This window comes from Peromyscus californicus, unplaced genomic scaffold (assembly GCF_007827085.1).
Source record: "Peromyscus californicus insignis strain IS unplaced genomic scaffold, ASM782708v3 Scaffold_15__1_contigs__length_86483966, whole genome shotgun sequence".
NCBI classification, from domain to species: Eukaryota; Metazoa; Chordata; class Mammalia; order Rodentia; family Cricetidae; genus Peromyscus; species Peromyscus californicus.
Genome location: NW_026294447.1, coordinates 55790054 through 55934232, shown reverse-complemented (window position 1 = coordinate 55934232; position 144179 = coordinate 55790054). Strand labels below are relative to the sequence as shown.

The window sequence follows — 144179 nt, the reverse complement described above, 5'->3', positions numbered from 1 at the left end:
TGTGTTTCCTATGCGATTCAAAACCCAGTGGAACTGGCAGTGAAGATGAACCATTACAATTGGCATGTGTGACTTTATGATGAAAGGTGAATCACAGAAGATAAAGCATTGATAGGGAATTGGGAGAGGCATGTGTGAAGCCGGAGACTTTGAGGTGTGGGGAAGCCTTGGGCTGAGGACATCCTTTGAGCCCTTCATACAAGTAGCTGCAGATGCCTACAGAATTCAGTGAGTTAAGAGAAATTCACTTGGCAATGACATGCTCCCTGGACTCACTGATTTCTACTACAAGTGTCGACTTCTATCAACATTAAGCAAGTCTGTTGAAACCTCATGACAAAGGACACAAAGAAAGCTGAGGTACCTGGTGATGAGAACGGTATAAAAATGGCAAAGGACATGGTAAAATTGGTTGTGACTTCTCCAAGTAAATATGTTGTCCTTTCAAGTCCATTCAGCATCGGAAAAACTCAGGGTTTTGAGAAATTGTCCATGTATGTGTGTGCATGCAAATATGTCCACAAATGTGAGAGTATAGTTATGCTACGCTGGCAGAGGCCCGAGTCAATGTTGGATGTCTTCTCCTATCACTCTCCACTTATTTTTTGACACAGAGTCCCTCATGGAATCAGCTCACTGGTCTGGCTAGATTGGATGGCTAGCAAGCCATAGATAATCTCCTGGCTTCGCTTTCCTGCAGCTGGGATTGTAAGCATGAACTACCCATACCTGGCCTTTGCATGTCTTTATGATGAAAAGGTAAAACACTTTGCTGACTGAGAGCTGTCTCCCACCCCCAAGAGTTGTCATCTTAAAGACACAGATGTGCACTGATAGTCACAACCTGTGTCTCTTTCACGGTGTACACATCTGCCATTCTGTTTACAGATGTGAATACCCCATCATGGAGGGCCTTCACTCTGCACCACAGGAAATGTTTTCTTTGCTCCCCATTCACAGTTTTGTGGGCTCCTAGCCTCCCTCAGTCTGGATCCACCTCTAGCAGGACAGAAATGAGGCAAGTTCTGCCAGCTAAGGCTTTTCATGGAGCCAATGTGAGAAGACATCCTGAGCTGCAGCCAGGACAGGTAGGACCACGCCAAGCCTCACCTTCTGCAAGAAGTAACTTGGGACAGAGAATGCTGAAACATATGATTTGGTCCAAGCCACCTCTTATCACTGATGGTGCCCCAGGCACTGCTGGGCTCAGGCCTGACTAATGGGACTGAGCTGGCCTGCCCACTTCCCATGGACCTAAGACTCTCTGCAAGGTTTCCTGCCTAAGAATGACTAAGCCAGCCAGCATTCCCTATCTGATGGGAATGACTGCTCAAGGCAGAATGGCTACACACATGAGAGAAAACATAATGTCCAGAACCAAGTCTAGCAGGCTGATGCAAGCCTTTCAAATTCCCCACACTGCTACCGATGGAAATATTAACTCATTGAGCCTTCTAACGAAAAGACATCCTGTAATCCAGTCCCTTTGGGAAGAGAAAACATACTCATCTGCCTGGTCACTGGTGTTTAGAACTTAGGATTACATAACTAGCCTAGAGGTGACCCAGGACTGAGGTCTCCTTGCTCCAGGTCCAACACCTTTGGTATTAGTGTTAAATCAATATAAGAAATCATTGGTTATATTTTCAGGTGGAAAGTCTAGAACACTCAAATTCCAAGAAGTCCTTCCTTTATCTCCAATGATGTATTAAGGGCGTTAAGTACTTCAAAGGTCAATGTTCGTGGGTTAAGATATCAGAGGTCTAATTTAAAACAAGTGCCAATGATTTGATTGAAGAAAAAGAGTGCAAATTATCATTGTTAATATTACATGTTGATTGTATTTCAAAATTGTCTTTGGGATATACTGAGCTAAGTAAAATATATTTACTAAAATTAAAATTAAATTAACTTCTCGATCTTTTTTTTTCCCCAGTTGTTTATTCGATGGGGTTCACAATGTATTTCTACCAGACAGCACTCTTTTAGACAAGACACATTAGTTAGGCATTTCCACCCAAGCTAGGAAAGAGTTACCTGTTTGTTTGTTAAATGACATCCTTTTGCTGGATTAGCTGAGTTATTTTTCCCATCCCGTCTAGGATAATGTAACTCCATTTCCCTAGGCCCCTACATTTTGATCATTGCACCTTTGTCTGAAGTCTCCTCTACAGAAGTAACCAGTCCCCTGGCAGCTCTTCCCAGGGGTCCCATCTTCCATCTCCACACACCTCTTTCAGAAGACCCCATTCCCTCCCTCCTGCCTTTCTGCTGTTCCCTCTGATTTAAAAGAAAATGTTCTTCCTTTCACCCATGCCTTGGAAATATGGCTGTTTGCCGAACTCAGTGCAAGACCTCCAACTGAAGACACCTTCCCTGCCTCCACCTTTTTTTCTAGGCCAGGATCACAGCTTCTCAGAGCCTGATCACAGAATTTGCTGACCTAACGCCTATATGCCCATTCTTGGAATTGCAATCCCTGTACTGGAAGAGCAATAAATGAGTCTCATAGGCTAAATATAAGACTTTCTACCCAGACACCCAGATATCACAAGGATGTGGGTGTGGAAAAGAAGATGAGTCCTTAAACCATTGCCTGGAGTTGGTACCCTAATATCCACATGGAAGACAGCAAAGGAGCCTTGGCAGCCAAGCAGAGGCAGTGCGGTCAAGCCTGGAACTAATTCTCCTTCTCCTTGCCTCCTGAATCTCTTGAAAAGCTGTACCAACATCTTCCAGTGTCTCTCCATACTCCATAAACCTAGTTCATCAGCACATACTGGTAGCCAGCCCTTGAATGTATTTGAAGTCCTCTGATTGGTTTTATTTGGTCAACTGTTGTCACTTTTATTTCTCATAATCATTTCTCTTTTTCTGGATGGCCATCTAGTCAACCTGTTTGGATCCACTATCCAAACCCCCTCGGTTCTTCTCCACACAGGGAACAGAATGATTTTCACTGAAATGTAGATGATATCATAACACTGCTATCCTAATTTATACTCTGCTCCAGCTCATGGAACAGCTCTTCTCTATGGGAGCCCAGAAGCCCAGATTCCCTCCCCATCCTTCCTGCCTCATGTATCCTGTACTTCCTTCAGGTCTCTAAGCACCACTAGCTAACTCCCAAACTTGGGCTTCTGGGCTGGGACTCCTCTGCATTTCACTCTGCCGACACCCTGAGCACTGCAGCTGCCTCTTGTCACAGAGTTTCTGCTCCAACCACCTCTCCAGAGAGGTCCTACATGAACAGAGAATTTAGATTTTCTACTTCTTTGCTTAATGGTTGTCATTATTTTCTTATTTGAATGCCTTTCCTCCTTGGTAAAATTGCTGTGTCTAGAGCAGTGGTTCTCACTCTTCCTAACACCATAGTCCTTCAATACAGTTCCTCATGTCCTGGTGACCCCCAACGATGAAATTATTTTCCTTGCTATTTTCTAACTGTAAGTTTGCTACTGTTAGGAATCATTATGAAAATATGTGATATGCACGATAGTCATACGTGACTCCTGTAAAAGGATCACCAAAAAGGGCTGTGACTCACAGGTTGAGAACCACTGCTCTAGACAAGAGCCTTAGCCTTAATTCCCTGAAGAACACCCACCTCTGGGACTTCAAGAAGAACCAACAGGTAAAGTTGCTTAGCTGTGCAACCTGGTGATCTGAGTTCTATTCCTGGGAATCCATATAAATGGAGAGGGAGGGAGCCAACTCTACACAGTTACCCTCTGACCTCCACACATGTGCCATGGCATTAATAACCCTGCACACACACACACACACACACATACACACACACACACACACACACACACACACACACACACACACATACACACCAATAATAAATAATATTTTAAAAAAGAAGGCCAATTCCATAGAATGCAATCAGATTTGCTGAAACTATAGGTAAATTATTTTGAATGTAAAATGAAATGATAGATACTTACACTTTAGCTCAACCCTGTTTATTAAGGAGTTAAGAATAAAACAATTTTGCAAACTGGATAGCCAAGACAGATAGACTAGATACTCAATATATCACTAAATAGTCATATATTATAATGCATTATTTGTTATGAATATATTACAATAAATATAACATCTATAAAATAAACATGTAATAAAATTTAGAATATTATATTACTCAAAGATTGTTTTAACCCCACAGTTGGATCAGACTATAAATTTGTTCTGAAAAATTGATTTTTTTATTACATTATCTATTTATTTATTTATCTATTCATTCATTTGTGTGTGTGTGTGTGTGCACGCGCACATGTGCAAGCATGCATGTGAGTGCACACATGCACAAGCACAGGTCACATAAGTGCAGGTGACTGTAAAGGCCAAAGAGGGCATTTGATCTCTTGGAGCTTGAGTTACAGGTGATTGTAAGCCACCAGATGTGGAAGTGGGGAATCAAACACTGGTTCTCAGGAGGAGCAGTGAACACTTTAAACCACTGGGTAGCTCTCTAGCATCAAAGTTATTATTTATAAACAACAGCTAGAATGTGGGGACATTTTTCCTTGCATTGCTCCACCTATATATGCACAGTTTTCTTTTTAAGAAGCTCCTTGAGGGATGTGCCATGCTTTAAGTGTACTGCTCATTGTGATAAACGGAAACAGACTTCTACATTCACAAAATAACTTGTGATGCCTGCCCAAGGTATAAGGCATAATTTCTTCAAAGGAGTTGGTACCTCACTTCCATGACCTGTGGCAGAAAAGGTTATCATTGTGAACAAGTGAGGCCAGTGAAGCAGAGTAGTGGGGACTCCATTTTCAGATCAATCCAGACATCCTTTTCCCCACCAGCTTTCAAGTGAAAGACAAAATGGCTTCCCCCTGTGCCTTTCATCCAAGGTTACACCAAAGACTGCAGAAAAACAGAAAGGCAAAAAGAAATGATAAAGAATGACCAATGGAATACTGTGAAATGCAAGCGATCTTGGTTCTACATTTTGTAGAATGGCTTATGTTGTAGCTATATTTGCAAGTGTAGACACTCAATATAGGTTTCCCTACTTTGGTTCTCCATAGCTTTAAGTGTGATTTGAACTGTATATAAGCGAATATCAGACTGTGGCCATGAAAGATAGTCGGACTATACCCTGTACATGGGGCAACCATGAATTGTTTCATGATTGAATGGAGAGACAAGGGAATAAATGAAAAATCACGGGGTCTAGATTTGCTGAGACAAGGAGTTATTTAAAAAATTATTTTCTTTATTTTTGAGAGTTTTATACATATGTACATGAAATATGATTGTATCATCTCCCTTTTCCCTCTTCCAACTGCTCTTTATTTCCACTCATCATGCCCCCTTCTCAATTCCACACTCCCTTTTTTTTGATGACTGCCTAAGTACAGGTACTGCTGCCCACATACACGTACATATGAGGCCATCCACTGGACACAGAGAACTTACAGGAGACCACGTCCTCAAAATGGAATGCATCTTCCTTCCTCAGCAACTATCACCTGCCAACAGTTCCTCAGTGAGGGGTGAGGCCTGGAGAGCATCTACCGCCTCTAGACTGGGATGTTGGCTGGTTTGAGCTTTTATTGGTTTTGTGTAACTGACCACAACTGCTGTGAATTTGAGTACAAGGGCCACATCCTGTCTGGAAGACAGCAACCTGCAGTCCTCCTCCCCATTCTCAGGTTCAGCCTTCTTTCTGTCTCTTCTTTAGTTATGAGCCTTGGTGATGATGGGGGACAGTACAGAAATCTGACTTAGGAATGGACAATTAATCTCTGATGCTCAGCACCTTTTTCAGTTATGCATCTAGCGAGGTCTTCAGATGGCATGTTTCTAAGTGGTAGAGGCTATGCATGCCTCCACACATGGATACGTACATTGTGCTTTCTTAAGTGTTCAGCAAGGAGAATGTTGTTCTCATGGCAGAGAATGTGTCAGGGCATTCTGAACAGATCATTTCATGATGGAATCATTAAGCTACAGTATGGGAGGATACGTGGAAGAGGTGGACCCAACTGATTATTTTGCCTAAGGGGATGCGAGGTCATGATCTGGAGTCTCCAGACTAAACCCAAACAGATATTTATGCCTTAGCAAGACATCCCTGTTTGTTTTTATCATTTGCGTGGTATCCCTGATTCTGAGGGGCTCAATCAAAGAAGATAGTTAAAATGTAACCCCGAGACTTAGAGGTACATGAGTCTTTGTGTTCTGTGACCACATGTGGTAGTCTTACCGGCATGCTAGCACCCTGCAGGTCTTAGCCAAAAGAAAGTTTTCTATGGTTGATACTGTGTAGTCACTTAAGCCTCCTGGGTGCTTTGTGCTTGTACACAGTGAAGGAAAGAAACCAGGCTTGGTGAACACCAAGGAGATTGGCAGTTGGAAACACTGCTAGCTTCTACCATGGCTACCTTCTGTCATTTGGCTACAGAATAAATAGACAAATAACATCTTACTCTAGGAATATTCTCGTGCACCCTAACATGTGGCCTCCCAGGTGGCTAAGGCTGGACCTGTGGGCTGCAGGCTACCCTGAGCAGACGGAGGGACAAGCCGGATGTCTGGGTGGCGTGATGTCCTGCCAGAGCCTGAGCCTGGAGCATGGAGATCGCAGATGTCCCTTCCAGACAACAAATCACAGCACATGCTCTGCTTTGGGGAGAAGGTTGCCGAGCTCGAGTTTCAAACAGGCTGGGCAGTGATCCGACCTGACCGCACAACATGTGCTGTACACACCAGGGTGTATGTGCAGTTTCACTCCGAGTACAGAATCGTTCAGAGAATGGATCCTCCCGTTTCTGTCTCTATCACCCTTAGCATGCTTGACTGTCCTTCCCTCTGACCTCCCTGGACTCCTGTGAGGGTCTGTGAGTGCCTCTGCTTGTTCTTCTTTTTGTGTTCCTGCTTGGGGCAAGTCAATTGTATGGGACCGATCATTTCGCCCCATTCAGCTGTGTTTCCAGGCATCCCAGGCAACCCACCCACCTCCTTCTGTGGCTTCCAAGATTATGCAGAACATTGTTACACTTTGTCTTGGATTTTATACAGTGTGCAATGACCTGATCAAAGCAGATCTCTCACTCAGATAGAGCCCAATCTTTTTATTTAGGATTAACTCATTTTTACTATATATGTATGAGTGTTTGCCTACATATATGTATGCGTACTAGGAATGTACCTAATGCCCATGGAGACCAGAAAAAGACATCAGATCCTCCTGAAACTGAAGGTACAGATGGTTGTGAGCTGCTGTGTAGGTGCTAAGAACTGAACTCAGGTCCTCTGCATGAGCAGCCAGTGCTCTTAACCACTGAGCCATTTCTCTAGAAGCCATATCTCCAGTACCTATAGCCCAATCTTCATACAAACACACTAACAAGCAAATCCTCCCTGAATTAATACAGTCTTGACAAAGGACTGTTTTCTCCTGTGAGAAACTGAAGCCAGACTAGTCCATTAAGAATAGACTTGGACTCTAACTCAAGTTACCTGCTTCCCCAAGCCAGAGATGCAAGTGAGCATGCGAGTCAGATTGGTTCAGTATATAAGGACACACTTTTTCTCAAAATCATAGAAGTACAGGCTGATGTTCCTGAGTCCCACCTGAGAATCTGCACCCTGGGTGTCTCAAACCAAGAGTTTTCTGTGCCCTGTACTTTCCATAGGCTCGGCACACTAACATATGGCAAGGTATATAGAAATGTGGAGGAATCGTGTACAACCATACTTCTGAGGGATAGTTTCTGAGAGATGCTTTCTTGGGCAATTCTGCTTCTGTTCAAAGAACTGAGGCTGGTTCTGATGCACTAAATGACATCATTATATGGAGCTACAATTACATAGGAGGCCTGTCATTATAATCTTTTCTATGTGGGGTGAGGATGGGGAGGCTGAACCCACACAGAACACACAAGCTACCATGTACATGCTAGCTAGGAAGGCAGCCTATGTGAGCAAACCACAAGAAGTAATGATTGGTTGGTGGAGTGAGTCTGACACTGGACTGAAGGACATCCTCCAAGGTGTCCTGACAATGTGCCTCTCCCTTTGATCCCAACTGCATTATACCTTACCCACAGCTGGTGTTATTCTCCACCAGGGTATCTCCTGTTTTAGATCAGGTCCCTCAAGTGACTACTGTCACCTTCATGGCTCTCACAGCACTAGGAGTTACAGATTTCAAATTCTTGCCTCCAAGCCTTCTGGCTCAAGAGTCCTTTCTTCATGCTGGCACTCAGCAAAGGGCACTTTGAGGGAACATTCTGCAAAGTCTATGAGTCCTTCTCCACTCCGTGGTGCTTTGTGGAGGTGAGATAGGCCATGTCATCTGTCTAGAATGAAGTTAAGATACTTCTCAGATTGAGCGTAACAGGAAGTCCCCTCTCATGCAAGGAATCTGCAGACTCCATCACAAGCCTGCACTTCGCTGGCTGCAGAATCCTGGCATTTTGCCACGGCACTGTTTCACGCTCATCCTGTGTGTGTTTCTGATATGCATGACTGCCAGGCCGAGCTGCAGACCACTGTCAGCTCCTAGATCTTTCTTTTCTGTTTCTCGGTGTTCCTAGATTCCTCAGTTCTATTTCCTCCTATGCAATGTGTGAAATTTACATGGGAGCAAAACTTAAAGAGACATAAGAGGCCACCATGTGTCCCAAACTGGGCCAAGTGGGTCCCTCAATGGGCATATAAGCCATGCACAGAGTGTGATACCCCTTACAAATGAGAGGACAGAGAGGCTCAGAGCACGGTCTGACAGGACTCAGAACTTGTTTGCTTCATGTGTAAATGAAGTCTGTACTTTTCTTCTGCCCCAGAAGACATCAGCATTCATCCCCTGGTTTTCCCTCTCCAAGAATTTGCTTAATATGGTCTCCTTGGCAAGGGTGTTCCTCCAGTGATGCCAAGAAATGATCTTTCCCCTCATCTAATATCTCAGCAGAAGGACCCCCTAGGTGCCCTTGGCCTTGACCACATATTTGCAGGAATGGTTCCTTCTTCTGGCATCTCTTTGAGGATGAATTCCAGGTCTACTGAATTTAGCTACCAGCTCCAAATGACGTGACTTCTATGGACATTTTCAGAAAATGGTGTGTTTAAAAGATGTGAAATGGCAGGAAGTCAGGAAGCCAGGGGAGAACCCTAGTTACTGATTTCTCTGGGAGGGTTTGAACCCATTGAAAATCACAATGAAATATCTCCTTTAAGTTTGCAAATGTGTTCACTATTTAGTTTTACATTCAAGTAATTCTTTTTCAGTCTACAGCGTCAAAACTATGTATTTATACCCTCATGGTAAATCCAGTCTTCCAGGGTTATATATGTTAACACTTGAAAGATAATTTATGTATTAAAAATTAAATCTGCAGAGCATTTTATTCTCACAGAACAGTCCACTTGCATTTGATTGTGCACACAAAGTTTTCCTATAATCTGAGCAGTGAGTCTCTTGGCCCCAGTGAAACCAGAAGATGGAGATTGACATATTTTGAACAGAGGAATCACACATGAAGTGTGAGCATGGAAAGGTGGCAACATGGTGGGGAATGAGTGTCAGGTGTGCAAGGTGAGGAGTTGACATATAAACTATGGAAAACCACAGTGTAGTGGGGTGGCATCCCTGAACTTGGTGGGAAGAGCGTTATGGATATATCAGAGAAGACTGAATTCCAAGATCAAGTCCCTGCCTCCCCAAAAAATAACAGCAGCTTGAAGCCCATGTTGAATGTAGAAGTAGCTCTGATTGGCTAAAGATTGTGATGGATTCAGTTGTGGTCTATGGAATTAATGTGTCATATTCCCCACATTCAGAACCCTCAAACTGTGTTTGAATGTAGACCTTTAGTGAGGTGAAGAAGTTGAATGGAGTTGGTATGGGTGGCCCTAACCCATTATAAATGATGTCCTCAAAAGAAGGGGAAATCAGGACAAGCAGAGATACACCAGGGCTATGAGTGCAAGCAGGGAGGGCAGTGTGAAGAGGTGGCATGTCACATGTAAATCAAGGCCAGGGACCTTAGGAAAAGCATGCTGCCAGCACCTTGATCTTGAACTTTCAGCCCTCAGAACTGAGAAGAAAAAATTGCTGATGGTCACACAAGGTTCTGGTCCTGTGACACTAAAGATCTACATGACTGATGCTGGGTCTGCATTAAAAGGCATCTTAGAGACTCTTCCCTACAGAAGAGTCCAAACTCTCATAAATTCACACACTGAATCTTCATAGACTTAGTTTACATCATGCATTAAGTGTGCAGTGTGAGTGTATGCATGTGTGCATGGTTTTGTGGCGGGGGTACATGTGTGGATGTGCATATGAACACTCTTGATTGATGTCAAGAGTCATTCTCCATCACTCTTCATCTTATTCATTGAGACAGGATCTCTCCATCAAATCTACAGCTTGCTTATATGGTTAATCTTGATAGTCAGCTTGCTCCAAGATCCCCTACCTCTATGGCTAGCCTCCACAAGTACCCAGCATTCACCTGGAGTTTTAGATATCTGAACTCCTATCCTCCAATTCTTCAGCAAGCACTTAACCATTGAGTGGTCTCCCTAACCCATACAGACATTTTTAAAAATAACTCATTTCACACTTTTTTGTTCTGTATCCTGAATTCTTCTTTACTATACAAAGAATCTCTTTGTTATTTGATTATATTTGATTCTTATGATTTTCTAATTCTCTTAAAAATAAACTAGTTTATAAATGAGAAAAAAAGCACTCTTCTTGGACTAGGAATCCTCTTTGTGGTTCTGGGAAAGTGTGTACCATATTTTCATAATGAACTTCATAATGTACAATGCCTGCAAGATGACTAGGGCTGAAGTCAGGCAAGGCAAGAGTGAGCAAAACCAGTTTCAATTAAAAGAACTAACGAGACCATTCCCCACAAACAGTCTTGGGAAGCTTCTGGAACATTGGTGGCAGAATTTGTGCACTGGCAGAAAACTCAGTGGAAAGAGTGTTATTCTAACATGGCCAAAGAACAAATGTGCATTCACACATCCCACAGCGTTTGTTAATGGGATGGGCAGTCCTTTTAAATGTACAGGTGTCATACACATCTGGTCCCCAACAATCTAAGAAATAGGCATCTGAGGTGTTTGTTTCAGTTACCTCCTCATGTTTTCTTAAAAAAAAAATGAAAGTCGATTCTTTTCTAAAACTGCCATCAACGTCAAACAATGTGGGGGAAATAATAGAGTGGCAGATTGCTTGTCAAAGTAACCAGCTCGACAGAGCAGCAGTCACCAACTGGGTTATCAAAAGTCACTACTCCTCAAAGGGTGTTAGACCAGTAACTCCCTGGACAAAGGGACACTGGGCTGTGTCTCCTGGCAGCGAAGGCATGTTTTAAAACCCAGAAGAAACACCCATCTCTGCCTCTATAAGAACCTAAACAAAACAACAAGATCCAGCTGCTGTGTGGGCACATGGTCTTCAAGGGGGATTGTAAAGGATCATTTCCCTTGGATAGAGAGGTGGCTGGAGCTGGGGGGAATGTGTATACATACCACTATGGGGTAGATATGATTAACAACAGAGGTGGGTGAAGCCATCTACATCATGCTATGTGGGGGGCCTGGTGTGGGATTTCTTGAAGATATTTGAGCTTCCCAGAACACATCCTTAAGACTCACAGTCTAGGCCCAGGGTTTTGGCCAAACCCCAGAGTCAGGTAGGGCTGGGGGTTATGGTTTTATTTCCCTTTGATCAGGGGGACCATGGAGCAGGGCTGTGCTGGAGAGGGTGGCTACGGACTGGAGCAATGGTTGTGTCTCACCCCACAGGGCGTGACTAACAGGAGGCAGACTTGGCCCAACCATCCCCTGATTTGGATGGAAGGGAATTTGAGACAATCACAGCCCCCAAAGCAGCCAGTGCCTCTCTGATATTGGCAGGGGGTGGCTTCGTGACCCACAAGGTCTTTTTCATGTCCAATGTCTGTGTTAAAAGGCAGAGTTTTAGATTGGTTTAAGCTGACAGTCAGTCTGTGGGGTTCTTGGATGCAATGCTTAGCTTGCTTCATTTTTTAAAAGTACATTTATTTTATTAAATGAAAGCCCAAGCACTATCAGCCAAAAAAAGAGAGGGGAATAAAGACAGAATTAATTGTCCCCATCATTACTTGGCTGTTAAATTCCTGAGGCATAGGGAAAACTCAAAAAACTCACTGAGAGCCCACCAGGCCATGTTAATTTTGGCAGGGCCATGGTCACACATGGACAACAAACTGTTTGGGCAACTTAGTCATAGCTGGTAGGCTTGGATATTCTAGCAACCTCCAGAACATTCCAGAAAACAACAACAAAACAGAAGGTTTGATAGAGGTACCTGCATGGTATCAGACTACCAGTATGAAAAATCAGCTATGACAGGAGATTAGCGTATGGTCACCTTCTGGAGACATAAGAATGTGATCAAAATAGATTGAATGGGAAAAAAAAAAACTTTAAATATTATTTCCCTTATCTATAGACTGAAGCTGTCTGTGCTAAAGACAACCCCTAGATGAATAACACAGAGAAGCCCAGTAGGGACAGACAGTTGAGAAGTATCTCCCAGCAGAATGTCAGGAAACAGGTATTTCTTTTGACAATGCAGACATCTATGCAAAGCTTTGCCAGGAAGAGCTGCTCATACATCCAGTGGCTATAGCTTGTGCATCTCTAGATAAATCTCAAACTTGTGTGTTCATTCAAATCCATCAGTAAAGAGAAGAGGCTACCCTGGGACCTAAGCAGAAGAGGGACATAGTTCTGAAATGTACTTGCCACAAGCTCAAGTCACCACCATCAATGTCAGATTCTCCTCTGAAGCTGGGATGGCCTTGAACCTGGCTACTGTGTCTCCCAAGTCCAAACCTCTCTGTTGTCTGGAGCCCAAGATGAGGCTGAAAGAAATGGTCCACACCAGGCCAGGGAGACCTTGCACACCATGGAAAGGAAAGCTAATCTCACTTTAGAGGTAGCAGAGCCTATCAGATGGATTTGGCATCTTTGAGAAATTGTCCTTCAAAGCCAAACAAACACATTAGTTAATAAGAAGATGTAATTGAATCTCCTCTGTGTGTGAACCCTACACAGGTGGATTCTACTGTTACAGAATTAACAAGGTATTCCTCCCTTCCCTGTCCAGATATTTCACCCACCAACCAACCCCACCTACTCCAACTTCTCCCACCTCTGTTGTTAATCATTTCTACCCCATAGTGGTGTGTGTGTGTGTGTGTGTGTGTGTGTGTGTGTGTGTGTGTGTGTGTACATATACATGCATGTATATACTCCTGTGTTGGAGGCCAGAGAGAACTATTAAGTGTTATTTCTCAGGCACTGGCCACCTTGGATTTTCAGATAGCATCTCTCATTAGTCTGGAACTCACTGAGTAGGCTAGGCTGGCTGGCTAGTGAGTCCCGGGAACACACCCATCTCCACTTGCCTAGCTTTGAGATTATAATGAGGTATGTCCTCAGTCCCTAATATTTATAGACATCTAACAAAGAGCTGGAGACCAGGTTGAGGCAGTAGCAGTCTAGACTTTCACTATGTACTTGTTAGTATCTGCAGATATTGTCATGCCTGGGACAGAGGATGGGTCAGCAAAGAGCATAATTTTTTTCCGTGATCTGTGTAGTCTATGATCTTGCCGGACCCTCTGAATCAGAAAAGTGCTATTATAAATGACTCTGTGATATGACTGAAAAGAAATAAAAACTTATTAACAGGCAACGTCTCCATCATCCATGGTGCTGATCATGGTGGTGGTAGTGGTCATGGTGATGGTGGTAGTGATGATGAGGATGGTGGTGATGTGTTGCTGGGTCCTAATGGCTCCCTTGGGGGAGGGGGTGAGAAGGCGTGGAGTCAATGGCACAGACACTGGGAGTCAAGCAAAAGGCAAACAGCAGACTCTTTACTCAGCAATGGTGAGAGCCTTATATACCCTCCTCCCAGCACCCAGGCTGCATCTCAATCTGTTGACATTGTGTGGTTGCCCCTCATTGGCTAGGTACAGTCAGGACCTCTGACAATGCCTGTTGCTAGACCCTCAGGCAGACTCCAGGTTGGCTCATCTTTCAGCCTTATAGGCCTTATCTTCCTACAGTGGTGGTTGTGGTGGTGGTAATCATGGTGGTGTTGTTGTTGTTGCTGCTGTTGTTGTTAGTGGTATTGGTGATGATGATTATGATGGTAGTATTGTTGGTGGTGTTGTAAATAAATAAATGGTGGTGGTGGTGGTGGTGGTGTTGATGATTATGATGGTGGTGATGGTGGTGGTGGTGGTGGTGGTGGTGGTAGTGTAAATGGTTGCAGTGGTGATGGTGGTAGTGATTGTCATGACAATGACAATGATAATGCTTTTCTTTTCCAGAGAGACTGTGGTAATCAAACACAGGCATTGCACTGGGCTGGAGCTTCAGCAAGCACAAGCCACTCTACAGCCTGAAGTCTGAAGAAGGAAGCCCTCAAAACTCAGACATTCCAGATTGTCAGCATCATGTTGTGTTCAGAGATCCAACTAGTGATCCAACTAATGGAAGGGCAAAAGTCAAACAGAAAGCAATGACCCCCACTCAGGAAAGTCCAGTGAGTTCCAACTTGGCTCATCATCTTTTCTGCTGTCCTCAAGCTTCGATGTAGAGAATCGGAAGAAATCTTTATGTTTGGTTCCTTTTTTTAAAGACAAAGTCTCTCTTTGCAGGTCAGGCTAGTCATGAACTCAAAATCCTTCTACCTCAACCTTTTAAGTTCTTTTGAGTACAAGCAAGAGCCACTGAACCTAACTTGGCAACACATTGGTAAGATGGCCCGTGTCCCAACAAACAGAAAGAACACTCCTTGTGGGCAAGCTTTGAGATTATAAAAGCCTTCATCGCTTTCAGTTTGCTCTCTCTGCTTCATGCGTGTGACTCAAGGTGTCAACTCTCAGCTTCCTGTTCTTGCTGTCACATCTGCCCCTTGTTGCCATGTCTCTCTACTCTGCCATCACAGACGCATCCCTCTGGAACCATAAACTAAAGCAACTCTCTCCTTCTTAAATTGTTCTTGATTGTGGTACATTATCAAAGCAATAAATGAGCCCACACACACACACACACACACACACACACACACACACACACACACACACGTGAAAGCAGGAACCAGAATCACTGTCCTGTGGCTATAGAAGTTAAAAAAAAAACTAACACACTCAGGTTTTCAGCTGAAGTGAAGATGTTCTGAGGGTTATTTGAGTGCTGGGAGTTTTGTGAGGTTATAGAGTGATACTGGGGATTCAGAAAAAAGTCCCACATCAGCCTCTGTAGAAATCAAGATGAAATCAGTTCTGAGGAATCTGGGTATCTCTGTGGCTCCTCTTGCTTGAGGCCTGAGATTCTGTCTGGAGACATCTTCTCCCCCTTTTCTTCCTCCCTAAGCATTCCCTGGTGGTGAGTAAAGATGACTCTTAGCTCTGATGCTTGTCAATTCTTGACCATCCACTTTGGTTCAAGTTCATGAATCCCTGGCACCAGCTCTACTTGACCCTACCCTCTTGCCATAGCCAGTACACACAAAATGGAGGTTCCTGGTGAAGATACATACATGTCCCTTAAAATGATCAAATTCTGAGACATAGCTCCTCCATGTCTCTGACCCCAGGAGACCTGGAGAGATGTGTACAAGTGGCCATATGCTTTGTCATCTCTACCCACTGATGAGATGACACCTTCATAAGCTGAAAGGAGAGTACATTCTGTTTTGGCTTTCTCTCCTTTATATGTGTGGCCTGTATGGCCCTGTGCCGTGCAATCTTGGGGTGGCCTTGGAGCTTGGAAATTGGAGACAGGTTATCTGGGTTTGTGTGCTTGCAGCTGTTTCCATGTCTACTGAAGTGGTGCTTTCTCTCCCCTGATGTGGCATGGTTTGGCTACCGGTACCGTGCCTCCTACCCATAGGATTAACTCACCTGGCATCCTGACAGGTGAGAAGCAGGATTAGAGTTCATGTTGGGATATGAATGTGCCCCCAGTGCTCCATCTTGGAAGTTGTGGAAAATGGATCAGACTCAAGCCCTCATGTACAGAACACAAGCTGATTTGTGGAATTGTTGTCTATTTCTTAGATGCCTAATATTTTAAGAAACAATTGTTCTCACTAATACCTAGCACAAAATAAAACTCTATCCTGCCAGTGACATATTAAGTCACAGAATGTGTCCAGGAATAAACACACCTCGTCTTCTTCTAATGGAATCTGGTCAGGAGGGCCCGACCCTGAGTAGAAAGATGAGCAGGCAAAGCCACTCAAAATGCCCCTCCATGTGATAAATGTGACCTGGTTTCCATGCTCCAGGGCATTTTAAAAATCTATATAATCTAGTCAGTGTAGTGATGTGTGTTTGTGATCCCAGCACTCAGGAGGCTGAGGCAGAATTATTACTATGGACAAGGTCAGCCTGGACTATATGACAAGATCCTGTCTCCCAATAAAAACAACAGTGAAGTTTTATAGAATCTGTATGATATTATCAATAATGGGTTGTGAAGTGAAAGAAGGAACTGGTCTTTAAATATCAATGAACCCAAATAAAAATAAATAAATGAAATGTAGTATGTGAATCATAGTCTCTCCTGAGAAGACATTCTAAAATTTTATCTGTATGTACTACCAAATGCTCAGTAAGTATTTATGAGGTGTTATAGTAGGGGTAATAAGATTATGTTGTTTTAGTATATATCGGTCAGCTTTTAAAAATAATTTATAATACAAATGTACAAATAATTAAGAAACAAATATTCTCACTAATACCTGGTACAAAATAAAACTCTGTCCTGCCAGTGACATATTAAGTTACAGAGTGTATCCAGGAATAAACATACAGTGTCTTCTTTGTAATATGTAATTTGTTCAAATGTGCTTTCTCACCCTAAATATATATTTGATGTCTTCTATAACTCGATGTTGGTTTTTGGAAAGGGAATAATCCCTAGTTTTGCACACATACTTCCCATGCTGCTTCAGCTGGGAGAGCTAGGGGCATGGCCTGACTCAGTCCTCATTACTGGTGTCCTCATCTGTGACTCAGCCTCTACAGACCAACAAGGCAAGGTATAAATGCCACTACACTTGAAACAGAACTTGGGATCCCTGTCTAACTATGAGAATAATCATGAACTCAGGAAAGGGACAATATACACCTTTGCACCCCAAATGGCATACCTTAAGAGTTAAGTGACGTGCAGCAGTTTTCCTGGGAGCATCTCAATATAGATGAAGAAAACAAAAGTGACTACTGCCCTGACAGTATAGGGTTCAGTGTGGAGCTGAGAGGGAGGAAATTGTTTAATAGATGTGTAGTCCTGTCGGGAGGGGCCTTAAACACCTCCACATTTAATCCTCATAACGAGTTAAGTATTACCATCTCTCCTAGTTCACCAAAGAAGAAACCAAGGCACTAACCCATGCTGTGCATTACATCAGATCACCCAGTAGGTGTCAAAGCAGAGATTTAAAGGCAGGCATGCACAGTGCTCCTGGCCACCACACCCAGCAGAGGGAGGAGAGAGTGCAGGAGGCACTCCTGAAGCAGCAACTCCAAGCCACATCCCACCAAGTTCTCACCAAACTACAAGCCCGAGGACATGACCACCTGTCATCTCGAGCACTTACAGATATATAGGATGCTGAAAAGGAAGACTGAGGTCAGAAGTGAGAGGTAGAGTACATTTAATGCCAGGGACCAAGAACAGTGATGCTCAGAAAAGTGGAGGGTGGAAGGAGTCCTGTATGGCATCGGATGATCTTGGTCCCCCTTTGTGATCCAGAGTCATCAATAAGTATGAGTACCAGACACATTTTTCTTCCTGTCTGCACAGCGCATTGTAAAGGAGATCAGAGCTACAAGGGGAAAAGATGCTGAAAAAGAGAGACTTCAGTCAATGATACAGAAAATCACTTATCTGATAAAATTCCAAGAGGCTGGGATGTGACAGCTTTTGAAGCATCCTTTGAAAGGGGGCTGGAGGTGAGGAGGGGGTGAGAAAAGATGCTGGCTGACAACGCTGCCTCCCAGATCTGGGGGCCCACAGGTTGGCACAGGGAGGATTCTGCTCTTGGAGAGATGGAGTGAGCCATCTCAGAGTGTGAAGTTTAAAGATAGCGTTAGGATAATAGAAGCCCCATAGCACGAGCTAGAAAGGGCTCAACTACGGAAGCAAGGAAGAGAGGCAGGTCAGATAGGCAAGGGTGTGAGAGCCCCTTAGCACAAAGCCAGCTTCCATGCTCAGGTGAACCCAACGGATTTACAAGATAACTGCCTTTACTAGAAAATGCAAAGATCTTATGGGGGACCATCAACATCACCCCTAAGAGCCTGTCCCAAGTTGGATTGAAAAGCTGGACCTTTGATTTAAGCAAAATAGACCAAAGTATATTTTAACAGTCCTCATCTCCTGAGAAACCTTGTATGCTTTGTTAAATACACTTTCCATGGTCCCCTTAGGTCTTCATTTACCCAATATGCCCTCCCAGTTCAGCAGTTCCTCACTTTCTGACCACAGGTTTGGGAGTAAACTTTCTTCCCAAAGAAATAGGTGTTGATTTTTAGAAACAATTATCATTGTGACCTTGCTGATTAAGTAGGATAATTAAACAGTATTGTGACTAATGTTTTACATCATAACATTGCTTTCTGATCTGCTTACTGAAGGGAAATGCCATTTTTTTTAAAAAAGAAATGAGTATTTTTTAACACGATTAGCAAGCCATCTGCTGACATTTCGATGCGATCTCTCATGAAAGTCCCTAGCTTGAAGCTTTAGTTTTATCCTAGCAAGAACCCAAAATAGTATTGCCTTTTGCAGTTACATCAAAAGAAGGTGATTTGGAAAGGGTACTCTTCAGAAAATGTGCCACCGACCCTTACCTAGGACATCACTTTGGAGGCCTAGGAAGTAAGGCGTGACATGATGACAGATAATTGGAGGAGAACATACTTCTTCCTGGCTTGGCTGTCTTCTTCCAGTCTTCTTGGTCATGGAGTGGAAGGAACGTATCCAGACTGTGGCTTTAGATGGATCTGGGTACAAATCTTGTACTCTCCATGATTCTCTTGCAGGCATTAGTGGTAAATACTCAGGTAGGCAGCAAGAGCTACTGAGTCCTAACTCCAACCAGAGGTGACAGGGTGGAGCTGGGTAAGGAAACATGTGGCACTTGAGCTGTGACCCATCTTTGCTGTTTTGCCCAAGCAACTGTCATCTTTAGTTACTCTGTGTAGCCAGAGGTGATGAAGACAGCACCAGGTTGGTGACCATTAGAGCGAAGAGCCCATGATGGGCCATCAGCACACATTGAACAAAGGACTGTGGCCTGGGGATTCTACCCATATCTCCCAAGCCTAGACAGCGAAGGCACAGGCAAGTAGACCCTGAGCACTTTAACAAACTCAGACAAACTGTCTATGCAATGGACCTTTCTGGACATGTATAAGAATAGTGTGTGTGTGTGTGTGTGTGTGTGTGTGTGTGTGTGTGTGTGTGTGTGTGTGTGTGATGTCGCAGGAAAGGGGTCAACTATTGAATGAATTGACCTTGCTCTGGACTTGCCTTTCACACAAATGTCCAGTCTGTAGAGAACACCAAGTGAGAAATCTGGGCTTCGGGAATATACCCTGTGTGTTTCACATGGCTAGGAGGTGGGAACACAGAAACCCAGGTCTCTTGTGTCCTTCACATCAACCCTAATCTAGAAAATTAAGGCCCCAAATATAAAGAGCAGGAAAGTGAGTAGTTTATGCACGGAAAGAGAAGCCCAGAGACTTGGGGAAACAGCAGTTCTCCTGGTTTCATTGTTGACCCTTCATGACTGGGCTAGAGGACAGTAAGAGACCTTACCTCAAAAACAAACAAACAAATGAGTGAATGAGAACTAGGGAATGGTACCTGAGGTTGTCCTTTGGCTTCCATCCACAAGGTCACACATAACACACATGTTTACATGCACCTCCTGCACATATACACATAATTCCTCATCCAGGAACACAAAATTAGGAAAATAATTATGCATTGAAATATTAGTAATGGCTTAAACCATGGTTCATCAAGTTGAAAGGCATTAGAACACAGATTGACACAATGATTGGAAATAATTTGCTTATTTGCCACATTAAGTCCCAAACAAAAGGAGTAAAAAGGAAAAAGAAAAGGAAATTAGGTTACAATGACATACGTGATCTATTTATCAGTAGCCAGCTGTGTTCTTATAAAAATGGGCACCATAACTCATACATGATCTATTTATCAGTAGCCAGCTGTGTTCTTATAAAAACGGGCACCATAACTGAGCTTTCATTGCTGATTGATGCACAGTTTTCTCCCACGTCTTTTGTAGTCCGACTCATTTTGTAGTGAGTTACTGGATTTAAAAACTGTAAAATATTATCGTTAGCTTTTTATTACTGTCAATAAGAAGGGCACAAAAATTCTACATGTGTCAGAGTGTGCTTGACCTCCAGTGCCCCAAGATTTCCCTGGTCCAGCTAATTTCTCAGCCCAGGGAGGTTGGAAGCTGAGGATCTATGGAACATTCCTAGGGTGTTCTTCTTTTGTATTCTAGTTATGTATTTCTATGTCTATTCAAAGCTCTCAATTCTCATTTTAATAAGAGCAGATCATCTACACCTTATTATTAAAAAATATCCCAAGTCAAGACAATTGATTGACTCCTGGTTGCTTATATAATGGGACGAGCTTGGAAGTGGAATTTGAAGAAGGTGATCCTTGCTGGGCACGCACATCCAAAGGCTGGCCAAATGTGTCAGTCCAAGTTCTTCTTGATTCCCTCTGGGATTTCCCTTTATGAGTCCAGCATCTTAAACTTAGAGACAGCTGAAGACTCCACAGAAACAAAATAATTCAAATCCAGTAGGATCCTTAACTTCTGAATTAACTCCTTTGATATACCCATGGACCAATGAGGACCATTCACCAGGTAAGAGTTGTCATGCAGGTCCCAAAGGTAGATGACTATGTATTTGTAGAGGAGAAGCATGCTAGAGATTACCTTTCCACCCGCTGGACACATCTTGGGAAAACATGAGCCAAGACAAGACATACACAATGGACACCCAGTATGTCACATCTCAGAGTTGACAACCAGTGTCTCTCGAATATCCTTGGGCCCCCATGGAGCCATGCTTTTTCCTGGGAACAAAGTGGCTAGCCTCTCATTTTCCAGCTCTCTGAAATTTACCCCTTCCCTCTTGCTGTCTCCAGTCTGAGCCTGTTGCCAGACCCTCAGTGCCTGGGAGCCCAGAGGACTCCAAGTGAATTCTTTTCAGCTCCTTTACATGTGGTCTTTCAACTGGGGTCAAAAGCAAGCACTCCATCTACAAAATATTTTAAATGCTCTCTGCATTCATTGTAAGGCAACAATGTCTCCTGATTAAAAAGCCCTATCAAAGTGGATCTCTTTGAAGGATGTTTCAATTATATTTCAGTAGTATCAATAAAAACGAGCTAAGGGAACGCTCACTGACCCCACACTTTCATATCTTGTCCCTTGATCACCAAGGGGACTTATATTTGGCAGTAAGATCACCCCAGAGAAAAATTTAATTATAATATTTGATTTCTGCACCCCTGTATGACATTGTGTCCCTGAATGTGCTGTCTGCAAAAGGTGAGGGAGCTGGTTAGAAAGAAAATGAGAATTCTTAAGTTCATCTGAAACCAGGTAAATATGTCCGGCCCTAAGGGACAATTGTTCTCACAGCTTCTTGGTCATTTTTCTGCAAAAGATAGGATCATTCAAGTAATTAAAACACTGGGTAGTAACTGCATATGACAGGAGGCGGTGCGGCTAACGCGAGACTCTGGAAAGTCCCTCGTGTCATTCCTAATCTATGCAAAAGAGGACATGTACTCCCACCAGCACCTGGGGCACGGCTGTAGTTGTCTAAGTGCTTCCATGTGTCAGAATGTCCATGTGAAATCCTGTGTCCGGCCCTATGGGAGGCAAGGTGACAGCTGGAGGTGTCCAGTGCCCTGGGGAACAACCAGACATTCCCTATCCCACCATGGTGAGTGTGCCTGCTGTCACACTCACTTCCTCCATCCCCTAATAAGCATGGTACCTTTGATCATCTGAGGTAGACTGAGGCTGGAAGAACAGACCAAGCCGATGAGTGACCACCACCATCTTGCCAGACAGAGGCTTAATGTGTTTAGCTCACATGTCCAAGGGGCTGAAGTGAGGCCCCTGAGCAACATCCCAGGAACTAAAGAAAAGGCCAGACAACAGAATGGGGGCAGGAGGGTAAGCCAGCACCCAGGCTCTCAGGCTCATTATGACTGCATTGTTATCACTGCTCATAGTACAAGCTGGTTCAATGGCATTTGTTGACATCTATTTCTTAATTTCTTGTGAAATTCTAGAAAATTCATCAAACATGGCTCCCCTTGCTATTGCTTTATCTACACCTGGATCTGTGTGCGTTATGAGTATGCTGAGCCAGTGATCGATCCCCTCTTGGTGTGTACCAACCATAACTAATCAACAAGCACTTGACCCTGGTCCTTAGACCTCTCTTGTGTCCCTTGTTGGGTTTGTTAGCTTTTTCTGTGCACTGGCACCTCTGACTGTGACATAATTTTGTGTGACTCTTCAGCCTCGGACATATGTCAACTCCCTCTGCACATCTTTCTTCATCCCACCCCATATTCCCCATGGGTTCTTTCCCAGGACCACCATGTGAATTTTGCCTGAACTAGCAAGCAAGCACAAAGCTATATGAAAAGCAAGTACTGGGTGCTTCTCACTGGGGCTTGGTTTGGATCTGCACAACCTTTCTGTCCTTTGCAGTCAATAGACTCATCCTTAAATTTCATAGCTGACACCACCATTCTTCATGATTTCTGCAATATTTCCAAGTAAATTTCTTCCAAGAATGATCACTAAAGAAGGGCTGGAGAGGTATCTCGGTGGGTAGGAGCACTTCCCACTCTTCCAGGAGATCAGTACCCAGCATCCTTGAGGCAGAGTACAGCCATCTGGAACTCCAGCTCCAGGAAACCTAACACTCCCCTGACCTCTGCAGACACATGCACAAATGTGGCACACATTCACATGGACTCACCCACACATATATGAACAAATATAAATAAACAAATTAAAATTGGAAGTCTTAAAAATGTGAAGAGATTGTCAGCAAACCCTAGTCATGTGTGGAGGGGAAGACCTGATATTCTAATCTGTTTTGTCTGCTTGGCTCACAGACCACTCCTTGAGTCCACCTTGCTTTAGCTCACTCTTCAACTTTGCCCTGAGAGATACCACATCACAGATACCTCTGGAGTTGACTCCCTGAAGTATTCATTTTCTATCAGAGTGTTAGATTTGCAGGGTATGTGAGTGGGTAAAAGCTGTCATCACGGAGTCTCCATTTGATAAAGAGTGTCAGGTCCACGTGACACCACCAGCATCCTCTTCCCTGTCACTCTGCTTTATGGCATGGCAGACATCATTGGTATGAACTCTCCATGTGGATAATGCCAACTGAATCCTTTTAACAGAAAATAATAAGACAAGAGGGCCTAGCCAATAGAGCAGTCTCCAAAGGAGAACTTTCAAATGACAAACTGCAAGTTGTGCCTGGTTTCTTGGTCCTCTTGTAAGATCTCTTATAGGATTGTGAGTTGGCCCACAGGGGCTGTATCAAGCTTAGCAGTAGGGCTGCACCAGGCTGAGAACCATGGCAGCACCAGGTTGACAATCAGGGCTGCACCAGGCTGAGAACCATGTCTGCACCAGGCTGAGAACCATGGCTGCACCAGGCTGAGAACCAGGATGTACCAGGCTGAGAACCATGGCAGCACCAGGCTGACAATCAGGGCTGTACCAGGCTGAGAACCAAGATGCACCAGGCTGAGAAACAGAGAACCAGAGCTGCACCAGGCTGAGAACCAGGGCTGCACCAGGTTGAGATCCAGGGCTGCACCAGGCTGAGAACCAGGGCTGCACCAGGTTGAGAACCAGGATGTACCAGGCTGAGAACCAGGGCTGTACCAGGCTGAGAACCAGGGCTGCACCAGACTGAGATCCAGGGCTGCACCAGGCTGAGAACCAGGGCTGCACCAGGCTGAGATCCAGGCTGAGAACCAGGGCTGCACCAGGCTGAGATCCAGGCTGAGAACCAGGGCTGTACCGGGCTGAGATCCAGGGCTGCACCAGGCTGAGAACCAGAGCTGTACCAGACTGAGAACCAGGGTTACACTAAGCTGAGGATCCAGAGAAAGAACATAGCATGGTGAGGGTTGTGCTCCTGGAGGAAGGGGTGGTCCCGGAGGAAGCTGGACCAGGAAAACGGGGCCAACTTTGTCTCTGGGGGGAGGGTGTGGTTCTGAGGGGTGGCATGATGCTGCAGTGAAGATAGGCATCTCCTTAGAGTGATGACTGGCTGCATTCTCTTAGACTCAGCTTCTTCTAACACACCATTTTGCAAGAGGTGGCCAAGGGACTGCCACTCTTATCCTAACCAGGGCCTCTAAGAACTCACTTTATCCCTTGGCCCTGCCCCATGTTACAAGGCAAACTAGCCTTGACGTTCACCCAGACTTCATCGCATTTCTGAACCCAGCGGGGAGTCCTCAGGCTGTACAGCGAGGGTCACAGGCTGAAACAGAGTGCACAAGCGAGTGTGACTTCGGGCACGCACGTGGTCGGGGACCTGAATAACAGCCCTTTTGTGTCTGTCTCATGTAGACAAGCTGCTCTCTTCCTTCTTTCTCCCCTCCCACTCTGGGAATAGTGGGGCATATGTGGTCATGACCTTGACTGTCTGGCAGCCGCCTCAGAGAAAAGACAGAGGCAGATGGAGGGCTCTTGATATTTAATAAGGGCCTGACATAACCCAGGACTTGCCTTGGAATGGGATACAGTGCCCTGAGGGGATAAACACCAACACCACCCCCATCAAAAAAAAAAAAATAAATAAGACAGGGCCTTGCCTCCAGGAGTTGGGTTCAACAACCCTCAACACTGGGAAAGGCGAAGCAACCTGGGACTTTGGAAAAATGAACAATGATTATCCATCTTTCTAATTTGTCGGATATTTTTGATAGTGTCATCAGATAGTGAGGGAAATCAAGTCCCATGCCAAGTGGAAGGGTCCATAGAACTAACTTAGTCTCGAATACACTTCACAATTTTGTTAGATGAAAGAAGGCTTAGAAGGAAGAATCACCACGGTCCAGTCTCAAAGAGCATCCACAGCCCCCACCACCAGGTCTTAAGTCTTCAGCTCTCTTAGTGTGGATTCCATCCCTTTCACTCTCTGCTCAAGACTATACAATATTAAATTTAAAAAAAAAAAATTCAAGGGCTGGGAATATAGAGTGTCTGCCTAGCTATGTGAAACCCTGGATTTAATTTCCAGAGAAAGCAACAAAATTCCAGACACATAAGGAATCTAAGGAGCATAGCATGCCTCTGAGAAAAATCAGATCTTTATCTTCCAGCACTGCTCTAGAAGTTGGGGCCTCACAGAGCTGTGAACCCTGAAGGCCAGGGCAGCAGGCTCATCACTGAAAATCTCAGACCACAGCTTCTAAGTCCCCTGCCTACGCTTTGGTTAGGAGATCAAATTCGTTTTATGGACAACTGAGCAATAGTTAATGCATAGTAATAATAATTGATCAATAAATGTTGTCTGTTCAGTCTGTGATTGGTGTCTTCATGGACGTTCCCTGTACCAAAAGTTCAGTCATCAAAAGATACATGCTACATAAAACATCTCCAAATCCTCACCTCAAGTGCCCATTCAGTGTTGGTACTACAAAAGAAAAATGTCATGTTTTCTTAAGATCCTGGACTTTATCAGAAAGAGTTTAAAACTCAAATTTCCTGCTTTGGTGACATATCACTGTTCTGTGAGCTAAATTCGAGGACTGACTTTCTTACAAAGAATCTGAGGGTCATAAAATACTCAATAATTAGATAAACTACTTAGTAATTAGATAAACCATCATCTTGGAAATATACAGTGTTAAATACACTGTCAGGACTAGGTGAAAGCCATTAAACTGGTATATGATTGTGTATGTGCACAGTCTCCTCCCAGCTCTAAAAAATGAAAAAGAATAAAATTTCCATCTTTTTCCAAAGTGTTGAGTTTCTGGTGACTCAGCTCATCCCCAGCAAGACATGGGCTTAGGTTTCTAGAACATGGTCTTGCTGGACTCCATGGCAGCCATCCACCAGCTTTTGAAATGCCACCAGCCCTTCTTTCTTTCATAACTGAGATGCTTCCAGGCCTGAATTCCCACCACAGCCACACCAGCGTCTATCAGGGGACATGCACCCCAAACCATTGCCATGTTGTCAGAAGACCCCCCTCCCCCGTAAGTCTGGTGCAGTTCCTCCCTCAAAAGCTCCCTTCCCCAACCTAGGAACAGACAGTGGTTCCCACCCAGATTTGATTAAACGTGCCCTCCCTCACTGCAGTCCATATGGCGTGGAAAGGCAGGCCGCCGCTCTCATTTTTCCAGACTCCGGGGTCAGACAGTGCCCAGACACGAAAATAATAGTCAAATTATACAGGAAGTCGTCAGAGGGGTCCGAACACAGACGGGAGCCACCTCTGACCCCGTGACAGGTCAGAGGTCTGGTTCAAGTTTCCCCTTCTTAATCTGTCACCAAAGCAACATGAAAACAGCCCCCTGAATGGAACCATTTATAGATTCCACTTATTTTTTTTTAAGTTTTTCTTTCTCTGAGAGTTGAATTTTATTATTTTTTTTAAATTATACTAACAATTCTCATCTGAAAAGATGTATTTATAGTATTCAAAAGCTTAAAATGTTTCTCTCCTCTCTTTCAGAAAAGGGACCAAGTTAGGAAGTTTTTCTTCCATAAATTTAGAAATAGAATTTTTTAAGTCAGAAAGGCACCATTAATATGAGTGGCTGCCTGGAAAACACCTATCTTTTGGACGGACACCTCTCGGTTATCCGTGAAGACCCACTGAAAGATATCAAGGGAAACGAGGTTGAAGAAAAGAAGAACAGAATAATAGTGGGATATAGAGACACCAGCAATGAAGAAAATCAGCCAGAAAAGGATTCCTGCAATCACAGAACCAAAACAGGATGGTGCGCCTCCCTCTGTGGCTCCTGAGCCTTCTCCCCCTGCAGACCTCTGTGGCTCCTGAGCCTTCCCCTGCAGACCTCTGTGGCTCCTGAGCCTTCTTTCCCTGCAGACCTCTCTGGCTCCTGAACCTTCCCCTGCAGACCTCTCTGGCTCCTGAGCCTTCCCCTGCAGATCTCTGTGGCTCCTGAGCCTTCCCCTGCAGACCTCTGTGGCTCCTGAGCCTTCCCCTGCAGAACTCTCTGGCTCCTGATCCTTCCCCTGCAGACCTCTCTGGCTCCTGAGCCTTCTTCCCCTGCAGACCTCTCTGGCTCCTGAGCCTTCCCCTGCAGACCTCTGTAGCTCCTGAGCTTTCCCCTGCAGACCTCTCTGGCTCCTGAACCTTCCCCTGCAGACCTCTCTGGCTCCTGAGCCTTCCCCTGCAGACCTCTCTGGCTCCTGAGCCTTCTTCCCCTGCAGACCTCTCTGGCTCCTGAGCCTTCCCCTGCAGACCTCTGTAGCTCCTGAGCCTTCCCCTGCAGACCTCTCTGGCTCCTGAACCTTCCCCTGCAGACCTCTCTGGCTCCTGAGCCTTCTTCCCCTGCAGACCTCTCTGGCTCCTGAGCCTTCCCCTGCAGACCTCTCTGGCTCCTGAACCTTCCCCTGCAGACCTCTGTGGCTCCTGAGCCTTTCCCTGCAGTCACAGTTGTGGCTGTCTTTTGCCCAAAGCAGAGGAGTGTGACCCTATACCTTTGCTCTTTACAGAACACCAAGACAAACCCTCTGTGGCCCAGTGACATCAGAATCAGGGGCTTCTCCTCTTTTCTGGCCTTTCACTTATACCTGATGAAGAAAAGATGGCACTTTCTAACAGAAGCTCCATGGAAGAGACGGATGGTAATCTTGGCAAGGACATTGGAGGAAGGAAGAACTGAGTGGATTGTAGTGGGTAGCTGTTCTGGCTTTGACCTGGAAGTACTACCCCCATTGAGGCTTTGGTAACTGGCACACCTAGAAGGCAGAGCCGAGAGAGGAGCCTTGAAGTCCCAAGATCCAGATGTACCTGATCTCTTGGTTCCTGGATCCTGGATGCTGGATGTAGACTGATCAGAGTTCTCCAGAGAACACCGCCAGACTGTGACACACCTTTCCCAGACCCTGTAACCTATTCTTTCACATGTAATTTACCCCACAAAATAAACCTCCCTTTTAACTAACTAGAGTGGCCTTAATATTTCAACCAATAGTGGCTATCCATGACTGCATGTCAATACCACCTGACATAGAACACCCCTGTGCATTCCACAGGGAACATCAGTCAACTATGTAGCGAGGAAGGGATGGACATGGGGAGATGTTGACACAGGGATCTCAGCTTTATTCATTCAGATATCTCCAGAACCTGGAACAGTGCCCAGCACACAGTTGGTGCTCAGTAAATATTTTTGATTAAGTGTGTTACTGAGCACCTTTTCCATATAAACAATTTGCAAAAGCAGTGTCCATGAGTGTAGATGGGGACTACTCTCCCTAAGGACAGTGTAGGTAAGAGTTCCCTTGGAAGGCAAACAACAGAATCCCAGTCAAACAGGTGGGAAATTATAATTTTCTCTTTAAACATTCTAGATGTAGTCAGTACTAGGGCTGGAACACCCCCTGGATAATGTCAGTTACACGTTGGATCCCTTGAGTCTTTATGGCCATGCTTCCCTAGCATGTCAGCAACTGCCATGATTATACAGTTGGTCCCTTAGAACCAGCCATCCCATCTGCATTTGTAGTGCCAAGAATGGGAGTGACTGGGGGCAAGCACACCTGGCCCTATATCAAGAGCCAGGACCTTCATTAGTCATGTCTAGCAGTGGGAAGTGACTGCCTGCCATTCCCACTGTATCAGAGACATACAGTATTGTATAGCATGGGTTAGCTGGCTGTGTTATCTGCAAGTTCCAGGCTACAGTCTTACCAGTAGTGACACACTGGGGAGATGTGTCCAAAGTCACAGAGATTTTAGAGTGGAGCCCTTTGTGATGGTTCTTCTGGGTTGGTAACTCGATTGGATCTTGACTAGAACAACTACAGAATGTGCTTCTGGGTAGGTCCATGACAGTATTTCCTGGTATTGTTGAGTGAGAAAGAAGATTCCCCCCCCCCCAGAGTGTGCAGCATGTTCTGGAGGCAGCCCAGATACCGAAGAAGTCCACTTTTGCAGGCGAGCCTTTGCTCCTTGCTGTTTAAGGCATCTACTCTGCCGCTGCCACTGCAGCTGCCACATCCTTTGCTGGCATCAGATCCCAGATCCTGGGGCCTTTCAGTGTGAACTTAAGAGCAGCAGTTCACAGGAAGAGTAAGGCCTCAGCCCCAGGCTGGGACTACTCAGTCAGTCAGCTGCATGGACTGAGAAGCTATGGGTGCTCACCTTCTCCAGTGAGTAGACGATGCTGGACAGTGGTGGTGGGATTACTCGGTCCCTATTGTGTAAGCCAGTCAGGAATTTCATATATCTATCTATATCTATATCTATATCTATATCTATATCTATATCTATATCTATATCTATATCTATATCTATATCTGTCTATCTCTATTTCTATATCTATCTATCTATCTATATCTATATCTATATCTATATCTATATCTATATCTATATCTGTCTATCTCTATCTCTATCTCTATCTATCTATCTATCTATCTATCTCTATATCTATATCTATATCTATATATATTGTCATTATACTGGCTCTGTTCCTCTGGAGAACTTTGACTAACCTGCCTCCACAGCCTCCATGTTGTTCAAGGATCATTTGTAATCTCATAATGTTGTCAATCTAAGCTACAGAGTGAGAGTGATGGACTGTGGAATTTTAGCACTTAACACTGTTTTGTGGTTCTTTGTAACTGTTGAGTTATAGCCATGGGTATCTGTGTAACAAACAACACTAAAATCTCAGCAAGTCACAATCAGTATCCATTTACTCATGGATGTGTGTGCATATCAGTGGGTAGCTGACCTAGTCTGGATGGGGCTTATTTGTACATCTGAGAGGAGTACATGGGTCAGGGGCGGGGTGAGTTCAGCTTGGTGTAACTCTGCTTCATCGGTCTTTAGCCATCCTTTGAGGCTTTACTTTCCTGGGTAATAGCAAACACAAATGCAAGGAAGCCTGCCCTCTCTGTTTATATCTCATCTGCTGACGACTCACTAGACAAGAAATCACATTGACAAAACCATTGCCAGGAAGTGGAGGGGCGTCCTCCATGCTCAAGGGCACAGGGCCCAGAGACAGGAGGGTAAATGATTAGGAACACATCCTACCATGATCCTGGATCTCCCTACCACTGCTCCTGCACACACACACACACACACACACACACACACACACACACACACACACACACACACACACACATACGAGTAAGCACAACATACTTGGAAAGTCAATGCCTGCAATTTCTAGGTGAAGAGATGAATCCAATTCTGGTTGATACGAAAAGTGGTTTGTGCCTTGACAAGATGTTCTCATCTACTTCCCTCTGCTTATTGAGGTATTTAGGCCAAATAATCTTCAACCATCAAAGGTAGTATTTGACATTGAAAGTAACTAAAAATAACTCAGAAGCTGATTCAGAAGTAAACTCAGGTTGTGCCTCTCAAGATAAATACTCATTAAAAAGACTACAAAGTTACATTATGACATTTTAATAATATCACCTACCACCAATCCTGAGATTGACCTCTTTCCTTAGATGGGACAACACGTGAAACGTTACGTTGGAGACTGGGGAGATGGCTCAGTGGGTAAATTGCTTGCTGGGAAAGTATGAGGTCCTGAGTTCAAACCCCAAGCTTCCACTTAAGTGATAGATGTGATGGTGGCCTACATCTATAACCCATGTTTAGGAAACACTATAAGCACGGGGTGCAGGCAGATCACTGGGCTTGATAATAAGACAGTCTAGCCTGGACAGTAAACTCTAAGTTCAGGGAGAGACCATATATTAAACAAACAAAAATATAAAAACAAAAAAGGTGCAACATGATTAAGGAGAATATCCAAATGTTAACCTCTGTCTTACACAGGTTTAGGCAAGGAGAGCACACCTGTATACACACATACACACACACATGCACACACACACATGTACACACACACATGCACACAGAGATGCATGCATGATTGCTCCTATATCCTTCAGCATGGCTAGAGGCTTGGAGGGCAGGTAACTGAAGTGAGGACAGATGTCAATGACCAGGTCTAACTGAAGATTTTGGTATTCCTCATCCCTGTCTGTGACTTGAGTGAATGTCACAGTGTCTAGTCTTGAGAAGGTAAGGAAAAGAGAGGAGGGGAAGGAAAGCGGAGGAATGAGCTGGGTTCCTTAGAAATAACTGGGCTCCAGCACCTCAGCAGTCAACAGTCCTGAGATCCATTTTCTGTGTCCTTGACTTGGTTACACACGGACCATCTGCTTCAGATGGTGTGGTTGAGTGAATGAATGCCCAGTTCACTCAGCTAATTTTCCCACAATTCGGTCATTTTTTAACCAACTTCAGTAATCATTTCTGAGTCTAAGGAAGGGCAGCAGCTATGTTGTGGGGTTCACAGCTTCTACTTCGAGTGTGTTTAAAGACAAACCTCTAAGAGCTGGGATGAAGGGTCCTCTTGACATACAGAGAGAAAATGTGGGTCTGCAAGAGAACATGATTTGTTGAAGTTAGGTGGTAGCCTGAGCTAGGTGGTAGCATAGACTTCTTGACGTGAGTATTTACAGACATGTTCACATACTGTTTGTCCTCTAATCTTCACAACAGATTCAGAGAGGCTTCACTCCCGGCTCATGTCAAGCGCCAAACACACAAGCATAAGAGAGCATATAAAGGGTATCTGCCCTGTCGTTTCTTCCATGTATTTTTCTGCTCGACTTCTGTTTGCCCATCTTTCTATCATGCCCCCTCTCATCTATTATGTATTTATTTATCTATCAATACATGCATGTATTTATCCATATCTATCAATCAATCAATCTATCTTCCTACTAATTGTATATTATCTGTCTATCATCTATCTAACTATATATCTATCTGTCATCTAACATCTTGTCTGTCTCATTCCATTCAGCCTTGACTCATCCATCAACCAAGATTTTTCAAGTTCTATGTTCACAGGTCTTAGGGTTCAGAAGTTTATAAAATATAGAGCTTTCTTTGCCTCCTATAGATCTCATGAGAGTAGAGGCTACAATAACCAGGTTCAATCATGTATATGATAGTAGTGAGTACTAAGAAAAATTTAAGCAGATAATAAGGGAGGGATGTCACAAGCAGAAACACATAGACACATTAACTGAAAAGGCCATTAAAAACTCCATCTAAAGCACTATGCTCAGCTGGCGCTGTAAGAGTGGTACAGCACTTGCCCAGCATGCATAAAGCACTGTAAGAAATGGTCGGCATTATTCCAAACTTATCTATGGTCTATTATCTTTGTATACATCTATCTATCTATCTATCTATCTATCTATCTATCTATCTGTCTGTCTGTCTGTCTGTCTGTCTGTCTGTCTGTCTGTCATCTAACCCTAACACTGCAAAATATAATAGACATGATGCCAAACTTATCTACCCAGCCACCCATTGATCCATCAAGAATTTCTTCATCCATCACCTGTCCAGCAGCCATTTTTCCATCTTCCCACCCATTCTGCAGAAGTGTACACATTTAATATTTTATTTACCAATGCTCTGGACTTACTCTCCACCCATCTGTTTATCCAAAGTCAACTGGGTCATTTAATCCCCCATTTGTTCTTCAACATATTCCTCTATCTGCTTGATTTCTTCACTCACTTGTTCAGATGTCCATTCATAACAGACACTCACTGAATTTTTTCATTATCATCCAGCACTCAGAAGGGATAAAATGAGGTAGGAATGAGGCCATCAGAAAGGAAATGTCCAGGCTGTCCCCTGATTGAAATTTCCAGATGTGTTCTGATCAAGGGCTTGCACAGACCTCCTGGGACTTCAGATAATGGAGCGCTAGTGTCAGGGGCCTTGTCACAGCCTAACCCCACTAAACAGCTGTTGTCGGGACAACCCTGTCACCTTGAGCCAGGGGTGAGTGACGAATACCTTTCATAGTTAATATTTACGCAGACCATCCCCTCTGTATCGGTTAAGGAAAGGCCCGGTTTCACTAGGGCTCCAGCAGTGGGAATAGTATGGATGGACCCAAGGCAGGATGGTGGTGAGAATTCACCTCCTGCAGCTAAGCTGGTACCACTGGGTTTTAAAGCATGTAGCAAAACAGACACGTGTAAAAGGGAAAATGGAAGTCCACATGGTATTGGAGAGTAAAACAAACCCTCTCACTAGATGGACATTCAATGAACAAATGAAGCTCAAGCCATAGGCTGCTAGGGTCTGGAAGCCAGCAGCCACTGGGGGGGGCGTGTCTCACATCCTAATGGATAATATTTTTCTGTAAGCTAATAGAGCCACAATATAATCATTTGGACATGTAATCAATAGAAAGCATCATGGATGAAGTCATTCATATCTTTTCCTTTTATACTAAATCATGCAGTTCCCCTGGGTGTGTGTGACAGTCACATCACAGCTCAGTTTTGAGTAACCACCTTCAAATCTTTGTTGGCTACAAGCCATAATCACTACTGAACTTGGACATAGCAGGTACCAAGGGTGGTAGGGAGATTGGGGCTAAGAAGAGTGTGGTAGGGATGTGACAGTGAGAAATACATGCTTAGCCTTGCTTAGAATAAGGGCCAATGTTCTTTAATATAGAACTTGTCTTTCCCTGACCAAGTGATCTTTTGAAGCAAGCCCCTTTTTGTTTCTTTTTCTTTTGCAATAATATCTAATGTAGCCCAGCTTGGCCTCAGTGCAGTATACTGTATTGCCAAGGATGACCCTGAACTTCTGATCTTCCTGTCTCCACCTCTTAGGTACTGAGATTACAAGTGTACACCACCGTATTCAGTTCATGCAATGCTGGGGAATCAAACTTAGTATCCCATGCATGGTAGACAAGCACTCTACCTACTGAGCTCTATCTCCAGCCCCTGTGGCAGGTAATTCTTTAAAATCTCATTGATAAAAGCCAGATTCAGGACTTGGCCACCATCAGACGTGGCTGTAAACCACAGCTTGGGATGCTGAGAGTCACAGTTCTGCCTGTGTGCCTGCAACAACATGAAGGTACAGTTGGGGATCACACACCTATGGCACTTGCCCCACGATTGCATCCATGATCCCACCTCTGAGATGACTTCCTGAATGGTCTGGTGGCATAAATGTGTTCCTGGCACATCACTGTCCCTTAGCACAGAGAACAACAGGGTCATCACCGCTCCTCACCTTCATTCCCCTGAATCCTGAGCTCCAGGAGCTATGGGTTTGGCATCTTCGGTCTTCTGACTCCTCTCCCAGTGGAGCCCTGGATGGAGGGGGCATCACTCCTGCGATATTTATTGCACATGACAGACAAATGGATCCTTAGAGCTGCCACCAGACAACCAAGACCCAGACATTAAAATGAATTACGAAAAAGTACGCTGTCATTTCCCCTGTTTGCTTCATCAACTCTTCAGTAAATAACCAGAAAGCTCTTAACAAGGGTGCGGGTGGAGTGTAAATAATCATACCCCTTTATCACTGACAAAGCTCAGAGAGATGCTGAGAAGCTGCTGAGGAGTCAGGCGAGGAGCATGCAGTCTGCAGGGGCCTCTGGCTGGCTTCCTCTCACCTGCTCCTCCCATGCTAACTTCGGCGCTCCCCAAACACAGTCTCCTCCTCTGTTAGTGGGGCTGAGTCCTCTTGCAGATCACACACAGAGCCAATGCATCGAAGATAATGGCATTGTGAATATATTAGTTCCTGTATCCATTTGCTCACCAGAAAAGCACCTGTCAATCCCAGATTATGGGCCAGGCATGCTGCTACACCCTGAGTTTCATTTGCAAGGGCCCTCAATGTGTTGTCTCTCAGCTCACACAGACTCTATGAGAATAGGACCTTGAACTCTTGACTCTTCAGAGCCGAGTTTGGAGATTAAATACCCACCCCCAAAGCTCACGTGCTAAGGACCTGATTCCCAGAGTGACATTTTATAGAGGAGATGTGGCCCTGTGAAAGGTCTTCAGGTCACAAGGAGAATGTCTGTGAAAGTGTCTGTGGTGCTATACTTTCTTCTTCTTTCTGTGCCTAGATATGCAGCCTCCCTTGAAAACATCAAGATCAGTGGTCATGAGATGGAGCCTGGAAAATGTAAGCTAAAAGTATCTCTTTTTTTTCTTTATAAATTGTCTCCAGTATATGTGTTACAGTAACTGCAACAGGGTGCCTGCCTCAACAGGGTCTAGATATTTACCAAAAATCTTCAAGAGAACAATATCCCAAGTTGAAATTGCCCATACTTCAAATGGGAAGACAATAAAATCAAAAGATGGTAAAGAGAGGGGTGGAGGAGAAGAGAGATTAAAGTTCTAATGGGGCTCTAAGCAAGGGCACCAACTTCAGATTTGGGGTGCAACAACAGGCTTCATGGAGAACTAGAATGTTGAGTGTGGGTGTGGCTAGGTGCAAAGGGAAGTGGGTGTGGCTAGGTGCAAAGGGAAGTGGGTGTGGCTAGGTGCACAGGGAAGTGGGTGTGGCTAGGTGCAAAGGGAAGTGGGTGTGGCTAGATACAGGGAAGCTGGAAACAGGAAGAATGGGAGAGCTAGTGGCCCTTGGGGCTCAAGCTTGGTGGCATTGAGGTTCTGTCTAGTACTCTACGGTCAGCGGGCTCAACACAGACAACTGGAACAGAGCAGAGAAGAAGAATTTTGGGGTGCACAGCGGCCTATCATTGTGCTACTCCACAGACCCTTAGGCTCAGTGCCCTTGAGAATCTCACCACCACTCCACGGACCCTCACATTTTGTCCGTAAAATGATGAAGAATCCACAGCAGGGCTGAGGGGATAGCTCCAGGGGTAAAAATCACTTGCTGCCCAAGTGTAAGGACATAAGTGTGAATCCCAGAACCCATATAGAGTCCAGCCGTGACCTGAAAGCACCTGTAACTGCAACATTCCTGCAGGAAGAAGGGAGGCAGAAGCAGGAGAAGCCTCAACTGTTTGCTGGCCAGCTCTCCTGGCATACAAGTCAGAAAACAACAGATATCCTGTCCCAAGGTGAGGACAGACACCCACTGTCCTCTAATCATGTCCTCTGATCATTTTCCTCTGTATCACGTGCATCCTCACACTCACACACGCTAATTTCTATGCACATGCACCAACACAGAAAGGATCCACGCTACCAGAAGGGTTTTGAGATTCCAGTGGGATAACGGCTGTGTCTGTGCCATCTTGACTGTGGAATGCTATAAATGGCACCATTTTCAAATAGACTGTCTCTCCATTTGTGTTCTGTGGGAGATTACCTACACCAGTGGGTATAATCATGTGTCCTTAGAGAACTGGCAGGGGAGTAGGTGCATAGGCCCAGGAAAAAGTTCAAATGGGAACTTGTTAGCCCATGGCAAAGCCAGTAAACAGTAGTTGTTTCCGGTGTATTGATGTCACAGCATGTTGAAGAGTCTCCCCCAAACTGCTGTGGGGTCCCTTCCACCTCAGACACTGAGCTAGTGCCATGGCATGGAACCTAATGGCCTGGTATACTGAAGGATACTCTTCCAGGACATTCTAACCAGCCTGGAGGTTGGGTAAAGGTTTCTCTTTGAGTGACAGTCTGTATGTATGATGCAGCCCAGCTTACTTCTGCCCAGCCTGGCTAGTCCAGGCCTCACCTTCCTGACTGTTCCTGTAAAGAGCTTGAAAATGAAGGGAGGGAGCACAAAAGCCAGGAAGAGGGAAGGATGGGAGTGGGGAAGAGAAGAAAGGGGGTGGAAAGAAGAAGGGCAGGAGGAGGAGGGGAGAAGAAAGGAGAGAGGGAGAGGGGAGAGGGGAAGAGGGAGGGAAGAACAGGATCCAGACTCTGTAGAGTGGGGGCAGGGGGAGTGGAAACAGAGGGCAGAGAGGGAGAGAGAGAAGAAGAAAAGGGAAGAATGAAGGATACAAGGTAGAGATAAGAGATGAAGGGGTTGAAGAGGTGGTGTGTTGTTCATCTGTATCTGAAATTAGTTCTTTTACAAATTAAACTGTATGTGTGACAGTATGTTGGGAGGGGCAGTGTAGCATGAGTTGTTAGAAGGTCTTATTAATAAAAACAAACCCTGAACCAGATACTGGGGTGAATGCTGAAAGATCAGAGAAACAGAACCAGCCACAGCTAACCTCACCTTGCCAATTCCTGAGCTGATCTCATTTCCTCAAACTGGAAGCCTCTGTGACCTCATCCGAATGGATCTCAGCTGAAATGCTGCTAAATGCTAAAAGCTTAACCAGGCTCTAGTTCCTGGTCCTCACACCTTATATGTCTTTCTGCTTCTTGCCATCACTTCCTGGGATTAAAGGCATGTGTCACCATGCCTGGTTGTTTCCAGTGTGGCTTTGAACTCACAGAGATCCAGATGGATCTCTGCCTCTGGAATGCTAGGATTAAAGGCTTGAGTGCCACCATTTTCTCGCCTCTATATCTAGTGGCTGTTCTGTTCTCTGACCCCAGATAAGTTTATTAGGGTGCACAATATATTGGGGAACACAATATCACCACAGGGCAGAATTTGCACATTTGTGTGCAGGTATGCACCTGTGCACGGACGCTAGAGGAGGACATGAGTTGTGTGGCTCTATCACCACTTTCACTAAACCTGGCTTTGGAAGTGGGTGCTAGTGATTTCAACTCAGGTCCTCACACATGGGAAACCAGTGTTCCTAGCAACAAAGTCACCTCCTTCCCCCGCTCCAAAATAAATGCAACTGTTTGCAGTCAGCTGTACAATATGATGTCATAAGATAAATACACATAGTGAAATGGCCACATAGTGGACCAGATCACCATGTCTGGAGTCTCAGACACTCACTCATGGTGCAGCACCTGTCAGCTCCTTTTGATCAAGATACAATCTTGCTGATGCATTACACACTTGGCCTCTACACCTCATGCTCCTATGCATTGTGCCTTGTTGCCCTCCACCTCCCTGCCTCCCCAACACGGACCCTGATAACCCAAATTCCTCTCTCCTTTAAGGCAAGTTTAGTTATCTTGTGGTTTTCTGACTTTCTGGCAGTTTAGTGGATGGCTGGCACTCACTTTCATATGAGGAAAAATAAAACATATCCCAGGTTATAGAGAACACAGACAAGGCTCAGGGGCTGTGACAAATTGTGACAACACCCAGTCAGTCTAGCTTCTCTTGGGAAAACCACTTTTTCACTGACAACCCTTTTGGAGAGTTTGTGTAACTTTATTTCTGTTTTCTGTGATGTGTGAGAGCACATGCATGGGTGACCATGTGCAGGTGCACATATGCATTATCCGAGCACATGTGTGCACACAAAGGGGTTGGGGAGGATTGCTGGAAGTCTCTAGTCTGTCAAATCGGCAGGCTTGACCATTCAGGCATCACCCAGATCTAGCAGCCAAATGTACCTCCTCCCCTAAAGCAGCCTGCATTCTGGTTACACTTTTAGACCTTAGAGCTGAGCGATGACCAGAAACACTGCTTCCCCACCATTAGGTTCTGCCTGTTCAGTTCTTAAAGCAGGTGCCTTTACTTTGCTGGTTGCATATGCCAGCTGCCTTTTGTCACTCTTACAAAATACATAGATGACAGATAGACAGACAGACAGGTAGGCAGACAGATAGATCTGAATCTGCACTCTTACAGCTCATATCTTTTCATGTAAAAATGCCCATGTCAGTAGCATGTTCTGGTTTGATGAGTGCCATTCATCTGCAAAGCTGCCACGCTCTTGGGTCCCCATACCCATGCTGTGGGTGGAAGCCTATATTCCCTCATGATGGCTATGGCTGGTTATTTTGCCTTCTGCTCCTACCCGCCAAGCTGTTTGCTCCCCCACCCTTCTGAGGCCTCCCTGGTCCCACGCTCTATAACAGTGACCTTTGACAGGGCTGCATGTTCAGGCGGGGGCGGGGGCGACAAGGGTGACAAAGAAGTATATATTCAGGGGAAGAGCCCCAGTGAAGCTGGGCAGATGGATCTGTGATATAAGCTCTTAATTAGGGCCACAAGGCTGCCTGACCTCTCAAGAGACAAAAGGTGTGTGCTTGGATCCCACGGTTCACCTGCTCCAACACCCCTCGCCCATTAGCCAGGCGCCTCTCAGGCCCCACCTGGAGCATGCAGGGCTGGAGAGGCGCCTTTCTTCCCAGGGTGAAATCAGCAGTTTAGCATGGCATGTTCTCAGCTGGCAGATGGGAGAGGGCGGGCTGTCACCTCAATAGAATCTGATCTGATGTTTAGGTAAGGCCGGGACAAAGATGGAATTGTTCCAACAGAGCAAGAACAGTCACCTCTCACACTGTGGGTGAAGAGGGGGGTTGCACTACGAGGAAGCCACCCCGCCAAGTGCGTGATCTCTGTAGTATTTGCACTTATCGCCGTCTTAAAACCCTCAACTGTGCAGACAGATGGGTACATTCTATTTGCTTCCCAGATGAGGAGCCCAAGGCTGGAAGAATGAAGTTACACTAGCCCTGTAGCAGATCCAGGGACCATTGCTGCCCCCCCACACACACACACACACAGATCCTGCTCCAACTGCATCCTCAAGCATTGTCTGTGCCCCCTGCCACACTTCCACAGCACCGAGTCGTAGTTCAAACACTATTTATGAGCAATTCCAATACCAGGGTGCAGCACAGGATCTGTGCCCCCACTGCACAGCTGTAGACACTGAGGCTCAGAAACAAAGCCTGATTTCCCATAGCTGCACAGTGGGCTTTTTCAAGTCACAGAGCAGAGCCCTGCTGCCTCAGGGTAGCTTAGAGGGGCTCTCTGTGGCATTAAAAGATTGTCACAGCACCCTAAGTTATCCTGAACCCAAAAGAAGCCTATGACTCCACACAGCATGCCTATGACTCCACACAGCAAGCTGACACCCAAGTCTGACCACGGGCAGAAGCAGGAAGCTCATGATGCTCAACACTGCTTCTCTGACCTACTCAGCAGCTCTGGACATGGAGAGGTAAGGACAGAACAGGGCACTGTCTCTAAATCTATGGCTCCTTCGGATGTCCTTGTGACCAGGCTCAATGTAGGTGTCCTGTACGAGAAGTTCTCTTCATCTGTAGCCTGTTCTTCCTCTCTCCCTCCTTCCCTCCCTCCCTCCCCTCCCTCTTTTTTTAGCTTCATCCCTCCTTCCATTCTCCCCTCCTTTAAATTATTTTAAAACATTCGAACTTACAGAATATTTGCAAGAATAACACAAGGAATCTCTGGCCCTCTACTCATGTTCTTTAACAACACACAGTAACCCTACTCTGAGCATCTCTGGGTAGATTCCTGATGGGTGGACAGAGAGCCAGGTGGAGACAGATATCGCTAAAGAGATACAGATGCATACATGAGCTCTTTTTCATCCCAAATATCTCAATGTGTGTTTCTTAAAACATTGCTTTTATCCTCACACAGTGAACAGTGATAGAAGGCAGTAGAGTAGATGACCTCAATGCACTAGTCAGTCAGTGACCTAATTCAGACAAACATGATGGCTCTAGCCAGGGCTAAATTTCAAGGTTTCATTTAGCTGCCCTGGTCGGTCCTTCAACAGCCTCTCTTTGCCTTTCGTGAACTTGACATTGATAAAGACTTCCGGCCATTCTCAGTGCAATGTGAGAGTGTCTACTGTCTCCCAAGAAAAAGATTCAGGCTGAGCCTTTCAGGGGGACCCCAGAGAGGGGACTGGAGCCCTCCTGGTGCACTGAGGCATGTGACGGCAATTAGTCCCAAAACTGTCTGGCTCTACTTTGATCACCTGGGGAAGGTGGCAACCGCCAGATTCCTCCGCTGTGAAGTTACTCTCTTTTTCTTTTTAATGAGTTAGTATCTTTTGGTGAGAGATTGAGGGCACAGCAAACTCAGGCTTCAGCAGGTCCCGACGCACTGTTGTTTCTAGTCTGGATCAGGTTCCTGCTCTCAAAGTTGTCAAGCGCTGCTTCCCTAAGTCTTTCTTCCCTCTGCGTTTCTCCATTGGCACTCTTTGTGTCCATGTTTTTATTAGCATATACTAATGATACATACTCGTGGATTGCCTTGTGACATATTCATACTGTGCTTACTATACTTTGATGCTGTTTACCCTCTTGACCCTCTCTTGTCCCTTCCTCATACCCACCAGTCTCCTTCCCATTTCTACTTTCGGTGGTGTGTTTATGTTTCAACCAAGGTCACCACTCAGTCTCACTAGCGTTACTTACAGGAGCGTGGGCTACTTACAAGTGGCTGAAGTTAATGTCTCCCGACCCCGAGTAACCATTATCTGCTTAAAGATCCTCAGAAATGTGACAGGGGAGTCATGAGCCCCTCCCCTTAGCTGGTGAGAACTTTATCATCTTCTATTTTTAAAGGTTTCTTCATTTATTTATTATTTTATGTGGGTACAGACTCACGGATTCAGGCCCAGTCAACAGCTTTTATTCACTTTGTCACACACACACACACGCACACATACACACACACACTCAAAGAAAACTGGTATCTGAGATATAGCACAAACAGCCTGAGCTTGCAAGGCTGACCTCCAGAAGTGGCCCCGCTGAGAGGGTGTGGGAAGGCAGGAAGGCTCTGGAAGGCTCTGTGCTAGGGTTAGCTATCTCCCCTGCCCTCAGCAGTGAGGCTTCAATATCTCCTTCTTGGACAAACAGATCAATACAAGCTTTTTAGCATCTTCAATGAGAGCTCATTAATGCTCCCTGGGTGTCCTCCTGCAGCCGCGCTGACCTGGGAGGAGCCGGGAAGCTGAACTGCAGACAGATAATTATCCCAGGCATACCACTTCGGATCAGCTCTTGGCACAATGTGAATCGTTTCCCTAATTATCCAGGACAGCAGCGAGGGAGAGTGCAAACTAATTGAAAATACACAATGATGTATTTGTGCTGGTGTGGTGCAGCCGGTACGCTGGGTTAAATGCTTGCAAAGGGGAATGGGGACGCAAGGTCCTCTCTCCCAAGCCATGCACGCCAGCCTCCGTCTCTCTGTCCATCACTGAGGTTCTCAGGGGCTGATGCTCTAGGAAGCTCTTGAGAAAACATCTATGAAAGTCACATGACAGGACAAGAGCGTTAAAGAGGAGTTTTCACACGGTCCTGCGTCATTTGTCTTCCCAGAGTTTCCATCCATCACAGAGAGGGATTGAAAGTGGAAACTTCAGCCACAAGACCTCATCCAACTCACAATTTCCTTATCCAAATTCACTTGGACCTCCTGGCTCCAGCTTCCCCTAAGGGTAAGATAACAAGCCGTGCTGCCTGGGCCAACAGCACACGACTGGGGACCCGTGTTGGCCCTGTGAGACGCAGCTTTACACAATCGGGTTCGAACGGTTCAAGCGGGCAGCTGTTTATTTTATCCAAAGAACTTTCTGTTTGGTGAACTGTGAGCTTCTTCTCCTTTTCGACCTTACTCCCAGGAAGCTCAAAACTTACAATAACTTTTCGAAGTGCAGCTGTCTGACCCGAGGAGGTGGATGTCATCTCCTTCATTCAGTTAATTAGAGGTGACTCCAGAGTCCAGACTCCTGCTTCTCAGTGCACTGGATCTTCAATTTCTGTCACTCTTGAGTTCGAAAGATTGCCCATAGGTTCATGTGTTTTCACACTTGCTTCCCTGCTGTGGTGCTATTCCGGAAAGTGCTGGAATGTTCAGGAGGTAGAGCCTTACTGGCGGAAGCAGGCTGGCAAGGGCCAGCCGAGGTTTGACAGTCGTACCCACTTCCTGTCTACTCCCTGCTTCCTGACTACAGGTGTGGTGTGATCTCGGGCTCCTGTGGCCGCACCTTCCCTCTGAAATGAGCTAGGAACCAAAATAAACCCTGTGTGCTGCTCAGAGTTTGGCAACTCTACACAGACACAAGTCAGAGTCACCTGGGAAGAGAAACCCTCAGTTGAGGAACTGCCTCTACCAGGATGCCCTGTGGATAAGTCTGTGGGGACACTTTCTTGACTAATAATTAGCACTTCCCACTATGCGCAGGACTCTCCCTGGGCAGACAGTCCTTGGTGCTGTAAGAAAGCAGGTTGAGCAAGCCATAGGGAGCAAGTCAGTAAGCAGCACCCCTCCCCCGTGGCCTCTGCTTCAGTTCCTGCCTCCAGGTGCCTGCATGTGTTCCTGCTCTGACTTCCCTGGATGAAGGACCTTGAGAGGTTAAGATGAAATAAACCCTTTCTTCCCCAAGTTCCTCTTGATCGTGGTGTTTATCCCAGCAACAAGATGTGACTAACACACCCCTCCAAGTTGCTTTAGTCTGATATTTTGTGTCGGGATGAGGAAAGGGGCTGACATGATCTGAGATGTTCCATTGTTCTAGGTCCGGTCTCCTGCCCGGAATGGAAGGCTCTCTCTGTAAGGGATGACCAGATAACAAACCTAGCAAGCTCTGGAGGCCACAGTTCCTGCTGAAGCTACTCAATCTGAGAGGATGGTACAAAGGCAACCACAGAAAGGAGATAAATGAGGGGAGTGTGGTTGTGTTCCTGATGCTACTTCCCTGCAGGTACTAAACTTTGATTTCATCTCATTTTCATGAATCACAAAACACGTTTCCTTTGACTTTCTGAATTAACCCTTTGAAGTGTAAACCCCTTCTCAGTTTGCAGGTGTATGAAAACAGGCCATGGCCATTGGCTGGGTTGCACAGCTTGCCAATCCCTGACAGACAGAATTAAGTGCATAGGTGGAGGAAATCCAAACCCCTGGGGAGCTTTGGAGGCGGGTAGTAAAGGTGATTAGTATAGAATTGCTGAGCCACAGAGAGATGGAACTAAATCTTTCACCCTGCAGAACATGTCAGTACACAAGCATAGAATGGCAGAGGATAGCCCAGGTGACTAAGAGAGAACCCTCTTCTGTTCTCAGGCCTCCCTCCGTGTTACACTGACTTTTGTGATGTTATTGGGCTACCATTGAGAGTCAAGGCCCTTCACTTGTAATGTAGTATACATGGCCTGGGTCCAAAATGGTTTACAAAGTGTTAAAAACTTGGTCTCACTGGAAGACAGTGGCTCAAAATGAACCCAATGTGAGGTATAAGGTCAGTGGAGACAGTCCCTCACTGGGGGGTGTGAAATCCAGACCCTGCACCCCCACATATACTCCCAACTCCTCTCCTCTGCCAGGTACTCTCACTTTGATGCATTGGGCTATCGTAGACCTAAAGCAACTGGGCCAAGAAACCTAGCTTGCAACTTGTGAAACTAAGCCTGAGTAACCCTTTTCTCCATTAAGCTGATTTCCTCAAGTATTGTCTCACAGTGATAGGACGCTAAAACCATATGGTTGACAGAATTCCCTGAACTAAATCGACATTTGGAGGCTAATGAGAAGCCAAAGAGGGTGTTCTCTTCTGACCCTACTCCTTGTCACATTTCCAAAGAGAAAAATGAGGACAGATTCCACTGTCAGCATCAGGACCACCACAAGCACCCCTGCCTACCCTGTCAGCATCACCATCATTACTGCAAACATCTCGTCTGTCACCATGACCTGCACAGCCAAGATCACCACCGCTACCATGACCATGGTCACACTATGACCTCTGATGTTATCACCATGGAACCAACTGCTATTCCTACTGCTATGACCCTTACTGGCCCCATCACCGCAGTTAATACAACCACAGCTAACTCTGCCAGTGTTGCCATCTCTACCACAACCACAGCACATCATCACAGTCATGGACAACATTACCTCTATAATCATCACTATGGCAATAGCTGTTGTAACCACCACCACTGTCAAGCCAAACACCCCCATCACGCCCACCAACCCATGCCCACTCTAACCAAGTTGCCATGAACACCTCCGTCGCTCCTCTCACACCCTCTGCCCTCATTGTGACCTCAAACACCATCACTGACCGTGTCTTGACCCAAGATGTTTTTGAAGTCCCCGATCAAACCACTTTTTAAGTCCCAAGTCCTTCCTGCCTTTCCCTCCTCAGTCACATTAATGTGGAAAAACAGATATGTGCTTGACTGACTGATTCAATTTTCCACTTATTTTGGAAGGAAATAATCCAAATTTGAATAAGACTCCCAAAGAAAGATCTCTCCCAAATCATTGTCCATAATAATGAAATTTGTGTCAATATAAACACCAAATGATTTAAAGGGGCTCATATACATTATGGAGCACTATGTGAAAGAACAGATGCAAGTATTAAAAATATTTGCCAAGATTTAGATATGGAGCCGTGCATATTCTGTAGTATTAATCACACTACACATGTACCTCTGCTATCATTGGAGGAGGTGTACACAGCACACATTGACACCAATAGTGTCTTTATTCGAGTGATGTATACAACAAAAACTTGCCCCTTTGTGTTTACCTCCCTTTCCAACTGCTCTCTAATTAGAAAACATCACACTCTGAAGGATATTTTGAGGGAAAAGATATGGGCTCATCTTCCATTCTCCAAAATACCGTTTTCAAACTGTCATCTCCTCTGAGGAGCCTTTTGTTTGGGGATCTGTTTGGAATTCGTTTGACCACTGGAATGTTATTGACAGGTCCATCAGACCCATCCTATAGCCTAATATCTACTGCAGACACCAGTACAATATGTGGATTCCTCCCTGAACATGGAAATTTTAAGTGTTCCCATCTCTTTCTTCCCTCCCCTCCCACTCTCTCCCATACCATTTCATCCCCTCTTCTCCCTTCCCTTTCTTTCCTTTTTGTCTGCTTCCTTTCCTTCCCATCTCTCCCTCTCCTCAAATGTTTGTTGAACATCTTCTATCAGCTAGCCAGACCCTGGTCACCTGCTTAGACAGCCACCCTTCCCATCCCAGAGGAGACACAGACAATAAGCAAACAGGAGAGACAGCAGACATTGCCAGAAGTTTGCTTCTGTTCGTGGTACCCCTGTACCTGACCGTTAGCCATCGCCCAGTTTTCAGCTCAGAGCTTGGGTTTCGCACAGCACCCAGGAGAACATCTGATCCCTTTCCTCCTTGGTTCCCATGGGAACAGGAGTGCAGGGTGGAGACATGAACACCTGTCCACCAGCAGCTGGGTCAGTCTCTGGCCCCAGGGTCAGACAGGCCACTTCCCTGCCTGCAGATGGCTTAGGATGTGAATGCTTCTTGAATCTATTGACATTTTTTTCTTATCAACTATCCCCCTGGGGGGCCAATCATGATGATTTTGAAAATCAAGGGTCTCCTCTGGCCACTTTCTGGAAATGCCTTTGCTCTGATCTGAGTCTACCTGCTGTCTTTTCAATCACGGCAAAATCAAAAGTCAACGTATGAAAACCCCTTGTCTGCCTTAGCTGAGCAGAATAAGCTGGAATGCAGGGTCCTCACTTTCAGACAGTGTTATTGAGTCCCACTATTTAGAATCATTCTACCTTGCTTATGAAAGGGTGTATGTAGGATGGTGGGGCAGGGGAGATACCTCAGGTGGGAAAGTGCTTTACAGATAACAGTGGCTGAGTTAGATTCCAGAAACCACATCAAAATGCCAGGCATGGTGGCACATGCCTGTTTTGGGGAAGCAGAGGCAGGAGGATCCTTGGGGCTTCCTGGCCAGATAGTCTAGCCTGCTTGGGGAGTTCCAGGAAACATACACACACACACACACACACACACACACACACACACACACACACACACACACACACAAAGTAAAGTCTGTTCCCTCCCTCCCATCCTTCCTTCGAATGTGAATGCACAGCACACTCCATGCCTGCTTCCTTGGAGAATGTACAACTACTCATGGACTTGGCTCATTGAGCCATGGGATAGAAGATTATCAAAAAGAAATAAGTACCAGGTGTGAGTTAGGGAAGAGCCTCGTGTGGTAGACAGGACCAAGAACAGTGTGTCAGGAGAAGGATATGTGAGTGGAGTGTCCATTGACTCCATGGGTGTGGGGTTTGATACAATGTCTAATGTCTAACTGTAAGTGGCCCTTCCCTGGGACATCATTCGGCTCATGGTCATTCCGGGATCCGATCTGGCTCAGGACCTCAACCTCACTGGGTCACCAGGTCAGGATGGTTTTTGGAAATATCTGCCTGTGCAGTGGGGTTAGGTACTGTCTACCCGGTGCTTCCTGATCTGGAGTTTAAGCAGCTGGACATCATGTCTAGTACAGACCTTTAAACACAGCGTTCAATTTAATCACATCCACTGCCCTGGGAAGATAGTGAGGACTGTTTCCATTCCATAGCTCAGAGAATTGAATCCTCATCAGAAAATGGCCTGGGGTCACCCAGAGAGTAGCAGGCAAAAGTGGGGTTTAACTGTTGCTTTATCTGCAGGTCACACATCTGACCAGGTACCCCCATGTCCTTGCTCCTGACTGGCTTTGACAGTGGCCACTCTCCCCTGCTGTGTGCTTAAGGAACCTCTGTCTTGCTTCCATCAATCAAGGATCAGCTTGTCCCCAAGAACTGCAGCCATTCCAGTGGCCTCTCTGCCTGTCTCTGGAGGGTGCTGGAGGGGAGCAGTCACCCTTCAAGGCAAATCCCAGAACAAAATCCCTAAATACCCAACTCCCTCCCAAGACACACCAACAAATCCATCTCAATACATCTTGTCCCTGAGTTCCAGGGGAATCTCTTTGCCAATGGAGAAAACACCTGTGCCCCTGGGCCTGGGTCCCTGGTTGGTCTGAGAAAACCCTGCACTAATCCCATTTGAGGAAAACAGGCATGTCTGTCCCAAGAACTTTCTGGAGTTGGGGCAATTAGGCCCAGAGGAACCAAGTCATGCTCCGAATTGGGAGACTCTGAACAGCAAGTGCATACCTATTAAATCTAGGTTGTTTCAGCCACCTTCAGCATCAGAGCCGGGGACATCTTTGTGGCTCATTGCAAGCCTAAATAATAAGTATCTAAGTAAGCAACTCGCCCTCCACCTGCCCTGTGCACTCTAATCGTATTTATTCAGGATGTCGCCGCCTCTGAGCACCTGTCTCCTACAGCCTTATCGCGGCATGAGCTCGTGTGGGAAGCAACATGTCCAGCTGTCGCAGAGTCTGCAGTATCTCCCTACGAAAATGAGGCAGGCAGCACCTTAGGGGGGAGGGGCTTCATGTCAACAATTTGTGTCTAATTTTGGGGGTGACCAGCCTGTCAGCTCCCGCAGCCTGATCGGTCTTTGAGGTCTACGGCAGGCAGCAGCTGCCGCCGCCCTGACACCTCTGTTTTTATTATTATTATTATTCTTGCGGGAGCAAGAGCATCAGGGAAGGGGGAGGAAAAGAAGTAAGGGGGGGGGGAAAGCCGTGCTTCTATTTTGGTTGCATTTTCAAATCCTGTTTTAGTGCAAGAATTTAATTATACATATTTTCATCATTTCTCGTATGCTGACATATTAATTAAGGGAGCTCTAAATCAGGTTCTGTAGCACCGTTGGCTTACCCTGTAAAAACATTTTACCATTTTGGTACAAATAAAAAAAATGAAAAGTTAAAGGCAGAAGTACTCTTGATTGTTGACACACACGTACCCCCTCCCTCTGCCACACCCCCTCTCGGTGTCACCACAAATTTGGGCTCGGCGTGCGTTATTTTATCAACAAATGAACGGTGTCTGCTCAGCTCCCTGCTCTGTCCTGCTTGGTTTTGAGTTGGAAACTGACTCCCCAAAGCTATTTCTGCTGCAGTTCTCAGCCCATCAGCAGATGACAGGCAGGTAGGCCACAGGATGGGGGAGAATTAGAGAGGAGTCACCTGAGAAAGAGGCTCACCAGGTCATATCTGTCTTCTGGAGCTGACCCCAGCCTCTCCACTTCTGGAGGATACCCAGAGATCAGTGTTACACTGACTTCACTCTAAGGGAGACACTTGGTCTAAGGAGCCAGGTCATTTGCCAGGCGTGGAGCTGGGGAGGGAGTCCAAGCTGAGTCCTCGGATTCCAGAGCACTGATCCTTCTTCTGTGCTCAGCTTCCTGTGAGAGAATGTCCAGACACAAACGGAGTGTTTAACCATCCACAGTGCTCTGAGCACATTGGTGGGTGGTGATGAAAGCAATATGGTGCCCTCTGCATGGGTCTTAAAGGGACAATCTAGTGAATGTTTCAAATGTGATTGGAACACCCCGTGAAGAGGTGCCTGCAAAGCATCATGGGAGAGAAAGTTCTAAATGAGTTGGTGGGCCTGGGTGCAATGGAGGGCCGGCCAAGCCTGAGGAGGGGTAGTCATTCCATGCAGGGGGAGATTACAGGAGGACCCTTCAGCACCCTGGGCAGAAGCTCAGCTGACCGTGAGTCCAGGGAAAGGATGAAGGCAGAGGACTCCTCAGAGATGATGACATGGGAAGGAAGTGCCTCTGGGGTTCACAGTGTTCTAGAAGCCATAGGAGATATCTACCTGTCCCAACAGCAATGACAAGCCACCCTGACGCTTAAGGTGTGATGTCAGCAAATAGCTGTGGTTCAGAAACAATGTTCTGTCTCCCATTTGGATCTCTCTCTCTCTCTCTCTCTCTCTCTCTCTCTCTCTCTCTCTCTCTCTCTGTCTGTGTGTGTGTGTGTGCGCGTGCGTGCGTGTGTGCACACACATCTTTATAAATAGAACCTTCTAAGCCTGTTGATGTACATGGTTTCAAGGCTGACCACTCTGCAATGCTTGGGTCACACACAGAAACTGCAGAGCTTGAACATATAGAACGACCTGGAAACATGCATAGTCTTGGAGCTCATGGTAGAAGCCCTGGATTCTACCTGGGAAGATCTGGTGCTCTAATCCTTCTATGGTCTTGTGTCATCCCTCAGGGCTGACTTAACCTCCAGGCGACAGCAAGTTCATCCCATGTCACTAACTCCTCTCTGTATCCTTTCTTGTTATTTCCAGTGTCAGAATGTCGGGAGCAGCATGCCGATGTATGGGAAAGTCCCCATGGAAGCTGGTCTGAGTACAGTATGTGCACGTGCTCATATCTATATCTCACCGTCTCGTCATGGCTCTTCTGGATCCCAAGCCCTACTCCCAAATTCCCTCTCTCTTCTCCGTCCTCATCAGCACTCTACAGACTGGGGATGAAACATTCTGGGTCATTTCATGGTGTGGTCTTTGAGCCATGAAAACCAGACTGCCTGGGCAGAGGGTCCAACAATACCAGATGCATTATACATTGGATGAGTTGCCAGAAAGAAGGATACCTTGACAAAGGAAGTCGTCCAGCTCTGACACCTAGGGTGGGAACATACTCTTTACTTCCTAGTCATCCCTCAGGGCTGACCAATATCACTCAGCCTGAAGCATTCTAGTCCCTGGGACCTTCTACAGGGGTGAGCTAGCACCTCCAGATTATGGTGGTCTCAGCAGTCCATGCTCTGGGCTTTGCAGGCAGCCTACTTCACTCCTTCCAGTGATGACATTACTGTCTCTAGGGGTGACCTGCGGTACCAACTGCTTGTTGAACTCATCCCAGGGAAGTAGGGGTACTACATCCTTTGCAATGGTATGATGCAAGGAAAGCCAGGAGCTGACTCAAAACGGTCCAGAAAGAAAAACTGATGTTCCACACAGGTGCATGTCCCCAGTGCTCTCTGCAGCTTAATGTTCCATGGCCCCCTGCTGTCCAGTGTGTGCTCAGTTCCCATAAGGAAAGTGATTGACCTTATGAGTGAATGTAATCTTGAGGTCACCAGCCATAGACTGGCCAATGTGTAACCCCCCGAAATCACTATACACTGAGTGTCTTCATCAGGAACAGAGTCTAAATGAACCAATCAGAGCCTCCCTTCCAGAGGGCTTGATGTGAGTGTCTAGAGGAGAGCAACTGGTAGAGGTTGGAGTGGAGTGGAATCAGCCAGGGAGTGAGCCTGAGGCAGAATAGCAGGTGACTGGAACAGTAACACCCTGATGTCCAACCACCAACGCCACCAGCTCGCCACCCAAGTGCCCCAAGGCCTGGACAGCCTGTCGGTGTCTGCATACTTTCTGTTCCCTCTTTCCTTGGAGGTCCTGTGATGTAAGAAGAAACTTCACTGGGGGGTAGGGCAATGGCTCGGTCAGGAAAAAGGTTGCCCCACAAGTGTGAGGAACTGAGTTCAAGTCCTTGGCATTCACCCAAAAGCCGGACATGGCCACTGGGCCACTGGTACCTGTAACCCCAGAGCTGGAGGGAAATGAGACAGGAGGATAGATGGATCTTGCTGGCCAACCCAGCTGAGAAATGACAGGCTCCAGATTCAGTGAGAGACCCTGCCTCAGGGAGATGAGGCTGAGCAATAGAACAGGATATTCAATATCCTCTGGCCTCTAAGTGCACACAGGGGTGCATGTAGCCTCATATACATTCACTCACCACACCCTCATAAAATGAAATAAAGGTGGGTGTGGTGATGTACTGGAGAACTGTGGAGAAGCTGACCCCCAGAACTCATGAACCAGACAGCTTAGACTGGTGAGCTTCAGGCCAGTGAATGACTCTGTCTCAAAAACAAACAAACAAACAAACAAAAAAAAAAAAACCCAGTGATTGGCTCCTGAGGTGCAATACATCCGCACCCTAACATACCTGATCGTGCATACACATCCCTTCCCATATGTATATACATACACAAGAGAAAGAAACTTCACTGAGTAGCAAACCATGTTTTCTCTCTTGAAACCCCAAACACAGCTGGAAATCCCACCCAGAGGAGGAGCCAAAGCAAAGAACCAATGAGGAGAGCAGAGGAATAGGCTGGATTCCAGTCATTGGTTCAGAGAGATGGCCCATTGCCGCCTTCCTCATCAACCCAAACCTCAGGGAGAGAGCCTCCGCTGCCCCGCCGGTGGACACAGGTTAGGATCCCTCCTTCCTCCTTCCAGAGGAGGCTGGAGACCTTTGGGCGCCTTTAAAATCTGCACTGTGCTTGGCATCCACAACTAGCCTGAGGCTTAAGCCGCCTGTGGCATGTCTTGGCCACTCTGGAAAGCCAGGCTGGGTTCTGGTGGCAGACTGCAGGCTGAAGGGGATTAGGAAGTCTCGCCTGAGCTCCCACGGCAGCTCAGGGTTGCCATTAAGAGGGACGGATTAATATCAGGTTGCTGGGATCTGGTTCCTGGCTGATACTGCTTAATTATTCACAGAAGTGATCGGCATCCAAGCTTGTGTGGCAGTATAAATCCTGGGGCCATCTCCCCCCCCCCCCCCCCACACACACACACACTTTTTTTTTCTTCTTCTTTCTTATTCTTCTCTGGAGAAAAGGCATTTATTTATTTGTCACCGTGATACCTATTTTAAAGTGCTCATTAAACTTCCAGTAACAACTCCAGCTTTGACCTGGTGGATTTGGGCTGCTGACGTTGAAGGCAGGTCTCCAGAATAAAGGGCAAGCAGCCTTCTTCTCACGCTGTGAGTTCTAGATCTTTCCTTTGCATTCCAAAGACCCCATACACAGGCCCGCCCTGGCTCTCACTGGGAGCAGGCAGGGGCAGTGTCTTTCCAGTCTCAGGTCTCTGGCTGTCTCCATCTGTTCTGGCAGTCCTTGGAGCAGGCTGAGGCGACCAGGGAAGCCTCCTGGGATGGCCACCACGGCTGCCTCACCCACTTCTGTCCAGCCTGGTAATTTTATCCCAAGAGACTCAGTGTGTAAAGCTCTTTCTTCCTACCCTGCCCCACTTAGCATCTCAGGCTGCTTCTGCAGCCTCTATAGCCCTGATGAGGCCGTCTGGCTCAGGGCATCCACCTGAAGCTGGATTAAGGATCAAAGGCAGGTCACGTGGGCTGCCTGGCCTTACAATGACTTTCCCTAAACACCAGCCAGGCCTCCTCTGCCCCTCCCCCACCACTGACTTTCCTTTTCACTTCCTGGGGCCTGGTCTTTTAATCAGGCAATAACTGTCCACCCAGCTAGGCATGCAGATCCTGGGACTGTTGTCGCCTGTCCTCAGAGGACACCCTTAGGCCTCCTTAGCCCCATGTTTTCTTCCTGTTACAAAGACAGCCACCTCCTCCCATCGCTTAAGACAGCACTGGTGGGCTTCTAGGACCCAACAAGCCACATAACCCCAGATAGTCTCTGCTCAAGCAAAGGTCTATGCTGGGATTGTCCCCACACCTTCCCTGTAATGCAGGCTGGTCAGGGGAGCCTCCACAGCAGTTTCATCCCCAGGGGCTAACTTCCACCATTCAAGGTGAGATCTGGCTGTCCTGTGTCACTACACACCCCAGGTATTTTAGGTGGAAACCCCTGAGCCAGAGTCATCCTTCCTCAAGATCATACCAAATTCCTCCATGGTGTATATCAGGATTTGGGGCACATAGGAAATGATAAGAACAAACCAACCGTCATCAGAGCCGGTCTGTGGGCGAAAGCTGGAGCTCTATGTAAATTGCCTTTCTCTCAGAGCTTATGTAAGATGCTTGGGGACATGAACCTGTGGGCTACAGAAGTTCAGAGAGAAGGGCATGACAGCTACCCATCCACATGGGTGCTAGGTGCCCACCCCTAACCTCTCCCTCCTCTCAGTCTTCGTCACAAACCAGGAGATTCCAGCAAGTGCTAAAAAACATCTCTGGACTTGGGAGAACGTGACCTTATTTGGAAGATTTTCCCATACAGTTAAGGATATCCATGTGAGTCCATTTTGGTCTAGGTTGGGCCCCAAATCCTACAACAAGGGTTTGTCAGAGAAGAGATGAGCTGGGCTGCCACTCCATTGGTAGACCCCACCTAGCCTGTGTGGAGTCCTGGCTTCCGTTGCTCTTAGGGTTGATTTTCCTCCACAGTTGCCTAGAATCTGACTCAGGTCAAGCCAAAGGACACGGGCAAAATAATTCTTAAAGCCATTTGGAGGCCAGGGCTACGACTGCCCTGCCGGCACCTCCTGGTAGCTCCGCAGCTTCTGTGAACCACTTTGCCACATGCAAGGAGCCAGCACCAGAGACACCTGATTCACAGCCTTCAGCGGCTCCTGCTGTGCTGGGGTAATAGCATGGGGACTGCAGTCACTGCCTCCCTCTGGCCCACCACAGCTCTCTTCCACTTCACTCTTCTCTCTCTCTCTCTCTTTCCTTCTGGAAGCTGCTGGGCCTTCGTCCACACTGAACTTCTGCTGTCCATGGGATGCTCCCGTTTCTCCTAAGAGTCCTCTTGTTCTCTGACATCAGCTTGGTCTTCACAGGCCCAAGTCCACTTTCACGGTCCCTCAGGGCAGACCAAGTCCCCTGAGAGATGCCTTCTGCCCAGGACAGAAGCAGTTCTGAGCTCTCCCTGAGATGACCCGGTCTACTAATGCTGCATTCTTGCAGCTATTTAAACAGCACCTTTAAAAATTGTCATTTTCTAGTCACGGCTTTCTAAAACTACAGCTGAATAATTTGGGCTAGTATCTGTAAGCTTATAGGAAGCCTCACTAAATTCATTAATACAACAATTTGGTCTCTTCCCGTAAGACCTCTGTCCTCCTTTATTTATTCAACTTGCTTCCTGTCCTAGCTAGCTCAGCACTTGTTTGATTAAGTAGTGACATGAGAGTCACTTGGTTTTTATTGAATAACTCTTACAGTTATGATACTGTACGAGTTAATATATTGTTGGGTTTTGAAAATTAAAACTACTTTTGGCTTTTCATTTATGGAGAGATTATTTTGAAAAGTATGAGTTTAGATTTTATCAATAGCCTCAAACTTATAATACACTATACATATATATACATATCATTTATAATGTATACATACTATATGTTATAATATAAATACTAAATAGATGAAATTATAATATGTAAATATAAATTATATAATATGTAAACACATGGAATATTTTACGTATTTATAGATTATGGATTAATTTAAATTTCATAATGTTCCATTTTGGTTATGGATGAGATATATGCTGTATAAATTATAAAAAATACAGTTTAATTCCCTTATTCTGTTTATATGGTAAAATGTATTAATTTGTCTTCTATTTTTATTTTTATTTTTTTGTTTTTTTTTTTTGTTGGTTTTTCGAGACAGGGTTTCTCTGTGTAGCTTTGCGCCTTTCCTGGAACTCACTTGGTAGTCCAGGCTGGCCTTGAACTCACAGAGATCCGCCTGGCTCTGCCTCCCGAGTGCTGGGATTAAAGGCGTGCGCCACCACCGCCCGGCTTGTCTTCTATTTTTAAATTACCCATATATTTCTAGTTTTATTTGGAGCTGAGTTTTCCATCTATTGCTTACTATATTTTTCCATGTTTTATTTCATATTGTTTTATTTGTGCCCTTTTGTACCCGTAAATGAAATTGCTGGTGACATTCCTTGATAGCACCTCTCGTTAACTTTGGTCCAAGTTGCTCCAGGCTGAAAACTCCCCGTTTGAGCTGTTCTCTTTTCCTCTCTGACCAACCAACTGCTAGGGATCTGAGGACCTCTCTTCCCTATTTTGTTGAACTTGCAGCTAGAATCAACAGGAGATGGACCTCCTTTCTTCCGACACCTTGTGGATAGTAGTTATTATAGCCAGGGGTCTCGTTGCTTTGTTTCTCTTGGGGTTTTCCCATTGATCATGAAGGTTTGTTCAACAAATGTCATTGCTCCAGAGAGTTCTCCATGTATGTGTTGGTCAAACTTGGCCAGAATTGTCCCTAGTCCCCTGGTGGACTCCCAGCACTTCTGTGGTGTCACCTGTCTTGTTGTGAGTCCTTCTGTTTCCAGTGTTTCTCTTTGAGAGAAATGACTGCTCAGGGTGACCCTCTGTCAAGCACTGGCCTGACAGCATCTGTTCCTTTATTGTCTCTGTGATTTTGTTATGCTACTATTTCTTCTGTTTTTATTATTTCTCCCTTTCTGAGTTTTAATATTTTTTTCAAGAATTATTTACTTAGTGTTATTTTAAGAATTGCTTGATTTAGATTCCTAGTTATCTTCCTTGTTTTCTAATGTGAGCCATTAGTTATTAGCTTAAAAATTGTGTTATCTGCATCTCATGACTTTTGATTCTAATCTGTTCATTACAGTGTGTTTTAACGTTTTCATGTTATTATGAAATCTAGCCTGTTGTAGGTATGCTTTATATTTTATTACTTTTAATGTGAATTTTATTAGTTCTTTGAGAACTATCTACATTGTATTTTGATCATATTCATCCCTTCCCACAACTCCTCCGGGATACACCCACTCTTTTGCACCTACCCACCCAACACTGTCTCTTCTTCCCTCTCCCCCCTTCTCCCTCCTCCTCTTCCTTCATAACTCATCAAGTCCAGTACATGCTATCCACGTGCTCTTGAGAATGTGGTTTATTTATATGCTTTACATTTCTAAATGCAAGTGATTCTGTTCAAGTCACCATCTCAGAGGACGTGATATCGCTTAGCACCAAGTCTGATGGCCTCAGTTGCAGCCCTGGAACCCACATAGTAGATCTCTGCAGCTTGTCCTTTGACCTCTACATGTGAACTGTCACATGGGCTTCCATCCATCTATATATATACATGCACAAATAAATAAATGTTTAAAAAGTCAATTTTCCATCAGAAAAAAAGGGCAACATTATATATTCCAAAGGGTAATATAAGGTAGAGTAATTAACTGTACAAATATTGACATGTGAAAGAGAAACAGAACAGGTTGACCTGATTCTGAAATGATATCAGGCTTAGCTTTCCCTCCTATGTGTGGTTAAAGAAAGACCTGAGTCCAGACTCCTGTGATGTGAATGCTGCATGATACTGATAAGTGTCCAGGAGCAGGAGGTATTGGTTATTTCCAGAGTTCAGAAGAAGCTAGAGGAACAGGAGGATAGACAGGAAGTCCCACCCTCCAACCTCTATCAATAACCCTCCATTAGTCAGGTAGATATGAGACTGCAGAAGAACACAGGACTAATAGAGAGGTGAGGGGAAGTGAGGGGGCTGGACAGTGTGGAAAAGGATCATACTCAAAGATTATTATCCATACTATGAAAATCTCATGGTGAAACCAGTATCATGTGCGAAAAATATAAGCCAAGGCCCCAGAGGCGACTCAGCTTTTAAGAGCACTAGCTACGCTTGCAGAGGACCAAGAGTCCATTCTTAGTACCCCATGGCAATGCCAACCTCCTGTAACTTCAGTTCCAGTAACTCAGGACTCTTTTCTGGCCTCTATGGGAACCAGGCACACATGTGCTGCACATATACAAGCAGACACATATATGCATACATATACACTATAAAATATAAGAATATATACCAATAAAAAATTGTTCCAGCAAACATGGTGGTAGGCATCTGTAATCCTGGTACTGGGGAGACTGAGACAGGATAATGACCTTGAGCTCGAAGTCAGCCTGAAATATATAGTGAGACCTGGTCTCAAAATAATCACAGTACACACATATGTATGTACAAACATATATAAAATTTTGCATGGAGTCAAATGATAGGGAAATTAGTAATTGGTTTTTTTAAGCTGCAAACTCCACCCTCCCAAGTCTGACTACAGCAGGTGGTTTTGAGCCAAGTCAAGAACTATTTAATCATATGTATTTCGGGATTGTTTTAGTTGCTGATTCCTAAATCCAGTCATCTTTTCCAATTATCTGATGACTTAAAACTGGGATTTCCACATCATGAGTTCTAACTTGTGTTGATGGCTACTGTTCAGCCAGGTCATCTTTTCCAATTATCTGATGGCTTAAAACTGGGATTTCCACATTATGAGTTCTAACTTGTGTTGATGGCTACTGTTCAGTCAGGACTAATCAAAGTCTGTCCCTGCCCTGTGCTCCATAAGATCACCCTGTGTAGAAGAAATACAAAGTAAACCACACAGATAGTTTACAGGTTCCTAGTGGTCACAATAAGTAAAATAAAACCTGAAAGATTAATCTTATGATGTAGTTTATGTAACTCAATAAATCTGAAATATGAGCTGTGTAGCATGCAGTCAATATATACATTAATAAATTACTAAAGACCTTATGTTTCAGCACTAGGTCTTTAAAAGTCCAGTGAATATTTTATAATTTTAGCATACTGAGATTTGGGTACTAAATCTACTAAATCTTTGTCATAAATATCTAGTTTGTATTTAAGATTTCATAAAATATGTAGTTTAAAAAGTCAACTCACTGACCCAAGTTGTCTCAATTTAAGTAAGTTACTGAATTTAGATGAAAATAATTACACTCGGTTCCTGGTGTCCTGAATGCAGTTATCTTGGGTTTACATGGCCCTCTCTATGGCATGGCCTTCAAGGACTAGTCCACTTTAACATCCTGTGAGGAAGTGTAGGAATGGAATCCACTGAGCAAATACAGAAGACACTCAGCATCACTTTCGCTAATTCCTAGCTCTTTTACTAATTTCCCTGTTCTTTCCCTTTCACTAATCACATCTCCTACACAAAGTCCAGATGCTATCTGAATATTGCCAAGCCATATGTTTGGACATTTACTGTGCTCCAGTCACTGAGACAAAAGTCTGAACAAGGTGAGCATAGTTCTTGAGATGAATGAGGTGTCGACTTTTGAACATAGCCATTCATGAACTCAAGTTCTTGGCTTTGGTAGGGTCGTCGTGTTTTCTGAAACACATTTTTTAAAATAAGCTGTTCATTATGAGGGGGAAATATTTTAACTGAATGGAATTATAACTTAATAAATGGATAAAGCTATGCTTTAGTGTGTGGTATTGTTTGTAAATTTGTTATTGCAGACATAAATTTAAGAGAAGGGGTAGTGAGTCATGAGCATGCTCAGCAGAGACAACAAGACTCCTTGGAGAATGGCATCTAGATGCTCAGGACTTACCTGAAAACTTCTATTACAGAACTTTATAATGACTAAGATACTTGGCCCTCCTCTGCATCTGTTCCTGGAGATGGCAAGTGCAGGGATCAGGGACCCAGCAGGACTGGATTGTCCTTCTATGGGCTATGCCCTTGGCTCAGGAGGATGAACTGACCTTCACCATGGACCGGAACATCAGAGCACTCACAATGACCTCCAACCACAAAAGGCATGGGTGTATTTAGTGCTACAGTGTCCTCTCTCATCTCCTGAACAATTCCCATAAGGCTGTGACACCACCTTACAGAGGCAGCCTTGAGCCCCCATTCACTCAGCGATAATCTTTGTATTGACATGTTCTTTATTCTTCCCTTCCTCACCATGTGTCCCCACACCTACAGGCCACAAATGAACACCTGAACACCCTTGTCTCACATCTGCATCCCTTGAAGTCACCACCACCCCTGCACCAGGCTCCATCTGCCTAGTGTGACTTCTGCATGTCCAACTGGAAGCCATCTTAATGAGCAAGTTCAGGGATCTTGGGTAGAGTTTTACATATGTTTATCTTAAGGAGATAAAAGGTATGTTTAAGGGAACCATTCTACATCCCCTGAAGCCCACAGGCAGAACTCATGGGATTAACGTGGATTTCATCTTGAATTCACTCCATGCAGAGTGAGGAAATGCAGACTCCTGATGGAGAGGGTCCATTTGCTATGACTTACAGGCCCAGAGTTTCAACATGAATCCTAAAACCAGGAACAGCCTCGTCCCAACTGTAAAAAAATTAAAGTCTAAAAAGGGATGAAAACTAGAGAAAGCTTGACTGGGAGTCAGAGGCTCTGCATGCATTTCTATATTAATATATAGGCCATGTGGATATAGGACTGTATATAAGTGTGTGCATAGATATCCTTAGTCTCTGACCTGTGTGCACATGCACATCTATACTCACAGACACATATACAATGTTTAACAATGCTGGATTTGGATGTAATTTGCATAAAACACCACCCTTTGGATGCTCAGCTTTGATGTCTTCAGCAGGAATAGCAGGTGTTCCAGGAGGCTGAGTCTTGAGGCAAATGATTGGTTCTCTTTCTACAGGGCAGCCATCCTATTTATGTGCATGACGATGATAAAATCGGCTCTCAAGCTCCTTTTTCCCATAGTCTGTCCAACCTATGACCTCACCCACATGGACACACCTTCTGTGGTTCCACCTGTGTGGCTCATGTGCCTCGCCTCTGACAGGACTACTTTCTTCTGATGTTACATTCTCTCAGTTCTTTATGTATTCTGTCTATTAATCCTCTGCCAGATGAGAGTCTGTAAAAGCATGTGTCTTCTTCTCTGGTTTCTTTTCAATCCATTGATTGTCTCTTTAAATTTTAAAGATGTTATGTCATGATATTTTTGCTCAATATTATCAACTCAGAGTTTCATTTTTTTATTTTTATTTATTATTGCAAGTATGTGTTGGTGTGAGCATGCATGGGTGTGCGCATGAGCACATGTAGGGGTCACAGCATGGTATCAGCAAGCACTTTTACCTGCCAAGCCAGGCAGAGTCTGACTGTGGCTGACTCGGTGACACCAGGGTGGAGCCCCTGGGGGTTACATCCTGGGCTATGGGCTAGTGTGCATCCCCAAGATACTGGGGCTTGGACCTGACTCATTGCTCATGCTACTGAAACTTTACTCAGTCACAGGCATGGATTGGTTTGCCAAGGTCCACTCAATTATGATCTAGAAGAATCTAAAGTCAATGCATGAACTGTCTGCCTCCCCAAATCCTCTATCATTGCCATCTAAAAAAATCTTCAGGGACCTCCTGGTGCCATACTTACTACGTGACTCCATACTCACATCTTGTAGCAGGGGCACTGATCCAGAATACACTCACGGCCTGTCACTCACCTGAACCTGTGATCTCTCCATCATTAATTATAGTAGTTAAGGCTCCTGGAAGTCTTAAAGAACTGCTAAGTAAACCATGCATCTCAGGAGACATGAGTTAATCCAAGGAGGGCTTGCTTACATGTGGAAATGCAAGGTTAGATTCGAACTCGCCACCCTCTCCCATCACCCTTTGTGTCCGCCTTCAGAAACAAAGCCTGTTCCTTCATCAGAGATAAATGGTTGTGTCAAGGACTGCAGCACATTCCGTTGAGAGCTGGAGCCTTCCCTTTCCACCCCCTCAGCCTGATAGTGCAGTTGAGAGTTCCTTTCAAATCCAGAAGGGTTGGACCAGAGGGCAGGCTCCAGAAGCAGCTCTGGTCATGCCCACTTCAATACAGAAAGGAGAATAAAAAAAGTCCCAGGAAATTATGGGATGTAACTTTTCATTCTTCTTGTCTCTAAATATTTTATATGAAGACTGCTTCCAGGTGTACACTTATTCAGGGCATTTTTCTTTTTACTCTAATGAAGATCATCTTTGCTTTTAAAGTTTAGTTTATAAGAAAGTATCTTTTAAATGAAACGTTGTCCTGCAGAATTCTCAGAGCATGTACAAAGCACTGGCCAAGTCTTCAGAGAGCAAGTGGAAGAATGAATGACCAGCATGCAATAAAACTGCATCCAAAGTGGATGGGATCAGCCCAGCTCTGTGGATCCTTGGTGTCCCCAGCCATACTTATGAAGCCTTTTCTCTCTGGCTTGCTCAAATGCCTGCAACACTCACAGGTGAACACTGGAGCCTGCATTGATTTCATTTGAATTCCAAGATACCAGAAAATGACCAGTTGCATGGAGAACTACTCTACAGGATGGAGACACACGCACGCACATGCACATAGTCACACACAGACAGACAGACACATAGTCACACACAGACAGACACATAGTAACACACAGACACATAGGCACATAGTCACACACAGACACATAGTCATACACAGACACACAGACACATAATCACACACAGACACATAGTCACACACAGACGCATGCAGACACACATATAGATAGACACAGAACACACAGACATACAACACGCAAAGATACACAGACAGGCAGACAGACAGACACACAACACACATAACACATACACACACACACACACACACACACACACACACACACACACACACACACTTCCATCAGTTGTTCTCTGAGCCTCAACAGAGTAAATTCATCTTCGAGTTTATCTCCATAACTCCGAGTGTCTAATTTGAGCACTTGGCCCCTGAAATCAATCTCAGATGTCTCTGAGGAGCTGGAACGAAGAGCTTGCCTGCACTGTATTAAGTCTGAGCTGGGGAGGGGAGAGACTTTGTCTCCACACGCTCTCAGTAAGATGAGCTTGACAGCACAGACAGAGGCAGCCTGACATGTTTGCAGGAGCATCGGCATCGGTGAACTATTAATATTACTTAGAATTCATTATTCACGGAACGGGACAACCTGACTTTGACCTCACATTTCAGAAAACATATTGATTGGAATGAGGGTGGCTTTGCAATTAGCTGGAGGCAGGTTGGATTTGCCCCTTTGAAGCCTAGAGGTGTGGCTCCCAGCATCCGTCCACGGACGCCCTGTTGTTAGGTGGTCTAGGACCAAACGGATGAGTTTCAGGAACTGGGAGCTTCAGGCAGTGGTTGCTGTTGCCAAGGATAAGACAAGCCCAGTGCTCCTGGGAAAGTGAGCAAGACAGGAAGGTTTGGTCTGAAGATTTAGTGACAAACCCCTCTGTAGCACATTAATTCACCCACTGTTGTCAAGGTTGGCTATCTGAGAAAGCAAACCAGGGCAGAAGACAGAATACAGCCGTCCGTCTCGGGGGCGTGGAACCAGAGGGCTTGTGTTTCACTTTGCTTTCTACTGCTGTGATAAACATCATAACCAAAGGCAACCTGGGCAGGGAAGGGTTTATTTCATCTTATAGCCTGTAGGCTGTCATGAAGGGAAACCAGGGCAGAACGTGGAGGCAGGAGCTGAAGCAGAGGTCGTGGAGGGACACTGCTCACTGCCTTGCTCCTCACAGCTTGCTCAGCCTGCTTTCTTTTACAATCCGGGAGCACACTGCCCAGGGGTGTCACCGCCCACAGTGGGCTGGGCCCTCCCACATCAATTATTAATCAGGGAAGCGCACCTACAGGCTTTCCCATAGGTCAGTCTTATGGATGCATTTTCTCAACTGATATTCCTCTTCCCAGAGGATCCCAGCTTGTGTCAAGTTGACAAAAACTGACCATCACAAGTGTGTTGTCTTTGTCTCAGGGAGCCAGGGGTTTCACTGACTAGGAGACTGTGGTCCAGGAAAAGCTGTCAACTGTAGTAACAAAAAGTGTCCAGTGGGGGTGCCACGGAGAAGGCTCAGTCCTTAAAGTGCCTGTGGCTATGCAGAGAGGATGAGCAAATTCACCACCAGAACCCACGGAGGACAGGGGCAAGCTTGGTGTTGTGAGCTCGGAACCCCAGCACTGAAAGGCAGAGATGGGGGATTCTAGGTCCACATGGCCAGCATAGCACAGCAAAATGGGTGAGTTCCAGACCAGTAAGAGACTCTGCCTGAAAACAGGGAGGAAGGATCCTGAGGACATGTCCAGTGGGAGACAGCTAGGGCAGGGCAGAGGCTGGTATTAAGCCTCTCCCTCTCATGTGTATCTAATAAAATAAAGGCTTTCTATTACCATCACACCTGCATGTGCACATGCAAGTATGTGCCAATAATTAAAGAAAAAGGGGCTATGAATTTGAAAGAGGGACATGGGAGGGGTAAGGAGTAGAGAGGGAGGGGGTATGATATAATTGTATTTTAATTAAAAATAAGATAAAGTAAAATGAAAGATGCATGGTCTGGAAAGTTGCACTCCATTGCTCCTATTGTCTGTCTTATAATCTACAAATTAGCAGCAGTTACTCTTGCCCGGCATCCTCGGTGTTATCTTCCAAAGAGAGCGTGGAAGGCCAGCTTCCTGGATGACCTGCATTCTCTGTAATTATAGACACTTATGTCAGGAGTCCTGCTTTTACTTATTTTCCTGGAATTTGAACTCTGGTCCTTCTACTTGTGAGTCAACTGCTTTCTCCCACCAAGCCATCCCCATAGCCTTCAGCTTCCTTTCATAGAATGTACATGTGGGGATTGATGTTTGGTTATTAGTGTGTGATCCACATCCAGGGAGAAAACTAGTAAGGACTCATCACTGTTACCTGCCAGCAATACCCCAACACCTGCAGTGTGGGCAGGGCCCAATTAACACTCCCTGAATAATTAAATGAATGAATAACTATGTGAGTCACCCTCCATTACTATCAGAATCATAAATACATCCCCTTCCCCTTAATCTCTCTGTTCCTTTTTACAATTTTTATTTTATTTTTAACTCGGTGGGTGGGTATGTGCACTTGTGAGTGTACTACCCAAGGAGGCCAAAAGAGGGCCTCAGATTCCCCAGGAACTGGAGTTACAGATGGTTGTGAGCTGCTGTGTGGATGCTGGGACTAAACCCAGGTCCTCCGAAAGAGCAGCCACTGCACTTAACTGTTTCTAGTCCATCTTCCTTTCTTAAAAATTATTCTTTCACAGAGTCTGTCTTCAGCTCTAGGCTGCAGTGACATGTACTCACTCTGGAGACTGCATAGTTTAGAGAAAGAAAAGATGGAGAAATTTAAGCAGCAACCGAAAGGATGAGGGTTTGGGGAAGAAGATGGTACAAAGTGAAGGGAATAGGCAGGAAGAAGCTTTAAAACGGAGGTGCTTGGCACAAGGAGAGGCTGATAAACCGCGTGGAGGAGGCTGCAACTATCTCCTCCCTCGAGACAGAGGAGAGAGATAGGGTCCAGCCAAGCAGGGCACAATGAAGAGAAACTGAGCAAGTAGCACTTTGGGCTGAGAAGTCTCCAGATTTGCATTTTAAGTCTTCCATTTTCCAGTTAGGATGGCAAACTTTCAGAAATGTCCCCATTTATGCCAGGCATCCCATGGAATCCTCAAAGCTTTGGGAAGACTCACTCAGAATGCTGTTTCTTTTTAATTTTTCATTAACTTACTAACCTCGAGAACATCTCCCTTTCTTCCTCTATCAACCCTCCTGAGTCCCTACCTCAGAACATTGCCAGGACAGTTAGTTATTTTAATCATGGTCATTAAACTGCACGTATGAGGGTGTGTGGCATATGCCTGCTTTAATTGTTGACTTTTCGCAACAAAGACCCACATCAGCCTCTCTCTCTGGCTATGTGCCTTGGACTAGTTTGGGTCTCTGTCAACCCGGGCTAGGCCAGGGTGTCATTTCAGGGGGAGCTGTGGAGGATGGAAAAGTTTAGAAAAGAGCTGGGCTCCAAGCAGGCCATCAGTATGGGTCCATTCATTTGCATCGATAAATAATATCCAAATTATTCAGGTTTGTCATCCAATGTCATTTCTCATTTCCACTTGTGTGACCATCCTTAAAAGCAGAAGAGTACCTCAGAAGCTGATGTGGATAACAGAGGTCTCAGAAGGCTGGTGCCACAGCCCTGCAAAGTCCCTGAGCCTAGGATGATCCCTTTCTGACGCACACTTTCACCATAGTGAGGAATTGCATACCCTCCTCTAGAAGCGGCAAACCCTTGTAATAAACTTTTTGGGAAAGCACTGGCAAGTTTGTTTCTCTGTGTCAATCAGCATTCTGTTCTGTTTCAGAACTCGAAGTGAGTCCTCAGATCTAATCACAATGCAATGCTCTATCAATACAGGATATGTTTGCTGTCTCTGACTCCAGGGGCCTGGCTGGTTGCTGCTGCGAATCCCCCACCCCACCCCCACTCCCTTTGGATGAATGGAAGTCCAAGCTTCCTTGGTTAATACAAAAAGAGCAATCGCCTGGACGACAGGAGACTATGATGTTCTCCATCATTGTTAGTTCACAAAAGCACCAGGATTGACCTACTTGTGGGCACTCCTCCGACCCTGCCCCACAACAGGACTCTGGCTGGATTTACAGCCACTGCAGTAAACCTGGATTTCAATAGGACCTCCCTGGGGAGAAATTATTACCACTAATCATTGTCTTCCAACAAAAGCTGCTGGGCAATGGCGTGATGGAGCCCTGGTTCCCAGATCTGCCTTACAGTTCCATTCTAGCCCAGCACCTACAGTGAAGTCCACATTGCTCACCTGGCCAGGGTCACAGTATTAATATGCCAACCATAGGAAAGCTGACCAAATACACTGTTTTTATGGAGTCCCAATTAGTAATGCAATGATAAAGTGCCATTTTGATCAGATCTCGTGTCATTTGCCCAACTCTGATCCTATGATGGTGTAGCTGATAGCTCCAGATTCTCCATGGCCTCCCAGGCTCTCCACCAACTAGCTCTGACTTAATCCCTTATTCTTTAGCTGAGACCCTAATAGTCTATGCTACTGAGAGTCATCTCAGAAGTCAGATCAGGGCTAGAAAGAAGCAAGTAATACCATACCAAACATATCCCCGTTTCTGGTCCCAAAGCCTTTCAAAGACAAGTGAGATGCAAGGCAGTGGCCTGCCTGTATGAAACCCCGTATACCACCTTGTCTGAAGCAAATTGAGGACCCAGGAACCAACACTGAGAAAATCATTAGAGAAACCCACACAGGTATGCATGGGGCATTCATAAGTTATTTATAAATAGAAGTCACCTATGTAGCCATCCTCACCCAAGTGACTCAATGTGCACTCTGTGGAGTTAACTACCAATGTTTCTGTCTTCTGCCATAGAATATGCCCAAAGTAAACTCTGAAAGTCACATAACCAGGGATCGTGTGTGTAGATGGATTCTACTGCTGTGACATTCTCAAATCTATCTTTTCACACGATTGTATCCAGCTGAAAGCAGCTGTGGCTTTCTTCTTTCTCTGAATAAGAATGGTGACACATCTATTGTTCAGATGACTTTATTGTGTAGGGAACATAATTCTCACCATTTCTGAAGTCTGCAATTCATTGTTCTTTAGAACATCAACAATGTGACGCAAACATCATCACCAACTCCAGAACATGTCACTACTCCAGAAAGAGGCCTTCTATGTGGTTACCTGAAACTCCCATTGGTTCCTTCCATGGTAACCGGCATCTCCTTGATGCCTTTGTGACTTTGCTATTCTGGAAACTTCATATAAATGGGATTGCACAAACCCAAGGCCTTGCAACCAGCTGTCTTAGAGTTCCTATTGCTGTGAAGAGACACCACAACCACTGCAACCCTTATAAAGTAAAATAGTGGGTTGTGGTGGCTTACAGGTTCAGAGGTTTAGTCCTTTATCATGATGTCAGGAAACAAGGCAGCATGCAGGCAGACATGGTGCTAGAGAAGGAGCTGAGTTTGTACATCTTGACTTACAGGCACTAGGAAGTGGTCTGAAAACTGGTCATATCTTGAGTTTATATGAAACCTCAAAGCCCACCTCCACAGTGACGCACTTTCTCCAACAAAACCACTTGTAGGACGAAAAGGGCCAAGGAAAAAACACCCTACCCCTGACTAGAGCCCAGGACCAAGACTTAAAATATCACCAATTCCAGAGTTTGCCCCAGATTTGGACAGCAAAATCCCACCAATTCCTGAGCACAGAATCCTACCAATCCCTGAGGTCCCTGAGCATGAAATTCCACAAATCCCTGAGCACAAAATCCCACCAATCCCTGAGCTTGATCCAGAATCAGACCACAAAAAAATTTACCAATCCCAAGCCACCCTGGAAAGCTCCACCCCAAAAGAAATCCTCTATAAGCTCTGTACCCTGTTCAGTTTGCTGCTGTTTCTAACCCGGGGCAGCCACTCTCCTGGAGTCTTCCTTCATAATAAATCTCTTGAATGAGATTTGTTGTGTGGTGTAACATTTTCTCCATATTGTTGCCTAGTTCTAACAACTTTTATGGGAGGCAGAGAGGAGCAAAATTGTAGCACTTTTGCTTGGGAAACTTGCCCCTAGTGGAGCAGAGTTGTTGCACTCCCATCGGGGAACCCTCTCCCTGGAGCAGAGCTGGAAACTGCTACTCTTACAGTGACTTTGTGGCACTTCTTGGCTCCCAACTGTCAGCATATCTTTCCCTCCAAGGTACAGTGCATACAGCCACACCTCCCAATAGTGCCACTCCCTTTAGGGGCTGTTTTCTTTCAAGCTGTACCAGCCTTGTGTAACTAAGCATCACAACATCTTTAAGAACTGACCAACGTTTAGCAAGAACCCACATTTGTTCCCTTTTGCAGCTGTATTCTTGGCATTTTGCACACATTCCTCTTTCTGATTATCTGTTTGTCTACTGGTGAGCACGTGGGTATTTTTCACATTCTAGTAAAAGTCATATGCTGATTTTGATCAATCATATGCAATTTGTTATGTGGACATACATTTTCATTTTCCATCAGTACACTCAAGGGTGAGATTATTGACTCCCATGGCAGTGACATGCTTGACTTTATTAACTAATCCATGTGATGATCATTGTTGATGGTCAACTTAACACAGTCTAGGATTACCTAGGAGGTGGGTCTCTGGAGATAATTATAATTATGTTAATTGAGGAGTGAGACCCACGCACTCTGCATGGCACCATTCCCTGGCTGGGGTCCTGGACTGTGTAAGTGTAAAGAGGGAGACGAGCAATGGCAGCATTCATAGCTCTGTTCCTGACTAGGATATGATATAAGCAGCCATTTCAAGCTTCCGCCATCTTGGCTCACCAGCATGATTAATGGTACCCATGAACTGTGAGCCTGAATAACCCCTCTCTCCGTTAAGTTGCATTTGTTGAAGTATTTCACAGCAGCAGATAAAAGAAACTAAGACTATTTAATTATTTATTTTTAGGTTTGGGGGATGAACACAGGGCTTCAACCTGTGAGCACCCTACCACTGAGCCACCTCCCCAGACCAACACGTTTAACTTTCCAGAGTCACTTCACCTGCTGGCCAGTGACACACAAGCATTCTCTACGTCTTCAGTGTCTGTAACTGCCTATCTTCTATCATAAACATTTTCATGCACGAACTAACTCTGGGGACTCCAGTGGCATGACTGTTCTACCTGTTATGAAACTGTCCATTCAAATCTCTTTGTCGTCTCTAATGGCTCCTTGTGGAATCAAGAGATTCTCACTCTCTCATACATTTTTTATCAGACTTGACTTGGGACAGCAGTCTTGGGTTCATAGGGAAACTGAGCTGAAGTCATGGAAATCATCCATGTGCCTTCTGCCATGCATGCATAGCCTCCCCAGGATGAGTACCTGTCAGTGTGGACATTTACTACAATCAGCGAGTCCTGGTAATGGGTCTTTACCCTCTGCACTTCATAGTTTTCTCAGGGGCTAACTCATAGCATCAATTTGTAAATTTGTAGCATGCATCCCCCTCTGCAGCATCCTGTTGCTTGTGTCCCCAGCCCTAAGATGACCTGTAAGTAATGCTTCAATGTTTATTTTTATTTACTGATATCATTTTAGATTACACGTGTATGTAAGATGCTGTGAAGGTTTAGAGTCTGCCTTTCCATGTCTGGCTTATTTCACTTAACCCAATATCCTCTCCCCTTTATTGTGGCTGAATGGTCCTCCATCATATATATGTGCATGACACATGTGCATATGTCTATCTATCTGTCTGTAATAGTTTGCCATTATTCTCATATATTAATATACCTTTTAACCCTCATCATAGAAGCTTCTATTTGAAGTAGATGGTGACTAGTACAGTTGTCAGCTCATGATATTGTGTAGTTATTTCTTCAGTATTAGACAATTCCCTCCAAGAGGAATAACAGGGACTGATGAGACTCACATGGCCATAGCAACATTAAATAACCAGTAACCACTTTCTGGGGAAGAGTCAAGCTGGAACTGACTCCAAACTGTGAGGGAAGCTCCAGGGACACTGGAACAGGTCTTTGAGAGACACAATCACCTTTGAGTCTCTCATGTTCCTCTAAGAAACTCCAATACGCTCATTGGTCCTCCAAGCTGAGCTTGTGTGCACCATTTCTCTAGTTTACTCTCACTGCCTCATCTGGGACTTCCAGGTCTTTGTTCTTGTCTTTCTAGAAAGTCACACAAGAGGTGTTTCAATCTTGATGGTTTCCCTATCTTGTCTGTAATGACCATAAGACTGCAGACATGTTTGGGAGTTTGGATTCATTTCTTTTGGGGTACATACATCTCTGCATATATGCAGAGAATTAAAACTCTTCATGGCCTCCCAGTGCCATGAAACACCTTCTTATGGACCACAACATTTGAACACAGCTGACCTCACCAGGCCCTCTTGACTATCCCTCTCTGCCCTCACACCCCAGCTGGTCTTTGATTCATGAGATGTTCTTAAATCTTTGCCATCCCAATTCTTATTCTTCTTTGCCCTGTTTCACCTTTCACACTTTCCTGTTTCTTGGCAGTCCTTAAAGGCTCCAAAGCTACAGAGAACCCCTGTCTCAAAAAACCAAAAAAAAAAAAATTCTCAAAAATAGTTCATCAGAAAGGTCTTTTCTGTCCCCCAACCCACCAACCCAAGCACTCACATTATCGATACTGATGATCCCTACACTTCCTGGTGCAAGCATTAAATGTTCTTGCTAAAACAAACTTGTGTAACCTTAACCCGAGGACTTCACCCAAGTCCACACAGCTGCTGTGAGGTGACTCTGGGATCACGCTGTCCGGCAGAGTGCTTGCTCATAGCTGCAGGGTCAGCCTCATTGTCACTGGCCTCCTCTTCTTGATGGTCTGCATCATGAAGTGAAACAGCTAGGATCTGCTGGGTTGACTCTTATCCATTCACTAATCTTCCTAGTCATTCATCCTTTCTCTCACTGATCCAGCCATCCTCACCCATCTATCCATCCACCCATTTGTCTTTCATCTATCTCACTCGTCCATCTGTCCATCTGTCTGTCCATCCATTCACCCATCATCTACCTCTTCTGGTCTGTTTGTCTAAATAGCTGACTGTCATCATCACCCATCTCTCCTGTCTATCATTTATCTCTCTTATCTAGGGTCTATCATACATCTCTCCATTCTGTTTAGTTATCAAACACCTATCTCTTATCTATCTAATTTTTGAAAACACCAAAAAGTAATGAGCCAGGAAAAAATCTCCTCCATAATCCTATTATTCTAATATCAGGTCTATAAACTTTCCTGTGTGTTTTATTCTGTTCTTATTTTCTACAACCATACATATGTATATTTGAATTTTATGCCTATTTTTACTCTTCAAAATTGCTGCAGAGATGTTCTATGTCATTAGGTACCCTTACAGACTAGTGATTTTTTAATAGTTGTACAGTATTTTGGTTTATGGCTACTCTGTAAAGTCCCGAATGCTCCAGTACTGATGGATACTCACCTTGTGTTTCTAGAATTTTAGCTGCATAGATAACTGATGGAGTTGTTTATATAGAGATCCTGCATACAATAATTTCTTTAAGAAGACTATCGGTATTTCCTGAAGAAAAATCTTTGGAATTGAAACACTACATAAAAGGGAAAGGTCATCTATAATTATTCAATATGAATTCCTAAATTGTCCACAGGGCGGAAAATCCCATGGATGTGTTTTGCCAGCAGCCCTCACTAGGTGAAGGTGCCTTAAAGCATCCTGGAGAGCATGGCCTGAAAGCCCATCTTTATCTGTACCAAGAAACAGGAGGCCAAGCTTGCTCTCATAGGGAGTTGGGCCATGATGTTCACAAGAGAGGTCCTGGATTTGGAAATAGGTCTGAGATCAAGCTGTGCTCTGCTGCTACTCAACCCTGTGAGAGGTAGCTGTGTCCTCTGGAAAGTACCATAATGTCCAAGAAAGAGTCCCAGGTGGGGGCTGGTCAAAGACTGGCTTCTTCCATGCAGTTCTTAGAAAAAAAGGTTTTCTGGATTCAGCAAGGACAGTGAACATGTAGTCAGTCAAGGCTGCAGAAAGAATGGGGACTCCAGATTCCAGCTGCTGGCTGTGCATCCCCAGGATCAGTGTCCTCATCTGTCATATCAATTTAATAAGCCAGTGTCTAGGATGTCTTCAACCCAGCACCTCATGTTTAAACTCAGTATGGATGTTTAAAGAAATGAATTAAACCCTGCATGTGGCACATCGTCCCCCCCCCCATTTAGATCTTTGTAGTATTTAATCAGATCCTCACAGCTCCCACCTGTCAAAATCAATATTGATTTTCCATTTTTTCTGAATAGGGAACTTTCAGAACTTGAAACAAGTTGCCCAAGTTGAAAACCTAAAGAAGCAAAGAGCTAGAGTTGAGCTGGGGTGTTTCTGCCCTGTAATAGTAACTGATTTTCCTGTACTTCAAGGCTCCATGAAAGCTCTTGTGTCTATCTGATCACTGAGCTGTGGCATGATCTGAGCAGATTCTCTGCTTGGAAATATACTATTTGAAACTTATCAAAAGTATCCACCCTTGGGCTACCATCACCATCAGGACTGAGGTTAGTACCCCTAGCTAGTTTTTCTCACCCCCAGACCCTACATCCACTCATCTGAATTCACTATTAAATGTCCTCATTGCCTTTAAGAGGGGGGAGTGAATATCTCTTTAAGAGATGGGTGAACACATAGACATAAAGGTGGACAGGATCAAGAGGGAGTGGCTTGTGAGATCATGACAAGCCTGTTCAGAGGAGCTCTGGGAACCTTAGAGGTGCAGCTAGCATTGAGAAAACTCTCAGCTTTTGAGGGCAATGTGTGGACACCTCTTGGGGGCAGCCCAAGGGAACATTCTAGAAGGAAGCAACAGGTTAGACTTGGGTTGTCACAAGAGACCCATAGCCTGCCTGATCTTTGGACATCTCTGGTTCTCATAGACAGCCAGGGTGTGCTATGTTTGGAACTCACTTTGGGTTCCAAAGAAACCATGGGCCCTGAGGATCTGAAGGAAGAGATGGAGGAAGATTAGGATCTACAGTAGAAGCCACATTGTAGCTGGGAAGCAGAGAGCAAAGAGAGGGGACTTGAAGGCAAACAGAGACAAGACTTGACCCTTCTTCTCTGGGCTGTGGGAGTGACAGTTGGTCATCAAAGAGGATAAGGCTTCAGGGAGGCACAGGTGTCAGATGGCCCTAGGGTGCATGGCCTTGTTCACGCTGTGTGCACAGCCAGTGTCCTCACACCATGCACACCCCACTCTAAATACAGGAAGCAGCCTGTATTTAGACTTTTCTTTTAATCTTGAAAGGGAAGAAAACAGTGGCAAAGACTTCCTTATCCAATCCTAATTCGAGCTGAATTCAAAAAATGTGGAGTTGATGCATGTGACACTAAAGTTGTTACAAGTACAGAGATGGAAAACCATCTCCCCTCTTGTTTCCACTCATAGCCCCCAGCTTGATACAGAATTTCTGTATTTAAGCTACTGCGTGGTACGCAGAGCATTTTATGATGAGGACCACTCTTTCTTACAAGGCTGGAGCCAGGAGTTTCCTTCAGCCAGGGGTCTGCCTCTCTTTGAAGCGCAGGGCCTCGTGGTAGCTGACTGGCTGTGAGAGGAGACTTAGTCTGGAGCTGTGTTAGTGCCTTAACATTGCTATGAGAAAACATCCAACAAACACAGCTTGAGGAAGAGAGATTTTAGTACTTGGGACTTTGGAGGAATTTTCTAGATCCAAGTCACCGTATCTCTTTGGTTATGACCATATTCAGATGCAAGACAGGAACCAGAAGCCAGAAAAGGGACGTTCATACACAAAGCATCATACACTCAGAAAGAAAAGCTGCATCAACTTACCCCAGGTTAACATGTTCCTAACCCAGAGGATGTAGTATGTGTTATCCTTGTCCCAGAAAGAAGAGAACAGACCAGCAGTTCATCTTCTGGGCCTTGGCACCATTCAAACAGAAGCTCTGAGGGAGGGTTAGATTTGTGAAATGGATCCAAAGCCAGGCTCACTCTGCAGAGATTGAACTTGGAGTGTCTTTCTCTTTTGGTCCCTTGCTGTCTCCATCCATGCTGGCTGACCACCCAAGGTCTACAGTGGGATGAAAGGACACGGAACAGCCTGGCCCTAGCACCTGCCAAAAGCAGCATCATGGGTGACATCAGAGTGCAGAGTGCATTGATTCCCAAAGCCCAGCTGAGAGAGGATGGTCTGAAGCTCAAATCCCCCCAGGGGCCAAAGCCTGGAGAAATGAAGACTATAGTCATGGGAATTTAGGTCTTTCCAAGTTAAAGGTTCAGAACTCCTAAAACACTAATGTGTCTGGTTGATTGTGCTCCTCTGTCTCGGCTTAAAGAGTCCTTCATTCCTGGAGCATCTGGGAGTCTGGAGACAGTCCTGATTTCCCTTCACTGTGATTCTGTGGTTTCTTTGGGGCTGGAGGAGCCACTATGGTTCTAGGCCATTATCTTATGAGCTTCATGTTATTTAAAGAGTTGAAAGAAGTAATAAAATAAGTCAGCTTGACTAGTACAAGATTGGTACAATTCCCCAAAGCAGCAAGAGTTGAAAACATCCCAATGTCTAATCTATCTTTTTAATTTATTACATATATTCGTTCTGGTGGTTTGAATAAAAATGGTCCCCATAGGTGCCACAGGAGTGGCACTATTAGGAGGTGTGGCCTTGCTGGACTAGGTGTGGTTTTGTTAGAGGAAGATGACAGAAGTAGATAGGCTTTGGGGTTTCAGAAGCTCAAGCCAGGCCCAGTGTTACTCTGTCTTCCTGATGCCTGCGCTTCCAGATGTAGAACTCTCAACTCCTTCTCCAGCACCATGTCTGCCTGCATATCACCATGCTTCCTGCTATGATGAAAATGGACTAAACCTCTGAACCTGTAAGCTAACCCAATGCTTTTCTTTGTAAGAGTTGCTGCAGTCATGGTGTCTTTTCACACCAATAGAAACTCTAACTGAGACATTCACTGTGTGTGGGGAGGAGGGGTTCCACGCTACTGCACATACATGGAGGTTAGGGGACAGCTTGCAGGAGTTAATTCTTTCAGTTCACCATGTAGGTCCTGGGGTTGTAACTCTGATGGTCAATCTTGGCTTTGCAGGAAGTACCTTCACCCACTGAGTCATCCCACTGGTTCTAACACCTAACATCTTAATGTGTTCTCCTTACTCCTTCCAGGAAAATGATATTTCTGGAACCCAGTTCTTGCTTTCCCCAAAGACTCTTGCAGCTGTCCTGTACCAAGGGCCTTGGGTAAACCCTATTCTAATGCTTCACATTGTCTAGGCTGCTTATTGCAGTGTCACAGCCACAGAGGTGACAAATTCAAGCCACTCAGACACCATCTTCCAGTGGGGACAATGAAGACAGCACTCTGTGAATCACTTAGCCTGCTCCCTCTTCACTTTTCATGCTGAACGGGAAGGTCTCACCTACCTGCTCAGAAGGAGGAGGCCACCTTTCCAGTCCACAGAACCTGCTCCCTGCTCATCTTACTCCAGCCAGCATGTCCTAACAGGTTTTTTCAGTCTGGGGATCCCATGGTAGATTGTACCCTCCAGTTATAAAGCTGCTTACAAGCCTCTGGTCTCTACATGGGTCTAAGTTTGACAAAAAAAAAAAAAAAAAAGAAAGAAAAAAAGAAAAGAAAAATGTTCAGAAGACCAATCTCCGCAGCTTTCATAGCTCACAGGTCTGTGGACTTACACATCTGGACTGTACAATCATTTCTCAGCTTCTCATCCACAAACAAATTCGCTATCCCTCATCTGTTTCTCTTTATTATTGAGGTAAGCAGCAGGCCCTATCCTGGGTGAGAAGGCTTTGTTCCAATCTTTGCTTCTGCTGGCCCTGTTCAGGAACATCAGTGCCTATGCTTGTATCCAGAAGACCTGAACCCAAGCATCTGCTTGTATGCAGGGCCTCTGCACCACAGACCCTAGGCCCTGAACCTACATGCATGCAGGGCCTCTGCATCACAGACCCTAGCCCCTGCACCTGCATGTATGCAGAGCCTCTGTACTGCAGACCCTAGCCCCTGTACCTGCATGCATGCAGAGCTTCTGAACTACAGACCCTAGCCCCTGCACCTGCATGCATGCAGAGCCTCTGCACCACAGATCCTAGCTCCTATACCTGCATGCATGCAGAGCCTCTGCATCGCAGACCCTAGCTCCTATACCTGCATGCATGCAGAGCCTCTGCATCACAGACCCTAGCCCCTGCACCTGCATACATGCAGAGCCTCTGCATCACAGACCCTAGCCCCTGCACCTGCATGCATGCAGAGCCTCTGCATCGGTGGACCAGGTTCCTGTATTTGCATATGTCCAGGGTCCCTGTGCCTATTGGGCTTCTTTTAATTTCCTGAAGCTTCTGTCTCCTGGATATAAGCACTTCAAGGTCATGGTGCCTCCAAAGCTACCTGTGACTGCCAAGTGCTCATGCCTTGTCTATAGCCAGCATGACTGGCATTGCTTGCCAGGCCCCATATGGTTGACATCTGCTCAGGTCACCTACAGTGACCATGTGCCCTTCACAAGGTTCTCGAAATGCCTAGTTTTCTTTTGCTTCTAGCTATTCATATGGCCCATGGGCCCCTTTGCAGCAAAAGATGTGCCATTTGCTTTTATAGAAAGTCTCTTTTCTGTGGGCAATGACTTCATAAGCTGCGGTCACTCACTAAGTAGAATGGCATCATACCCTAAGACTCACAATCCTTCTCCCAGCTCTGAAAGCTAAAATTCAACTATGGAACTACTTTGATCCACCTGACCTGTCTAGCTCCTTGAGAACACCAAGGTCAAACAGCTCACCAATTCAAGGCAGGGTCCACTTTCCTGGCCCCAGCAAAGTTGCCACCACACCAGGTATGTATAAGACCAGAGATGGCTCAACCATCCAAGCAAGTCTCTACTGTCACCATTCTTGCCTGTGATCTAAACAGATGAAGTAACAAAGGAAAGATGGGTAGAGGCTGGAATGGCCATCGTCACTGATAGTGGGGAAGTTGGGGGATGATGAGGTACACAGAAGTGGGAACTGGATAAAGTTGATTTAGAGTTGTCTGACATGAGCAGCGATCACCCAGCCATGAGCAGTTACCTCCTCCTCAAAGGCCAGGGCATGGGAGGGAACAGAGAAAAACAGAAACTCACCCTGAATGGCAGATTTCAAAGGGACCAACAATGGCTGGATTTCTCCAGATGTTTCCAGTTAGTCCTTCCCAAGGAAGAGGCATCAATAGAAGGGCAGTGAGAGGGGTTCAGGAGATGAGTCAGTGGACACAGTGCTTGCTGCATAAGCATGAGTCCCCAGCACTCACATAAAAACCACATACAGTGGTATGTGTCTGTAACTCCAATGCTGGGGGCATGGGGCGAGATGCTGGGGCTTGCTGGCCAGCCAGTCTATTCAGAACGGCAAGGTCCAGGACATCTTAGTCAGTAAGAATACCCTGTCTCAAAAAATAAGATGGGGAACGACAGAGGAGCACACCTGGTGTCCACCTCTTCCGTCCTTGTGTGCAGACGTAGGTAAGTACAGCCCCCTAACACACACATGTACACACATACATTACACACGCACATACACTAGAGAGAGAGGACTAGCACAAGTGCCATGAATGGAATTAAGTCTTCCTTTTGTGAGGACACAGGGGGAATGTCCCAGAAAAAAAAACAAAAAAAACTTCTTGAATCCGTGAAGGGATCCAAAGCAAATGGCACTGTCCTGTCTTCCCTGAGAAGTGTCACTGATAGTCTGCTCAGGAAGATGATGTGTGCTGTACTTTAAAGTCCAAACCTGCAGGTGGACACCTGGGTCCATCCCTGCCACCCTGGTCTTCCTATCTGGGTTCTGGGTAAACAGATGCAGAAAAGGTTTTGGACCTGTTTGTGGACATTTCAGTGACCCGTCGCTTCCTGAGCCTGTATTTGATGATGAACTCTGAAAGAGGAAGGAGCAGGGATTGAGAGATGCTTAATGTGCCCAGAGGAGTTCCTGATTGAACAGATAAGGTAGGCATCTTTCTGGGACTCAATCATCAAAAAAAGTAACCAAATTAATAATCGTCAGTGTTTACAGTGACGATGGTGGGTAAGGCATGGCAGCATTGCTCTGTCTGTGGAGGCGACAGCATGAAGTGGAGGCTTGCGAGAGGCAGAAAACAGGAACCAGAGGTTGGGTGTTACCTCTAAAAGCTCTCCCCAGTAATCTCCTTCTACCAGCCAGGCACCAGGTGAGCTCAACCAGTAGCCATGGACTGTACCCTCTCAGGACAGCTATGAACGCCTCCCACAGCAGAATTAAAACTTACTGAAAGCATTATGAATTTTTTATTTTTTTAATCTTAGGGTAAGGAATTTAATTGCAGTGGTTCTCAGTGTGAACTTTGTGGATGAGTGTCAGTCGTAATACCAAAAGGTAAGACACACCCATAAAGTGTCACAGCCTTCCTCAAAATAACACAGGCATCCAAATTATGAGCCTGTGGAGGATGTTTCAGATTCAAACCACAACAAGGAGTTTAAGCATGACCTCATGAGGAGAATGCACCTTCCTACCCCCTCCCCGCCCTCCCCCCGGCTCTGAGAGTGTGGAAAAGAAATAGATGAAAAAGAAATTGGGATTATTTTTGATGCTCCATGTGAGAGTGAGGGAAGAGACTCCTGAGTGATTCTGGGTTTCTTGTGTTAGCTTTGAGATGAAGCATGGCCCCTTCTCTCAGAGCACACCCAAGCAGCATAGACATCTTCCCACAGAGCCCCATGCCCTCCAGTGGCATCTGATTTGGGGGCTTCCATGCCTCCTTCGGTCTACCCGAACCCTGGTGAGTTCATCAGATTCAGAGTGTGATGTATTCAGCAAAGCTGGAAGGGTAAAGGCATCTAAGCCCTTTGAAATCAGACATGGAGCTACAGGATTTGGAGTTTGCCATGCTGGGTTTTAGTCTTGCTTTGGTCTAGTATCTCCTCACTATATCCCTTTCCCCCCTTTTGGAATGTTAATGTATATTCTGTGCCATTGTATATTGGAAGTATGCAATTTGCTTTTTGATTTCACAGGAGGGTTGCAGTTAATAGATTGCCTTGAGTCTCAGAAGAGACCTTGGACTTTGAAACAGCATTGAGACTGAAAGACTATGAGGATTTTTGAAGTTGGACTAAATGTATCTTGCCTTATGATACGGCTCTATGTCTTTGGGAACAAGGAGTGGAATATGGTTTGAATGATAAATGCCCCCATATTCTTGGGCACTTGAATGCTTGGTCTTCGGTTGGTGGAACTATTTGGGAAGGATTAGGAGGTGTGGCCTTCCTGTATGAGGTGTGTCACTGGGGGCAGGCTTGGAGTTTTCAAAACACTTTTACCATCTCAAATTTACTCTCTCTGTCTCTTGTTTGTGGTTTGAGATGTGAACTCTCAGCTACTGCTCCAGTTGGCTGCTGCCTGCTACCTCTGCTCCCCCCTGCTACCTCTGCTTCCCCATCAGGGACTATTATCCCTCTGGAACCATAAACCAAATAAACCCATTTTTCCATACATTGTCTTGGTCATGGCATCTTATCACAGCAATAGGAAAGTAACTAAGACAGATGTCGTGTCTTCATCCATTAGTGTCTTCATGAGGAGAGAAGGGCCAGTGACAGGGCATCCTTCAGCAGGTTGTTGCAGGAAATGAAGAAGTGTGTGGGCAGAATTCAGATCAGCAAAGTAATTATTATTCAACAAGCCTGCACTATTTAAAAGATTACCAATTCTTTGATAATTTCATACAACACATTTTGATCATATTGACCCACAAGTCCTCACCCTAGCTCCTTTCACCTCCATGCTCACCTCCTGACCCTCACCCACAACTTCATGTCCTCTTTAAAATCGAACCTAATTCATGCTTCCTGCATATCCCTGGGTGTGGGGACATCCCCAAGAGTGTTTACCAGGGTCCACATCCTTGAAGAAAACTGACTCTTTTCCATGGAAGCCATCAACTATTCCTAGCTCCTGCAGTAGAGGTGGGTTCTCACGAACCCTCTCTCCTTTGTGTTGGAACATTGATGGGCTTGATCTTGTGTAGATCTTGTTCAGACAACCAAAGATACTGTGAATTCATGAGTACAGCATCCTCTCTTGTCCAAAAACTGTTTCTTCCCAGTCATTCTTGGCCTCTTGCCCTTAAAATCTTCCCATCCTCTCTCCTGAGATGGTCCTTGAGCCTTGGGGAGAAAGTGCGGTACAGATATCCTGTTTGTGGCTGAGCACTTCATTGATGTTCATTTTCTTGAACTTTGACCACTGTGTTTCTTTGTGAACACTGTCTGCTGCACAGAGAAACTTCTCTGATGAGGTACGAGAGGTGCACTGATCTGTGGAATCTCAGCTCTCGGCACAGCCCCCTAAAGTGCTTCATAAATACATGTAAAATGAATCAACAATTAAATGTGAGGGCAGAGCACCCACAGGAAAATGCATGATGGATGTAAAACCCTGATTAGGGCTTGGGGCTTGGTTCTGCGTGGTTGACCTGATGCTTAACTCTGTTTTAAAGACTGTACTGAATTTTTCAGGGTGGAAGGAGAGGAGGGTTTTCTACAGGCCTTGGGAACAGAATATAAAAACACTCTCAGAGCAGACAGCATGAGTTGAAGGCTGTGGTTCAAATGGGGGAGTAAAGTCAGGAGCCATCAAGTATAGGACTTCGAGTTTAACTGTCTCACCGAGGGCTTTGGCTGGTTTCTGAGGCTATAGAAACGTGGACTTTACTCTCTACTGTGCCAAGGCCTGATGCCCTCCCCTGACACACACATCTTGTCATCACAGCATGTTCTTGGTCTCCACAATGTTTTCATGTCTTCTTTGCTTAATTCCAACACATTCAAGATGGGAATGGCCACAGATATGAAGTTCCAGATCAATTCATTCAGGGGGACCCTGGCTCCCTATCATATCTTAAACACAAAATGAGAAAATAAAAGGCAGTGTTGTGGAGCTCTTAAGAGAGTTCCCTGAGCTGAGAGAAGTGAGAGAGAAGCAGGTGAATCCCTGGGAGTCATCAAGGTCCCTGATGCAGGACAGCCTTTCAGCAGCACATGAATGCATATTATCCCTGTCTGTCAGAGAAAACCCAGTCTCGGTATGAATTGGCATGGACAGTCTAGCCCTGGATCCCACATCCAGTCAATCTAGACCCCAGGAGAGTGTAACAACACCTCAAAGAATGGACATTACCTGCAAAATTCTTGGGTTTGCAGTCCTGATGGGTACCAGGCTGCAAAAACAGGCATTTTATCTGTGTTCACCTTTATGCCTGCAGATTTCAACAAGTCAGATAGCCTTTGAAACCAAGGAAGCAGGGAACTAACTCTGGCAGTGAATCTGTAGACTGTCTTCCTTCTCAGTTGCTTCTATCATTTTCCCCTCGTGGACACGTCAGCTCTCTCCCTCTCAGGGTCTGCAGAGCTCCATCCCCACTGACCTCCCTCCTCACCTTTTCTCTGTGTCTTCCAGCTTTTATTCACCCCACATTCCCCATCAAGTGATCCCCTTTGTGTCTCTCCAGCAGCTCAGTAGAGGAGAAATTGCTTAGCACGTTATATGTGGAGAAATTTCCTCCAATGTCCTGGCTCCTGTGCCCGCTGTCACAGGCAACCATCCTCCCCCCTTGAATATCATTTATCAGTTTCATCTTTATAAGGACCAGGATGCATATTCACCAGGCTAAAGATCTCTGATAAGAGTCGCTTCCCAATTTTTCACATTTATTAGCTACCTCACATTCTGTGTGCTCAGACCCTTCCAGGTTCTGTGGGTACATGCTACTCAGATTGTACTCATCATGTGTATGTGTGTATATATGCCACGTGTGAGCACATGCCCACAGAAACCAGAAAAGGGAGTTTGGCCCGCTGGAACTGCAGTTACAGACAGTTGTGGACCACCTGACATGGGTGCTGGGAACCAAACTCAGATCTTTTGGAAGAGCAGCAAGCATTCTTGAGCACTAAGCCATCTTGATTTTAATCACATCTTCATGATAGACTTATCTTCAAACCTCACAATCCCATGCTGAGGACAACATCTAACCCACATGATTAGATGAACTCATCTAGAAGGGTGCTCATTGCAGTATTTACTCTGAGTAATGTTTTAAAGCATCAAGAATTTTGGGTACTTGGCAATTGTTTAAAGTGATATACTGCGACTCTGTAACAGAAGAGCTTATAGCTATGAAATATCACAACTTAGAAGACTATTGTTAGGGAAATAAATACTCATAAAACAGGCTACAATATAGCTAGCATATGTTATATAATTCCAATTTCTTAAAAAGAAAAAAAAAAACAACAACTCATGTTCCTGTCTGCAGCTAGTGCTGCACCAAAATGTAGTTGTGATTATTTCTGGGGGAATCAAAACATACTTTGTTTCAGAATTCACATTCCTATCTTTGCTTTTCAAATTTTGCTCATGAATATATTTTTCTATTAGCTCTCAGAAAAGAGATAATAAATACTGTCGAAAACATGCTAAAATGTAAAAGGAATAAACAAGCTGGCAAATAATGCCTGAAACATAAAGACAAGATATTAATATATTTAATCTAGAAAGAGAGCTTATAAATTAATGAAAAATAATTCCAATATGTACCCAGGTAAAGACAGCAAACAGAAAACACATTCATAACAAAAATCCACAGCTGAAAAGGATGTTCAAGTAGCTAATAAATGTGAAAAGGATTTATTTCCATGAGTAAACCAACAAGAGCAGTGGAACAAAAGATGTGTGGGATTTTTGCAGGTCGGCACAGTGCAGCACAACACATGTACACATGTATATGTATGCTCCTGTGTACAAGCACACACAGGTACACTTGTGTGCACTGTCACACGAGAGTAGGAGAGGATGATGTTGGGAAGAGTGGTTTCAGTGTGAGCAGGAGAGGGTGTAAGAGTCAGCAAGGAAGGCAAAAATGGCAAAAATTCATTATATACATGCATGAAACTGTCAAAGAATTAAAAATAAGACAGTCTCTTACACTGTTCAGCTGTCAATCTTGAATGACATTAGTCAATATTGCTGAAGACAAATGACTCAGTTCTTGGTGCCAAGGTGTTGGGAGTCTATATTTACTTATCCCTTTTTTTAGAAAGTCACCCATAATCCTCCTGACACATGATGTCACCAAACCCAACATGGTCTTAATAATCTCCTCTGTGGATGTGTGTGGATCAGTACCCTAAGCAACTGGGTACTGATGAGCAGCGTGTTTTACTTTCCAGCTCTTTTAATGGAGTTTGCAAAGTGTAGGTGGACTTTTCTGTCCTTCCAGCCAATTCCCAAATAACCACACAGAGACTTAATGTTAATTATCAATGCTCAGCTGATAGCTTAGGCCTGTTTGTAGCTAGCCCTTATAACTTAAATTAACCCATTTCTATTCATCTGTGTGCTGCCCCAAAGCTTGTTTACCTCATGTACTTACTTCCCATCCTGCTGCCCATTCTGCATCTCATGACATCTCCTCTGACTCTGTCATTCTTCTTCCCAGCATTCTCTCTTTCCCAAAAAAATCCTGCCTAGTCATTGGCCAATCAGCTTTTTATTAACCAATGAGAGTCACACATATGTACAGTGTAAGAAAAGATTATTCCACAGCAGTGAAGATAGTTTGGTTCCTGTTGCTGTGATAGAACACTGACCAAAGCAACTTTGGGAAGGAAAGGGTTTATTTCGTCTTCCAGCTCTCAGGTCATGCTCCATCAATGAGGGAAGTCAGAGCAGGAACTCAAGACAGAAATCCGGAAGCAAGAACAGGTGTGCTGCATACTGTCATGCTCCTTATGGCTTCTTCAGCCTGCTTTTTTATACAACCCAGGGCCACCCGCCCAGAGTTGGCACCACTTCCCCTGAGCCCTTCCATTTCCATCATCAGTCATGACAGTGCCTTACAGATATGCACACAGGTCACTATGATGGAAGTAGTTTCTTAACTAAGTTTTCCTCTTCCCGGATGACTCGAGTTAGTGCTGACAATGACAAAAAAAAGGACAAAAATAACAGATAGAGATATGTGTAGACATAGATATAGGAGAGATTCTAAAGCCATCAGAATAACATTTCCCATAGATACTAATAAGGGAGCCATGGTTTGTGATCAATGAGAACAGCTTAGTACCACAGTCTCTTTGACATGTTCCAACTGAGTAAAACATCAGAGACTCTGCATTCAGGGATTGTAGCAGGCTCTGCAGTGGGCAAGACTACTATCTGACGGTACCAGCAGCTTTCAATAATTCCAATATTCAGATGCAGGAGGATAAGGTGTTCAAGGCCAGCCTAGGATACATGAGATTTTGTTTCAAAAATCAAAAGAAGGCCTGGGTAGATGGCTCGGCGGATTAAGTATTTTCTGCATGAGACTAATGACCTGAGCTTGGATCCCAGGGCCACTTAAAGGTGGATGTGGCAGTGCACCTGTGATTCCAGCACTCCTACAGAAGGAGAGGGAGATGGAAAAACTCCCAAAGCTTGTGGGCCAGCTACCTTGAGAATGCAGTGGGAACAAGAGACCCTGCCTCAAATAATGAGGGGGAAAAATCAAAACCCAAGCTTGTCTTCCAGGCTGGCACTGTGGCATGTGCATACACCTGCACTTATATGAATACACACACACACACACACACACACACACACACACACACACACACACACGCATGCACACTTAACACACGCACTTACACAAAAGACAGAGACATAGTTTTGAAGAGGAGGCAGAAAGAGGAGGGGAGGAAAGAAGCTTCCTGTCTCAGTGAGACAGGGGCATGACTTTTTCCCCCTTTCTTCAAAATTGGAATTATATGATATCTGTTGCATCATAGCCTGCTTTGCTCAATATATCTATGACAATATCCTTAAACTGGGTACTTACAGAAAAAGAAGATAGTTGACTTGCTCCACAGTTCTGGAGACTCAGAGGTTGGTGTTCAGCTCTGTGAGGACCTCACAGTGATTGACATCACAAGGACAGCATGGTGATTGGCATCTGTGGAAGGAAGGTTCAGGGCAGACACAGGGCTCTCTTATAAAACTATCCTGAAAGGAACTAATTTAGCCCCACAAGACCTAACCCTTGCCCAGGAGGTAACACCAATCCATTCATGAGGGTGGAGGCTCCATGACCTAACCACCTTCCAGCAGTCTTCCTACATGCTCTCCATGTTCACATCGTCACATTGGGAACCAAGTGCTCATAACACAACATCTTGAGTGGCAAACTCTATCCAAACCCTGTTTCTTTTTAGAACATATCTGCAGAATTTAATCCCATTAATTAATGGCCTAAGGTTGTGACTTCATCTCTCCCCAAGGATCTTTAAGCCTCACATTATCCAGCCATGAGGGGCCTGGTACATATTCTAGATCCATTCTTACAAGTGCTGATGAAAGAACCAGGGACCTGGAGGCCTCGAAGCTGTCCCCTCTGCAGCCTTTCCTCTCCATGGATTCTCATCAACGATGTGTCGGTCAGCTTTCCTTTACTGTAACAAATGCCTGGAGCAATCAGCTTGCAGACAAAAATGGTTGACTTTGGGTACAGGTTTGGAGGTTGCAATTGTGCTTGGTTGGGCCTGTTGATTTGGAGCTGTAGTGAGGAAGCATATCATGGCAGGAAAGGGTGGCAGAGCAAAAGCCACTCACCACCTGACCAGGAAGTGCAAAGAGGAGAGACTAGGGTTCTAGAGACCCCTTATAGGGCACCCCACCAAGTAATGACCAAGAACGTGGGCTTCACCCCTTAAAGTCCCTATCTCTTCCCCACAGTGCCACTCTAGGGATTAAGCCCTTGACATGGGGACCTTGGGACACAGTTCCTATCCATTCCATTGTGCCTGATTGTTGGACTTGTACCTTCCCCCGCTGAACAGGAACCAGATAGGATCTGTGCAAGAAGCATGCATCCATGTTCAGGAAGGATTCTGAGGTCAGCAGCCCTGACTGAGTACTAAGATCATCAGGGAGTACTAAACACCTGCTGTGCCAGCATTCCAGACCTCCTAAGCCAAAGCTTGTTGCTGTGAGACCTGGGTCTCTTGTATCCTCAGTGTTGCCTGGGGAGCTCATACACAGGCAGGCGAGGCTGAGGACAGTTGTACTCACATGGGCACTGAGCTGCTTAAGAGAACAGTTCTGTTACAAGGAAGGCATCTACCATAAACCCACCCTTTGCCTTTTCACATAGGTTATCTAGCATTCTATCTCACTGTTGGGATTGGCTGTCAGACACAAAACTGACATTATGCAGAGTTAAGGAAAGACCTTGGACATCCCAGATGTCTTGAATTCCAGCAGTGTGAAAAACACGAATCACCAAATGGCCCAGCCTTGACACTTGTCACAGTGATGAGATGGCTGGTGTACCCCGCAGCACTGAGCTCAGAGGCTGTCCACGTGATGTTCTTCATCTAGGGGTTCCCAATGAGGAATGGGCGATTATGCCTCCTAGGGGACATCTTCACTGTTGTTTCATATCTTACAGTCCATAGCTCAGGACCCCTCAGCAAAGAGCCATGCAACCATGAAGCCAGGCAATAGGACTGAACCCCACTTTTGCTGCAAGCTATGATGCCATGGTAAACATTGAGAGCCTCTTCTTTCCCAATGTGTTTAGTGTAGCCCTTGACAGAGACCAGAGAAATGTAAAGATGAGCTCAGGTCCCCCCTTGGTGTCCCCACCCAGGACAATGGATCATACATCAGGCAGGACAGTCTTCCAAGGCCAATTTTGATGATGTGAAAAAAGAAGCTGTCATGGAGCCAAGTTCAGTCCTGCACCCCGAGAGCAACAAAGTCCTCCTGAGAAGCCAGACCATGCCATACCAGTCCTTGCTGGCTCTCTGTCTTATCTGCCAACTGTGGAGAGGTGAACCCCACCACAACTACAGCCTAACTGCAGTGTAGAAGCCTCAGCCCCACCTGCCAGGGCCTCAGGGAGGGGATACCATGAGAATCTTATGTCCCCAAGTAAGGAAGCCACAGGCCCAGGAGACAGCCCCACTTATCTCTGCCTTCCATCACCAGGCCAGCCGGGTTACCCACCTTCAAAGTAGGTCAAATTGCCCTAGTAGATAAGGATAGAGACACAGAAACCAGTGGGCAGGAAAACATAGTTTATCTAGTCTAGATAGGGGTCAGATATCCCTACACTGCCCTAGAATCCCAAAGATAGGAGCCACCCCCATAGCAGGCACTGGGGTTGCAAAGTACCTGGGGACAGCAGGGGCTTGGCAATGAAGAGGCTATCAGTCTACCATGGACATCCTAGAAGATTCGGAGATGTCTTTTGCCTTTTCCTGAGCCATCTGAGAAGAGAAAGACAAAGGCTTTGAGGCACTTGGGCTCCTGATGGACCCTGCATCACCTGAGATCTATCACAGATAAGACCACTCAATGACACCTGTTTAACATGGCCACGCCCATAGGTGCAGGGTCCATTGCAATGGAATTTTCCACAGGAAAGAGAATTAGAACTCCACTAGGACTACAGCACAAACACCCTGGAATTGACGGCAAGGTGGGAAATACCTAGGAGACTTCCAGTCAGGCGTTGGAGGCTCTGGCTAGAATGGTGTAGTAGGATTGCCCCTAAAGGCCAGCCAGGATGGGAGATGATCTTAAGTCTGGTAAGGCATGAGGAGAGAACCCGGAGTTAGTATGACTTCATGGGAAGGCAAGAGCCTCTTGCTACTGGACTGGTGCCTGGTGTGGTACAGAGGGCCTAGGAGAAGGTAGGAAGCTCAACTCCAGTCTGCCCCAGCAGAGATTCCAAGATGAGGCCTCACCACAAAGGCTGGTGGCAACACGTTCATTGGAGTCTACGAGAAGACTCAGAGACCCACCTGAGGGATGAGGGCTTCTCTCCACTCTGCTTTACTCACAAGCTAGCCACATCTGGCAACTGGACACAGTCTTAGGAAACCAGAGGGACTTAGGAATGAGCTCAGAATGATGACTCTGTAGTCTCCCACAAACCTGACTGATTCTTGGACTTTCCAGCTAGTTGAATTTGCATCCCTGCCCTGCACTCCTTAGGAACAGCACACTATGGAGCCGCCCACTCCTCACTCACCATGTTCTTCTGGGATCCTGGCAGGACTCTCATTTGTGATTCCCTGGAAGCCCTTGATTTCTGGCAGTTTCTATCTCAGAGCTAGTCTGCATCCTTGTCTCCCCTATCCCATCTTCTGGATAATTCAACAACTCCTTCCCTAGGGCCAAAAGCTGTAGTTCAACAAATGTCCCTGGAACAAAATCTCTAGACCCCATCACTACCAAGAACCGTTGTCCTATCTCCTTAGGGGACTGAACTCCAAAATAGGCTTTTATGAGAGAACTGGGACTGTCCACATCACTGTGCATACTTTAACACTTGGTACATGTGTGGGGTGAAGTTTGCATGCAGGAGTGAGGTGGGGAAATCATGGCTCATTGGAGGCCATTCCATTCCAAAGGCACTGTCTGGTTTGTGTGCAGGCCAGCCCTGCCCTACTCTGAGTTTGGTCTTCTGTATCTATCACCCTCCCTCACTGGGCACCTGCTTCTTCCATGGCTCACGGTGCCCATGAGATGTTGTCTGGGTTGATTCTCCATCACTGCTCCATCTCACTGCTGTTCATCTGAAGATGTGGCTAACCAGAGAATATTCATTAGACTAAAAGCCAAATCTGTGGTGTTGGGAAGTAGCTCAGTTGGCTAAATGCTTGTTGAACAAGCAGGAGGACCTGAGTTCAGATCCCCAGAACCCACATAAATCATAGCAAGTGAGGCAGAAGACAGACAAATCTGAGGGATTTCCTAGCAACGAGTATAAGTGAAGTGGCAAGTTCCAGGTTCAGTGAGAGAGCTTGACTCCAAAAATATGGTGGAGAGGAATAGAGGAAAATACCGGATGTAAACCTCCAGTCCCTAAATATGCATATGCATGCATGGGTGAGTACCAACACATACACACACACACACACACACACACACACACACACACACACACACACACACACACACATTAGCTAAGCAGTGGAGCTGCAGAGCAGAGAACTCAGGTCGAGTTCTGGGTTCAGCTCTGTGACTTACTTGGTTTGCAGCTTTCCTGGAAGTATTAAAGGTACTACTATTCAACAGCTCTGACTCACTACACCTCATATTCAGTGACCAGAGTCACCACCGTTGAGTGCCTCACTAGGCATTACATGAGCTATAGTGAACTAAAGGGTTTGACTCAATCCACAAATGCAGACATGCATGAAGCCTGTAGATGTACCTTCATTCCTGTCTATGCTCATGTAAATGCCTTAATTTCACAGCTTGATAATGACAATGGTGTAATCAATGAGCAATTGGTTGGTCTGTCTCCAATCTTCCTGTGTTCAAATCACATGCCCACCTTATAGCAACCACATGACCTGTGAATGTCACATAATCCTACATACAAAAGCTCACCTTATGCTCACTGGGACAAACATTCACTCCTGAGTCACTGTTCCCACATTCCAAATCTCAGCTTTGCAAACTGTGGCATGATGAGAACAAGGGCAACCTCACACTTCACATGTATGATGGATCCCTGTGTATATTCACGCATAGATATAATTTTAAAATGTGAGTTAAATGATCACTTATGAAGCTTTTATTATGGGTTGCACACAGTCTCAGCAGGTACTAGGTAGATTTCATTTTTAAAAATTTAGGGTAATCCAGGTGTGGTGATGCATGCTTATAAAGTAAGTTCGTGGCCAACCTGGTCTGCATGAGACCCTGTCTCAATTTCAATAACAAAGTAAAAAACTTAGAACAAGCCGGGCATGGTGTCATATACCTGTAATTCTATCACTTTGAAGGAGTAGGCAGAAGGTTCAGGAGTTCAAAGTCACCCTCACCTACATAGGAAGCTTGGGATCAGCTTCTTATGTAAGATCCTGTCTCAAACAAGAACAAACAGAGATTTAATGTGAAGACCACAGATGAGAGGACAGAGCCCTGGGTACTGTCCTCTGTGCATGAAGCCATACTGTTTGGAGCCCGCCATTCCTGTTCAACAGATGCATTAGGCTCCAGTGGTCCAGTCATGAACACACCGTGTACAGACATGTCTTAGTCAGGGTTTCTACTGCTGTGAAGACACACCACGACCACGGCAACTCTTACATAAGAAAACATCTAAATGAAGTGGTGGCTTACAGTTTCAGAGGTTTAGTCTATTATCATTCATTATCATCATGGAGGCGGGTCATGGCAGTATGCAGGCAGACATGGTGCTGGCTACATCTTGATGTAGTTACTGGAAGTGTGCCCTGGAGAGATGTAGCTCCTCCTCTTCCTTCTCTTCCTCTTCTTTTTTCTTTCTCCCTCCTCTCCCTGCCTTCTGTGTCCCTCCCTCCCTCCTTCCTGGCCACCATGAGGTAAGCAGCCTCTGCCTCACACCTCCTGCTGCCACCAGGAAATTCTGCCTCACCTCAAGCCAGTAGCAATGGATCCAGCTCCCCATGGGCTGAAGCCTCTGAAGCTGGAGTCATAATGAACCCTTTCTCTTTTGAAAATAATTTCTCTCAGGCATTTGTCCCAGAGTCAAAAACTCACCTAGTACACAAAGGTGCTGGCTACATTGTGATGGACTGTAACACTGAGCTAAACATAAACAAACAAGACCTCAAAGTCTGCCCCCACAGGGACACACTTCTTCAACAAGGCCACACACCCCAATCATGTCACTCCCTGTGAGCTTATGGGGGCCAATTACATTCAAACTATCACAAGGCAACACTATTTCAGCCAGTTGGTGCTGTCTGTAGACACAGGAACACCAACATCCCATGACACTTGAGGACTGTGTGTTCTTAGAAGCCCTGGCCTCTGATTCTGTGAGGCATCAGAATCATTTAGACTAGCGTTCATCTTCACCGAACCTTTCCATTGCATTCCTCAGTGGCAGAGACAGACCACATGTGATTGGTTCCCACTTCACCTCAGCTTCCTGGGTGTGCTTTCTCGCTCTCTGCTTTACCTCTGTGGGGTCTCATCTCCTTCAGAGTCCACATTTTCTAATCCCCTGTGCCTAGTGGCCTTTCCCAACACGAGTGCAGGCATGCAGCACGGGCTGGGTGGTCTTCTGTATTCTTCTTCCTCATTACCTGATACTTGTTTGTGGAAGGAACATGGCAAGCTGGTGACCTGGGTGTGCCTGCACAGAAGTAAGTCTCTGGTCATCAAAAGGAAAGACAGAGAGCCAGGGCCTGCAGAGATGAATCTCTATGTCAAACATTCCTCTAGTAATTCACAACATCTGTCACAAAAACTGTGGCCAAAGGTGTCCATTGAGAGAACTGGACAAAAGGGAGCTGTAGAGAACATCAAAACGCTATCGCTGAGTTCTGGTCCAGCACAGCCTTAGGCAGGGGATACTCACCTTAGGCCCTCCAAGGACTATGAGGCTGTGTCTAGTCCTACTTTGTAGATAGGTAAACTGAGGCCCTAAGAATTTAGCAGCCCAGATAAAAGTCACAAAGCAGTGCTGGAAGAGGTGAAATGGATACAGATCTGTCCAGTTTCCTGTATTAACTTCTGATGGATTTGGTAAGTGTTGAATGACCTATGGACTAGATATCACACCTGTGGGAGATCATGGAGCTTTTTACTGTGACCAACAGACCTGTCCCTTGATGGACTTGCAGCCTAACTGAACAGTCAATGAGTAAGCTGAGGGCCACAACAAGAATGGAACAGTATAGAAGACATGTGACCCAACACGGACAGCCAATGTGAGCATATAGAGACCAATGTAGCCGCTAGCAGTGCTGTGTAACAAATAAACCCAAAGCTTGCAGGCCTAAGACAATGGCTATTTAGCCAACTACTATTGGGTAGCTTGGGTTGAGTGACTGGACATTTCTGCAAGCCCAGGCTGCACTTGCCTGTACTTGAGTCCTAGTTAGCTGATGTTCGTCAGACCTGGCTAGTTCACGAGGCCCTCATTTGGAATGACAAAGCTTCGCTCCCAAATTGATCTGTGCTCTCTAGCAGGTTGGTCTGAGGCCCTCTGCACACAAGTCACCAAACTCTCAGGAGTCTACCATGTAAGCTACCGTGTAAGCCTTCCGTAGTTTTTATTGTTAAGCTTTTGTTTCTTACTACGCGGGCTGCTGTTTCTGTCATCGAAGCTCCATGACCGTCTCGTGGGCCAGCATGGGAGAGAACGTGGCAGAGGCCTGTGCACACAAGCATTGATAAGCTGGGCACACTGTTACCAACTGTCCTTCGTGTGGTAGGTGAGCTTTCGACTCTCGGACGAGTGCCTGAAAGAAACTATTTTCAGAAGAGAAAGGGTGCATCGTGACTCCAGCTTCAGAGGCTTCAGCCCATGGGGAGCTGGATCCATTGCTTCTGGCGTGAGGTGGGGCAGAATTTCCTGGGGGCAGCAGGAGGTGTGTGGCAGAGGCCACTTACCTCATGGTGGCCAGGAAGGAAGCAGGAAGGGAGACAGGAGGGAGGGAACCCGGGGGGCGGGGGAATGAAGAGAAAGAGAAGAAGGAAGGGGAGGGGCTAGTGGCAGGTACATCTCTCCAGGTCACACTTCCAGAGACCTCTGTCTTCCCACTAGGTGACATCTCCCTATGTCATATTGGTGCGCCAATATGCTCATCATCCACCCACCCCTCACTAGCACCACCAGCTATGGTCCAAACCTTCACATCTGAGCTGCGTGGGTGATGCCTTATATCCCAGCCGTACCTCATAGTAACAACTGTATTGACGCAGTGTGGAGAGCTAACATCTAGGCAGAGGGGAGTGACAGGGCAGCCAGAGTGATGTCTCACCTGGGAGGTGAGCTGTAACATTCAGGGCACACTGCAGGAATCTTTGCTCTTATAATGTTCCTGCTTCCCACTGGGTGGTACATAGGGCTCTCAGAAGAAAAGAGACCAGGCAGGCAGGCAAGCCACCCAGGACGGAGCAAACACAGTCTGGGAAGCACACTGACAAACCCAAAGGGAATCCGGAGTCCACACCATAGCAGGTCTCTGGTGTCGGCCCAAGACTTGCGGTGGCCTGTGTCTGAAGCCATGCGACACTGACGGATTGCATTCTGCAGATTACAAATAAAGATTAAATTAAGGGTAAAGGTAAGAATGACAGCTAGAGAAAAGAGTGGGGTGGGGGAAGGAGTCTTAATTTTTCTCAGTCACTTGGCAAGTGTGAACTGCAAATGCTCTTTTTTTTTTTTTTTTTTAAGTTAAAACAACCATGCCCTCCACCTCCTACCACCCTAAGCCTGGATCTGGTTATTAGCTCAAGTTCAGCTCATGGCAAGGTATTTTCTACTTGGGCAGCTGGGAACAATGACCCCTTTATTCAGTGAGGAAACGCTGAGTGTAGTTGCTGAACCTCCTGGCTCGTGGATATAGGGTCACAGCCATGGCCAAATGAATTCTTTTTCCAAGGCCAGGGCCCCACCACTCCCATTTTGGGTGAGTTTTCTAAGACATGGAAAACCAAACCACAAGAGCAATCCTGGGAGGCTGGAGCCAGATGTTAGGTCCTGAGTAGGCTAAGCACGGCTGCTGTCCCCAGATCCTGGCCATGCTAAGTCACGGTGCTGTCGGGAGCAATCAGACTGAAGGGAGAAGGCACAGCTCAGAAGCCAGGGAAAGAGGTGTCCAGAAGAAAGGTGGTGTGGTGAGGGGTCTGCAACTGGAATTTGAAGCCCGGGGGGGGGGGCTGGCTTGCCATGACACCCCAAGCTTCTTGCAGTGCCTCTTTGAGCATTAGAGACTAGAAAGATCATTGGACAGTCAGCATTCATTCCCCAACTCCTCACAGAGCAACAAATGGGGTACCACCATGGGAGGGAGTCAGTAGCATGAAGAAGACCCAGACACAGTCACTGTCTGTACTTCCCCAAAGTCCCTGCATACACAGCGTCCTCCTGGACCTGATGATGTCACTCCAGGGCAGGAAAGTGTATGCACAATGTTCTGACAGATAAGGATGCTGAACCTTAAGGCAGCAACTTGCCTGAGGTAAAGTCTTTGAATGGTTCAAGCTGGGCCTCCCTAAGCCTGTCTCATGCTCTGAGGGTGTAAGGAGGGACATAGTTGTGAAGGAAGACGGGTCCAACAGTCTCTGTTTACAGCTTCCTGTCATCTCATTCCTAACTAAGTGCCCTGCATTTGTTGATCGAATTAGGACATTATTTAAACAGTCTGGTCTGGAGCCAGATGCATGGAGGGCACTTGTCTGGAATTTGTCGTGGCGGCTACTGTCGTGCCCCCATGACCCACAGTGTTTCCCTCTCTCTTCATCACAGAGATGGCTCCATCCTTGAAGAGGTGTCCTGCTGCTCTGATGCTGTGGGCCCAGATGAAGAGCATGTCTGGTGAGAGCGCGAACTTCAGGAGTACCCACGGCTGGTGGTGGGGGTGGTGCCGAGTTGGTGGGGGAAGCATGTTTTCTGGAATTTTCAGAGGAGCCTGGCCTATTCATTCACATCTGTGGCTTAAGGAAGATTTGTTGTCACCAATAAAAACAACACCATAGTCACATGGGTCCTGACAAAGCACAAAGCAGGTACAGAAAGGTCCCCCATTCCCCTCTCTTCTGATCTGAGATGCCCAGCTGTTCTTTGATGGTGGAAATCCAGATGCCCTACTCTTTTGGCTCAGTCTTGTGGTGGTTTTTAAGCTTTCAGATATGAGCTGAGTGTTGTTCCTGCCCACAGGCTCCCTTGCTCTTGAGTCCAGAGATGGGGCCTCAGCCACACTTGTGGCCTTCTCTGATCTCCTGCTTGCTGGCAGACTCTTGCAGGACTCTCCGGGCTTCACTACCACAGAAGGCAATGCAGCCTGTCTGAACCCTAATGTGAGGGAAGGGTGGAGCAGCATATCCCCGGAGCCCTCACTACCTCACAACCCAACCTCAGCAAGACCATGGACGGAAGATCACAAACGACAGGCTTTCATGTGTTCAACTTTCCCGAAGTGAGGCAAATTTGAGTCTGCTACTTTGCATTTGGGGATGTCTGCAGAGTCTCTGACCCATGATGCAGTTCGCTGAGCCCCTCCAGTTGCTCCCAGGCAGAATGGCAGTGCTTTATTGTTACTCTGAAGCCACTATCCCATCCCTCCAGGGTACATTTCTGCTTCTCATGGACTTCCTGTGTGAAGGAAAATGACAGCTCTGGACTTCCCAAGGTCAGAGTCATTGAAATTCCCTGTCTGGTTTCTAATTTTCCAGCTGAGGACTTTTACAGTTGTCAAGACATAATGACCCAAAATGGGCACTTTTCAAGATGACCAGGGGTGTATAATTAGTCCATTAAAATTGTCAAGATGTTACTTTTGGTTAGTTAAAAGATGCATCAAAATCATTCTGTTGTTGAAGGGCAGGGGTGTGTGTCTGGTGTGTGTGTGTGTGTGTGTGTGTGTGTGTGTGTGTGTGTGTGTGTGTGTTGCTTATAGAATCAAGCAGACAGTGGCTAAGCTAGATCATTCTGGGCAGCAGCTCCTTGGGACAGGTCTTGGAACAAAAGGAGCTACCATGCTGTCCACTACCCCAAGGTGTCTCTGTTCACCCTGCACCATCCTCTGAGGCCCCCACCTCCTACAAAAAGCCATCTGTTCTTCTCTCCTGAGTCAGCACAGTGCCTTCCTTCTGTCCCACATTCCAAGAGGTAAGTGTGGTCTCCCTCTGCTCTCTAATGGAGGACACAGGTGAGGGTTATAGCCAGCTTTGCTCACCCGTGAACGGAAGTTCTGAAGAAGGCAGCCCTGAATCAACAGACTCCAGCAAGTGAAGGATGTCTCCAGGCTGTCGGTATGGAGTCATGCTCCAGAGCAACTGCTGAGATCTCCATATTCTTTCATGTGTGTCTAAGAACAGGACATTGGACAGGCGCACGTGGGTAGTGGCAGAAGCAGACAGTTCACTGGGGGAGAAAGCTCTTCTGGAGATGGAAGTGGGCCAGAGATAAGAAAGTTGAGAAACTCAACGGTACTGGCCCGGGAGAGTCACAACCCTCGGTGCGTTCTTCACACAGCACCCGCCTGCTCTATTGGTGTATGGCTGGCTTTCCCAGCAGAGGCTCTGCCCAGGTCCTGAAGACCTTGCCTGGTTTCCAGTCTTTCTAAGGCCCAGGCTTCTTTCACATGTTAATCTTTTTTTTAGTTATATGCATCACTTTTATTAGGTTTTTACATTTTTTAAATTATTTTATTTTACAATATAATTTAATTCTACATATCAACCATGGATTCCCTTGTTCTCCCCCCTCCCGCCCCCCCTCCCCTTCCCCCCAGCCCACCTCTCATTCCCATCTCCTCCAGGGCAAAGACTCCCCCGAGGATTGAGATCAACCTGGTAGACTCAGTCCAGGCAGGTCCAGTCCCCTCCTCCCAGGCTGAGCCAAGCGTCCCTACATAAGGCCCAGGTTTCAAACAGCCGACTCATGCACTGAGCCCAGGACCCAGTCCCACTGCCTGGATCACATGTTAACCTTGATGGCTCCCTTCTCTACTCTTCTGCCTCAATCATATTGAAGTCACGTGTAACATTCTCCTTGGACAGAAAGTTCACCCTTACTCCATTGCTGGCCCCTTCCTATCCTGTTGCTCAGCCTTGTCCTGTGAGCACTGCTGAGGAGGAAGTTGTCCTGTGAGCACTGCTGAGAAGGAAGGTGTCCTGTGAGCACTGCTGAGGAGGAAGTTGTCCTGTGAGCACTGCTGAGGAGGAAGTTGTCCTGTGAGCACTGCTGAAGAGGAAGCTATTCCGTGAGCACTGATGAGCAGGTGGAGGAAGTTTAACCTGGAGTCTTGGGACACTTCAAGCACCACCACTACCATATAGCACACCATGGTACAGAGGGACAGAAATGACAAGGAACCTTCAGTGGTTACATAAATCTAAGTCTGAATGTCATCTGTGTCTTGGCAAGATGTGAGATCCTGGGCACATGGCTCTCTGAGCTCCTTTGACTCCTCTACAAGATGGGGCTAAAATACAAATGCATATGGCTGTTGTGAGGCCAGGCTGCTAAAGAAGAAAGGGCTGGCAAAGTGACCCAGTGACCACAATGACATGAGAAATCAGAAGTGAAGTTCTTTGGCCTTTTCCCGTCTCCCCTCTCCTGCAAGAAGCCAGCACACAGAAGCCAGAAAGTGCATTCCCAGAAGCCATTCCAACTCCAAGGAGTAGAGCAAAGAATGCTTTCCTGGAGTGACGACGCACCCAAGGAAGCCTCCATTGCAAGTGTGGATCGAGGTTTCACCAGGGCTGAGGTCCCAGATCGGCCCCATTGTCGCTATCAAACCTTCTCCTAAAGTGAGAGATACCTCAGCTACTCAATACTGAAATTAAAAGGAGAAGCGGGCGACGAGGGTAATTACTGGTCAACACAGACATCATCTCACCACAGACATCTTCTCACCACCAGTTGGGTGACCTCTCAAGTCACAAGGCTTCTCTGAGTTGCCTCCACTTCTATAATAAGACATCTAATTCTGTCTGTCACATGTGTCCTGTGAGAACAGAAAGAGCTAACTTACATAATTTTAGCTTAACAGACTAGAAAGCCATACCCCTCAAAGGACTTTAAATGACATTCAGGATTAACATGGAATGACTGACCGTCTAAAAGGCTCTAGTGGGTGGGGCAAACATAAGAGGTCACATACACCCGTGGTGACGCACGCATCATCCTTTGCCTACTCTGTTACGAGTGGGCTCAGAAGCAGTCACAGAAAAGCACAGAGGTCTCCAGAGAACAATCTCCACAGTGTTCCCCTAAAAGGAGGGGACCATGGGGAATACACAACATCAGGGCTTCCTAGGAGACCCTGTCAGACCCGCCTCACTGGCCACATAAAGCCATGCACCCCAAGGCAGGGACACGGTTGGGTGATCCAGAAATCACAGGGTTTCAACAGGACCAGCTGAGGTCCTCAGACATGCAGTTGACATGTGGAGTACATTACTCCAAGACAGGCCGAAAGGCAGCAATGCCTTTGATTCCTGAGATTTCAGAAGATAAAATAGCATCCAACAGCAACAGATAATTCTTGTTGAATGAGACAGCTGGGTATTTTTATGGCTTGCACAGTAAACTGAAATCTATCACAAACATGTCATTTAATGCCACTATTTCTGCAGGATGGAAGTGAAAAGACAAGACTCTGAAATAAGACAAAGAAGCATCTGGAACGGTGCCCAGGGCCATGCTATCACCTTTATGTATGTATTGGGTTTAGATTTATTTATTTTATTTTATGTGAGCGAATGTTTGCCTGAATGTACGAATGTGAGCCACGTGCTTGCCTGGTGCCAGGGGAGGTCAGAAGAGGATGTAGGATCCCCTGAAATGGGGGTTTCTGATGACTAGGAGCCACCATGTGAGAGCTGGGACCTGAACTCAGATCCTCTGCATGAGCAGAAAAAGTGCTCTGAACTTCTGAGCCATCTGTCCAGCCCTTAGGTATATTTTTTAAATTATTACTTAGGACTTAACAACAGCCTATAGAGTCAATACTTTGACTCCCACTTTTCACAGAATGGAGATCTAAGAAAAATGTCTCCTTGTCCCCCATTTCCACCATCCCTAAAGAGCCTGATTCCATGGAAAACTTCAAAGAGTGCCTTGTTTGGGTTTTTGGTCTGTTGGTTTGGTTTTCTTTCTTTCTTTCTTTCTTTCTTTCTTTCTTTCTTTCTTTCTTTCTTTCTTTCTTTCTTTCTTTCTTTCTTTCTTTCTTTCTTTCTAGTTTTGTCCTGCAAAATGTAACATGCAAATCCGTGCATATCCTGAGTTCTTGGACCTTTGCCCCCACTGAAAGAGGTGAACTCTAACCACATTGCCAATTTCAGAAGCCTTCCGGTCTGAGCTGGCTATTGGCAATGAGAGGGAGAGAGAGAAGGACAGAAATGATCAGGGGTGTGCCCATGGCTAGTCCAGGCAACATGCAACCCCCAGCTTCTACTTCTCCTCTTTTTCAGTTGTAGAAAGCCTGCATATGGTTGTCTTTATTTTAATGTGCATGAATAAAAGATACCCCTGCGAACTGATGTAGTCTGCAAGCTTTGGAGATCAAACAGTTCCTACTCCAGGTGAAATGTGGGGATGACAGATAATGTTGTCAATATGCTGTGTTTTTGTTAGGTTGAACAAACACGGCTATAGCAACCATTTTCATCATATGTGTGTGTGTGTGTGTGTGTGTGTGTGTGTGTGTGTGTGTGTGTGTGTGTGTATGGTGTGTGTGTGGGGTGCACACATGCACATGTGTGTATGTGGGGGTGTATTTAAAAAATAAGATTTAAGGGGGAAATCAATAAATGCAAAATTTTCCATAAAACCTTCAGTGAGAAATATCCATCCGACTTCCTCATGTATATTAAAGTGAGTGGGATTTGCTGACTTGCATAATGCAATTCCGAGTGATTACTGGGAGGGCTCTGGGGTGATTAAATAACCACAGCTTTTGGAGGCACCTGGAAATAAATATCCTTATTCCAAAGCTGTGCAGAACAAGTAGCAAGCAGTGGGAGGGTTTGCTGGGGGACAGGAAGCCCCAGCCATTCCTTTCTTGACTAGTCAGAGACTCGTTGGTAATAAACAATGGGGTCTGCATTATATGTGAATCACATCATGTACACAATGTATTTCTGTATGACTGAGTAGCTTTAGTAAAGTGAGTACAAATTCTGGAAGCAGGTAGACACTGTATTTGAAATCGGGCTTTGCTTTGAGTAAATAGCCCAACTCTTACACATCTAGATATTTTCATCTACGTAGCAGGAATAAGCATCATGAGCAGGACGTCTCCACTTAAATCATAGCTAGTATTAATAAGTTATTGTGATGATAATAACAGTATGTCATTTATTGAGTGCCCATCCTAGGAAATCCACTAAATCCATTAATTACTGTAATCCTCAACCATGGCATGTTAGCAATTTTTCCATTTTCAGAGATGGAAATTGAAATGCAGAAAGGGTAGCGCCTGGATTTCATCAAATGCGAGCTGCATCCATTGTAATAGGCGTTATTGCTTTATGTAACACAGGGAGAAAAATAGGCTGACGGTTGTAATTGGAAGACGCCATCAATTGTGAGGTACATCCCATTTCTGCTGTTAAAATATTTCTTAAAATATTGCCTGAGAATCAATAAACAATGGTGAATTGCTCAACATCACACATCTAATAATAGATAGGGCCAGGATGCCAACATCAGACTCTAAGAACAAAAAGAGAGGGTTTGTTCCCAAGGCAGCATCCTACCTAGTTCGGAATGCAGGCCCTATAAATCTGTAGGTTTAAGAGAAAGTTCTTATATACACTTTGTGTTTCATCTGATATGAAATCTTGCATTCGATATCTCATATGTGCATAATAATTTGCTTCTCAGAGCATGGTCTATTGTCATATTTCTATAAAAGAATTCTGAAATAGGAAATAACTTTTTTAGGTTTTTTTTTTTTTTTCCAACACAAGGTCTCATTATATAACCCTGGCTCTTTGAACCCAGAAATCTGCCTGTCTTTGCCTCCCAAGTTCTGGGACGAATGGTGTGCATCACCACACTTGGCTAAGAGTTACTTTTATTTATTTTTTGTTTCTGTGTATTTATGCATGTCTGTGTGAGTATATGCTACATGTGGCTTCCCATCAAATCCAGAAGAGCACAGTTGCTTTTCTGGAATTGGAGTTACAGAAATGGGTGCTGGGAGTCAAACTTGGATCCTCTGGAAGAGCAACAAGTGCTCTTAACCTCTGAGCCATCTCTCCAACCCTGGGGTGGTGGGGGGGAACTTACTTATGTACATATTTTGGACAAAAAAAAATTTCCATTGACATGTAGTCAAAGTACCTTCTAAATGTTTATATTTATGCCCACAGACTTGTGAGATGCTCAGCCTCACAGAGAAGCTTCTTTTGGCAGTAAGTGATGCTCAGAGTCTGGACTCATCCCAGTTCAAAGTGGTTAGCGCTATGTGGGGCTTGTATGTTATACACCCCCCGCCAATTAGTCCAGGACTCAGGAGACAGGATGGGAGGTATTCTGTGAAGGAGTCTATTGGATATGACATAGTCATCTCAATCAGTCCACACAGCAGCCATGACCGCTTGTACAAGAACTGTTTTGCACCTCCCCGCAAAAAAGATAAAGAGCAAGAAAGGAAAGCAGGGACATGAAGGTAGGAGTAAAGAGGGGAGCTGGTGGAAGGGAGGGGATGAGGCTTGTAGGGGATGGCTGTGATCACCAGTGCACTGTTTACAAGTGTGAAACTGTGAGGAATAAAACAAATTAAAAGGAACAAATGCAATTTACATTAATAGACATTGCACTCAAGGTTAAAAATAACAAAACCAATGCGCAGACCTAAAACTTCCCCCAGACCTGCACATAAAATGGAAATACTGGCAATTACCTTGAACGGGAAAGGTTGAGATGAAAGCAACATGGCCTTGTTGCCAGGAGGAAGGCACTGGCTCTGCTTCCAGTGAGCCTTGGAGTCCAGTGCCTCTGAGCCTGGTGTGGGGTTCCCAGCTCTCAACTGGGGGTTCCCAGTCACCATCCCCCTTGTGTGAGAGAGACCTTCAGGATTTACCAAATGCCCTGAACAAGATCTTGCTCTTGACGAGGCTTGTGCTGACAGGCTTCTTCCTTTTATTTCACGGAGCTCTGCCCGCAGGGACGCAGAGGCTGTGTCCACTTCCCCAGCCCATTGTCTTCACTAAGCACCCATTCTGGGATTGACACCAGGACCTGTCTGTGAAACAGCTGCCGTCACGTCTTCAGTTGACGCGTCGAGTCAAAGCTCCAGATAGGCCTGTGGCTCCCCGAGTCACAGAAAACCAGGAAAAAAAAAGAGGTGAAGGGTTTTCAGTCCAATTCCAGAAAATCAGGCTAAAGAAAAATGGCCATGGGATCCCTCTGAAATGACTAAGAGTTGCCAGTTTTGTCTAAGTACCAGAAACTCAGAAGAATAGAGACCCTGAGGAGGACAACCTGTAAGGTTGATAGGGCAGGGATTCCTGGAGTTCCATCTCCATTTTCAGAAGGAGAAACTGAGGCCTGGGAGGGCAACTGACTTTCCAGGAGGCATTAAGAAACAGCATGGGTCTTTCCTGCCTCACCGTGCTCATACTGCGCTCAGATAAGAGAGCGATTCTCCACAGCTTGAGCAATCCCATGATCCATCTGTGGACCCCAGTGTGAGAAGAGGGGATTTGGAGATTTGGCTATCTCTGTTTCACTCCAGCTCAACAGAATGACACAGACAACAAAAAAAATATCAAGTCAAGTGGAGCTTAACCTGAACCCATGAGCTGAGAATGCTCAGGAGCAGAGGAGCCAGAGGAGCAAGTGTGTAGAAGCCACTGCACCAGGACCCATGGCAGAGGTCCAGTGTCCACTCCTTCCAGAGACTAACTCTGGCCAGAGAAGGTATGTCCCTGACCCAACACCATAGACAGGAGGGACAGAACTGCTTCCCTGCTCTTGAAGTACTGGCCCCCGACAACCTCTGATTTCATTGAAGGCTGTCAGAAGCAAGCATCCTGTTTCTGGTTGTGTATGGGGGTCTTGCTCTCTCACATCGTGTGTTAATCTGATGCCCCATTGCTGCAACAAACACTGTGAACAAAAGCGACTTGGGGAGGAAGGGTTGATCTGTTTTACATTACTGCATCATAGTCCATCACTGAGGGAAGTCAGGGCAGGAGCTCAAGGCAGGAACCTAGAGGCACCAGAAGTTATGGAGGAGTGCTGCTTACTGGCTTGTTCCCTTAGCTTGCTCAGCCTGTTTCCTATAGTTCTGAGGACCACCAACCCAGGGTATGACACCTCCCACAGTGGCCTGGGCCCTCCCATATCAGTCATGAACCAAGAAAATGCCTTACAGATTTACTCACAGGCCAATGTGATGGAGGCAACTCCTCCGTTAAGGTTCCCTCTTCCTGGGTGACTCTAGTTTATGTCAAGTTGACAAAAATCTCACCAGCTCATGCCATTGGAGTTCCCTAAGGGAGGTATCCCATGATGACCCCGGTGACCTGGTCTTAGGCCTCAACTTCCCTGAGATGAGTTACTTCCTAGGACTCCAACTGAGTTTTAGAGTACGGAAGTGGAGAGGATTAGAGAAAATGACCTTTGGTGCACACTTGGTAAAGATGATTGACAAGGAAGGTGGACTCATCCTCCCCAGTCTCTTCCTCCCCCTTGAGAGAGAGCTTCTTGTAAAATAAAAAGGCTGAACACTATCATTGGATTCTCTCTCTCTCTCTCTCTCTCTCTCTCTCTCTCTCTCTCTCTCTCTCTCTCTCTCCTCTCTCCTCTCTCCTCCCTCCCACCCTTTCTTTCTTGTAAAACACGGGACTTAGACAACACAGGGAAGGTCTCTGCCTTTGCCACTAACTTGTGAACAGAACCATGGTGGTGATGAGCAACCCCTGCTCCACAGTCACATACACCGGATACCAGGAAGCCGGGACACAGGACTTAGCTGTCCATCTTCATCCTGGTGAGCCTGACCAGATATCACCACAAGGAATGGCAAGGCAGCAGGTTTCACGCTCCCACGCCCAAATCTCACTGCCTCTTTCTGTGTCCTTCACTTTCTCTCTTGAAACTCCCTAGTTAACACAGACCTATTTGGGGGTTACAGTCGTCTGTCAGAATCCATGGGACTACTCTCAGGGCCCACACTAACCCCAGATTGTGTGGCCACTGAATCCCCTCCTCCAAGATGTCTTATAGTATCTGCAGGTCGCCTGCTCATGTCTGCTGGTACAGTGTGGAAGCTGTGGGAAGCAACACCGCAACGCACCATTTAGCGAGCACACAAGGAGTGAGCAGTCCTTTACCTTGTCGGTAGGGAGGTCTTTTTGTTTTTCAGAATTCCTTGCTCTGTGACTAGTTGAATCTGAGAGTGGGAAAACCCACAGTTATGGGGCACCAGTGTCCACAAAACTGCAGGGCACCCTTCAGAAGCTTCATTCCTTCAATAAGTCAATCTCTACAAAGCCCATGGGTCCATCTCTTCCCTTTATTATAACCAAATGCTTTTTTTTTCTGATACAGCCCAGAAGTTTGCAGAATGTGGCTGTGCCACCAAGCTGCTGGACCAGAACACACACACACACACACACACACACACACACACACACACACACACACACACCAGAAGTCACCTTGGTGCCCTCACAAAAATGATCATGATCCAAATACCATGCTCCTACTAAAATAGCCCCAAGAGCACCTTTTAAATTTATTTATTTATTTATTTATTTAGCCCTCTCTGTCCTCAAACTCTATGCAACTGATGTTGATCTTAACCCTGACCCTCTTGCCTCTGCCTCCCAAGTGCTGGGACTATGGGTAAAATGGGAAGAGCTGCCTGGGATTGAACTCTGGGCTTCCTGCACATTAGATAAATGCTCTACCGACTGACCTGCCTCTCCTGCTCCCCAAATTTAACCCTTTTACTTCATGATGCAGCCCAGCTTGGCTTTTACCTCTCAAAAGCAGAAGGGGATGTTTGCCTCTTCATAATCAAGGGGAAATGCAATGGAATAATAAATGTGGTCAGCTCACTCTAATTTTCCTAGAAGTTTGTCTCAAGGGTGAGCAGCACATAAAACAAGCTGCAGAGGGAAACGAGCCAGCCTCGAGACTGGGGAATATCACTTTGACTCATTAGCTCACCTTTTCCTTGGAACACATGTTCATTGCTTGTTATTCATGAAATAGCTATTTAAGCTACTGCAACATGCATATTTATTTATTTTGAAGGCAGTGAGTACTTGAGGAAGAAACTGGTGGACATGGAGAAAACTATCTGAGGAAACTGCCCAACTCTTCACCAGGTCGACCACGTGACTAACCTACTGCACCCTCTTCTGATACACTTCTTCCCAGTGTTTAAACAGGAATGGCTTTGCCTCAGTGGGCCAGCTCAGCAAAAATGTGGGTTTTCGAGGCAGAACTGCTCCATGACCATGAGCTATGAGTATTCCCGGCTGGGCTTTTCCTGTCTCACAGCAGAATGGAAATGTTGTCATTTTCATTTGGGGATGCTACCCACAATGCACTGAGCACACTCTCTGTGAGTATGTATGCTGTTTGCCAGCCTTTTCCTGGGTTGCTCACATATCTGCTGCAAATAAGTCTTTGGAAAACTCACTCCAAGGCTAATAGTCTCTTCCTGAGCTGAGGATACCACCTTCCATGCTCTTAACAGCTTCTACAGGCCTCTAGCGGTTCCCTCACCTTTCCCAACCTCTAGAAAATATTTGAGCGATTTGTGCAAGCACCGTTCCTGCCCCTCCAGTGATGACAGCGTTTCGAGAGGTGGATACACAGATGGAAGTGAGATCTTTTATTTTTGTACTTTTTTTTATTTATTTAAAAGATTTGTTTCATTTTATATACTAACCACAGTTCCCCCTCCCCTCTCTCCTCCCCCCTACCCCACTTTGGCTCCCTCTCCCAACCCACCCCCTATCCACTCCTCCAAAAGGATAAGGACTCCCATAGGGAGTCAACAAAGTCTAGTACATTCCGTTGAGGCAGGATTGAGGCCTTCCCCTCTGATTCAAGGCTGAGCAAAGCGTCCCATCATAGGGAATGAGCTCCAAAACACCAGCTCATACACCAGGGATGGATCTTGATCCCACTGCCGGGGGCCCCTCAAATAGGCCAAGCTATACAACTGTCTACCCTATGCAGAGGGCCTAGTTGGGTCTCATGCAGGCTCCACAGTTGTTGGTCTACAGTTCATGAGTTCCCATGAGTTTGGTTTGGTTGTCTCTGTAGATTTTCCCATCATGATCTTGACCCCCCCTCCTTGCTCATATAATCCCTCCTCTCCCAAATTACACTTTTAAAGTGCTTGCATTGTACCCGGGCATAGCACATGCCTGTAATCCTAGTACTTGGAACTCTGAGACAGGAGTTTCCAATTCAACCAGGGGTACACAGTAAAGAACAAACAAAAGATGAAGAAGATGTTCAGGTTACTTTTTACCCATCACGAGGGGTCTAAGCTAGTAAACCCATTCTTCATAGAACTGTCTTCTCATCTTGATGTCAGGGAGGGTGGAATTTAAAGTTACTGATACATATTGTTGACTGACTTTCCTGAAATCTGACATATTTTTCTGTTCCACAGCAATGAGTAAGGGACTTGTTTTCTGTAGTACCTTTCCGTCATCCATGGCCACCCTACCCCCTCCACCTGGAGATTTAATTTGTTTTGAATCCAGAAGCAGGTCTCACGGGGGCTTCTGCAGTGACTGATTTTACCCAATAATGGCCAATCTCTTTGTTTAGCTTAACTGGCCACATTAATCAAAAGAACTGCTCTGGTCTCACAGTTGGGCCTCCTCTGTGCCCCTCTTTCACCTGGAACAATCATGAATCCACAAAGGTGAGCCAACTCAAAGGATGTTTGTCTAAAACACAATCTGCCAAAAAGTCACTTCTTTGAAGGACTCACCATAATCCAGGAAAGGCACTAAGGACAACTTTTAAATTCTCACACGGCCTTCCTGTAATGTCAGTAGGCAAGACTGTTACAGCACTCTCTCTGTGCTGGCTATGTGGAAAATGTCCCCAAAGTCCCTGTAATGAGGTTGCTGATCCCCCACTGCTGGAAATGTGAGCAAAAGGTTGTACTTCTCAGGGTCTGAGGAGCTTTAGGGAAAGTAGTCACGGTCTGTCTCTCTATCTCTGTCTCTCTGTCCCTCCCCCCCTCTGTGTATGTGTGTGTGTGTGTGTGTGTGTGTGTGTTACACACAGAGAGAGACAGAGACAGAGAGACAGAGAGAGACTATAGAACTAATTATCAAATCCTGGGAAGATTTGACAAGATGTGGCCAAAGGATTGGGTGTGGAGGATTTAGGGGTCCCTAGCCTTTTGATATTATGACTGTCATCTTCAGAGTTCACACTTGAGACCCCAACTTTGGAGTTCCAGAAATAAAATGCAAAATTCCCTGCCAAACTCCAACAAGTTTGTGTTTGTGTTGGGCTGTATTCATGGTTTTCCTGGGACACCATGTGGTTCTTTGTGTAATGTATGCACAGAGACCTCTCAATGTGCACAGAGAAAGACAGAGTTCTGGAAGCTTCTGCACAGACACTGCCACTGGTGCCTTATGCAAGTGAGAGGCCTGCTCACCAACCCACCCACCTGCTTGCTTGATCCAGACATATTTTTGGAAATAGAGTAGGGGATTGAACCTCTGAGAAGATTAATAGGAATAATGGCTTGATTCACAGTGCATTGGGACACAGCAGCTAGCCACAAGCTGTGAGACCTCAGGACATCAGCAGATCCACCCTCTCCATCCAACCAGGGCCAGCTGTGGAGGCCAAGGTGGCCATGACAATTCCCCATAGACCTGGGGGCTTCAAATTCAGGCTTCACTTTCTCTGCATTTTCTAGCCTTGGGGAGGTACAAGAATCTTCACATGGAGAAAAGAAGACATCCAAGGCAGGCAAAGAGAAAACCCGACTTCAAGGGGCTGGTGTTTAACAGAGAGTACATTTCAATCTGGAACTCTAGGAGGTATGTGGAGGCCGAGTGAGCATTTTCTTCAGTGGTGTAGCCAATGGTGAGTTGCTCATTGTCAAGCAAGTGTCTCCAAATCCACAATCATGCAAGAATCCCTAACTAGGCTTATTTGATGAAAAATGCTTTAAGCCATTAAAGTAAGACAGGGAATAGTGGAGAAAAAAGGGGGTTCAGAGGGAGAGGGAGACATAAGAGAGGGCAATGAAGGTTGGATGTCACCACAATACATTCTACATATGTATAGAATTGTCAAAAATTTAAAAAAAAAAGAAAGGTGTTCAGCATGCAAAACGACAGCATGAGGCAGTACCATATGGAACACCATGGAACACATTGGGCTATCCATCATACCTACACAGCAAAACAAAGAAGCCCACACACAGCATATTGCTCACATTCCAAGTCCAGGCTAGACAGACACTTGTGTGAACCTTCCTGTGTTCCCAGATGCTGTCTCCCCATGGTGGTGTGGGAGTCACCTCTACTGGGTTCTCTTGAGGAAGAACTCTGAGGCTCTAAGGTGGGGGTTCTCAACATGTGGGTCACAACCCCAAAGACAAGCAGAAAGAACAGATATTTACATTACAACTCGCAACAATAGCAAAATTACAGTTATGAGGTGGCAACGAAAATACTTTTATGGTTGGAAGTCACAACATGATGAGGAACTGTATTAAAGGATGACAGCCTTAGGTAGGTTGAGAAGCACTGCTCTAATATGTCAGGATGATGGAGAAATACAATTTCCAATGAGCCTGTGTTTAAACTGAAATTTAATGTACAACATCACCAAACATCAGAAAATTGGAAATCACTCAGACAAAACCAAAGCTGGCTGCTGAGGTGGACCACTGAGAATCAAATGCCTGGTCCTTGCCCACCTTGCTGTTCCCCATCATCTCTGCTGCCTCAGTTTACCTCTCTGCATTCTAGGGACACTGAGCAGTCAATGACAGGGAAATAGGGGATGGATCAGTAGAATGTTTGGCAGAGATCCAGTGCTTTGGTGGAGATGAAGGTGGGTGCTGTGGGGATTCAAGCTAGGTCCTTGGGGCATCTCGGTTGACTGCACTAGGAGGTGAGGTTGGTAGAAGTTGTTTACTGAGATGTTATGTCGTAGAGTGCCATAGAGAGAGCATGCTTGGCCACAGTGTTCTATGTCTCGCCTCTCCTCACCCCACTCTCTCATGAGTCACCAGCCCTGGTCCTCAGACTAAGACCTCAGTGCCAGGGCCATCTCTTGGTAGGCTTGGCTGGCTCTAGTCAGTTCCCTACCCCAGAGATGATTAACTGTCTGTGGTTCTCAAGCTAGAGCAGACTCATCCAAAGAGCTTACCAAAGCACAGATGAGCGAGCCCAGTTCAACGTTTCTGATTGAGCAGGTCTGGAAGACGTTGAAGAATATGAGCATTTTCTTCCAGAACATTTCCAGGTGGTGTATGTGCTCCTCCCTAGGTTGGAGAGCTCATTTCAAGGACCCAGACACAAAGGACTTGGGGTGAGCCGCAGACTGCCCTTGTCCTTGGAGACGGAGCTGTGTCGCTCACTCAGCAGTGAGGCTGATAGATAAGCAGATGCCTGAGTGTCAGAGCAGAATATGCCAACACAGTCTGTCCCCCAGTGCGATCCCCGGGGACATGGCAATGGGATCAGAAGTTCGAGTCCATGGTGACAGTGTTCCTCCTGCTTTGTGTGACCCTAGACTACGTAGGCATCCTTTCTCAGCTCAGGTTTCTGTCTAGAGAATGGCCTTAAGAGTGACAGCACACCCTTCCAGAATGTGCTGGAAACTGAGTGGGGACGTGGAAAGTGGCTAGATGATGGCTTTGGGAGGCAGTAAAGATGGCTCAGTGGTTGTTGCTGTTCTTGCAGAGAACTAGAACTTAGCTCCAAGAATGCACATGGCCCACAACACATAACCTTCTGTAACCCCAGTTTTCAGAGAAGGATCCAGTGCCCCCTTTGGGCATCCTTGTGTACATCATGCTCTGTTATGCATATATATATGCAGGTAAAACATTCACACATAAAATAAAAATAAATAAAACCTTTTAAAAACTAACATGCCTTCATTCCTGGTAGGTACTGGCTCATAGGGACATTCAGGACACTGTTAATTTTCGATATTTTTACCACTGCCAGAAGTCACATATTTTGCCATGGCCTCCATGTTTGGTTTCAGTGCCTGTTTTTGTTTGATTGATAGTTCTTTCACCTTGATTTTGGTCAATCCAACCCAGCCATGTGCCCGTGGCTGGGCATTCTGGGTCAGATCTTCTCATCCTCAGCCTCAGCATCCTTGGCTTCTGTTTTCAGCAGCCTCTACCCTTCCTTGTTTGTGATCACAAACCCACTGAACTGTCTTTTCTTTCCTGAAGTCCTCTCCAGTGTTCCCCTCTGTTCATGTGCTCCCAGAACCCTCTATTCAGCACATTTTTTTCATCATAATTATTGGATACATGTCTGGCTCTTGCTTAGGCACAAAACCTGTAATTTATTTTTCCTGTAGCATGAGACGTTGCCATGATGGACGTAATAGGTGCTCAATAAATGATGTCCTTGCCAACGAATGCCTGCTCTGCCCTTTGGAGTCTGATTTCAGACATGTAGGGAATACCCCAGCTTGGCCTCTTTCTCTGGGGACACGATGCTAACCCCCTTTTTACCACAATCCCCATTTGTTCTCCTGACTCTGGTTCTCATGTGAAATGAAAAGTGAACACAGAATGTGGCATGGAATGAAAGCCAAGCCAGAACTTGAACACCATGGATGAACTTCAAACAGGGACTTAAAACATCCAAAATCAGAACCAGCTTTGCCAGGACAGGGTAGGAGCAGTGAGGCACTTGGTGGCTCTCTCAGATGTTCTGGAAGCACCCTTTGATTTCATCTATTTTGAATTAAATTGATTGAAATTCAAAGCCCAAGCCAACATACCACATTTCCTTTGGTCAGAAGTGAAGTGTGAAAACAGTGTTTTGCATTCTCGGTTGGATGCCCAGCTCAGGGTTTGAAGTGTGACAGGCTGTGGAGGTTTTGGGTTACTGGAAATTTCAACATTCCTTTGGCCCAATCTTTCAGAGGAATTAGAGAAATTGAAAACAAGGAATTGTAAGGGCCCAAATTATCAGAAGGGCTTCCATAAGGATTCCCCTAGACTCTGCAAATTGCCTCAGAGCTGAAGGCATCCAAGTGTGGCTGCGGTGGTGCTTGGTGATGCTGCAGCAGGATCAGGAGAGAGTGAAGTCACAGAAATTCCTGTACCCACTAGATCCTGTCCATAGAGAGGCAAGCACACCCTTCCTGATGCAGGTAGAAAAGGAAAAGAGGAAGTCCAAGCATGCTCACAGCACCAAAGAGTTAGGTTTGAAATCAGAAGAGAAACTCTCTAGACCAAGCAATTATCTACCTTTTAATAGTTTCAAAAAATTGTGTGTGTGTGTGTGTGTGTGTGTGTGTGTGTGTGTGTGTGTGTGTGTGTTAGTATGTGTGTATGTGGACATGTATGTCACAGCATGTGTGAAGGTAAAAGGCCACATTCTGAGCTTCATTGGTGTGGAATGACTCAGTTGAAATAACTCTCTTATGATAACAGCTGTGAGACCCATGAAGAAAATAAATAACAAGATAAGAAAGGAAAGAATGTTGAGAGGGAGGAAAGGAGGGAGGGAAGGAGAGAAAGAGAGAGAGAGAAAGAGAGAGAGAAACAACCCACTAGCTGACATCAATCAGAAAAACATCTGCTCTTGAAAGATGAGAGCCAGATGAGGAGGTCCCTGTGCTTTCTGCTCAGGACATTCTCCAGTCTGTGCAACACTGGCCAGCAGAACATTATCTTGCTGGCCACAAATTTATGTTACACAGGAAAACAATGCTCCTCCAAAGAGTCATTAACTGTCTGACTAGAACCCCAATACCAAGCATGAGCAATGACCTTCCAAGTTGGTTGGGACTTCCAAAATTCCCCCAACACATAGGCCATTGCTCTTGTTCTTGGTTGCCTCCCAGAACCTGAAGGCAAACCCAGATTGCTGAAGACACCAGGTACTTCAGGCGCAGGACTTGGAGAAATTGAGCTGGAACTGACCTGGAAGTCTCCGTCCTGGGGACTGGCTCTCATAGTATCTGAAGATGCTTTTTAAGCTTCCAAGGGGGAAAAGTAATCAATAGTCCTACCTATCTATAACACCTATGAACCACAACAATGACTAGCCTTGCAAGACATCCCTGAGGGTACAATAGTGACGTTTATTTCTTCAGGATAACAAACAGTTACTTAAGGACTGATCAACAACAGGGTAGTCATCCTTGGTACTGCCAACCTAGCCCAGCTACCTCTGGCTGCAGAGATCATAGACCTGAGAGGAAAGCCTACTACTGACACTATTCTAAATCAATACCATTTCTAATTCTAAATATTTGTCCTGACACCCACAGGTAAGTGTGACTCTTGCCCCTCTTCAAAGAAACTTCTTTGTAGAACAGATAGACTTTACTTCAGAGCTCCACAGCCAGTTAAAATGCAGACATTAAGTGATCATAGGGAGCCCATCCCCATCTGATACATCTACAAGACAAGCTTACACTTGAGACTCAGGGAACATTGTGGAAGTGGGGATAGAAATATTCTAAGAGCCAGAGGACAGGGAATGTCTGCTGTGAGATAGTGCATTCCAGGCATGACAGCAAAGCTGCACTCAAGAAATCTCATCAATACAGCTGCCTGACAAAGACTTGAATAGATGGCAAAGCTAATTGAAATGTTGTATTAGTCAGAGTTCTCTAGAGTAACAGAATTTATAGAATGAATATCACATTATATAGAAAGGGGATTTATTGCAATAACTTACACACTGTGGTCCAGCTAATCCAACAACGGCTGCCTATAGACAGAAGGTCCCAAAATCCAGTAGTTTTTCAGTCCACAAGGTCAGGTGTCTCAACTGGTCTTTAGTATGTGCTGGGATCCAGAAGAAGTAGACTCTAATACAAGTGAAGGCATAGACTTGCCATGGAGGGGAGAGCAAGTAGGAAAGAGAACAAGCTTCCTTCTTCCCTGTCCTTACATAGGGTTCCAGGAGAAGGCATGGTTCAGATTAGAGGTGTGTTTACTCACTTCAAAGATCCAGATTAGAAGTAGCTCTTATACTTCAAATTAAGCAAAAATTCCTTACAGGTATGCTCCTTCATTTTGAGGTTTTATTAATTCCAGACATAGTTAAGTTGACAACCAAGAATAGCCATCACACATGTCAATGAGGATGGGGGAAATTTCACAAGGCCTTACCCACTAGAGGAAGAGCTACAGACAGTCAATGCCTGCTGAGAGAGGAAGAGTCGGTCTTTTCCAGGGATGAACCCCTGTTAGGTTATCTAATTGCAAGTTATCAACCTTAAACCTAAGAGCAACACTAATTGGATTGTGTGTGTGTGTGTGTGTGTGTGTGTGTGTGTGTGTGTGTGTGTGTAAATAATAATTTTAGAAGTCATAAATTTGGGAGGGAGCGAGGAACACATAGGAGGAGTTGGAAGTGGGAGGACAGGGGAGAAATGATGTAAATACTGTACTCCTGTAAAACATTCTCAAAGTAATAAAATTATTTAAATCCAAAGCAAGGATGTGCAAGTATCTGATAAGAGAAAATCAAAATACAAAACTTTTACATAATAATTATATTTAAATATTAGTAAGGATATTGAAGATTTTAACCACAGTGACCACAACAGTGTTTACAAAATATTGTACTCCAGACTTCATCTTACTCCTTTAAAGAATACTTAGACAATATACCAAAAGACACCATGTCCTCCATCCCATGAAAATAACCAATACATTTCAAAATAATAGAATATACAGAACCTATGATATGATCCTTCTAAAACTAAATGAGAGACTAGTTATCATGACATCTAGAAAATATACAAATATTTAGAACTGAAACATGTTAATACCTTACCAAAGAAGAAATCACAGAAAAAAATTACAAAGTAGTTGGGATTAAGTTGTGATGGAGCCGCAATTCAGCAACGTTCATGAGATGCAACGAGACATGTTTAGCTGGAAACATGTCACTTGTAGGCTTACAGTATTAATGAAGAAAGGTCTAAAAGTTATCCTGTAATCTCTAACATAATAAATCTAAAATAAGAACAACCTTAATGTTCCCAACACAAAAGCAAAACAAAACTGAGAGGATAAATTAAAGACAATCAAGTAAAATTAATGAGGCAAAAATCCTCTTTTTAAAATTTTTGCTGAGGTAAGTGTGGTCCAGGTAAAGTTGGTTTTTAAAAAGAAGCTAGAAAGTGGCTACTGATATCAAGAATGAATAGGTGCTGATAGGAACTCTACAAACTGCTGAGGGAGAAGGATCGTCGCCTGGCTGTGAACCCTGTGGACTGCATAACTAAGCCCCTGGCAAGTATGCCCAATGGTGCAACAGTGGCTTGACTATTATGGGATGGCCAGCAGCTCTCTGATCAGGCTTAAGGCTGGATTCACATCATGCTTGTCACTATAAATGCGCCCCAAAACCCATGGTTGGGGAAGTCACAGACCCTAGGAAGAGAACTTATTCCTATTGCTTTGCTAATTTGACATGGAATCAAACTACCTTCTAAATATTTACACATATGCTGGTAGACAAATGCTACTCTCAGCCATCATTGGAGAAGCTTCATTTTGTGGCTGGTGGCAGTGAATATAGACTCACGTCTGCTCAAGGGGCTGAGACTATGTCACAAATGAGTTCTCAGTCTTAAATAGGACATTCAAAATCTGGTGGAAGTGTCATAGATGAGGGAGATGGAAAGACTGCATGGCCAGGCTGTGAAACGCTGTCCCCCGGACAGGACATAGTCATTGCAAACATGAACACACTGCAGCTGTGTGTCTGTACTGGGTCTGCATAAGTTCGGGTCTGTTTGTTGTCACAGGTAGCAAAGAGGCTCCTGTAGCTCCACCCTTACTTGGCTAACTACTAGCTACTAGTGGGCCATGCGGGGTGGGGTCATTATCTTCAGTAGTGCACCCACTGGTGGGTCCCCAGTGACACTTTCACACCTGAGGTCATGAGGATAACCCTGATTAAACTCGATGCGTCCCAAAACAGTGCATTACAAAACAAAAAAGACATAACCATGGGAAAGGAACGTGTATGGAGGAGTGGTGCTTGACAGCATAGAAGGAAGGAAAGAGAGGGCATACAGAGAGAGTAATCTGAATGTCTATCTATATCTGTGATGTAATCACAGAATGCATTTTCTTAATAAAAAGAATTCTGTTTACCTAAAGGCAACCTATAAAGGTAAGTAGGAACACTTAAGGCTGGGGGAGAAGAGTTGTAAAACACATCTAGCAGAAAACTTCATCCAAAACAGTTAAAGAATCCCTACGATTTAAGCTAAAAAAGAATAGGGGGTTAATTTTAAAACAAATAGCTGAAAAGTGACCAAAAATTTTTCTACTTTATCAGACACCAGGCCATGCAGTTAAAATTACAAGACACCGCTTTGCACCCAGGAGAAAAGCTGAAGTAATAATGTCTGTGACTGTCAGTTAATGTGGAGATGGGAGCGTCCACCTTTCCCTTTGTGGGTAGATATGGAGCCTGGAGGAGCACCTTTCAAAACAATCAGTCTATGTTCTTTTTAAAGTTAGTTTTATTTATGTGTATGTTTTACCTGCAAATATGTATCTTGGATCCTCTGGAACTGGAGCGATGGATGGTGAGCCATTATGTGGGTCCTGGTAATGGAACCCAGGTCCTGTGCAAGAGCAACAATTGCCCTTAATGCTGAACCACCTCTGCATTCTCATAGATTGACCCTTCATCCTCATAAATTCCAACCTAGAAACAAAGACTTGTTCTTTCAGACAAACTCACACAGAAATACCAATGGTGACTTTATTCTTAATGGCCTGGAGCTAAACAACTCAAGTGTCCATCACAGAAAACTGGAGGATCTGGGAGGAATTTGGGAAGAGAGAGAATGTGATCCAAACATGTCGTATGAAAAATTTAAATAAAAAAAGAAAAAAATGATGGCAAAATCACAATGTAGTGAACCAGTCCCCAGCAATAAAACTGACTATGGGTGTGTGCACACCACATGTGAGGACAACCATGTCCAACTTGGAATGTACATCACAACCCCATTTATACAAAACTCCAGAGCAGACAGACTTCCTCCAGACTCCAGAGCTATGGAGGAAGAGAAATCTGCAGGTTTTGGGTCCTGTGGGAGGCAGGGAAGATGATCTCACAAGGATGGGCTAGGGGGTTATGGGGGGAAAGGAACCTTCCATATCTTGGCAATGGTGTGTGCTTCACAGGGATATGGTTTGGGTTTGGGTTTTGTTTTTGAACTTGTCAGATTTTACACTGAAGTCTCATCCATTGCAAACTCTACCAATTGAATGTAAAAAAAATTATAAATAAACCTCAAAATTTAGCTTCTAGGCTTAGAAAACCAAATGGACCTCAAACTGCTTACTCTGTGTGTATTCTAGTCCAGCAAACGCATAAATGTGTGGAGGAGAATGCAACACTGAGTCCTCATGTTGTGAAAGGAGTTTTGAGTTAGGAAAAGGGAAGTAAACTCCGCCCTGAAGTTTTTGGTTGCAATGAGTAGTTCACTGACTTTTAAAATAGAAATAAAGAAGTATTCAAGATATTTATTTGTTGTATCTGCTGTAAATTTGAGTGGTTATAATGTATGCATGAATATTTTCATACTTTCTGAAAACCTCTTATATATGAAAATCCAAAAAAAAATATTATCTGGGTGTGGTGGCGAATGTCTTTAATCCAGGCACTTGGGTAGCAGAGGCAGGAGGATCTCGATGTGTTTGAGGTCAGCCTTCCTGGTCTACATAGCAAGCTCCTGTCCAGCCTGCAGAGACCCTGTCCCAGAAGGGCAACAAACCAGATTAGAAAACAGCCAAGGCAAAGTGGTATGCTGGGCTACATAATCAGAGTATTCCTGACTGCAAACCTGTGGCCCTCTCCCAATCCCAAAGCATGATATCTTTCTGCCACAGCATGAGTTTCTGAGCTCATGCTACCCCTGCCCCCTCCCCTGCCTCCATGGGGACTGAAGAGAGTTGCTTGCACAGCTCTCCTGTCTACTCTGGCACACCCTGGATGGAGCCTTGTCTTCAAAGGCAGTTCCCCACCCAATCAGACACCCCAATGCCAAGCGCACACATGAACACACCCAGTGATTGCTGAGAACTCCACCCACTTCCCCTTAGGCCAGCAGAGTTGTCTAGCTCTCAGGAGAATTGTGGTGAATGTGTGTTGGGGGTTTCAACACTGTAGAAACCCCACAGCCAGCCTGTGGTTTCCTTCCTTAGATCCTGAGCTATGGGGCCTCCAGCATTTTTTTTTTTAATAAAATTGCTGCCTTATTTAGAAGGGATCTAATTCTTATTATTTAAAGTGCTGTTGGCAGCTGACACATTGAGAAAATTATCAAAATATAATTTAACTGGCACTTTGGTAGTGGGTAAAGAAATCCTTCACCCTGCTGTTTGTAAGAATAACACACACAAAGAACTTTTCTTTCTTTTTTTTTTCTCCATTTAAAATAAAACATTAAGAACAGTGTTTTGCATCCACACCTTCGTTCCATGCAATGGGTAGAATGGTCCTAATTATCAACTTCATTAGGGGAGAATCATCAGAGTACAGGAATTTCTAAAATTCTAATAAGGTCCTTCCGGAATGTGAGGGGATGTCGGTGTGCCTTGCTCTGCGAGCAGACAGAAGCAGGGGAGTTCCCATCATATGCCGAATCCTGGACATTTCTCCTCCTACAACATCACCTCGACTCTACCTGTCACGATCCTTGTCACCTGCCTTCCCAGAACCAACCTGTCCTCTTAACTTTTGCCTGCCCTCCAGTCTCCAAGACTCTGTGCTGGAAATAATAGCATTTCTTGGTTGCTTCCTCTCCACCCACCCAAATGGGAGGCACCGAGATGGATGCACCAGAACAGACAGAGGCCAGTTCTGTCTCTTCCACTCATCCACAGGGCTCCCTTGTAGGGCCTCAGCCACTAAAGTGTGAAACTTGCTCATGACTTTATATAAACACTGGCCTTAGGTCATCAACGATGGAATGAAAATATGTGACCCAAGCTGGAGACTGGAATGTGACAGGGCCAGATGGAGTTGGCAGGAATGCTTGAGGAGCCTCAGAGAAAGATTCGGTTAAGCTAGTGGAACAGGTTGAAATGGGATATTGTTTGGAAGTACAGTAATTGTACAGGCAATCAACAAACATGGGCTCACTGGTGTGCTCTAAGACAATACGAGTGCTCTTATTAATACAGGAACAGTCTTGATTGATTTTTTTGTTGTTAAAAAAGTACGTGAGGCTAGGTACAATATGAAGTAAAGAGGTTCCATTGGCTTATAATCCAGGTGACTAGAAACTCCAAATGCCTTGTATCTCTGGTGAGATCCTCTTGACTACATTATAATACTTGAACAGAAGTGGGAAGGGAGATGGCTGCAAGCAGAGCTCACAAGAGTGGAAGCCAAGGAGCAAGAGAAAATGGAGAGGGCTCAGAGTAACTTCTCTGTAACAATGCACTCTTTTAGGGGGCAGACTTACCGGTCCCACAAGGAGGACATTAATCCTTCCTCATCAGCAGGTCCTTTTCTGTCAACTCCCTCCTCTTAAAGGTTTGCCATTTCTAAGTTCTACTGAACCGGAGGCTGAGTTTCCAGTCTGCAAACCTTTGTAGAATACACTTAACTTCAGCAGGCACCAATGAGTGCAAAACGAGGTGAGGAGACAGAGAGCAGAGCCACACACCTTAATAAGTCAAGGTGACCATTTGCTGGCACTCTCCAGAAGCTAGGGAGGGATCTGGAATACAACCTGTCTCTATCTGCTCACAAAGAAGCAACCTTCCAACATCTCCAACTTGGATGTCCAGCTTCCTGAACAGCAAGAGAGCCTACCATGCTTGTTTCTGCTGTTTGTGCCGCATAGTGTGTGGCTGTTAGCTGCTCAGAGCACGGGAAGAGAGAGGCCAAATGAAGAGACAGAGGAAGAATGTGAGAGCATAATCTGTACCCTTTCCCATAGAATTCTTACAGTGATACAGACACAGACACACACACAGACACACACACAGACACACACACAGACACACACACACACACACACACACACACACACACACACACACACAGGCCACAGTTACTTCTTAGAAAACCAGCCAGTCTAACTTCAAGACTCTGCCTGGGACAGGCCACCTGGTGTCCCCAAACAGACAAAGAAGTTTATTACTGGAGTGCTGAGGTCACTGGTGTGTTGCAGGCTTTGCCAGAGCACTGGGAGCTGAATGCTGGGTGGTGGGGACTCCTAAAGGCCTGCAGAAAATGTGGATGTGCAAAGTCTCCTGCCCCCCGCCCCCCAACACACCCATTATACCCTTCCCCACTGCCTAACTTTTTACCTCTCTGTTATGCTTGTCCACCTGGCTGTGCCTCTGATGTTCCCTGTGTCAGGATCCTCAGGTGCCTAGACACACCCCTCTCCAATGACCTCCAGCCAGATCCTTCCTAGCTAGCTAGCTGCCACTATATCCCTGAAAAGCTCACCAGTGCACAGTCACAATCCAGGTCCCTCATCAGGCAGCCAATACTTGCCTTCTGTCTACCTCAGCTCCCCTACTTCTAGGGGACCCCTCATTCCCTACAGGCCAGGCTCCTTTCTTTTCTCTGGCTCTCGCCTACTCACATCTCTCTCCCACCTTCTGCGTTTTTATCTCTTGACTTCTATACGCATCAAAAAGATCATGCTAGAAAACCCAGTTGGGAAAGCCTCCTTCTAAGGGAACTCATTCACCAAGTATTTAGACTGCATACCATATGTCTGATTTTCATTCTCCAAAAATGAGTGACCCTCCTGACAAGCATGATACTTAGAGCAGGGGTGTAACTCAGCGGTAAAGCACTTGCCCAGCAGGACAAAGGCCTTGCCTTCTATCCCAAGTGACACAAAAATAAAAACAGGATTCATCACCAAGCCCTGGCACTGACCCATCCTGCGATCTGTTCATTTTATTTCCTTTGTGGTTTTTCTTCTGTTGAAAAGAATCTCATGTAGTCCAGGCTGGCTCTAAATTCTCCATCAAACAAATATGGTCTTTAACTCCAGACCCATTTGTCTCTCCCCCAATTCCTGGTACTACAGGTATGTGCCACTACACTCACTTCCCATGGTGTGATCTTAGACGTACCACCTGTCTTCGTGGGGAATGGCGTGGAAAGAGCACAAGAGACGAGAATCAGTCTCTCAAGTACTGAACACCCTCCAAGTTGTCAGGATCCTACCCTCTATTCCCCATTCGGACCACCCATTCGCTTACAGGGGTGTTAATTCAGCAGATACTTCTGCAGGTGACTCTGGGGGCCAGATGTAATTCTACTCAGTATGAACAAAGACCAAAACAAGATGTCATATTCCATTCATTCTGAAGGGCTACAAGAAGTTGCTTACTTCTGTAATCCTATCTGTGAAACAAGGGTGATGTTTGTTAGTGTGGCCTCCCATTATGAATACTGTGCATGTTAATTCAAATACAGAAAACCCTGGAAAGCACTTTATAGACATAGGAAGGCCATCCACAGATGCCAGATAGTCTTCTCAGCCAAACTTTCAGGTACCAGCTACTGTCAGGTTGACAGTACAGGCTGGGACCCAGGGCTGTCACTATGGACCAGCATATGGTGCACCTGCCCCGGTGGCAGGAGGGATGCCTGTACACTGGGCAGAGCATATCCTGTTTACATTCTCTCCATAGCTCCCTATTTGTTCCACCCTTGCACTCTACCGCTCATGTTGCTAATGACCTCTCTGAGAATACAACATGGCCAGCCGTGGTCCTTCATTCAGAATTCAGAAATAACACCCAGTCTCACCCTTGTACTTTTCATCCAGCTGCTCCATCCTTCCACAGAGCCCCTCAGTCACATTCTCACAAGCTCCATTACTTTCTCATGCCCACAGTATGGTGACGGTGACTACTGCCCTCCTGTTTAAAAACAGTCTGGTCCCTTCTATTTCTGTTCCCCACCAGACATCTCAGCTTGCTGTCCTTGCTCTAGGCATTTAATCTCACACTCATCCAAAATTGAGATGCTCCTTATTTTCAGATGGGGGAAAACCCAGTCCAGAGTTTGTTCAAGGTCATGTGTAAGGCAGTGACAGGGCTGACATTTAACTTCACATTTTACTGCATTCAAGACTCACCTACTGCTATCGCATGGCCTCTCTGGGTCAGGGAGAATATATCTTCTATTTCACTAGGCCGGTGAAGGTTTGGGTTTCTCTAGACATGGCACAGGGAAGCCTAGTGGGTGCTAGAAAGGTCTACTGTCCTATCATCCTGGCCTTTGGCTGTGTTACACTGTTCTACCCCATCAGAGGGTCACAAAGCTCAGATAATCCTGTCGGGATAAGGAGAGAAGCTGATATTTCTCTCTATTCCTTATTCCCCATCCCCTGCCCCACAAGAGTGAAGGCCTGTGCATGCAACAAAACTAGCATGAGAAGCAAAATTAAAATGTAACAACAGGACATATGTATGCATTTTATCAGAACCAAACAAATTGCAGCTATAAACATCCCATTGCCAGTGAAATTGCAGGCTTCTTAAAAGTCTGATGTCTGTTGTTTTTCTTTTTAATATGTCTATATTTTTAAAGAAGAAAGAAAGAAGGAAGGAAAAGAAAGGAAGGAAGGAGGGAAGGAAGGAAGAAAGAAAAGAGGAGAGTAGAGGAGAAGAGAAGAGGAGAGGAGAGGAGAGGAGAGGAGAGGAGAGGAGACAGACCTGGGCCAGCTTTCCTTTCAGTTATTATGGAAAGAGAGCCTGGAGAGGGAGCAAGGACTGAGTGTTGAGAAATGAAAGGGGAGGGAGCGCTTCCATCCTGGATTAGCACATTGATTAAAAGCAAGTTCCCCTGTCTTGAAGACCCTGGCCCACCCAGCCCCACCAACCACTAACCACAGTCATTTCAAGGGGCTGCTCTTCATCTTACTTACTGATACATGCAGCCTCAATTGTGGCTTGGACCTTTTGTTTGGGGGTCTGGGGTGAGGGTGGAGAAGAATGCATCTGCAATCAACTGCTGACATGTGGGAAGCAGCCAGCTTTAACCTTCTCTGTGATAAGCCCCACCTGCTCTCCAGGGAGCACTGAGCAGGACTCTGAAGCTGGGACCCTCAGGGGCCTTCTCATCCCAGGTCTACTTCCTCCTTCCTGTCATTGTGGGGTCTCGTCACTCCACCCCGAATCATCTTAGCCCAACCTGTGGCTTCTCTTCATACCAGCAACTCCCAAAGCCAAGCATCTAGTTTTGATTAATCTGCCCCGACCTCGAATCGCACACCCAGTGCCATAACAGGCTGCTGGTCTCTTCCATTCTTTAAAGGAGGTGGGGATAAGAACAGACCTGGAAACTTCATTCAGAAGACACTCTTTCAAACCACAACAAGATTAAAGACAGCCTTCGGGAAGGCTCACAGCCTTCCTCCAAGCTAAGCCTGCTCTTTAACTTGCACCCATGTGATTTCTGACCACATTTCTGAATGTGATTTCTGAATACATCAGTATTCCTGATGTAGGCAAATTTGGTCACTCCAAAAATCCACTTATCGATATTCTGCGTGTCTCTTAACACCAACGATATAATTTAAGTTTCAAATTTTTGGAAGAGGAAAACATGAAATGCACTACCTCCTAACAAATAAGACTCAAACTGTCACCTGCCTTTGACAGCCTGGGAGGGTCCCAGTGCTCCAGGAAACAAAGGCCGATAAATTTTGCAGAGAAATTACTTACTATTAGGAATTTCACCCCTGCCCAAATGGCCCGTGAGGTGTGAGAGGATGAAGTATAGTTTTTGTGTGGTTTGTTTTGTTCCTTTGCTCTTCAAAGACTCAAAAGCAGACTGCCTAAACTGCCCCCATGTGTTTCTGAAAGGCACATTCCAGACAAACTGGAAGGACACTGAGAGAAGATCACGGGCGGGAGACTCGTCAGCACAAGGTGTCTGGAAAGAGAAAAGTCTGCTCTCCGTGTCAGTGTTGGGGAATGAGAGGCTCTCAGGACTGTGAGGCAGCTACTTCGTCACAGCACAAGACGGGCGGTTTACACACGTGAATCAAGCAGAGAGAAAGTAAGAAAGAGATGAGGGAGACAATGACAGAAGACAGACGAGGGTCATTTGCCAGGATGGGAGAGAATGATCACGTGACTGACTAAATGGGGCAGGGGAGAAGTGAGGGAGGGGTTGGTAAGAAGGGAAAGAGGCAACATAAATGAACTATTATTCTGGAATGAAAATGGCACCGGTTCTCCTGAAACTAATGGACAATTATAGCAAAGTTGGGGAATACAAAGTTAATAAACAGACGCTAATTGCTTTTCTGAGTGGCAGCAATGAACATTCAGAAGCTGAAATTGAAAACACACATCTTTTATATTAGCACCCCCAAAATGAGACAGGCAGGTACAAATCCAATAAAATATGTAGATGGTGTGTGGGGAGATCGATAAAATCTGATCAAAGAACTCAAAGAGGAATGAGATAAACAGATGACAGCCCGCCTTCGCAGATAGCAAGACTCTGGTGTCATGATGTCTGTTCCCCCCGCTTGATCTGTGCATTTAAATAATTCCCATCAAGGTTCCAGAAACACACTTTGAAGATGCCAACAAAATGACTGTAAACTTTATTTGGACTAGCAAAGGACTCAGAATATCAAGTTCAATATGGACAGAGAGGTAAATGGAAAGTTGGCCTTTCTAATGCACTGTAAAGACACAGCAATTAAACTGTACAGGTTAAGGAAAGAACTAGTTAGTGATTAATTGAGTGGGATATAGTTCACAAATATACACGGGTGTAATCAAACAATTCTACCACCAAAGAAAGATAACATGATGGGGAAAAAAAGATCTTTCAGCCAGTGGTGCTAGAACAACCAGAAACACACACACACACACACACAAGAAATAGACACACACTTGATACCCTTCACAGGAATTAACTCAAAATGTATGACCCTGTGAAGGTTAACTTTAATTGTCTACTTGTCACTATCTAGAATCACCTTGGTAGAGTCTTGATGAGGAGTTGTCTAGATTAGGTTGGATCGATCTTAATTACTAGTTGATGTAGGAAGACCCAGCCCACTGTGGGTGGCACCGTTCCCTAGAGGGTCCCTAAAGCATATAGGACAGGAGAAAGCTAGATGAAAAAGTGAGCAGGCGGTGTGGGTGCATCTGTTTCTCTCTGCTCTAGACTGTGGATGTGACGTGAGTAGCTACGTGAGCTCCTGCCTTCAGGTTCTCTCAGTGAGAGGCTGAAAGCTAGAATTGTAAGCCAAATAAATCCCTTCCTCTCCTAAGTCCTCCCTTAATCTGCTTTTTTTTTGGGGGGGTTAAGTAAATTAATTACAGCAACAGAAATAAAAGTATAAGAGACTCAAGCTGAAAACATCTTAGAAGAGAAAATCAAAGACTACCTGCATGAACTTGGGATTCCTAGCAACTTTTCAGATGTACTGCCAAAGGCATGCTCCATGAAAGAGTATCAGAAAGTTAAACTTCATTACATTAAGATCTGCTCCACAAAAGACACTGTCAAATTAATGAGGAGACAACCCACAAATCAGGTGGGAATATGGGGAGATACACCTGATAAAAAGAAACTCTGCAAAATAGCCAAGGAGCTCTTACAGCTGATGAACAGAACAGTGAGTGAACCACCTCATTGGAAAGTGGGTAAAAGACCTTCACCAGTGCTTCATCAAGAAAGATGACATGGGGGCTGGAGAGATGGTTTAGTGGTTAACAATGCTAGTTGCTATTCCAGAGGACCTGGATTCAATTCCCAACACCTACATGGCATCTCACAACTCCAGTTCCAGGAGATCTGACAGCTCTAAAGGTACCAGGCACATACATGGTACACAGACATACATGCAGGCCAAACACTCATAGACATTAAATAAAATTAAATAAATCTAAAACAAATAGTTAAATCATGAAAAGGATAAAGGCAACACATATATTATGTGAGCACATGAAATTAAGCTCTGTATCCACTGTACCTTATGGGGAAATTCAAACTAACACAGTGATAAGCTATAGGGTACATCTTACAGAGCTGGCAAACTGTAAGTAGGAAGAGTCTATGACCTCTCAAAGCCCACCCCCCAGTGATGTACTCCTCCAGCAAGGCCACACCTCCTAAACTTCTCCAAACATCACCACCAACTCGAAAATACATGGTCAAGTACCTGAGCCTGTGGACATTGTTCTCGTTCAAACCACAACAGTACATGAAACAACTATCACAGTCAACAGTATTGACTCACAGAAGGTGAAAATTATATTTGCTTAAAAACCTTCATATGAATATTTATAGAAGCTTTATTCATAATAATAATTTCCAAGACTTGGAAGCAAGCAAAAAGCTCTTTGGGAGATAAAGGGGTTAATAAATGGTGTATATAAAGCCAGTGGAATATTATTCAAAACTAACAGGAGATGGAGTATCAAAGCACTGAGCAGGTAGGGTATGTATTACACAAAGGGAAAAAAGGCAATCTGAAAAGATTCTACAGTGCGTGACTCCTGCTGTCCAACATTCGGGAAGATCACGAAGCAAGTTAGTGTCAGTGTTTAGAAGTGAGTGATGAAATCACACTATGATATTAGGTACCTTGTCGTGCTGCTGTAACAAAATACAAGACACTGCAATGTGAGGAAGGAAGGGTTTGCTTAGCTCAGGGTTTGTAGATGCAGTTCATTGTAAGAGGAAAAGCACGGTGGCAGGGGCATGTGCGCATCCCTGGTCACATTGCGTCCACAGTCAGGAAGCAGGGGATTGTAATAGACAGACAGATGGAAAGATAGATGGTAGATAGATAGATAGATGGATAGGTAGGTAGACAAATAGATGGATAGATAGATAGATGATAGATAGATAGATAGATAGATAGATAGATAGATAGATAGATAGACAGGTATACAGATGATAGATGGATATATAAATGGTGGTAATAGATGGACAGACAGATAAAGACATGTGGATGTGTCAGCTAGTACTCAACTGGCTTCTCTGTTTCTTTCTTTTTTTTTTTTTTTTTGTTTAGTTTTCGTGGTCTGGGTTCCCATGTTTCAGCCATTGATTTCTTCCTTTGTTTTAGAACCACAGTGTCATGCCTTCCTGCCTAGGGCCTGAGAATGGAACTGCCCAGTTCCTTCCTTTTTGAATTGTTTAAAATGGCTGAATATCAAAATCGTTGAATAAAAGATTCAGAGAAAACACTCTCACCATGAGCCCTTCAGAGAGCCAGGACCCCTTGGACCATTCACTTCCCTTCCACTGAGGAGTAAACATCATCTTGGGCATTCGTCTTCAGAGCTTTCAGTTGCTTACAAGTTCATCGAGGCTTTCTCTGCATGTTTAAAAACATGACAGTCACAGTGCAGCCATCCTTGGTCTCCACAGTGTTTAGTTTCAGGCCCTTGCAGATATAAAAATATGGATTTGCAAATCACTCAGACAGTGATGGTATAATATTGCATATAACATACATCCAATATCCCGTGTGCTTTAAATCTCTCAATGACTTTAATGCCTTGTACTGTAAAAATGATATGTAAACAGTTGCAGTACTGTTGCTTAGGGGATAGTGACAAGGAAAAACATCTGCCCATGCTCAGTACAGATATGACTATTTCTGAATACTTTCATTTGAGCTTGGCAGATGTGGATCTCACAGGTGTGGAGGGCTGGCTGGAACACACAGCAGTCACTTCCCCACTATTGAATGACTCTGGGAGAAGCATTGTTCTGAAGGTCTCCAAGCATCCCATCGCCATCTCAGTCAATGCTCCTTGGGGGCAGCACCCAGAAACAATGGACGGCTTATCTGCAGACTGCAGATTCCAACCCAGGCTCTTCACAGAGCATCTTGAATCTGTGGGCAGCCTGCTCCCATCCTGTGCTGTGACTCACATGCCTCAGGGGTGTAGTGGGGATAGTTATCCCCACCTTCAGCCTAGGGCTGAGTAAGGATTAAATGAGTCAATAAGTACACATAGCACTTAGACTGAGTTGGTGCTTCACAGGCAATGGGACATAATGGTGATAGTGTCCTGATTTTATAGGTAGAGATTGAGTCACATATAGGGTTCATGGTGATGCTTGAGGGTCTGACTCATTCTAAATTTCTCTTCCATGGAGTCTCAAGCTAGGGGGTAAATGTGGGACTTATGCTTGCCTTGTTCCACTAACAAGGTGGAAGACAGGGCTTTGAATTGAGTCTGAAGATGATGACACCGTGAACCCAGCCACCTCCTCTTCCTTTGGTTCTGTGGCTTTGGTTGAGTTTTTATCTTCTCTGGTTATGTTTCCTCATTAGTCGGGTATTAAGCTCCTTGTTGGGAGGTGGAGAGGATTAACAAAGTCAATGTGTGGGAAGTTTCCAGAACCTCATTAAAAGACAGTCATGAGGGCTGGGAAGATAGCCCAGTCAGTAAAATGCTTGCTGTGAAAGAGGAAAGGGTTTGAGCCTAGAACCCAAGCAAAAAAAATCCAGGTGTGGTGATGTGTGCTTGAGATCCCTGTACTGAGGAGGTGGAGATGGGTGGTTCTCTGGCGCCCACTGGCCAGTTAGCCCAGCTGAATCAGAGGGTTCCAGGTAAACCTGAAAATCCTTGTTCAGAAATAAGGCAAATAAGGCAAATGACATTCTGAGGAACAGCACCTAAGGGTGACCTCAGACCTCCATGTGCACATGCATAATAAGCATGCATGCACAGACATACACACACACACACACACACACACACACACACACACACACACATGAACAGGCACACACATGAACAGGCACACACAAGTTCACACTCACAATATACTCATGCAGTCTTTTAAGGCAGTCTCAAAAAACACTGAATGTTTACCACTCCCAATGAGCTGTGTCTCAGAATGTATCTGCCCTGGACAGTTCTGTCCTTGGAACGGAAGGGTAAGGACAAATGCTGTGTCAGCTTTCCTTGCTATGTCTTAAACATCTGCTTTGCTCTGGCAGAGTGTCAACTTGCTTCACATACCGCATCCAACTGAAATCCCACACTTGGGTCACTCTTCCATGTGCTGCAGGGAGACTGGATCAAGGTTCTCTGGTGGGGCTTTCTGTTTAGGAACAGGCTCTATGGATGAAGAGCCATCTCCATGGCAAAACAGATGTTCCTTCCCATGCTTGTGAATAACTGACTCCATCCCTCACTTGTTGGTGAGCTTACACAAATTTCAGGGGGCACACTCTGTGATCTCAGCTTTTACCAATAATGCTCAGGGCTGGAAAGACTTGATTTAGAGTTTTCTTTAGGAATCTACCTACAGAGCCAGCCTGGCCCACTGAGTCTCCTCAGTAGCGAGGTGAGAGAGACCCCACATGGCTGACGTTTGCTGATGAGGAAGCTGAGGGAGCTCCACAGCAACAGTGAGGAGTCAGGGGCTGGCCTCATCCTCCATCTATAGGATTCTGGAGTGCCTCCCATGGATGCTAAGAAAGCCCTGGCTGGAACACACATTTCCAGAAAATCCTGTAGCCACTTGGGGAATGTGATGAAGCATGGACCAATCACACTGTTCGGAAACATGATCATAGGCTGCTCTGGAGACTCAGTTACTTTTCAAGAGGGAAAAAAATGATCATAATGATTTTAGTCACACTCAGAACTGTGAGAAAATACAAACAAGCAACCAGCTGTCATGTTACTGACTAGCACCTCAGCTGATGATTCTGCTCTTAGGCCTGGCAGGGTTGAAGTACCCAGAGTCACACTTGGGGACCCTGCTTATGGGTGACATAAGAAGAGAGAAGCAGCGGAATCTGCTTTTGTGGGCGGAAAACATCTCTAACATTGCTGTATTTACAGTTTCATTAGGGATAGTCTCCTGCCTCAGCAAAACTGACTCTCAATAATACACTTTCCTGGCCCTTGATGCTATGGGGCAGGGATAATTAGGAAGCTATCCACCCCAACATCAAACAGTGGGACTTACAGCTGTAATCAGTGACAGTGAGATCCACCTTCCTGGAAATAAGAGTTTTCTCTGCAGCCACAAATCTGTTTTAGGGAAACATCATTGACCACCCACATGTAGAGACACTTTGTTTGGAAAACTGCTCCCCCCACCCTTTGTGATTTCATGGCAATGTGCAGGGCTGGGGCTTTCCACTGAGAAATTCAATTGGACTTATTTTATTCAAGGCACTGGAGTCTGTGGTGGTTTTGCTAGAGAGATGTCACAGTTTCCATAAATGGGATTATGTTTGAGTGGAAAGTTTCTTCAGTCACACCATATTACTGGGCTGAGGCAACAAATCTTGTGCTTTTCCTAGAAGACAGAATGATTGTTAAATTTGTCCAGATTTTCCTATTCAAGGCTATGCATTCATTGTTCAATAACTGCTTTCCAAATGCCCTTTAGTGGCTGTACAGATTGGTTTTAACTGTCAACTTGACACAACCAAGAATTAGCAGGGACTAGAGTTTCAACTGAGGATTCCTGTAGATCAGGTTGGCCTGAGAGCATTGTCTTGGTTGTTAATTGAGGTACAAAGACACAGTCCACGGTGGGCAGTACTGTTCCTGTGTTTGGGACCCTGGTGTGCACAAGAGTGCAGTGACCAGCTGACTAGAAGGTGAGCATCACACACATGCTACGGCATACTCATCTCCCCATGCACACACATCTCCCCATGCACACACATGCAATACACACACAATAAGAATAAAGGGATGAAATTTAGTATATTTTTCCTCATCCAGTATGATTCATTGTGAGCTTGCGGTACATGACTTATAGCATATATATATGTGTGTGTGTGTGTGTGTGTGTGTGTGTGTGTGTGTGTGTGTGTGTGTGTGTGTATGTGTGTGTGTAATATATTTATTTTCATTGGTTTCAAGGCATCTTAAAATTTGATTATTAATTTCCTTCTTAACCCACCTGTTGCAGCCTTGACTTGTTTAATTTCTGTGTATTTGTAATTTTCAAAATCCTTCTTGATATTGATTCCTAATTTCAGTGTATTTTGCCTGGAGAAGGTATTTGGTATGAATTCATTCTTAATAAAATCATTCTGACTTACTTTGTGGGCTACCATGCCATTTACATGTTGAGGAAATGTCTGCTGCTACAGAGGTGGGTGCTGGGGTTTAATGTTGTGTTTCCTCTGTTGATTTCCAGTGTTGATGTTCCATCCATGGCAGACAGTGAATGTTGAGGTATCATACTGTTAGACAAAAACATTTCTCTCTTTTTAACCTCCCACTTCTTTATCCTTGATTGGGACGTGTATTGGTTAGTATTATATCAACTTGACACAAGCTAGAGACATCAGAGAAGAGGAAGCCTCAGCTGAGAAAATATGTCCATAAGATCAGGCTGTAGGCAAGCCTATAGGGAATTTTCTTAATTTGTGATTCATTGGGGAGGGCCCAGCCCATTGTGGATGGTGCTATCCCTAGGCTGATGGCCCTGGGTTCTATAAGAGAGTGGATTGAGCAAGCCATGGGGAACAAGTCAGTAAGCAGCACTCCTCCATCACCTCTGCATCAGCTCCTGTCTCCAGGTTCCTGCCTTGTTTGAGTTCCTGTCCTGACTTGCTTCAGTGATGGACTGTGATGTGGAAGTGTAAGCTGAATAAACCCTTCTCTCCCCAACTTGATTTTGGTCATGATGTTTCATTGCAGCAATAGAAACCCTAACTAAGACAGGTTACTTGTAGTTAAAATTCCCTCTTAGTGAACCTACCAATTACCATTAAATAAGGAGATTCCTTGCCTCTATTGCATTTTGAATCTATTGCTTCTAATGTATATATAAATTCAGTTTGCATGGAATACTTTCTAAAAGATTTGTTTTCAGTATTTTTATTAGTTATGTGTGCTGGGTGGGTGGATTAGTATGTGCACACGTGTACAGTTGTTCACAGAGGTCAGAAGAGGACATCTGATCTCCCAGAGTTGCAGGTGGTTGTGAGACAACAAGTAAGCGAGGTGGGAACTGTGGAACCATGGAAGTGCTCTCATCTGCTAAGCCATCTCCCCACCCCTGCAGGGAACATCTTTCTCCAACCTTTCACTTTTGATACACAAGTGTCATTAGAAAGATTGATCAATTTTCTTTTAAGGAGCAACACTGAACTACTGTTTTTTATCATCAGTTTAGGCATTTGCTTCTTTTATTTGATACTTTAAACCATTTAATTTTTAGCCATGCTCTAGTTGGGTGAAATGTTCCACACAGCCTCCTATTTGAAAACTCCATCCCCAGCTGGTAGCCCTGTCACAGAACATTGTAGAACCTTAGAAACAGTAGGGATAGCTGGTGAAGGCAAGTCACCAGGGGCTGGCCTTTGTAGCTTACATCTACCTCTGGTCCATGTCTGTCTCTTTACATCCTGGTCCAGATGCCAAGTGAGGAACTGCATCCCATGATGCTACTCCAATGGATTCAACCTATCCTTCCCCATCAGGATGGACTGAAATACCCTGAAACTCTAAGTCGAAATGAATCCCTCCTCCATTCACTTGCTTTTGTCAGGTACTTGATCATAGAGAATTTTACCTGATAAAAAATTGATACTGAGTAGTGAGGATATGATGTGCTTGATAAGCTTGGCTCTGTGGTTCTTAGGCCTTTGGAAATGAGTTTGTGGAAGGGATGTAGAACAGTTTAGAGATGCATACTAGAAAATCCTATAATGCTGTATGCTAAATAACAAATTCTGATAGAAATTTGGGAGACCAGAATGTCATGAGAAACGTTGGTAGTAAAGGTCCAGTTCATGAGTCAGATGGGAAAAGCACTCTGTTGAGAATTGGACTAGATATTATTTTGTTTTACATCCTTGCAAAGAAATTGATAGTGTTGCTGTTGTTTTCTCCTGTGTTCTAGAAGTCTGAGGGGGCTGATTTCAAAGTAATAAACTAATTTATTTGACTGAGGAAATTTCAAGGCAGCATAGCAATAGGGTTGTGGCACAGTTGTTACTCACTGCTTTTAGTCAAATCTACTGTGAGAGGCCAGAGGAAAATGAGCTGAAAGATTTATTTTTTTAATGGAGTTTGGTTAAGAAGAGGATATGACAGCATTTAAAACCTAGGACTAAGCAGGTGTGAAAAAAAACAGGGCTAGAATATTTTATAAATTGGCTCCATTAAAGAGAGTTGATTAAGTTGTTCTTGGACATGGAAGAGGTGCCTTAAGTCTAAGACTGCATTCACAGAAAGGCTCCTGAGAGTGAAAATCAAAGCTTTCCCTTTAAAACAGAGTGCTTGAGAATACCATGCATGTGCAGTCTCAAATAGGACTATCTAGAGAAGAGTTTTCTCTAGTTCATTCACCCAGTGATCAGAAGCTGGTGCATTAATGGATCCAGTGTAACAGACTGAGGGCAGAAACTTGTACCTGATGTCCACAGGATTCTGATTTTGCTGAGCCTAAGAGTTATGGGGCATAGGATTATAATGAAGTCCTGAGAAAACATAAGGCCATAAGAATGTGTACGGCTGCAGAATTCCCAGCATGAAGCTCCTGAGTAGGCCATGTGCGAAGGTGTAAAGATGAAGCCAAAGTTGGAGTAGAGACTCAAGGATTTTTGGAGATGCTGGGACCATAGGATACTTGTCACAGAGAGATGTGGGTACCTCATGGAACTAAACTAGAGAGAGACCACATATACTACAGATGATAGGGATGTAGACAAGTGGCTTCACAAGTCATCAGACCTTGGATGAGGCTATCATGAGCCTAGGATGCTGGCATGAAGCTGCAGGGTTCAGTGTAGATGATGCAGCATTTAGTTTCAATTCAGTGTTGTATTTTCTATCTTCCCACCACTCCCTTTACAATGATAATATTTACTCTGCTGCAGGACTTTGGTCATTTGTAACTTTCTCTTTCTTATCTTTACAAGGGCTCATAGCTAAGTTTGCCTTGGGTCTTAGAATAGACTTTGTGGATTTTAAATGGTTTTGAGATAGCTTTTTTTTCTTTAAATGTGGACTTTTGAAGTTGGGTTGAATGTGAATTTCCTCACAAAATGCCCATTCATCTATGGAGAGCCAACAGTGTAAAGTTATAGTTTGGATATAAAATATTCCCTATAAACCCATGTGTAAATAGATGCTTCTTGTACTAACTACTTGGTCCCAAATAACCAACTCAGAGGCTTAATATTACTTATAAATGCTTGGCCAATAGCTCAGGCTTGTTACTAGCTAACTCTTACACTTAAATTAACCCATATTTCTATTTATGCTTTGTCACGTGGCTCTTAGCTTGATACCTCATTTTCTACATGTCCTGCTTGCTCAGTGGCTGACTGGTGTCTGCCTGACTCTGCCTTCCTTCTTCCCAGCATTCTCAATTTGGCTTTCCTGCCTGACTTCCTGCCTAGCCACTGGTCTGTCAGCTTTTAATTAATCAATAAGAGTAACACATATTCATAATGTAGAAAAGGATCATTCCGCAGCACCCATGTGTTTGAATACTTGCTATCCAGATGCTGGTGCCCTTTGAGGAGAATGTGTTGCATTTGGGATAGGAGGCATGGCTTATAGAGAGGGTCAAAGGTTATATCCACTTCCAGTTCCATTCCAAAGCTCTGCTTTCAGGTCTGCCCTCAATGAATCACTCCACCATCACTTCACCACCACAATGCAATGACATTGCCTGAAACCATAGCCAAAGAACATCCTTCCTCCTTGTTTCTGTGAGGTATCTGGTCATAGCGATGGAAACTGTCACTAACACACACAATCACAGTCACTGAATCTATTTTGTTTTCCGTTTTTATTTATTTATACTTGTATTTATTATTCTATCCACATATATTTATAGTTATTTATCTATCATGTTTTCTAATTTTATTCTAATTATCTATCTCATTCTTCAATAGTCTGTGTGATGCTTAAGTTATTTCTTTGCTAGTAGTTTGTTTTCATTCTTCGCTTGTTATCTTTGAAGCTCCCATTATAGATTTTTGCTTTGTAGCTATGATGAGGTTGAAAAAACTCCTTTTGTTATAAGAAACTTCTTCAAAATTACAGAAAATGAATACTGATTGTAAAGAAGAGGAAGAAATCAGATAAAAATTAAAAACAATTATGTGTGTATATAATTAAATCTCGGCCCTTATACTTCTTTCCTCCCTCCCCCAAACTGGAGTTTGTGGTTTCCCATTTTCTGATTTCATATCTCTTAATATTATCATTGTTTTGCTTTTATATCTCCATACTAAAGTACAAATGATCTATGCCCTGTATTCACACCTTTAGTGTATTCTGAATCTGGATCACTACTCTATCAGTCCTTTCTTCAGTACTTTGCTTTTGATTACTTTTATGCTAAATCAGGTACCACAGCCTCTCATCTGATTTGCTTCACTAATGTGAAACCTGTTTGATGTGTGGGTAACTGTTCAAAGTGATGTTTCTATGGGGAGATGATCACAGGGTGGTCTTAGCTGCCATTCTGTTTGGCTTCCCTTTTGTATTATTAATGACATTAAGGCATATCTACTCAAATTCATTATCATTCCGAAGCCACAGAGATGTCCAACCCAGAGCAATGGTTGAGTAAATTATTTATCAGCAATATGAAAGCACAATAAGTAGATATTTAAAACACTGTTAGAAAAAGTCAAATAGAAACTTAAAATAGTTGTTAGATAATAAAAATGGAAGTGGAAGCCATAAAAATGTGCATCTTATGTATTTGTATCTGTTCATAACGTTGTGTGAAATGACTACTTGAAATGAGAAAGAAAATAGCTAAAATAGTAACAAGGGAAGTAGGTTTTAGAACTCAGATTTTTCCAAATGCTTTACAATACAAATTTCAATTCAAATGCAAACCATTTTATCAAATCCATCTATCTACTGAGAATAACCAGTAAATCAGCACAAATTTAGACAAAAGGTCTGTCAGGAAGAGTCATTGTCTATTTTTTTTTCCCTTGGTTTTCCCAATGACCTGTTTTGGCTCAGAACTAGTATTTCAGAATATACAAAACACATTAGGCTTTGCAATGAAAGAAACATGGACCATTGAATTGCATTGGAATGTGGCTTAGAAACATAAATCTTTGTTTATGCTCTTATTGTTGTGTAAATATCCCTACAGAACAACTCAGGGGAGAAAGGACTTACTTTAGTTCACAGTTCTGGAGGGATCCAATTAGTTATAGCAGGAAAGGCATGATGCAAGGAATGGAAGGATGGCTGGTCACATTGTATGCCCAATCAGAAAGCAGAGAGTGAACAGGAAGGCCCACCCCTCATGACTCACTTCCTCTAGCAAGGCTCTATCTCAGAAGAGGTATTTCACAACCTTCCCAAAGGACAGCACCAGCTGGGGACCATGTGTTCAGTCACAAAAGGCTATAGAGACACTTCACATTCAAACCACAATATACACACACCTCAAGCATATCAACACCATCCCTTTGCTGTGTCTGTCTACCTATCATCACCAAGTTCTACTTCTTGATTATCAGGAACAAATAATTCACATTTCTTGAGTGTTAATTATGTCCCTGACACATAACTTGAGTCACTGCATTAAATCTTTGTGACAGTCTATGAAGAAATCAGTAAAATATTTTGTGTGGAATGGCAGAGCCGGGACATGTCCAGGGCATCTCTGTCCACTGCCCTCTTTCAGTCACCATCACTTTTTCTGTTACCTCGTCTGTCTCTCACACAGAGCCCCTGGCACTGTGCCCACTTTCCTGGGTGTTGCTGTCATCATCACTTATTACTACATCAACTTATTTGGATTTTTTTACACAGTACTTTTCCCCTGTTTTTATATGTTTAAGAAATATGAGTTTTTATAGTTTGAAGATTTTTGAAGAGTTATTCATCAAATGCAGGAGGGGGAGCATATTTGTTTTATGAATTTCAAGAAATTTTTAAATAATCACAGTTGAGAGAGTAAGAAATGTAGCGCTCCCTGCTCTTCTCTGGGCTCCATTCTCTGGAGAGACACTTGCTGTGGATCTCTGGGGAAACAATGCTGTCAATTTCTATAGAGAAGCCACTTAGCATCTTTCAGCAAGGTCAAGGCCATATTCTTTGAACTGGCCTATGGGGTGCCCTGCTCTGTCAGCATTTTCCCTTCTAATCTCTACTCCAGCTGTGACCCATTTCTAATCCATCTTGTCATCTAACAGCCAACTCAAGCCTTGCTCTCTGGACTAGGTCAGGCTCTTTCCCACATCTGAGTCTGCACTTCCAGCAGAAGCATGGCTTTCTATGGAGGAGGAGCACCCAGATCCCTGTTCCTCTAAAGATCTCACCTCTTCCTCAAGTCTCTCTGGGGGCAGTTGTGTCTCCTCTACCCTGGGAAGCTTTGGGAGCATGACCTGAGACCTCTGCCTCTTGGACCCAGCCTTGGGAATTATGGACAAGCCAGGATCAGTGAGCACTTGTGGGATTTGAGTCTTGACCACCAGTGAATTGGCCTTGCTCAGTCAATTCAAGTGAATAGAGGAAATTGTGTTTACTTTTCAGACCAGAAGAAGGAAGTCCAGAGCTTAAAGGAAGCAATGGATGCCAGCCATAACTGGGGAGGGTGGCCTCACACAGGAGGCTCTTGATCTGTTCTCAACTCAGTTCTCCCCCACCATCCTCCACACTCCACTTGCCCTCTCCCCTCATATCACAGGATTTCATTTTCTCCTACTAGGAATATGTGGCAGTGACCATTTCAGCCCCAAACTTCACATATCCTGTATTCTTCTAAACTTCTGAAACAAAATATGGCCCTATTTCTCAATTTCTGTCCTCTAAATTCCTACATCTTCCTTTAATTGATATTTTCAGAGTCAGATGACCAAGTCAAAACCAATAAGATAGTCAAGATAGAGTGAGATTCTCTCACTGTGGGGAGGATCCTGTAACTATAAAGATTCAAGGTCAAGGAATCAGCTACTGGTAATGTCATTGAGGAATCACAAAGATGTCCTGACCATATTCATAGAGACTACATACACGCGCGTGTGCACACATACACACACATCACATACACAACACAAGTGCACACCCACCATGTACATACAAATACATAGGCACAGAAACACACAGCTGCCCACAACGTAGATGCACAAACACGCAAGTGTACACATACCACATTCACACACATCTTCTGTCCTAATGACAGTAGTTCTGCAAAATTATTTGTCAAATCATAACTGCATTACATTTGAGGGCATATTTGTCAATGTGTACTTTATTAGTGAGGAAATTCATATTAACAAAAGTGGCCTCTGTCCTAAGAAAAGTAGTCCAGGCTTCCTTTACCCTCAGAGAGCAAAATGCATTTCAGTCACTGTGGTTCAAATGCTTGCTGAGGTTAACATACTCCGTCATCTTAACCACACGTTCAATGGTTGTTTGCTTTAATGGGGAGCCCCGGCTCACCTTCTCCACAGCACTTGATCCTGCATTTGGGGGACAGGAGGTCACACAGCATGTCTATGCCCTCAGTTTTGCTTCACACTCACAGTGGCAGGCCAGAGAGGGAAGATAAACGATGAGCCTTCTCTTAATGGTTCGCCTGGGTTTGCTCGCTGCCCGCTCTCAGCTTGTGGCTCTGCTGTGTGTGTTTCCATCAGGCAAAGTGGGGTGGCAGAAGCACCTCCCCAAACATCAGCGACACTGTGACCTGTCCACGGAATGATGTGGTGAAAAAACAGGTAGAGAGGTAAAGCCACATCCTGGAGACCACAGTGACCAAATGCCATGGTGAGCTCTCTGCTCCTGGCTGCCTTTTGAGAACCAATTCAGACCAGTCTCGTCTCTGTGCTCCTCTTCCTATAAAGTAAGCAAAGGAAAAGTAGTGCCTGGGCTCACCCAGAGGCTGAGTGGCTGCCATGAAAACCTGTGTCAGATGTGTGCAGGCTGAAGGGACTTCCCCCAGCATCCCTAGCAACCCTAATTTAACATTCCAGTGCTAGCAACCTGCAGCATGGAGCTTCGGCAGCTCCCACTTTATGCTCTCCTGTGTCTTCGCCTTGCCCTTGACCTCTACCCCTCTCTTCCGGCTCCTTGTGACCTCTTCTCTATGCCTCCCCCACGACTCCTTCTCTTCCTCTTTCTATAATCACTCATGCCATTTTGCTACCTCGAACTCAGAACTTTATGACCACTCCTTCCGCTCAGAGCCTTATACTCTCACAAGGAGTCTCCACCATCTTCCTCCCTCATTACCAGCCAACCATGGCCTGGAAGAATGGCCACCACCCTCTGATAAGCTATCTTGGCTCTGGTGCCAGCCTTTGAGTAGATCCAAGGGGACCCTAGGAGGCAGTCTTCCCTTCCCTTGGCAACCTCCCACATCCTAAGGGAAACTCCAGCTTGTAGACAGTTCACATACTTTGGGTCATTCCTTAAGTGAAAGCTCCTTCTTCCCATACACAACCTTAAGTGGCCGCTGTCCAGGCACACATGTGGCTGACTGACTTTCCATCCTGTCCCTATTTGCTTCACTCTACCCCAAGCAAGCATCTGTTTCTATAAATTTTGGACCCCCAAATTCAGAAATATTTGGGTTCTGCATCAGAGTACCCAATGTAACACCAAGCTGAAAATAGAATACCATAATGAGAGAGTAATAGGACCCATTGATCTCATGGTTGCAGACAGAATCTTGGTGTATGGATGTACATGTGCATATGTGTCTATACACATAGATGCATGTGTATGGGCACATGTTTGGGGCCAGAGGTCGAATTTCGGTGTTTATTGGCACTGTCCATGTTGTATTTTTGATACAGGGTCTCTCTCACTGGCCTAGAGTTTGCAGAGTAGGATATGTAGGCTGGCCAGCAAGCCTCAGGGATTCACTTGTTTCCACTTTCCTAGCACGGGGATTACAAGCATGTGCCGCTACAGCTGGCTTTTAATGTGGCTTCCGGGGAAGGAATTCAGGTCCTTACGCTAGAATGTCAAGCACCTTACTGACAGTTAGTTCTCTTCTGTCCCACAGGCACAAACCTAGCATCTGTGCTCCTCAGCTGACATTACATAAATGAAGTCTAAGGCTATACAGGTGATGGACTCAGCCAGGTGGCCCCTGAGTTCTCCAGTGTGGCAGAGCATGGCGGAGTACAGAGTATGGCGGAGCGCAGAGCACGGCAGAGCGCAGAGCACGATGGAGCGCAGAGCACGGTGGAGCGCAGAGCACGGCAGAGCGCAGCGGCGTCCCACGCTCCTCAAATAGATAATCTTCCTCTGTCACCCACCATGTCTGCTGCCTCTGCCTGAGCAAGCCCCTCCTGGACCAGAAACGTGAAATGGAAATCCAAGCACACAGATGCTGTGTTTGCCAGTGAGAACAACCATGAGGGAAGCTCTGACCCACTGTGTGCTGGCCAGTGGCTCTTGACTCAGGCTCTTCAACTATGTTTCCACACTGTGGTCATGATACACGGGTGGCCCATGATGTCAACCATGAACACTTGGCATTTGCTTTTAAATAAAACAGAAAATGATCTAAAAGGGGCAGACTATCTGCTTATGGTACCCATATCTGAGTATCTTTTCCCATAGGTCCAGGACATCCATATCGGTAACTCAAGTGTCACATGATTCTCACTGGATACTGGACTTATGCTCAACTGGTTTTTCAGGTCTGAAAAGTGAATGTGAATTGTTTTACTACCAGAATTTTTTTCAGTATTAAAAAAGTCCTAAGAAGGACAGAGACTACTCCTCAGAAAATAGCCATCCTGAAAAGGGAACTCAAATCAATAGCATAAAAGAGCATTTGGGCGTAGAACCCTTATTCTCGGAGCATGAATGGGAGGGTGCTCACAACAACCCTGTGCCAGAGCAAAGGAACCCTGGAGGTCAGGAGGGTGTGTCTTCACTCATAGGGCCTCCAGGGACATTGACAATCCTGAAAAGGCTGCTCTCATGAGCAGAGCTGACCCGGGAACCCTGGGGTGGTCCTCACACAAGGTAGAGATGGGAGAACCAGAGGCGGAGTGGAACTCAAGAATGTTTTCATAGTCAATGTTTGTGAGAAAGGACCAACTGTTTGGCTTGCAGAGGCAACCCTCGGGGGACATGAGAGGCTCCTTGTGGCCTGTGGATCCATAGCTCTTCTCAATGCCATAGACATGTTTTAAATACCATCTTCTCTCTTATCAAAGGTTTGCAGGTCATGTCTTTTTGGGAATAAGTTCCAGACTTTCCTTTTTCGTGTTCGTAGATGTAGTAACAACTCAGAAAGATACACATCCTAGCACCGTAAGAACAATGTGATACTTGACATTTAAAAAGCAACTTTTCAGATCTTTTAATAATTATATCCTTATTTATTCTTCATAAATTCAAGCATGCTCACAATATAGACCATTTCTACTCCCCCACTCCCCAGCCCCATCTCCCTATAGGCCCCTCCTTATTTGCATCTCCCCTTGAAATTCATGTCTTCTTTATTTTTATATGCCCCACAGAGTCCAATGAGTGTCACCTGTGTATGCATCACTGTAAGGCCATCCAATGGAACATGGAGAAACCTACCAGAGAACACACCCCTAAAGAAAACAGGCTCCTTCAATAGCCACCAACAGCCATCATCTTCAACTAGGGACCAGATGAGACCTTGTGAGCCTCTCCTCATCCACGCCTGAATGTCGATGGCTAGATCTTGGGTAGGCAACCAGAGCTTCTGTGGGTTCATGGGTGCAATGGTGCTGTAGTGTCCAGAAGACACTGTTGCACAGGCTTGGTCCTCCGGCTCTTACAGTCCACCTACTCCCCTCTTCTGTGATGGTTGCCAAGCCTTGAGGGGAGTGGTGTGATATTGATGTCACATTGAAGGCTTAGCATGCCACAGCCACTTATTCTCTCCCTTTGACCAGTTGAAAGTCGGATGCGTTTTAAAGTCAAGACCTTGAGATAGGCAAAGACTCCAGAAGACCAGGAAGGACCTGATAGCCTTCCTCACTAAGATGCCATTATGTTGGAAGCAGCAAGGCCAGAGACACACAGGGAATGTCATGGGGAAGTGGGGCACAAAGCGATGTACTTTGCAGAAAGAGTGGGGACTACAGTGCCAGGGACAACATTGATGTGTGTGCTGTGAAGAAATTCACCGGAGACAGCAGGCTGAAATAGAGTATTTTAGATCCAGTGTGGAAGAATCCCTGCAAAGAGGGCAAGAGAGAGAGAGCCTCTCTCTGCACAGTGTCACCTAAAGGGCTGCTTTTTCAGGACAGGGGCAGTTAGGTGTTCCAATATCCTCTTGGAATCACTGCAGCTGGGACTTTTCCTTCTTAACTGCAGCCTGGTGTTGGGTCAGAAATGATTCATCACAGCCACTGCCCACTCCTGGAGTCCACATTTTGCAGCTAGGGCTTGTTACTGTTAATGCTTTCTGGTGAGACACTGTTCCTACTTGGAGGCATCCGTCACCTTGATGTGAATTCATCCCTGCTCTGAGAAGAAACAGCCTCATGCTGAGGCTAGAATAGCCTCTAATGGGGCTGCATGCCCAGGAATGCTGGCCACCTCTAAAAAAGAAAGAATCAGATCCCTCACTCCATGGCCAGCCTCTAGGAACACCACCATGCCAATGGTGCCTTGACTCTGGCTTCTAACTTCCAGACTATAAATCCCAGCTTTGTGTATCATAAGCCCTAAGTACATTCTGTCCTGTAACAGAAACAGTAAGAAACATGTAATGCACCCACTCAATGAAAACCCTTTAGTCATAAGCAGGGAGGGCAAAGAAGAGACCTGACTGACAATCCTGCAGACAGACACCTGTGGGTTCTCTCTCAGTTCTTTCCATGCCTGTCCCCGTTATTGCAGCCTGAAGGTTAGTGCCCTGAAGCCTGGGATCTGGCAGCAGAAAGTATCAGAGGACTCAGCCCCAGTAACTCTTAGTCTTTTCCACACTAACAAGGAAGGTTCCCATAGGGTATCTTATAAGGCATATGCATGAAGATGTCTCTAACTTCTCTTGTTAAATACTCAGGTGTCTTTTACATCCCCTGAGGGAACCCAAACTCAAAAGCACCCTAGAAATCCATTCACTGTTGTCTTTTTTTTTTACAATATCACAAACAAATGTCCCAAGCAAAAATGACCATAATCCTCTAGAGTGACTCCCTATACCCCCTGCCATCCACAACACCTACAAAGTAGACTTTGAATCCCCTGGCCTGTGGTCTGGTAATCTACAGAACTATAAACTAAGAAAACGGCTCTTATTTGAAGTTTCAAGTACCAGGATGCTTTGTTACACAGCCAGAGCTCACTGATACACTCTCTCAATCCCACTTCATCTCTTTCTCTCTCTGAGTTTTCCAGGGTTGTTCCTTCTTAGAAGACTCTCTGCAATCCTTTTCTCTTTTAGTTCAGCCTGATCAATCCTCCCTGTTGCCATGCTCCTGTAAAAGTCACACTCACTTGAGTGCCCGCAGCTCTGTCCCCTCCACCCTCCTCCTTACTATTGCCCTGGCTGCCCAGTGTTTTTCCTGTATTCACACAGAATCTCTCCTCTCTTACACGGACAGAGGAACATGCTCAGAGTATCACTATTGCACACTGGAGCTTTAACTTGGCTCTGGGACACTATAGAACTTCACAGATGTCCTGAAGGACCGTGACCATGAGAGAGAGATGGAGCTGATACATGGAACGATTATATATGAAAACTCTAGGATGCTAGGTCAAGGTAAAGAAGGAAGCAGGTTCTTGTACGATAAAGGAGAGAAAAAGTGGGGGTCAGGTACTGTCCTAAGACACCAGGCTTCTGGGCTTTGCTACTTTCATGATGTCAGCCAAACTGCCTTTTTCCTTCAGCCATTTCATTTTCTTGATGCTTGTTCTTTGGACATTGATTCCAAAAACCCTACCGAATCCAGTAGGACTAAGAACTCAAAGAGTAGACTGTCCTCTCTTGTTCCTCAGTCAACTCTTCCCTCCCTCACACTCAGGCTGAAATTGCCTTTCCAGATTAACAGGGCAAGGGCAGAGGCACAGCCTAGAAGCCTGTGAGCCCAGGCTCGCAGAAACTGGCTCACTGATGCTCTACATTTCCTCCAGCGTCTGCTGGAGAACGGGCTCCTCTCCAGGTGGTACCAATAATGGGATAAAAGCCCAGAGACATAAAAGCTGCCTGGAGGGGAAAGAGAGGAAGGGGCTGGGGGATGCCCTCATCCAGTGTTAACCATACCCGCATCAATCAGACCCGAGCATCTCAAATTGGTCCTGCCTGCTCTTCCAGGAACATGAAGGGGAGCCGCAAGCTGTAGATCTTTAAAGCAGGACAAGCCCCTTTAATCAAGTGGCCTGGCTGGGGTGAGGGGATGTGGGATCTGAATAGGGCTGTGCCTTGGGATGGATGACACACTGAGCCTATATGGAGTCCTCTTTGCTTTCCTCTGTTTAGACTATAAGGTAGTTGAAGGCATGGGCATGTCTGTCTGCTCTACCTTTACAGGAAATGTTTCTACCATGCTAGGTCAGTGGTCTAGACTGTGAAACATAATAAATAAGAAGACAACCTACAGGGTGAAATCATGAAGGACAGGAGAGGATGATACTATGTTGACGGTTTGAAGAAGTATACTGTGTACTGAAGGGGTTAGGCAGGGTAAGTCAAAGCTGAGAAAGGGGAGGACACCTAAGTCCCACCAGGAAAGGAACACTCTTACAGTACATCTGAGGTATGATGAATGCCAAACTGAGCTAGGGGAGTTCCAACCAAAACAGAAAACAAAACCAAGAAGGATTGGCTGTTGAGTAGTGGGCTGAGCAGGTATACCAGATGGATTAAAAAGCCCAATCCCAAAAGACTAGGTCAAAGTTAGTACCTGGATGGTTTGAGTTCAAGATCAGAAGCACATTGTGTCTGATTTGGGAAAGCCAGACTGTTCAGACCACTTTCAAACACGGGTGTCTGCCTGCAATTTTCTCAGGCTAACAAGGTCATATGAGTCCTGATAGTTCCTCCAAGGTCCCTCATTCCAAGAAGACCCAGCCCAAATCAGCTGATTACAATGCACATTACTGTACCAAGCATTTTACATAGATTCTGAGGAATTTTCTTCCTTGTGCTTACAAAGCAAACACTATGAACTGAGACATTTTCCTAGCTTCTGTTGACTTTCCAGAGATCCCACCTTTAAACACTGAATTTGGATGATTCCATTTTCTTCATGTTTCACAATGAGGATAAATTTTAACCCATAAACATTGAGGAATGTTAAACCATATCCAGACAGTGATCATCAATGTCTCATTGGGATTCTCCCAGATTTACAAGGTCTTATGGACATTGTCTCCTCTGTATCCAGCCCTTAAGGTAGCTTCATTCTCGGAAGAATGGGCCACTCCCCAGGGAAAGGGAAAAAGAAGAGGAAAGGAAAAACGTAGAGAGTAAAGGGCTCATGTTGTCTCCATATGCCCATCACCTCAGCTGATGCAGCTCAAGCTAGGGAAGTGAGTGGGCTCCAACTAGGAGGGAAGAGTCATGATGTCAGAGGAGATATTCCAACAATTCAAAAGAAGTATGGATAAGGAAGACCTGGTTCAACAGAGAGGCAAGGAAATACGCAAATGAATGAAGTTCCTTCCTGCTCATACCCAACCCAATCCACCTCATTTGCAAATCTCAGTATGTAAATCAAGTAGAC

The 144179-nt window shown here is 45.2% G+C and overlaps 1 long non-coding RNA gene across 1 annotated transcript; it reads right to left on the bottom strand.

The window, feature by feature from the left end:
- Nucleotides 1-57368: 57368 nt before the first annotated feature.
- On the bottom strand, nt 57369-88699 carry LOC128110914 (uncharacterized). The gene is made up of 5 exons (XR_008218381.1): nt 87362-88699; nt 84708-87138; nt 75215-75378; nt 73612-73895; nt 57369-57465 (listed from the first exon to the last, which is right to left on the bottom strand). It is a non-coding gene; the product is annotated as an uncharacterized LOC128110914 (long non-coding RNA).
- Nucleotides 88700-144179: the final 55480 nt, after the last annotated feature.